Raw genomic sequence first — 141402 nt, forward strand, 5'->3', positions numbered from 1 at the left:
TGGGCCCTATGGCCCCCATCCCCGAGCCCCAAGGCTGAGGCCCGCGTGCTGGCCCCCCTGCCTTGCAAGGTCTGCTTCAGCAAGGGATGCCCTGCCCTTGGGAGGCCGTGTCCACTTTCTCCTGGTCCTTTCCCCTCCCTCCCGCAGACTCCCCTGTGTGTCCCTCACGTGGCCCGGGCCTCCCGCTGGCTCTGGGAGCAGGCGTGTGTTGTCGGCGAGCCGCACAGGGATGGTGGTGGTGGCTCTCGGCTGCTTGCCTCACCCCTGCCACCAGGGCTTGGTGCTGCGGGACCGGCCGCCGTCCGACCAGGGCCATCGCAAAGAACCGAAAAGAGCAGGAGGAAGAGAAAAGAAGCTGGTGGAGGGGCTCCAGGTGGTGGCTGTTTCCAGACACAGGCCAAGCTGAACCCCCGGTCCCAGGAGGCGTCACTGCCAGCCCGCTAGGCCTTCTGGAGAGGACAGTGCACAGCGGGAGGCAGATGGAGGCTGCCCTCCACCCGCCCGGGGCCCCAGCCCTTCAAGGTCTGGCCCAAGGGAAAACACTCATTCATCTCAACCCAGTTGCAGAGTCTGGGAAAGCGTGGGCCGTTGGGGCCCCCAAATCCCTGGGTTGGGAGCGGGTCTGTTGGTCATTGTTCCCAGGGCCACCACAGCCTTCCTCCTCGCCCCATGCACGTGCCTCCCCGCCAAGTTTCGCCCCCCCCCCACCCTGCCACCCCCCCAGGCTTCCCTCTCTCTAGCCTGAGGTCCAGACCTGACCCCTTGAGATCAGGGGAGACAACAGAGCAAGCCCCCGGCCCAAGCTCAGCCACTGGTGGAAACCACGTGGCACCAGGTCTCTCTCTCCTGGCCTCGAGGTGGGGGGCAGGGTGGTCCCAGCTAAAATAGCTGCTGAAAGAAGAGGTCAAGGGGAAAGGCCTCCGTCACGGTGTCTTGCCAGGGATTCCCCAAGACCCAGGATCCAGGAAGAGGGGGAGCCTCATCAGGGAGTTCCCATTCGGGGAAAAGGAACTCGGCGGAAGGACGATGAAGAAGCCGCTGGAGAAAGCAGGAAGCTGGCCATTAACAGGTGATGAGGAAGTTCGTTCAGGAGTAGTAGTGAGAGAGTCCGAGAGGAAGCCGATGAGCTGGGAGACTTCCCCCTTGCTCACAACCCCCTGGCTGAGGTAGAACTGGCCTGAAAAGCAGGCGTCCACAGTTACTATGCAGCCATGTGCCCCTGGGAGGAAGACTGGGCCCTTGGGTCTTGGGAGCTGGGGCCAGGCCACGGGGAGCGCACACGTGGGAGTCAGATGCTGGGCTTGCACCTGCTTTTACTGAGAACACCCATCCTTCTGTCTCGCTGGTCCCTCTGTAGGACTGCAGGAGGTCACTTGTTCATCCTCGCTTTTGTCCAGGCCTTTGTCAATTCACACTTGTCTCCTTTTGTCTGTCCGATCATTCATCATCTAACCATCTTTGATCTAGCCAACCACCTTCCTTCCATCTTTTCATGCTCCTCTCTTCCATTGATCTAGCATCTCTGTAACCAACCACCCTTCCTTCCTTCTTCCCATCTACCCACCTATCTATCCATCTCCCATCCATGGGCCCACCCACCTGCCCTCCCACCTACCCACCAACCCACCAACACGTCTATTCATCCAACCATCCACCCACCCACCCGCCCACTCATCCATCCATCCATCTGTCCATCCGTCCATCTGTCCATCCATCCACTTATCCATCTATCCACCCACCTGCCCACCCATCCACTTATCCATCCATCCATCCATCCACCCACTTATGCATCCATCCATCCACTTATTCATCCATCCATCCATCCATCCATCCATCCATCCATCCACCCACCCATCCACTTATCTATCCATCCACCTACCCATCCATGTATCCATCTATCCATCCATCCATCCATCCATCCACCCATCATCCATCCATCTACCCACCCACCCACCTACCCATACACCCATTCACTTCCCTGCCTGCCACCTTCTTGCTCATCCATAGGATTCCCAGTATATTATAGATAATAACATGTACGCTGTATTTTCTCATTTCCAGTGCTGTTTGGCATCCACTCCAACATTTTATCCTTATAGCCACCCCATGGCATAGTCAGATCGGGGCTCATCATCCCCTTTAGCAGGTGAGGAGCCTATGGCTTAGAAATAGAACAACTTGCTTCATTTCAAGCAGTAAAGATTAGAACCGGGTACCATTCTACCATGCCAGTCTGCGTCTGACCTGCCTTTGGGTGAAACCCTGGAGGTTTTGTGGTTGGGTTAGTTATGAGGTTTGACTATGAGCAACCAGTCCCCTTGGAGGTGGAAATGAAGGTGTTGAGAGAAAGAAGCCCAGCATTTACTCAGAGGTCCGTCCCTGAATGCCCGAGCGGCTTCCTTCCATGTTCTTTGCAGGTACGGGTTTTGGGAAAGTGAATCTGTGTGTTGTCCTCAACTCTCCCACCTGTCAACCAGCCTGGTGTGCCATGTGTATGAACTCACGCTCCTGGCGGAGGCACTCAGCTTCGCCATCATCCTCTTTGGCTGCTGGGCCTTTGGGGTGAGCCAGCAAGCCCAGGGCCCGCACATTTCTCCCCAGACCGCTGAGCTCAGCACTTTGGCTTTCTGGAAACAAGTGTCCGGAACTCTGGGTTGGTGGAGGTGCAATCTCGCTCTGTTCCTGGGGGCGGGGTGGCCATCAGTGATCTTTAATAACCGAGCGGATGGCAGTACAGCTTTGCCATTGGCTTTCTTAATAGCAGAGAGTGGTGTCTCTCTCTCTCTCTCTCTCTCTCTCTCTCTCTCCAACCCCCTCCACCCCGTCTCTCTTTCGAGTAGTAATTCCACGGACTCCATTACCAAAATGGCTCTTGCCTTCCCTGCCCTGTCCAAGTTACTATGTCGTCCTTTTATTGTTTCTCTGAAAAGCTCTTACTAATTAAGGTGAAAGCCAGACACAGACGGGGCTGGGGCTGAACTGTGAGGCACCTTAGCTGAGTTGGCCACGTGGGCTTCTTTAGGGGCCCCGCAGCTGCCACCTCCTCTTGGTCCAGGGCTTCTGGCCTCCCTTGAGAACCCGTCCGAGCCTGGGCCCTCACCCCAAGAACCGGGGGCGTCGGCCGGCCAGAGCGGGGCTGGCGGAAGAGACCCGACTGCTTGCGGCACCCTCCAGGCTGCCTGTGCTCAGCGGCCAGAGGGCAAGGGGGCAGTGACAGTGACAGCAGAGTCCCCTCCAGCTTCGGATCTCGGGGGCTATGTCCTGCTGTGTGTCTTGGGGTTCAGGGAAGTGTCAGAGGCAGCCCAGCCCTCAAGGGACTGAACACTGGACCGAGGAAAGGGGACACGTGTCTGGGAACAATAGTCCATGCTGGAGAGCATCCAGAACCCCAGAACCATGAGGTCAGTCAGCGTCCTGGGGCACACAACGGCTGACCACTCTGCTTGGGGACAGGACGGGAAAGGTCAGGGGGTTTTCAGGAGTCAGGAGACACTAGAATAAGGCCTTGAGGGCCAAGTAAGAGGCAGAGAGTGCACGAGAGCAGGAGAGGGCACGAGCAATGGATCCCCCAAGGGTTTCCAGGGGGCAAGAGAGGGGCCCGTGCGTATGGAGACTAATAGGGGGAGACCAGAAGGAATTGGAGGCTAGTGGGGCCCCCAAAATCCAGGCTAAGAAGGTGACATCTCCTGAAGTGGCAGAGGGGGGTGAGAAGGGGAAGGGCTGGGGACAGGAAGTCACACTTGGCCATGTGTCCACTGCTAAGGCACGGCCCACCCCCTGAGCCATTTTTCTCACCCTGGTAGAAACACTTAGCCTGACATGGCCGAGTCCCCTTGGAGGACAAGGTGCCCGAAGCAAGGGAGCTCATCTACTTCCGGGTTCCCCCAACCTCAGCACCCACTTCTCACTCCTCCTCCTGCCCGGCGTCCCTGGGAGCTGTCTGTCCAGATCACCATCGGTGGTTGTGAGGTGGCGAAGTGGAGAGGAAGGGGGTCCCCGGGGTTGGTGGTGAAGGGGGCTGGGCGGTCCGGCATCTGCTTCCCAGCCCGAAACCCTCGCCTCCCCAGCTACGGTCCTAGAGGTGGATTTAGCGCTCACGTAGCCTCTGAGCCTTTGTTCTCGCCTTTCCTCTCCCCAGATGTACCCTTCCCCTCTTCTCTCCCTGCCAGTCTCAAAAGAGAAGGGATTTCCCTTTGCCACGTCTGGCCTCCTGGCATCTCCACTCATTTCTGCTGTTCTTGGTTCTGACACACGTCACCACCCAGGGAGGACAGAGCACAACGCGGCCAGCTTCCCGAAACGCCCCCGATTGTGCTCCTTTCTCCGTGGGCTCTCAGCGGCAGAGCCTGGCCCCCTTCTCGGATGCGGACTACGACCCGCTGACCCGGCGATGCAGCCCCCATCCTGTGAGTGTCTCCCGGAGAAGCCCCCACGCATCAGTTCTCATGTGCGCATCTCTCTCTTCCAGATCCCTACAGATATTTACACTCCGTGAGGCCACGGCTGTGAAGACAGAACGAACCTGGCACAGGAAAGGGGAGTCACGTCAACGCAACAAGAGCACAAAGATGAACCCGGGTGACGGATAACAGAGGCGGCGCCGGGTCCCGACGCAGGTTCCCCGCATCTCGCTTTGCCCCCAGCCCGCCGCGCACTTTCCAGCAAATTGCGGATCCGAGGACATCATTCTTGCCAACGTCGCAAATCGCGCCAGCCTGCCATCGGCCCCGCCCACTGAGCAGCCGTGGGCAGGCATCCCACGTGATCCCATCCACACCAGCACCTTCCGGACCGGTCAGAGACAATCGGGCGCCACCCGGACCCTCGGCCCTGCCGTGACTCCCCAGCCGCGGGCGGGACGTCACAAGTGAGCATGAGAAGTTCTGAGCCCACGTGTCAACAATAATGGGAATGACTGACCTTGGAAGAGGGCCGTGTGGGTGTGAGACGCTGTGTCCGTCCGTCCATCCTTTCTTTCTCCTCTTCTCTTCCTGCTTTCAAAAAACAATGTCAATTTTGAGTCGATCCATCGTTTGCCAACCTTTCGCCACGATCAGCTTTTTGGGATTAATTTGTTTTTGTTTTTAATTCTTTGAAAGTGTAATCGAGAAACATCGAGGAAAGCGTCTGTACGTACCTGTACACACACCTACATAAAGTAAGTGCTACGCTTGATGCGTTTTCCACAAACAGAACACCCATCAAAACCTGCACCCAGACCCAGAAACAGAAAAGGGCCGTAGCCTGGAAGCCCCTCACGTCCCCCTCAGGGGCTACCCACCCCTCCCGGCAGAAGCCACGGCCCTGACTGCTAACGACACATTAGGGTTGCCTGCTTTAAAAAAAAAAAAAAAAAAAGAAAGAAAGAAAGAAAGAAAGAAAGAAAGAAAGAAAGAAATCAGTCACTATGGTTTGCTTTGTTTTATTTTGTGAGACAGAATGACATTTGTTTTCTTTTTAATTACATGGCTAGAAAGAACGTGTTTTAAAAGTGGACCTTCTGAGGGACAGACAATATGTTACTTGTCCCCAAAATACGTTGGCATTATGTTAACAGGCTTTTTATTATCTTTCTGCTTTGTGATTTTGTGTTTTGCGGCAGAGTTTTTGAGGAGTGAATTTGGAACATTAAAGGGGGTGGACGAGGGTGGGGGATGCTGGCTGAGGGTTGGACGGCAGTATGTATTCGTGATCATTCTTTTATTGCGGCCAAATTTGCGTGCAGTAAATCCACAGATAAGTGTACAATTTAATGAGTTTTGAGCAACGGACATACCCATGCAACCACCACTCCCAGCAAGACAGAGAACATTTCTATTGTCCCAGAAAGTGCCCTCGTGGACCTTCCGGTCCATACCCACGGCAACCATTGTTCTCCTTGCCTAGATGCGTTCTCCCCGCTCACGAACCGCGTCCACGTGTGATCAGAGAATGGGTGCTCGTTAGCTTTTGAGATTCACCCATATTGTTCCCTGTGTCAGTTTTTTCTTCTTTCCTACTCAGTGCTTCATTGTATAAATCCATACAATTGGTTCGTTCTGGTGTCAGTAGACGTTCTGGTCGTGCCCATTTTTATGGACATGTGTTCTCTTTTCTCTTGAGTGAACGAAATGGTTTCGTGGCAGGAAGGTTGGGTGTTTAGCTTTTTATGAAGCTTCGATGCAGTCTCCAAAGTGGGTGTGCCATCTTTCACTGCCGAGAGTTCTAGTTGCCCTATAACCTTGCCAGCAAAAGATAGGACTCATCTCTTGAATGTTGACCATTCTGATGGATGTGAGTGGTACCTCACTGTGCTTGTGTGTTTCCGTGGCGACTGATGACACTAAGCAGCTTTCCATGGGCTTGTCGTCCGTGTGTGCGTCTTCCTCGTGAAGGGTCGACTCAAGTCTTGCTCTGTGTTTGTTTCTTACTGAGTTTTCGGGATTCCTTCAATATTCTGGATACAGAAGTTCTTTATCAGATACATGTATGGCGAATATTTTCTTCTTATCTGTGACCTGCCTTTTTATGTACTCAATGTTGACTTTTGATGAGCAGAGGTATTTTTAATTTTGAAGAAGTCCGATTTGTCAATATTTCTTTTTTGTGGCTAGTGCTTTCTGGGACCTAAGAAATCTGCCTGCCTCAAGTTTATGAAGGCACTCCTATACGTATTCTGCTAGAAACTTCATAGTTCTAGCTTGTGTATTTAGGTCTCTGATCTACCTCAAATTAAATTTTGTGTGTGATGTGAAGTGGAGGTCAAGGCTCATTTTTTCCCATACGTTTTGCTACTTTTCCCAGTCCATTTGCTGCAAAAACATTTCTTTCTCACTGAAGGTGCCATTGCCTTGACACCGTTGTGAAAAGTCAATTGACTGAATGCATGTAAATCTATCTCTGGATTCTTCATTACGATCCATTGATCTAGTTCTCTGATTCTGTCAATACCACACCGTCTTGATTACAGTAGCTTTCGATGGGTTTCGAAAGCAGAAAGTGTGTGTTCTCCATCTTGGTTGTTTATTTTCATGACTGTTTTGGCTATTCTAGGTCCTTCGCGGCTCCCTTGAAATTGGAGAAACAATTTGTCAGTTCTACAAAATGTCTCACTGATATTCAGATTGGAATTGTGTTGAAAGGATAAACATCCATAGTTTGGTTTGGAAGAAATCGCACCTTAGCAACACTGAGGCTCCAGGCCACCCCCATGATTTATCCATTTAGACCCTTCATTTCTCTTGGCATCGTTTCCTACTTTTTATTTCTTTTTATTTTTTTAAACGTTCATTTTATTTTTGGGAGAGTGAAAGTGGAGGAGGGGCAGAGAGACGGGGGCAGAGGCTCTGAAGTAGCCTCTGCGCTGACAGGCTGATGGCGGTGAGCCTGACATGGGGCTCGAACTCACGGACCGCGAGATCATGACCTGAGCCGAAGTCAGACGTTCGACTGACTGAGCCCCCCAGGTGCCCCTGTTTCTTACTTTTTAATATGCAGGTCGTGCACACCTTTAAAATTATTCTTAAGTGTTTCATGTTTTTTGGTGCTATTATCAAGGGAATCGTTTCAAAATTTCATTTCCAACTAGAATAAAAAATAGAATTGATTTATATGTTTTATCCAATGACCTTACTAACAGTACTTATTGGTCGCAGTGGTTATTTTTCTATATTCTTTAAGATTTTCCTTGAGTTAGAGCATCTGTCTGCATGGTGAGGCTCGTGTTTTCTTCCTAATCTATACAACTTTTATTTTTATTGCTTTATTATAGTGGTGAGGGTGGACTTTCTTTTCTTTTTTTTTTTTTTTTTAATTTTTTTTTTTCAACGTTTATTTATTTTTGGGACAGAGAGAGACAGAGCACGAACGGGGGAGGGGCAGAGAGAGAGGGAGACACAGAATCGGAAACAGGCTCCAGGCTCCGAGCCATCAGCCCAGAGCCTGACGCGGGGCTCGAACTCACGGACCGCGAGATCGTGACCTGGCTGAAGTCGGACGCTTAACCGACTGCGCCACCCAGGTGCCCCTGGACTTTCTTTTCTTGTTCCCAATTTTAGGGGAAAAGCCTTCGGTGTTTCAGAAACAAATAAGATGTCAACTAGGATTTATTTTCTTTTTTCTTTTCTTTCCTTCTTTTCCTTTTCTTTCTCTCTTCTTCCTTTCTTTCTTTCTTTCTTTCTTTCTTTCTTTTTTTATTTTTAAAAAAAAATTTTTTTTTTCAACGTTTATTTATTTTTGGGACAGAGAGAGACAGAGCATGAACGGGGGAGGGGCAGAGAGAGAGAGGGAGACACAGAATCGGAAACAGGGTCCAGGCTCTGAGCCATCAGCCCAGAGCCCGACGCGGGGCTCGAACTCCCGGACCGCGAGATCGTCGTGACCTGGCTGAAGTCGGACGCTTAACCGACTGCGCCACCCAGGCGCCCCTCTTTCTTTCTTTCTAAGGCAAAAGTTTATTAGAGTACAAGGTCAGAAAGGAAGAATAGTATGAAAGCTCTCTTTACAGAGAGGAGGCATTCAAAAGTGAACGCCTGTGACATAGGTTAGGGTCTTTGTTTTATAAGGTTTGGGTCGCCCCCGCCCCCCACTTTCTTCTCCCTTGTTTCTTCTCAGGTTCTACCCTTATTGGCTAGGTAGCTCTATATGCCGAGTCATTCCTTTTTGATTGGCTCGTTCCTGCTGTGTTATGGGGTGGTCTGTGGCCATGCCGTGAACTCGGATTCTCATATACGCACATCCCTTATCAGATTGAAAAAGTTCTCTTTTGTCCAAGTTTGCTGACAGCTTTGGTCATGAATAAGCACTGAATTTTGTCAGATACCTTTTCTGTACCTTTGAAATGACCGTATGGTTTTGCCCGTTTATTTTATTAATATGGTGAGTTAGAATTGGTTGATTTTAAATGTTGCATGACCTTTACATTCCTTGAAAAAACTCTCCTTAATTACGATGCAGCATCATTTTTCCGACCATTGAATTCATTTTGCTAATGTTATGTTAGGGATTTTTGAGTCTGTTTCATGAAGAACATTGGTCTATAGTCTTCTAATAATGCCTCTGTCAGCTTCTGGTGTCAGGATTATGCTGACTTCGTAAGATGATTTGACAAATACTTCCTTCTCGATTTTCTAAGAGTTTGTGTAAAAGTTGCATTATTTTTTCTTTATGTATTGAATAGTACTCGCCAGTAAAACACTATGGGCCTCGAATTTCCTTGTGAAAAGAAACCAATAGTAAATCCAAATTCGTTAATAGACATCGCACAATTGAGAGTGTCTATTTCAGGTTGTATCAGTTTGGGTAAGTCATGTTTTTCAAGGGATTTATCCACTTCATATAAGTCGTTGAATGTATCGTCAGAGAGTCTCTCATAATATCCACCCTACACTTTGTTTTATGTCTTTTACGTTTGCTTTGGCTTTTTTGGGTACATTTTTAAATTGATTTTCATTTCAAAAAAGCTTTTGTTTACTTTTGAGAGAGAGGGAGAGTGTGCGTGTATGCAAGCGAGGGACGGGCAGAGAGAAAGGGGAACAGAGGATCTGAAGTGGGCCCTGCACTGTCAGCAGAGAGCCCGATGCAGGGCTCGAACTCACAAATTGTGAGATCATGTCCTGAGCCAAAGGCAGCCTGCCTGACTGACTGAGCCGTGCAGGCGCCCCTATGTTTCTTTTGTTTTAGGTTTCATTTCAGATACTGGTAGTTTGTGAGTTTCCCCCCTTATTTCTAGATCGGTTCTGCTAGGGATTTTAAGAGATTTATTGAACTAGAATCGACATACAATAAACTGCACATGCTTAAAGTTTACAATTTGACGAGTGCTGACACACACATACCTCTGTAAAACCATACAACCACTGATCTGCACTTTGTAGCTGTCAATTCGTTTGCATTTTCCAGAAGTATGTATAGACAAATTCACTCGGCATGACTTTGAGATTTATTCATACTATTGCACGCATCACAAGCTCGTTCTTCTTTATGGCTAAATAGTATAATGTTCTAAAGAAATGCCAAAATGGTGCCCGGGTGGCTCAGTCAGTTGAGCGTCTGACCTCGGCTCAGGTCATGATCTCACAGCTTGTGGGTTCGAGCCCCGCGTCGGGCTCTGGGCGGACGGCTCGGAGCCTGGAGCCTGCTTCCGATTCTGTGCCTCCCTCTCTCTCTCTGCCCCTCCCCCGCTCAAGCTCCGTCTCTGTCTCTCTCAAAAATAAATAAAAAATTAAAAAAGAAAAAAAGAAATGCCAAAATGTATGTCTTCGTTCACCTGGTGATAAACATTGAAGTGGTTTCTGAAGTTTTTGCCCATAATCAATGAAACTACTCTCCACATTTATGTATAAACCCTTGCACGGTTATATGATTTCATGTCTCTCCCTAGAATGAGATTGTATAGTAAGGTTTTCCTAAACTTTTTAAGAAATTATTAAAGTGTTTTCCAAAGTAATCATGTAATTTTATATTCTTATCAGCACTGCATGAGAATTGTAGTTGCTATCTTCTCCAACATTCCATGGCTAATTTTTAAAAACGTAGACGGACCCTTCTCCTGTAATGGTTTTTCTATTGTAGTTTAAATTTTATATTATAGTTTCAATTTGCCGTTACCGACTGACAGATGATATTGAACATCTTTTCGTGTGTTTATTTGCGATCTGTGTATCTTCTTTGGTGAAACGTGTGTTCAACTCTTAAGGCCATTAGAAAAATTTTTTTTGTCCTCTCTTTGAAGCATTGCAAGAAGTCCTTATATATTGTGGACAAAAGCCTTTTTGTCAATTACCTGTTTTGCAAATATTTCTCCCAGGTCATGGCTTGCCTTCGTCTTTTCTTAACGGTGCCTTTGGGAAAACATTGAAAAAATTTTTTTTTATTTTAAAAAATTAAAAAAAATTTTTTTTTACATTGTGATGAGGCCCACCCAACATAATTCTCTCACGATTCAAGTTGTGGTATATGTCAACAGTTCCTTTTCACGGCTGAGTAGTATTTCATGGTATGGATATACCATAGTTTATTGAACCATGCACCCAGTGACGCTCACCTGTATTGTTTTTTTGTCTATTATTTTTAAAATATTTTTTAATGTTTATTTTTTATTTTTGAGAGAGAGTGCAAGCAGAGGGCGTATGTAGAGAGAGGGGGTGGACAGACGATCCCAAGAAGGCTCTGCGCTGACAGCAATGAGCCTGACGTGGGGCTCGAACTCACAAACTGTGAGATCGTGACCTGAGCCCAAGTCGGATGCTCAACCGACTGAGCCACCCAGGTGCCCCATCCTTTCTGTCTATTATGAATAAAGACGCTGTGAACATTTTGTACAGGTTTCTGTATAAGCGTTAGGTTTCCATTTCTCTGGATGAATGCCCACGTGTGCAACTGTTAGGTCATGTTGCAATTGTGGTTCCTAAGAAGCTGCCACGTTGTTTTCCAGACTGGCTGTGCCATTTCACGCTCCCACCATCAGTGCACACGTGAACCGGTTTCTCTACATCCTTGCCGGCATTGGATATCATCACTATTTTTTTAAGCCATTCTGTCTAAATAATAGACAAAAAGGAACCAATGCAGATGAGCGTCGCTGGGTGGGTGCATGGTTCAATAAACTGTTTCTCAGGGTGCCTGGGTAGCTCAGTTGGTTGAGCGTCTGACTTTGGCTCAGGTCACGATCTCACGGTTCATGGGTTCGAGCCCCGCGTCAGCTCTGTGCTGACAGCTTGAAGCCTGGAGCCTGCTGCGGATTCTGTGTCTTCCTCTCTCCCCGCCCTTCCCTGCTCATACTCTGTCTCTCTCAAAAATAAATACAACATTAAATTACAACAAAATAAATAAAAATAAACTGTTTCTCTACATCCTTGCCAGCATTTGATATTATCACTGTTTTTTAAGCCATTCTGATAGACACACCGTGATGGCTCATTAGGGTTTTCATTTGCATTTCCCTAACTAAGGATGATGAACAACTCTGCGTGTGTTTATTTGCTCTCTACAACACCCCCTTCAGTCAGATGTCTATTCATGTCTTTTGCCCGTATTATGACTTTTCAGAGTTCCAAGGATTCCTTATGCCTTCTAGACCATAAGTCATTTGTTGGATATGTGGCTTGCAGATATTTTTTTTTACAGTTCGTAGCCCTTTTGTCTTCTTTTTTTTTAAATTTTTTTTTTAACGTTTATTTATTTTTGAGACAGAGAGAGACAGAGCATGAACAGGGGAGGGGCAGAGAGAGAGGGAGACACAGAATCGGAAACAGGTTCCAAGCTCTGAGCCATCAGCCCAGAGCCCGAAGTGGGGCTTGAACTCACGGACCGCGAGATCGTGACCTGGCTGAAGTCGGACGCTTAACCGACTGCGCCACCCAGGCGCCCCTCTATTGAATCTTCTAATCCATAAATAAGGGCACGTTTCTCCATTTGGTTAGCTCTCCAGTTCTTCAGTATTTTATAATTTTCAGCATTTAGATTCTGCACAGGTTCCTTGTTTGTTTGTTTGTCTTTTAAGTTGCCACTAAGTACGTTGTTTTCCTTGGAGCAATTGTAAATACTGCTGCTTTGGGGGAGCAGTTTTGGGGGCACAGCCAAACGGAGCAGAAGGCGTAGAGAGTTCCCACGTGCCCCCTGGCCACGGGCACAGCCTCCTTCATTATCAGTATCTCCCCCCAAGAGGGGGTCACTTGATACAATTGATGCTACACGGAGCCAGCCTTATCACCCAGAATCTATAGTTTACAGAAGGGTTCACTCTTGGTGCGGTGTTCAGGCAAATGTACAATGATATGTATCCACCATTATAGTATCATCGAGGGTGGTTTCACTGCCCTAAAAATCCTCTGTGCTCCCCCTGTTCACCCCTCCCTACCCCTCTAGCCCCACAACCACTGTTTTTTCTACGGTCTCCATAGGTTTGCCTTCTCCAGAACGTCGTATAATTGGATGTAGCCTTTTCAGATTGGCTCCTTTCATTTAGTAATATGCGTTTAAATTTCTTCTTCGTAGCTTGAGAGCTCATATCCTTTTGGCCCTGAATAACGTTCTGTTGTTCGGATGCACTACGGGTCGTTTATCCATTCACCTGCTGAAGGACATCTTGGTTGTCTCCAAGTTTTGGTGACGATCAACAAAGCTGCTACAAATATCCATGTGCAAGTTTTGTGTGAACATGGATTCTCAACGCCTTCGGGGAAAAACCAAGGAGCACGACTGCTGGGTCGGCCTAGTAGGACCACATTTAGTTTCCGAAGGAACTGCCAACATGTCTCCCCAAGTAGCCGCGCCATTTTGCGTTCCCACCGGCAATGAATGAGGGTTCCTGCTCCTCCACACCCGCGCCCGTACTCGGCGTTTTTGGTACTCTGGATTTTGGTCTAAGAGGTGAGTAGTGGTACTTCCCTGTTTCAGTTTGCATTTCCTGGATGACGTGATGCGGGGCAGGTCTTCATATGCTGAGTTGCCATATCTATATCATGCACGAGGGGTCTTTGCTTACGGTCTTTGGCCCATTTTGAAATCAAGCTGTTTGTTTTCCTGCTGTTGAGCTTTAAGAGTCTCTTACAGGGACGCCTGGGTGGCTCAGTAGGTTAAGCGTCCGACTTCGGCTCAGGTCACGATCTCGCGGCCTGTGAGTTCGAGCCCCACGGCGGGCTCTGCGCTGACAGCTCGGAGCCTGGAGCCTGCTTCCGATTCTGTGTCTCTCTCTCCCTCTTTCTCTCTCTCTGCCCCTCCCCCGCTCACTCTCTGTCTCCCAAAAATGAATAAACATTTAAAAAATTTAAAAACAAGAGTCTCATATATTTGGGAGCACAGTTCCTTTATCAGGCATGCCTTTTGCATATACTTTCTCCCAGCCTTTGGCTTATCTTTTCTTTTTCTTTTTTTTTTTTTTTTTTTGACGGTGTCTTTCACAGTGCAGACATTTTTAATTTTGATGAAATATAGCCTGTCACTTTTCTTTTCACGGATCATCCTTCCGTGAACTTCAGACACGCTTCTCATTTCCCCCCAACTCCTTAGGTGGGGCAGGATGGCTATTATGGGCTGGCGTTTGGCGTTTCCCTCCTCCCGGTCAGTAAGGTGCAGACGAAACCCTAGCAAGTTAGTCTCTGGTTAACCAGTTTCTCGGAGGTCACACCTTATCGAGAACACAGTGCTCGGTCTTATTTCAAAATGGTTCCTGCCCCTGCCAGGAGGATGAGGGAATCTTTCTCGGATACTCACTGGGAGGGTCTGGCCGACCTTGTAGAGGTAAAATACACAAACGTATGGGGCCTCCCAGTGACTGGGTCCCCTTGGAGTCTCTCCCACTTGTCCACGCCAAGCCTCCCACCGTTTGTCAATTTAAGAGTTTGGTTTTCCCTACCTGGTCGCTGGCTCCCCAGAGGTCCGTGGGGGGTGGGTTTCCGCCCCGGCGACTGGTGATGCACTGTTTTTCCCTGTTGGTCTCTTCAAGTTGCTGTTTGCCCTGTGACCTCACTCTGACAGACCCGAGACAGCCTGTCCATTTTTTTCAGTCTGTTCATGCTTGTGCTTGCTTTCAGGACAGAGCGGCAACTTCTAGCTTCCTCTGTGCCGGACTGGAAACCAGAAGCCCAGCATTCTGTTTTAAATGTTGGTTTCCACGCGTTCTTTGTCAGCAGATACAAATGCAATTGATGTTTGCGCGTAGATCTTCTGTTTTGCAACCTTGCTGAACATTTATTACTGGCAGGAGGTTTGGGCGGCGGGGGTGGGGTGGGGTTTGGAGTTGATGTGAATGTCATACGTAGACCATCAAGTCACGTGCAGATAGAGACAGCTTTATCCGTACTTGGCAGTCTCTGTGTGCCTTTTATTTCCTTGCCTTGCCTTATTACGGTAGCTTCAACTCCCAGCACTGCGTTAATCTTAAGAAAGTATCCCATCCTTTATTGTAAATTATGACGTTAGCTAAAGATTTCTGTAGTTGCTCATCATTGGGTTAATATCCCTTCTATTCCTAGCTCGCTGAGAGTTTTTACTGTGGATGGATATTGAATTTTGTACCTGTTGAGATGATCATCTGGTTTTCGTCTCTGGTCTGTAGATAGGAATTACGTTGATTTATCTTCTAATATTAAGCCGGTCTGAGTTCCCGGGATAAATCTCACCTCGTTATGAGATATTACACGCATATACGAATGGATTCAATTTGCAAGGATCTTCTGGGGGTGGTTTGCATCTATGTGCGTGAGGGGTACTGTTCTGTCGCTTTCTACTATTATAATGTGTTTGTCTGGTTCTGATCTCAGAGCAGTGCTGGCTTTTGTAAATGAGTTTCGAAGGGTACTCTTCACTTCTATTTTCTGGATGAGTTTGCATGGAATTGGTATTATTTCTTCCTTAAATGTTCAGGAGAATTCACTAGCAAAGCTATTTGGGCTTGGAGTTGTCTTGGCGAAAAGGTTTTAAAGTTCAAATTCAATTTCTTTTAACAGTTATAGGACTGTTCAGGTTATACGTTTCATCTTGAGTGAGTTTGCTAGCCTGTGTCTTTTAAGGAATTTGTCCATTTGATCTCAGTTACTGAATTTACCGACAAGACCTTGTTCATAATATTCACTTAATACCCTTTACATCGCTATTGGATCTTCAGTGATGGTCTCTAATTCTGTTATTGGCAGTTTATATCTATCTTCTTTTTTCTCCTTGATCAATCTGAACAGAAATTTACCAATTTTACTGATATTCTCAAAAAATAAGCTTTTGATTTTACTGAGTTTTCTGCATTGTTTTTCACCTTTCGCCTGTATTTGGGGTTCACTTTCCTTTCGTTGTTGTTTTTTAAGGTGGAAGTTTAGGTCACTCAAGTTTTTTCCTACTTTCTAACATATGTGTTTTACTGTCTGAAGTTTCCTTCTGAACCCACAAATTGGAAGTCGTGTTTCAATTTTTCGTCAGTTCAAATATTTCATCCTTTCTATTGTGATTTCTTCTTTAACTGATGGATTATTTAGAAGTATACACTTTGGTTTTACATATTTGCAACTTTCCAGATATTTTGATATGGATTTCTAATTTAAGTCCGCTGCATTCAGAGAATATTATTTGCATAATTTCAATCTTTCTGAATTTACTGCACGTTGTTTCACGGTCCACAGTATGATCTATTGTGACGAATGTTTTCGGTGCCCTTGAAGAGAACGTGTCTCCTACTGTGGTCATTCACAGTACAGTGTTCTATATCTTCCCTGACTTTCTGTCTGTTTTACCAATTATCAAGAGAAGGCTGCTGAAAACCACAATTAACTCTGGACTTGTCTATTTCTCCTTTGAAATCTGTCAGCTTTTGAAGCCCTATTACTTGGCGTGTGCATATTCAGGACGATTAGGTTCTCTTGATAAACAGTCCCCTTCGGCACTATGAAATGGTCCTCTTTAGCCCTGTAATATTCTTCACCCGTAAACCCGCTTTGTCGCATTCAGCCGAGAGGCTCCAGCCTTCTTTCGGGAAGCATTCGAATTGCATGTTGCCCTACCTTTTCACTCCTCCTCATAAATCTTGTAGTGAGTGCCTGGTGGACAGCACAGAGTCGGGTATTATTTTCTACATCCAGGGCCGCAATGTCTTCCTTTTAACTGGTGCGTCTAGACTATTTGCAGCTAATGTGAGAAGGGACACGGTTGAGTTTAAGTGGTCTTGTCGCATACTTTCCTATCTCCCATCTGTTTTCCGTTTCCTCTTTTTTTCTTTTTTCCTTGTGGCTGGAGAGTCTCAAGGCCACAGCGCAGGGACTGGGAATGCAAACAGGGTCCTGGCCTCCATGAACTGAGCAGAGTTTGGGGTTCAGGGAAGCCACGTGGTGAGGACCCGTGAGTCAGAGAAAGGAGAGAAAGCCGGACGCAGAGAGGACACTAGACAACTGGCAGAGCGTTCCCCTTGAGGCTAGCCGAGTGGTGATCACCGCATGTGGCCAAGGAATCTACCGAGGTAGCGGAAAAACACCTCGAGAAGCCAACAGGGAGACCGTTGCCTGGAGCTCACGCTGGGCCGGCAACCGTGTGGACTCTCGAGACCCGCGGTGCGAAGATGTCGCGACGCGTGAGGCATCGAGTATGGCACCCAGGCACCCCCGTCTTAGCTGTGGCTTGTTTTTACCTTACGGGTTTCTGCTTTTATCGTTATTATTTTCTTCACTCGTGCTCGGGCCTAATTTGCTCTTCTCCTTCTTCTGGCTTCCTGAAAGGCAAATTGTATCACTGAGTTTGAAACCGTTCTCTCTTTTCCACTACAAACGAAAACAACAGGTAGACCTCCACCACTGCTTCAACGGCATCTGACGAGCTTTGGCACGTTGAACTTTCGCGATGGTTCGGTTTAGTGTTTAAGATTTCCTTTGTGATTTCCTCTTTGATCCATGTGTTATTTAAACATGTGTTGCGTAATTTCCAAGTATTTGGGAGCTTTTCTGTATATCTCTTTTATCGATTTCTAATTTAATTCCGCTGTGTTCATAGAAAAATAAAACACCTCTGCAAGTTTTCAATCGTTTGAAATGTACTGAGACATTCTGGGGCCCAGCATACGGTCTATCCTGATGCACAGACCTTGCCACGTAGGTCTTTCCACGTGTACACGAGAGAAGGGATATGCTACAGTTACTGGGTCTGGTCTTCCACAAAGGTCCCTAAGGAGAGGTGCTTGACAACGTCACTAGAATCTTCTACAGGCTGATTTTTTGGGTCTAGCGTTACTATTGGTTTCAGAGAGGAAGTGTTAAAAATCCATTTATGATTGTGAATTTCTCTATCCCTTTGGCTCGACCGAAGTTTCACTTCGTGTATTTTGAAATTTTGGTACTAAGTACGTATACATTTGTGATTGTGATGCTTTCCTGATGGACCGCAAAATGTTTTCATTACCATCATGAAACGTTGCGTTTTCTCTCTGGTAATACTTCTTACAGTCGACTTTTTGTGTGATATTAGTGTAACCAGACCAACTTAATTGTGCTCGCTGTTTGCATAGTCTATTTTTCTCTATCCTTTTACTTTTAACCCACTATGTCTTTATGTTTTCATTATTTCTTACCGATCACACATAGTTGGAGCTTGCATTTTTAAATCTAGTTGGACAAGATTTGCCTTTTAATTGGAGTTGTTCAGCCCATCTGTATTTTAATAGAATGACTGATAAGGTCGGTTTAAGCCTGCCTACCCTTGGCTCTGTGTTTTTAGTGTGGCTTTTTTTTTTTTCCTTCTCTGCTTTTTGCCTTCTCTTGGGTTGACAGTTTTTTTTTTAATTCCTCATAGCCCATTTTAGTTCCTTGCTATTGTTTAAAATATGCACTTTTACACTTTGTTGTTGTTGTTGTTTTTAACATTTATTTATGTATTTATTTATTTTTTGAGAGAGAGAAGGAGACACAGGATCTAAAGCAGGCTCCAGGCTCAAGGCTCCAGGCTCTGAGCTGTCAGCACACAGCCTGACGCGGGGCTCAAACTCACAAACTGTGAGATCATGACCTGAGCCGAAGTCGGACGCTCAGCCGACTGAGCCACCCAGGCGCCCCTACGCTTTGTTTTTAATGTTCATACCAGGGATCATACAATGCACTTTTTTCCCCCATTAAAAAAAAAATTTGTGGTAAAATACACAAATAAAAAATTTACCTAGTAATCGTTTTTAAGTGTGTAGTTTCAGTGGTATTAAGTACATTCCTAACGTACTAACATAGCCATCCACCTTCAGGACCCCTTTCATCCGCTAAGACAGAAACTCTGCCTTTCACCATTAAGTGCAATATTAGCTGCCGTTTTGTTTTGTATATGCCCTTCACCAGGTTAAGGAAGGACCCTTTTGTTCCTCGTTTAGAGAATCTTTATCGTAAGCGGATGTTCAATTTTGTCAAGTACCGTGTCGTACCAAGTAAACCCCATTTGGTAATGATGCACGTTGCCATTTTGTATGTTGCTGGATTTGACTCGCCAGTATTTTTTTGGTTCACCAATATTTTGTTGATGCTTTTTGTGTACACGTTCATGAGGTGTGTCGATCTTTGGTTTCCTTCTAATATCTTTGGTTGTAATATCAAGGTAACGCCGGCCTCATAAAATGAGCTGGAAAGTGTTCTCCCCTCTTCTAGTTTCTGGAAGAGCTTCAGCAGAACTGATATTATTACTTCATGAAACGTTGAGGAGGACTTGCCTTGGAAATAAGCTGGGCCCGGAGTTTTTGCTGTTGGAAGATTTTACACTAAAAATTCAATTTCTTTAATAGATATAGGCATATCCAGGTTATCTCTTTCTTCTTGAATGAGTTTTGGTGTTTTGTGTCTTTCAATTAACTTGTCCACATCTTCTAAATTGAATTTATGGCATAGAGAGATCACCTTATTATCTTTTTAATATCTGTAGCACCTGCAGGGATAGGCCATCTTTCATTTTTTTTTTTTTTTGATATTTACAATTTGTATCTTTATTTTGGTCCGATTGTCTAGAAAGTCATCAAGTGTACTGATCTTTTCAAGTAACTTTTGGGTTCACTTGCTTTCTCTATTTTTCTATTTTTAATTATATGAGTTTCTGCTCCTATATATTATTTCTTTCCTTCTTTCCTTGGGTTTAATTTGCTCTTTTTCCAGTTTCTACAGTGGGATCCTAGATCATTTACTTGATACTTCGTATGTGATCCATGGGTTATTTAGATGTATGTTGTTTAATTTCCCAACGTTTGTGGATTTTCCGGATATCTTTGATTGATTTCCAGTTTACGTCCGTTATGGTCAGAGAATATTTTAATTCCTTTTCATTCGGATTCCTAAAACTAATTTAAAGTTAGTTTTTTCATGACCCAGAATATGATTTATTTTAATAAATGCCCCATTTGCACTTGGACGGAGTAAGTATTCTGTTACCATTGGCTGCAGCGGTCTAGAACTATCAAGTGGACCAATCCGATATGTTACCCAGGTCTTTCATATTTTTGCTGATGTTCTGTCTTATGCCATTGATTACTGAGAATGAAGCGATTAAGTCCACAAGTATAATCGTGGAGTTGTCTATTTCTTCTTTCAGTTCAGTCCAATTTTGTCCCACGTGGTTTGGGGCTCTGCCATTGGGGACGTCCATATTTGGGATTGTTGGGTCTTTGGAAATGGAGTCTTCTATCATCACCTAGTAGCCTTATTTTGACCTGGTAGTTTTCTTTGAAGTCCTCTCTTTCTGACATGAATGTAGCCACTTCTGCTTTATTTTGATTAGGATTAATTTGGTATATTGTTTTCCATTCCTTTATGTTTAATCCATCAATATGAGCCCGCAAACCTTTACCGTAAAGAGCCAGTAAATACATATTTTTGGTTTTGTGGTCACCTATGGTTTCTTTTTTAAAAAAATTTTTTTTTAACGTTTATTTATTTTTGAGACAGAGAGAGACAGAGCATGAACGGGGGAGGGGCAGAGAGAGAGGGAGACACAGAATCGGAAGCAGGCTCCAGGCTCCCAGCCATCAGCCCAGAGCCCGACGCGGGGCTCGAACTCACGGACCGCAAGATTGTGACCTGAGCTGAAGTCGGACGCCCAACCGACTGAGCCACCCAGGTGCCCCCCCTTTTTTTTAAAAATTTTTTTAACGTTTATTTTTGAGACAGAGAGAGACAGAGCATGAACGGGGGAGGGGCAGAGAGCGAGGGAGCTATGGTTTCTGTTTCTTCCTCCTCCTCCTCTCCTTTGTAGCCCTTACAACTTGTGAAAACCATTCTTTAAAACAGGGCATAGGTTGCATGTGGCCTACGGGCCAGTTTGCCGGTCCCTATACAATTATATTTAAGGTGTATTTCTTATAGACCGCATCTAACTGGGTCTTTTTATTTTTTTTGGATCCAATCTGGTCATGTCTGTTTTTAATCCCTGTGTTTAGATCATTCACATTTAATACAAGTATTGCTGTAGTTGAAGTCAGATCTTAACATTTTATGACTTTCCTACCTTTCTCATTTTGCCCCATGTTGCCTTTCCTGCCTTTTGAAATATTTGAAAACTTGTTTTCAACAAAATAAATGAAACTTTGTTTCATTTATTTTTTTGTCTACGGCTTTTGGCTAGCTCTCTTTCTGTTACTTTTTAGTTGTTGCTTTGGGTATACGTCCCTCACTTTTCACAGTCTGTTTAGAGTTAATGTTTTACCACTGCATGTAAAATGTACTCACACATTAACCTCTACCTTCTCCAGGCTACCTCCCCTCGCCTTCTCTGTCATAGCTGTCCTGTATGTTGTATCTACAGACATTGACTCTCCCAACATCACGGTGGCTTTTTAATGTCATATGTAGTTTAAAGTACTTCGGAGGAAAAAGAAAAAATAGTCAATTTGCCCAAATATTCACCTTTGCTAAATGCTGCCCTTCCTTCATTGCTGATGCTGTGAGTCTTATACTGTATCATTTTCTTCTTGTCTGGGGAACGTTCTCCCGCATTTCTGTTAGAGCCGGTCTCCCTGCGAATGGATTCCGAAGTTGTTTTTCTTCTGGGTGTGTCTTTATTTTGCCTCCATTCTCGAAAAATGCCTTCGCTGGATTTCAATTCTCAGTTGCCAGGTCTTTAGTCACCTATTTTTAAAGATATTGTTTTGTTTCCCCACTGTTTCTGATGAGAAATCTTCACTCATTATTTCCCTCCATGTAACGTATGCCTCTTCTCTGGCCACCTTCAATATTTTTCTGTATCTTTGGTTTTCAGTGACTTCATTCTGATGTGTGTGTGGGGGGGGTGGTAGGGGGGTTCTTTGAGTGTATCCTGTTTGGAATTCTGTAGGCCTGGAAATTTAGGTTTTTTGATCTATTTGGGAAAGTTTGGCCATTATTCTTTCAAAAAAATTTTTTTTGGATTTCAGTAGAAACTACAAATTTGGGGGCCATTCAAAATAAAGACATTGTGGAGATGCCCAATAATATATAGGGCCTACGATGAAAAATACCATAGAGGCTCTGGGGTGGCTCAGTCGGTTAAGGGTCTGACTCCTGATTTCAGCTCAGGTCATGATCTCACGGTTCGTGGGATCGAGCCCTGAGTCGGGCTCTGCGCTGACAGCACGGAGCCTGCTTAGGATTCTCTCTCTCCCTTTCTCTCTGCTCCTCCCTCTCTCTCTCAAAGTAAATCAACTTAAAAAAAAAAGTTTAGAAAATACCATATTGTATACTTTTAAAAACTTGCTAAAAGGGTGGATCTTCCATCAGGTGCTCTGACCACAAGAGAGGACAGAGAAAGCGGGGGAAACTTACAGGTGGCAGGGGGAGGACGTCATTGATAGTGACAATGGCGTCACAGGTGTATTCTCCGCTCCAAACACACCAATTATCTATAGTTTATAACTTAAAATATAATCTTTCGTAATTTGTAGATTATACATCTATAATTCAATGCATTAAATATCTATAGCTTTTTCTGTGTCAATCATACCTCAACAAAGTAGTTCAATTTTTTTTCTGCACCAATCTCTTCCCTTTCAGGGATTTCAACAGTGAGAGTGTCGATTAGTCCCCAAGACGCTCAGGTTTTGTTTTTGTCTCTCAGTTCTTCGGATGAGACAAGGTCTGTGAATCTTGTTTCCAAACTTCCTATCATTCTCATTCTATTAGGCCATCCCCTGTGAAATTTTTTATATCAGATACTTTGTTTCCCTGCTCTAAAATTTTGATTGGATTCTTTTTTTTTTTTTTAATGTTTATTTTTGAGACCAAAAGAGCACGAGCAGTGGGGAGGGGCAGAGAGAAAGGGAGACACAGAATCCGAAGCGGACTCCAGGCTCCGAGCTGTCAGCACCGAACCCGACGCGGGGCTCGAACCCACGAACCCTGAATTTCGAACCCGTGATTTCGAACCCTGAAATCACGACCTGGGCCGAAGTCAGACGCTCAACTGGCTGAGCCACCCAGGCGCCCCTGGATCCGTTTTAAATTAACTTTTCTTTCAAAAATATTTACATCTACAGAAAGGCTTCAAAAACACCGAGTGTGTCCAAATACCCCTCCCCCCAGTTTTCCCTAATGCTGGTGTCTGACGTTGCCAGGTACTGTGGCCTGTTTGCCAAAACTAAGCCGCCAACTTCGGTACATTCCTGCTAACTACACCCCAGACTTTACTCCGCCAGTTTGTACACGAACGTCCTTTTCTTCGTCCCAAGGTTCGGCCCAGGAGGCCACATCACATGTGGCAATTCTTTGTTAGAGCTTGTCTTTCTGTGCCAGAAGGTCCGGTTTTCCCCTTCATTTCAAGACTGTTCCGCTTTACCTCGTGAAGGCTAATTAGAACAGCTGCTGCTGAGTCTTTGTCCAATAATTCCAACATCTGGGTCACCTTAGGGATGTCATCTCTTGATTGCCTTTTCCCTGGAGACTTGCTCAGATCTTCCTGGTTCTTGCTATGCTGAGTAATGCTGATTGTCATCCTGGACATTTTGTTTGTTTTTGTTACGCGGGGAGACTGGATCCCGCCAAAGATGCCCTGGAGGATGTTGCGTTTCTCCCTCGCCTCCCCTCCCGCGCCCGCCCTTCTGTGTTAGCAGGCGGTGTACCCAGCTAGGTCCACGGTGCCACCTCCTTCTTGCCTCTGTCCATTCGGCCTCCCGGGCCCCAGTGAGCTGTCCGCAAGTGCCCAGTGCACATCCCGTCGGCTCGGAGGCCAGGGTGGGACTGCAGGGGGGAGGCCCCTCTTGTGGGAGCCCTCATGGCACCCTCTGCCCTGGCTGTGGGTAGGGCAGGACTCAGTGGAGCGTCGGGAGCCCCTGCAGAGCTCCCGATGGCTTTCTCTCTGGGTGGCGACCTGCCTTCCAGCATCCAGTGCTCTGGCACCCGGTCCTTCCGGCATGTCTGACTCTCTCCCTCCAACCCAGGAGGACCACTGGGCTCGGAGTGGGCTCCTGCTCCCTGGACCACCCGCAAGTCCCTGCAGGCCGTCTGCTGGGGCAGCTGGAGGGCTCCCCGCATTCTCGTCCGTTCTCCCGGAGAGAACGCTCTTGTGCTCCCCGCTTCCTGGCGTCTGAAAACCCCGCTTTCTGCGTATGTCTACTTTTCCTGTTTAGGGCGGGAGGGCAAATCCGGGGCCTCTATGCTATCGTGGCTGGAAACGATCACGCCAAGCTTTAAGGGGATGTTAAGCACAGACCTTGCTTCTTTCCCTGCAGGACACCCCCTGGCCCCCATCACCAGGATGTTCCTCTGCCCGGCAGCCCGGAGCTCCCCCCCTCCCCCTCCGGCCCTCTCCCTGCAGGACTTCCAGCTGCCCTGTGCGGAGGGGTGGGCATCCTCGGGGAGGGAGTCGCCGAAGCATGCGTCTCTCCCACGTGCACCCCTTCTTTCAAGGCCTGACCCCTTACATGAGCTGGCCGCTCATCGGTGCCTCCCCAACAGTTGTGTGTTAGTCTCGTCAAGAGTTTACACTCGCTCTCCATGGGCTTTTCCGTGACCGCCAACACTGTTTTTCCTCTACAGCCCCCTGCGGGGTGGATGTGGGTACCGCGCTCTCCTTTCCCCGATGACAATGCGGCTGACGCCCAGGGCGATTCGGTCACCTGACCAGAGCAGGTGCAGGGAGCAGCAGAGGGCCACGGCTTCCCCTGCACTGTGGGAGGTGGGGAGGTGGAGGCACCCACCGCAGAGGTGGATTTGGCTTTGGGGTCAGAGACCTAGGAACTGCAGCCCCTCCCGCGTTTGCTCTCACGGGCCCTCCTTAGAGGCTCGGGCCTTGCTTCACTGCAGCTTGAATTTACCCCGGCTACAACGGAGTGTGGAGGAAGGTCCCCCGTTGGGTGTGTGTTGGGGGGCAGGCCCCTGCTGAGCTCCAGACAGAGGGTCTCTGAAAGGTATGGATTCAACCTGTCCCTTGTCAGCTCCAAACTCCTCAATGGCTCCCACGGCTCTTGGAATAAAAACCACTCCCGCCAGTGTCCTGCAAGATGGTGTGCGCCCCAGCTCTGCTCATCACCCCCACCTCACCACCCACCCCGGCCCCTCCCTGCACCCGTTTCTCCTTTCCAGCCACCTGGCTTCGGTTCTGTGCCTCTAGCTTGCCACGGCCGCTCCCACCCCAGGGCCTTTGCACGCACGCAGCTCCCTCTGCCTCATATTATCCTTCCATGTTCCGCATCATTTAAAACTCATTCATCCTTACAATCTCAGTTCAGATCTCCTTTCCCTGAGAAAGGTTTTCCCAGCTGGCCCTCTCCCCAGGCCCTCTCCCTTGCTGGATAGTCCCCTCTATTCAACTGCCGCCTGTGGGCTGTTTATTTATAGTGAGTTTTCTTACCAGAGCTGGGGAGGAAATGGGACTGCGCTGTCTTGCATCCACAGGAGGAAATGGCCCTTCCTCGGGGGCCCAGGAGGCTGCCAGGACTGTGTTCACCAGGCCCTTCTGACCTGAGGCCCATTACACGTGAACCGAGTTTAACTGGTCCCTGAAAAGCTCCAAAACAAAAAAAAAACCCAAAACCGAAACAAAACGAAAAACCCCCAAACAAAAGCTCTCTGTGGCCTGCCTGCCCTCAGAACCTCCGCAGCACACTTTCCAGGGCAACTGGTGACAAGCGTGGGGTGGTGGCAAGCCGGGCTCCCACCGCCCCGTGTGGGCACCGTGCGTCCTCGGGCGCCCGCCCCCTCCCCGTGCTGGGCTCGGCCCACCGGCCTTCCTTCCGGCGGCTGGGAGCCTGCCCCCAGCTGCCCTCTCGCCTGCCGCTAAGGATCCACAGGTGTGGCCGCAGGCAGCGATCAGGTGCAGGGCAGGGGCCGCCTGGGTGGAGGGTCCCCAGCCCCTCCCAGCAGGTACTAGCTTCCACACCCCACACCCTGGGTGGACGTAGGTAACCCGCTGTGTGCTGGGCACACTGCTTACGAAACTCTTCCAGGGGTTGCTGGGAACGCCCCCCCGGTTGGTACAAGAAAGTGAGCATTTGAGGTGGGCCTGCGGGATCCTTCCAGCACCCTGCCTCGCTCAGCCCCAACCCCCTGGGTGCTGGGGGCGTGGTCTGCGTCCAGCCTCCCTCAGGGCTGGCTCCCCCTTTGAGGCCGCTGGGAACCACCGTGGCCCGGAGCAGGGTTCCCACAAGAGGGGTGAGCTTTTCAGGGGTTGTATACAGGTGGCATTGCACAGATACCCCTGGACGAGGAAGCTGTCCGTCACCACCCTGGACCAAGCACGCTGGGGGACGCCGCGGAAATCCACTGGAAGAAAATCCGCGGAAATCCACTGAAACCCCGCTGGAAGAAAGGGAGGGCGTCGCATTAAGAAGAGGCCTGTAGTTGTGACTGAGCGGAGGCCTCCTACACCCCCAGCCCGGTGGGGGCAGGGCGAGGCGGCGGAGGCTCCCCCACAGTGAGTGTTCTCACTGTGCTCATGGTGAATGTAAATCAGGCCTCAGAGCTTTCCAACCTGGGGGTTTTGCTTTTCATTGTTTTCCTGACTGAAGAACGCTCCCTCCCTGGACTCATCCCCAAAGCTCTCAGGACCCCAGTGGGAACTCAAGCAAAAACAGCCCCCCAGTGGGAAGTCCGTAAGGACCTGTTCCACGTCTTGAGGGAGCACTGGCTTCCCGGATGCCCCTGCCCTCACGTCCCTGTCCCCCTGCCCCCCAGACGGGAAGAGAGAACCAGGGGCCGTCAGGAGGGAGAGCAGGCCCGGGCCCCGGGGGCGTCCCCTCCGGAGCCCTATCCACGGGGTGGGTGCAGGGACCCCCGCCTGGCCAGCGTTCTCCAGAGCTGAGCTCTGGGGGGTGCGGGGCGCAGGGCTGAGCGAACTGCTCGCATGATGACAATGTGTCACATGTGCGTGGGGCCTGGTACTTTTCCAAGGGCTTTTAAATGCATTATCTTGTTGGAGGCTCATTTGAGGCAAGGACTCGAAGCAGACTGGAAAACAACTAATTTACTGAATTCTGAATGGAGAGGAAGCCGAATACAGCGTGTGTTTTTGCTGAATTTCAAACCCAAACAACCTTTTGTTAAAGAACAAACAAATAAACAAAAATGCGGAACATCGGTTCACCAGGGAACACAGCCTGAACAGGGGCTCTGGGCAGAGAATCACGTAGCAAATTCAAACTCCATAAACATGTACCGGGGGAGGGGGCTGCTGGGGCCACAGATGTGCTCCTCAGGGGCTGCCCGAGAGTTTTAGGGGGCATGCCAGTGTGCCCCAGGGGACAAGGTTGACCCTTCCAGGCCGACTGCAAACACAGGGCTCTCGGGAGGTGCCACAGGAAGGGGGTCTGGGGAGGGAGTCCCCGCACAGAGCGAGAAGACGGGTTGCACTGGGGCAGCCGGCCATGCTGTGCCCGAGCGGAGGCTGCACTGCCTGTGGGGGGAACACGAAAGGTCTCCTGGGAGCACTGTCAGCCCCGGCCAGAGGGTGGGTAATTAAAGTGGGGCAGTGAGGTGGGGTGGGATTTTCTGGAATGACTGAACGATCAGCATTCCCTGAATGGCAATGATATCATTCTGTTTCAACTGCTTCTCTGAATTAGGTCCGCTCCCCCTAGTTTTGGTGGCACAGGAATGGGAAGTGACAGATGCAAACGCGTGTGGGTGTCTGGGGGTCAGGCAGGTTCTCGTGACCCAGGCCGGACAGGAGGGGCGGTTGCTGCACCAGCCGCCTCCAACCTGGGCCAAGGGGGTGGGGGGCCCTCCCGGCCCCGGGCCCACGGTCTGTGCGTGCCCAAGGACGCGCTGTCAGCCTGCGGTTCCTCCCGGCTGCAGCCCCGCTTCCGGGAGCCCAGTGCAGAGGCAGCGGGGCTGAGAAATCCTCTCTCGCAGAGGCTTCCTGGGGGGGCCCCATCAGCCTCCCCCAGGCCTGAGAGCCTGCCCGAGCCCTGGGTTTTTCAGCACTCTCAGGCCCCTGCTCGCCCTGCTCCCCAGAACCGCCCTGGGAGGTGGGGGGCAAGAGCCCTGTGTGCCCTGTGCTTTATCGTTACACAAGGCACTCACGACCGAATCTGGGGCCAGGTCCTCTGATACAGAGCAGAGTGGGGTCTTGCTGTCCCCCCACCTGTTTGCCAAGCCCTGGAGAAGCTGGCTGGTTCCCAGCAGGAAGCTGGGAATTCTCTCCACCAAAAGAGACATTTCCTGCCTCTCCTCCTTCATTCCTGCCTGCTAGGTGACCTGTGCTCTGCTCCAGGCCAGGCAGCCCCTCCCAGACCCACCCGCAGGATGCCTCCCGGCCTACGAGGGCCAGCGCTTGCTCCTCTGTCCCACCCCACGGAGCAGGGCTGCGGCCTCCTCTCTTGGGACGGGGGTGCTGACACCTGCAGGCCTCCCCCCCCCCCCCATTTGGCAGGCTCTCAGGGTGGGCGGTGACAGAGCACCTCTCGGGCACGCAGGTGCTTCGAGCCGCTTGGTGTGGCCGGGGCGCCCAGACTCTGCACCCCCATCTTCCAGTCCGTGCGCTGGGTCAGCTGGACGCTGGGACAGCAGGCCTTTGCCAGGCTCCGTCGTCTTGAGCTGTTTGCCGGAGACCACGATCGGGTGGCTCTGTCAGGGCCCGCCTGCCCCCCGCCACTGGCCACCCCCCGACCCTGCTGCTGAGGCTCTGGTGCGGCCAGGGGAAGCGGCCGTCGTGTCCTAAGCCCCTTTGGCTCTTGGGAAAGCGAAGCCGTCGGCTCACCCCCACGGTCCCCCTGACGCCGGGCATGCAGCTGGTCCCCAGCTGGGTCCCTGGCCCTGAGGCTGCCTTTGTGCTTGCACAAGGGAGACTCAGTTCGTCCCCTGCTCCTTGACCCTGCATCCTGCAGCCCCCTGGTGGGGGGAGTGGACAGTGCCAGCTGCCCGGAGAAGGAGCGAGGCCACCTCGGTGACCCCTGCCTCCTCCAGGGCATCTCAGGGAAGCTGGAGAGAGCTGCCCTATTGCGAGGCCATTAAGCAGGCTAATGAACCGTGAAGGCTCCCGGCCCCTCTGGCCACCCACCACGCCTCCCCTCCCCTCACGGAGCCCACCTACCACCTTGTGACTGCTATTTGTGAGTTCACGTGTCGGGTGAGGGCTTTCCCAGACGGGGCTGGGGCCTCAGAGCTGCTCCCGGCCTTTTCCGGGCCCGGCTGGGACTGTGCACACAGCAGGCAGTTAATAAACATTAGCTTGGGATTACGCCCAGGGAGAGTCACCTTGATATCCAGAGCTGGGGAAGGGACTTGGGAGCCTAGGGACCCTTGGGCAGGGATGAGGTGGTCAGGGGGCCGGGGCACAGCCTGGTGACTTGTGTCCCGCAGCCACATTCTCCCCCTCGGTCCCCACCCGAGGAAATGTGGCCCCTTCCTCCATGCCAGGTAGTGCCAGAGTCCCCGATGCCTTTCTCTGGGCTCAGGCAGCCCACCGGGGTAGAGCATAAGAGGGGACAAAGGTCCTGCCTCACCTGCCACACAGGGTGCTGGTGGGGGGAGGGAGTCTCCCGACAGCCTGTCCTTCAGCACCTATGATCGACTCAGTATGGTACTCGCCTCCTGATGTACGTAGGGTGAGCACAGCCCTCCCTGCAGACCACAGGACCACGGGAGAGTCCCAGAAAGCCCCAGGGGCCTCCCGTTGGGAGTCCACACCGTGAAACCTCAGAAAACCAACCAGCCTGGGCTGTGCGGGCACCGACCCAGGACTCTGGCCCCACCCCCGTCCTCTTCCCACACCCCGGGGCTCTCGTCGGCCAGAGCGAGGTTGCCACACTGCATCTCGATGCTGGATACCGGTTTTTGAGAAGGTGGGAGGGCCGGGAGCCTCAGAGCCACGGGCAGGCCTCAGGGTGGGTTTCCCAACCAGGGTGAGAGAAAGACGAGGCAGAGACACACGTGTAATGTGATGCGGCCATATTTACTTCACCCTCCAGGGACTCCTAAGGGCCCAGAGACTCCTCTTGCTTCCGTAAAATTGGGTCCCTGAAACAAGTTACTTCCGTCCTTTCAAAGGGGTGGGCTGCCTGGAGGCAGCAGCTGCCCTGGCTGGAGCACGGCCTGGGCTCTCCATGATGTGGATGCCATGCGAGGGGGCTGGGGGCCAAGGATGAGGCCACGGGCACCCCCTGCGGGCACTGAGCAGGGACAGGAGGTCCAAAGGCCACCTGGCCAAGGCGGCAGGGTCATCTGTGCATCCCGGAGCCTCAAGGTCGTGCGTGCGGAGGCCCCTGCAGGGAGGAGAGTGTGCAGAAGCCGGCAGGAGGCCTGGCGGGTAACTCAAACAGCCGCAAGCCCCAGCGCCCCCCCGGGCCATCCCCCAGACCCTGAGCTGTCTTAACGAAGGAGCTGTTTCTATCACTGTGACAACTAAAGATAAAAACAAACCAAAGCCTATCTTAAGGTATAATCTTCCAATTGCTTAAAATTAATCAGTGCAAAGTGAGGTAAAGAGCCTTGTGTCACAAGGGGGCCGGGGAGCGGCCGGCCTCACACGAGCCTGCGCCTCTTGGAGTCCCTCTCCGCGTCGGCCTCCGGGGCATCCGCTTCACAGCCAAGTGGGGACACCAGGTTCAGCAGAGGGTCCTCAGAGGCCCGGCCGAAGAGTGCCAGCAGGAGGGCCACGCCGAAGCCCGTGGCACGCTCCCCCTGTGGGCAAAGGGCAGGCTGGAAGCCCTCCGCCAGGCTGAGCCAGACCCCCTCGGCAAGCCCACCCGTGCAGGAAGGGGTTCCCTGGCCAGGGCAAGGGCGTCCACACCCCGCTCGGCCCGTGGCCCCCCTCCTGCCATCCTGCCACACTCAGAGCCGAGTCAGGCGGTGGGATGGCTCTTTGCCCTCTGGCCCCGACCCCCGGGGTCTTCTTGGGTGGGATAAAGGGTGAGCCGAAGGCCCGGGGTCTCCAGCCGAGGAGAAGGGCCGTGCACAGCAGCCACTCTATTTCCGGGGATGAGGAGACCGGAGACCAGGGGCACGGCTGGCCGAGGTCGGGCCACAGGCAGTGTGACCCTCCACACAGAAATGCTGCTGATGAGCTCAGCCCGGAGGCAGAGAGGGGTTCTGGGTGCACGAGAGGGTGGGAGTGGCCAGGCCGGCGTGCAGTACGTGCAGGGGTGGGGGTGTGGGGGGCAGGCGGGGAGAGGACACCCCGGGGGAGCCTGGACTCACGGCGTGCACGGGTGCAGCGATGTCCAGGTGGACCCAAACCCCAGGCCAGTCAAAGCCAATGTGTGAGGCGATGAAAAGGCCAGCACAGGAGCTGGGGCTGTTGTCCCGGTCCTAGGGGGACAGAAGCATAAATGGTGACCTTTCTGCTGCCAGCAGCGGGGGTGTGGGGGAGGGGCTCCACCAAAGCGAGTTCAGGGTTCACTCGGACCTGCTGAGGATGCCCCCCCCGCCATGCCCCCTGGACCACATCTCCCTCAGCCACTGCCTCCCCTGGTGTCTGCACGAGGGGGCTTGGGGTGCAGGGGTGCCCAGCGTGGGGGATTGCAGAGAGGGACCCCAAGGGCTTTGCACGTGTGTGGATTAAGGGTTCTGCCTTTACCCCAGGGAGCTGCGGAGCCAGCAAAAGAGCTGATGGAGGAGGCAGACCCCAGAGTGGGGAGGAAACTTCTGGCATGGACCCGAGGCAGGGGGACCAGGGAGAGGTGCATCCGCGTTCCAGATGCTTCCACCCTGAGCACGGATCTGGGGCCCACCTGGGGGGCCCTTGTCCACACTGCTGCTAGGTCTTGGGGTCACCTGGGACTCCGTCTGGCCCACCCCACCTGGCCGGGCGGGGGGGGGGGGGGAGGACCGCAAACCTACCGCCACGGAGTTCTTCATGTCAGCTACGGCCGAGGTGAACTCGCTGAAGTGCAGCTCGGGGCAGTAGACCAGCGGGTGCACCAGGTCTCCGCACCTCGTCCCAGCCTTCACGCAGGCCGCCTCCCACTCCGCGCTGTTGGTGAGCACCGCAGCGTGGTACTTGCCCGTGGCAATGCCCTGGGAGGGTGGCCGGGGCAGAGGGAGGGGCGGAGCGCAGGGGAGCGGCCGCGCGGGAGAGCAGGGGCCCGGGGCGCACACAGAAGCCAAGAGGGGCAGCGAGGAGCAAAGAAAGAAAGAACCGGGAGCCACGTGAGCCGCCAGGGAGGACGGTTCCTAAGCTGTCCTGACGCCGGGACCCAGCCCATGGGCCCTGCCACCTGCCTCCCACTGGGTGCCAGGGACGAGCTCCCAACCTCCCCCTGGGCTGTGAGGACGGGGCGGGGGCGGGGGGACAGCACCAGGAGTCGAGGTGGCCCACCTGCGCTCCGGTCAGCGTGGCTATGTCCAGGATGATGTCTGCACCCAGGTCCTTGCAGGCGTAGGACACCCCATCCGCCAGGACCAGCCTGCCCTCAGCATCAGTGTTGTTGATTTCCACAGTCCTGGGATGCCGGAGAGACCCCTGCTCAGGGACGGTGCTCCCTGGGGCACTGGGACAGAGTCCCTTTGGAACTGGGGGGACCCCAATAGAGCCCGCTTCCCTCCCCGGAAGGCAGGGCTGCTCCCACCCCTACAGCGATGTAACGCCAGGGTCAGTCCCACCCCACTGCTCTCCAGCTGTGAGCCAGGGAACCCCACGCAGCCCCCTGTGCCTTGGTTTCTTCGTCTGTGAGATGGGAGAACAGGGTTGTGCGGGTAGCCTGACGTGCACTGGGCCAGCCCTGGGCCCACACAGCCTGGCACTAGGTAAACACAAAAGGGGGAGCCCCTCCGGGGGTCACCCTGCAGACAGGCGCCCGTGTACGGGGCGGTGAGCGGACTCTCCTATTGCGCATCTAGACCACCTGCTCCTTCAGCTGCTGCCCACTGACTTCTCAGTGTGTCCTTTGCAGCTGGGAAGCAGTTCAAGGGCCGATCCCAAGGGGGAAGTGCAGGGAGAGCCCTCAAGTAGGAGGTCTGGAGGTGGAGTGGGGGGTGCGGTGGGGACAGGGCTTCAGGCACACAAGGAACTTTAAGCCTAAAGGTTGGGAAGGGCGCATCCCCCTAAGGCAGGGTGGATCCTGGGTGCCTGGAGCCAGGCACCCTGAGGGAGCCCAACACCTCATCTAGTGATGTGACCCACCACCTGCCCCCGGAGCCCTGGGAGCAAGCAGCCTGCTGGCCAGGGGCTCCTGTGACAGGGCGTCCTCCCCACAGGATGTGCCTCTGGCTGGAGAAGCAGGGTGAGATCTGCCTCCAGGACGGCCGTGGGTCAGGGCTGACCAGCCTGGCCCTGGCAAGGAGAGCCCCCCCCCCCGCCACCACGAGGTCCAGCAAGAGAGCCCCTCCCCGCCCCCCACGAGGTCCAGCAGGGCCCACATGCCCAGAGGGCAGCCAGGGGGTGAAGGAACCAGCCTTACTTTCCTGAGTACAGCAGGTGGATGTCGTCTGGCCTCGTCGCGTTGGGACCCACTGAGTTCTCGGCCAAGCAGAACACAGCGTGGAGGTTGTCTTTGAAACCCTGCGGGGAACATGGGCAGAGGCTCCAGTCACCGGCTAGCAGTGCGTGGAACAGACAGAACTGGCCAGAGTTTTCTGACCCCTGTGGACAGCAGACAGACGGAGCCCCGGGGAGCAGAGAGCACTGTCCCGTCACTCCCAGGCAGTCCTGGCTGCACCCCATCTGGGAGAGTCTCGCCACCCCTGTCAGAGCCCACGCAATTCGAGAATGAGCCCGGGAGCGGGGCTGCTGGCTTTCCTCCTGGCTCTCCCACTTACCCAGGGCACGAGCCGGGCAGGTGGCTCGGCCCCTGCCTCCCGTCCACAAAGCATGGTCAGCGATCAACGTCTCCCACTGCACAAACCCTCTGAGCTCTGCGTCGGTGTACAAGAGCAAGCTACACACAGATGTGTGCATGGGGGGTTGGGGAGAGCTCGCCTCACCCAAGTTTCGGTGTGAAGTTAGTTTTCTGATGCCAAAACGTGACGTGTGCTCATGGAGAAACGTGCACAGAACAGGCTGAGTCAGTTTCTGCCCCACACGGGCCCTGAGCCTGCCCCAGAAGACCCCTCGCCTGGGGGGCAGCTGGGGCTCCCCGGAGCAGGTGTCACGCTACAGGTGCCGAAGCCCCATCGAAGGTAAACGCGGGCCTGTGGCAGGCAGAGGCCATGGCACCGGGCCGGGACAGCTTGGAGCCTGAACCCAAAACACGGTGCCTGGGGAGAGCACCCCACTCACGTCCTGGGGCCGAAACCGTTGGGCAGCCCGTCGGCTCGAAGACCGCGAAGCAGCTGGGACCACACTCACGGCCGGGCTGTGTGAGGATGAGTGTTCGCGGCTTCCAGAGTCTCGGTCCCCGCCCCCCGCCCCGCCCGCTCAGAGCTCCCTAAGACCCCTAACCACCGACGTCTGCCCAGCACGTGGGGCCTGCGGCCTGGCTGTGCCCCCGTCTCCAGCTGTCCTCGTCCCCGTGGGAGTGAGTGGCTGGGATCAAATCAAGTGTGACGACGTGCGGCCTCGAGACAACAGGGTGACCCCAGGGGCTCCGAAGCTAGAGAAATGGACCCCGCCGCGGAGGGAGGGGGGGCCCTGAAGTCTTCCCGGAGGGAGCCATGTCGGGTCTGGGCCCGGAGAGGAGTCTGCACAGCAGGACGGCAGGGCGGTGCGGAGAGACCACGGCCCCCAACTTGACCCTGTCGGATGCCCTCCCACCCAGTTTTGGATTCAGAAGGTCTGGTGTGCTGCTGCTTCTGGCGTGGGGTCCCCACGGGGAAGGCCAGCTTAGAGGTGCTGAGGGCCTTGGGCTTGTATTACCGGGCACTGGGGAGCGGGGTGAGACACATGGGTCTTGGGATCCCCGGAGGCGGGGGGGGGGGGGGGGGACTGAAAACCCGCAGGCGGCCGAGGTTTGAGGTTCTAAGGCCGCAGGCCACGGCCTAGAGGCTCCACCCTCAACCCCAGTTTTTGTGGGCCTCCATGTGAGCCACAAAATACTTAATGGTGATGCTGGCTTATAACCCACAGGGTGAACTAAGAATCTGCACATCCGTAAGTGGGAACAAAGTGTTGAATGAATGAGTAACCCGGGGAGGGGAGCACTGTTTCCCCCAGAGAACCCCCCCCCCCAACCCTCGCCCACTGCCAAGGGGATGTCTGCTCGTCTCGGGCAACGGGCTGGACTCCTGACCAGCCGGAATTGGAAACCGTCTGCCAGGACGTTTTTGTTTTTGTTTTCATTTGAAGGAGAAAGAAAGTCTGGTATGTGGTGAGGTGAAGGCCGGGCCCCATAGAAGGAGCCTGAAGGAGGTGAGCCGCCATGGCGGTCGGGGCACCCCATGCCTCTGTTGAACAAACACTTTTTATGCCGTGGGGACTTTAGGCTCCGAAGGACATCACCCGAGGCCTCCCTGGAGTCCCTCCTTCCTCTCATTTTAGAGCCTTTGGCCTCTGATGGGTGCAGACCAGCCGGGATGAGGTGATGCACCCGAAAGAGTGGCTGCCTGCATGCCTGGGGACGAGGCCTCGATGCCCGGGAACACCTGAGGGGCCTGTGCTCTCGGGGGTGGCCTCCTGAACGGCCTTCAACAGGTGGGCGCCTGCCACGTCCTCGGGGCAGACGCAGGAGGAACAGCCACAGCCGGCTGGTCCCTTGCTCAGGAATCTGGTTCCAATGATTGGGCTCCGTGAGGCTGCACGTGTCCCGGACGGGAAGATCTCCCACTTGGCGGGTGAGCTGGGCTCAGCGACCTAAGTTGTCCGGCGGGGGGGGGGGGGGGGGGGCGCTGGGGGCCCCTCTGCTCCCCCGGGTGTCTCTGCTCAAAGCGGTCACCAGGCTATTCCCGAGGCGGATCCCGTCCCATTCTACCCGGTCATGGCTCACCAATGCCAGCCGGGCACCCCCCCCCGACCCCTACCCTGACCCCAGGCCCCGAGAGCGGGCAGGCAGGCCGGGTGGGGTGGCTCCAGAGCGGCCCTCCCCATCCCAGAGGGCAGTCCTGCTCCTGGGCATGATGGACCCAGATGGCCCGTCTGCAGAGTGTGGAGAGAGTGGCCCCGGGTCCCCGGCGGCTCAGACAGCACTCTCATGATGTGACCCACAGATGGGTCGTGGCAGGAGGGGCACCCAGGAAGGCCTGTGCTCATGAGCTCGGCACAGGGCCCTGTCCGTGCCATGTGGTTTTAGGTCGGGCTTCTTCACCGGACACACGCTCATGGGGAGCCTGACACAAGCCAGACCCTGAGTGGTGGGCATGGACACACTCAGGAAGAGGCAATGTGCCCAGGCAGACATGCCCCTCAGGCAGAGGTGACACTCTATGGGGAGGTGGCACTCAGGACAGGTGACACTCAGGCAGAAGTGACACTCTCAGGACAAATGACACTCTCAGGAGAGGTGACACTCAGGCAGAGGTGATACTCTATGGAGAGGTGGCACTCAGGACAGGTGACACGCAGGCAGAGGTGACACTCTCAGGACAAATGACACTCTCAGGAGAGGTGACACTCAGAGGTACTCTCAGGACAGGTGGCACTCAGGACAGGTGACACTCAGGCAGAGGGGCCCCAGCAGCAGGCAGGAAGCCCCCGCAGAGCAGGGAGAGAGGTGCCGAGCTGTGGGGTCTCAGGGGTGGGGCGGGGGGGGGGGGAGGAAAGCAAGCCCACCCCCAGGGAGTCCCCCTCCTCGAGGACTTCAGACGGTGGGGCCACACTCACCTGCTTGATGGCAGCTCTGAAGGCCCCCAGCACAGCCGCAGCACCCCCACAGTCCCTCTTCATCCCTGGCATGGTGGTCTGGAGGGGGCACAAAGGGGCCAGGACGACAGTGAGCACGAGTGGGTGCTGGCCTGCCATCAGCAGTGCCCCACCCCTGCCTGGCACATAGGACCCCAGAGCGGCTCCCTCAGACCTGCAGGACCTGGTGCCGGGTCCCCTGAGCTCACACAGAACCCAAGAAATGCCCCCCCGCCCCCCCCCCCGGTCACGCGGCTGTTCTCCACAAGCGCTGGGACATAATGGCGAAAGGGGATGGGACCCTTTTGCCGGAGTGGAGCTTTGGGGGTCACCTGATGAACCAGAGGTGGGAGGGACGGGAGCCGGGGAGCTGCCCAGACCCGCCACGTTGGCCGTGGCCTGGCTCCTACGACCCGGCCACCCACCCCCAGGCTGCCAAGTTCCCCTGGGGTCTGTCTGCAACAGCTCTCTCTGTCCGTGTCTCTGCCCAATTTTTGAGGAAGAAGCTGAGGTCTGGGGCCTCCGAGGCTTGCTTGAGGTGTCTGGGCAGGGCTGTGGGGCAGGCTTCCCCGCACCTGTCACCACCTGGTCCCAGCTCCCTCTGCTCCCTGACATCAATGTCTCCAACAATGCGCTCAGGTTAACGCGAACTCTTCCCCAAGGTCACTGTCACCAGTCCCCAACCCCACTGCCCGCTCTGTCGACATCTAATGGGGGGGGGGGAGGGCGTGCCAGGCACAGGTGCCCTCATGCTGCAGAAGTAACTGTGAGAAACTGATTTTTCTACAAACCGGCTGAGAGCGGTTACACGTTTTTCCATTTGATGGGCTCCCAGCTCTAATTGACAAGTTCATACTTTAAATTCGCAACAGGCCATCAGATGCAGGATCTGGGTCGGAAACGTACTGGGTGATTTTTTTGAACCCTTATCGGATTACACAAGCCTCGGGTTTTAATGGAAAGCATTTTTAGACATAAACTGAGCTGCTTTTACAATTAAGTTGAGTGAAGATGACCCGGCTAGCACTATTGAAAATAAGCTGTCTCTTTGACCTAATCGGCGAGAAAACACAGGATTGTTTAAACGGAAAAACCGGGGCCTCAGATCTGGAATCAAACCACTCGCAAAACGGCCCGCACAGAATAGCTCCAGATGGTCTCTGAAATTGTGTCTCCCTGTCACCAGGGCGGTGACCTCCCGACCACAGACAAGGAGCACCAGGCGGCAAATGCACCTCAATTGACTGTGTGAGCTTTGCAGACCGTCCCCCGCCGCGTTCTTCCCGGTTTTACAAAAGAGATGCTTCCCAGAGTAGCAGGAAGATGTCATCCGCCCGGGACACTCATGGGGCTGTCACACGATGCGGCAAAGCAACATTGGGCCGCGGCCACGACACGGACGGCCGCGGGACTCGCCTCCGTCCTGCAGAGAAACATGGCGGGGCCAAGTCCCTTGTCACCTCGCCGATGCAGATACATGATTAACTTTTCCAAGTCTCCACCGCCGAGGGCAGCTGTTTTCCATGTTCCATGTGATGGAATGGAAGGTGCGTGCGGAGCGGTCCTGTTCTCGTCAGACGCTCGCCGGGCGGTCAGGGCGGGGGCTGGGGACGGTCGCCGAGGTCTCTGCTCGGCTAGAGAACTGCGCTCCTGAACACCGAGCTTGACTCAAGGAACCACTGACGTGTGCCGGTTATTCAGACTTAGGTGTCTGGAAGATGTTTTCTTTTTTTTTTTTTTTTTAACTTTTATTTATTATTGAGAGAGACAGAGCGCGAGCAGGGGTGGGGCAGAGAGAGGGGGAGACACAGAATCCGAAGCAGGCTCCAGGCTCCGAGCTGTCAGCACAGAGCCCGACACGGGGCTTGAACCCACAAACCGCGAGATCACGACCTGAGATGAAGTCGGACGCTTAACCGACTGAGCCCCCCAGGCGCCCATGGCAGATGTTTTCTTAAAAAGGAACAAAGTGAAACTCTCACTTCCAGAAGAGCCGACGGTAGTCGCTACCGGTGGTAAAATCTGAGCTTTCAAGCAAAAATAATGATTTTGAAAAACTTGTATCTGTCTCTGTGACAGCTTCTTAATAGCGATTTTTAAAAATGAGATGGATGGTGGGACCAAGTGTGGCTTTTAAAAATATCGTATGTTGGGGCACCTGGGTGGTTCAGTTGGCTGAACGTCTGACTCTTGGTTTTGGCTCAGGTCATGGTCTCACCGTTTGTGGGTTTGAGCCCCGCATTGGGTTCTGTGCTGACGGTGTGGAGCCTGCTCGGGATTTTCTCACTCTGTCTCTCTGTACCCCTCCCCTGCTCACTCTCTATCTCTCTCTCTCAAATAAATGAATAAACGTTTCTTTAAAAATTTTTTAGAAATACAACGACATGGGTGGTGGAACCAAGTATGACTTTTTATTTATTTTTATTTTTTATTTATTTTTTTAATTTTTTTTTTCAACGTTTATTTATTTTTGGGACAGAGAGAGACAGAGCATGAACGGGGCAGAGGCAGAGAGAGAGGGAGACACAGAATCAGAGACAGGCTCCAGGCTCTGAGCCATCAGCCCAGAGCCCGACGCGGGGCTCGAACTCCCGGACCGCGAGATCGTGACCTGGCTGAAGTCGGACGCTTGACCGACTGCGCCACCCAGGCGCCCCAAGTATGACTTTTTAAAATAGTATATGTTGTGTCAAAATTCGGAGGTTCTGCCTAACTCTGGGCAGAGTTCGAGGCAGACCGTAATAACAGAGTGCACAGAGACACTGCCACGGTTTCTGATCCTGCACGAGCACTAAGCTTACAGACGCTCTCACTCGACGAGTTTTGGTGTAATAATAGCAAAGAGAAACGCCCTTGGGTGTTTGTAACGGGCACTAAAATATTTCTCCCTTTTCCAACTACAAAATGAGTGAGGCCAGACTTTCTTTTTATATTTCAACTAAAACAACAGATCACGATAGACTAAATGCAGAGGCAGCTACAAGATCACGGCTGCCTTCTAGTAAGGCAGACGCGAACGAGACTGGCAAAATGTCACATAATGCCACTCTTCTCAATGGCTTCTTTGCATTGGGGGAAATGCAGCTATTTTCATAAAATATTTACACGAACATGCAATGGGTTTACACTGTTACTTTAAAATAAACAACGATCTCTCCCCAATTTTAATTTCTAGGAGGGTAAGTATCGACCGACATCACTCTTCTAAAAGAATCTCCTTAGGATCAATACTTTTTGAGAGGGGAAGGGGTTCTGAGACTAACACATTTGAGACTTAAATTCACACTGATCCTCATTTACCTTTAAAGTCTTTGGAGACACTGCCCCCGGCAACATGCCTCATTCTTCAGCAGCCCCTGCTTCCCACTCTGGCCCTCCAACAAACCAGCATCCCAAATAAGCATCTGATCCCAGGAGAAAGGAGCTTGCAATTCTCCCCGCTGGCACTGAGCTGCCTCCAGGGCAAGAGCCAGTGTCACGGGGGTGAGGGAGAGCGGTAGCCAGCACCAGGTGCAGCCCAGGGCTACACGGTCTTTGGAGTCTGAAAATAATAATTAACAGACTAAAAGTCGGTTTGCCTGTTGTCATCAGTGGTAAAATATTTCTCCCGAAAAATCCGTGGCTTGAAGTGAGTTTTAATCGTATCAAATATAAGGTTTGGACCCACCCATGGTAATTACCTCATTCTACATGGATGCTAATAAGTGCCAGGTGCACAGCTGTCCTGACCAGCACAGACGTGCCTTCCACCAGGGAACGGAGGTGGGGTCGGCACCCACGGTGCCACGCGTCCTGCCCGCAACCGTGGGCTCCAAGCGAACCCAAGAGTGCAGGGAGCCTGGGACTTTCAGCCTCCCGCCGTCTATGGGAACCACTGGACTTGTTTAAAACGTTTTTACTCCGCAGACCTTTGAAGGCCGCTAGAATCCATCTCGGAGGGCTGAAAACATGGACAATATCACAATTTCTGGGGTTTCGTGGGAAATGGGGTATCTGTGTATTGACCGCTTCATGCAAGAGAAACTCTTCAAAATTAAAATTAATCGTGGTTTTGGACCGATTTGGACCAAGCACGAGTGAAGACGGTCTCACAAATCTGGTACCTCTGTCCAGGCAACGGACATAAAGATGTGGAAAAGATGACTTTGGATAAAATCCCAGACAAATCTGCAGAAGCGAAGGCCTGAAAACAGACACCGTCATGCTAACATCTGTTATCATGACAGACCACAAGGGAGACATACGCTATTTTCTGTCTAAAACAGCACGTTAATGTTATTTAAAAGTGTCGATGTATTATTGTCTTCTTTACGTGTACTGTAATATTTATCCCTTTATTTATCAAAAAAACTTTTTTAATGTTTATTTATTTCTGAGACACAGAGAGAGCATGAGTGGGGGAGGGGCAGAGAGAGGGGGAGACACAGAATCGGAAGCAGGCTCCAGGCTCTGAGCTGTCGGCACAGAGCCCGACGTGGGGCTCGAACTCACAAACCGTGAGATCATGACCTGAACTGAAGTCGGTCGCTCAACCGACTGAGCCACCCAGGCGCCCCTACACTTTATTTTCAAGTAATCTCTACACCCAGCATGGGGCTCGACCTCACAGCTCCGAGATCAATAGTCACACGCTTCACCCACTGAGCCAGTCAAATGCCCCTATAATACTTCAATTTTTTACTGGCATGATAATACATATGGAAGGTGTTTGTTTTTTTTAACCTTTATTATTGGATCATTTCCTGATTAGTCCTGAAAACAACGTTGTTTACAGGAGGAGGGACGTTACCAAAAAACAAAAAACAGGGGTGCCTGGGGGGCTCAGTCGGTTAAGTGTCCGACTCTGGCTCAGGTCACGATCTCACGGCTCCTGGGTTCGAGCCCCGTGTCGGGCAGGGCCTGGAGCCCGCTTCGGATTCTGTGTCTCCCTCTCTCTCTCTGCCCCTCTCCCGCTCGTGCTCTGTCTCCGTCTCTCAAAAACAAATGTTAAAAAAAAAAAAAAAGGCCATCCACTCTGGGTACCAAATGCACTAGACGGACTAGCGGTCGGTGCGAAAGGCAGCACACAGCCGCTAACCGAAATAGCGCCCAGCACTGGGGTTCAGGTCAGAAAGCGCCGGAGCAGCGGTGAACCCCACCGTGCGCGCCTCATCCACGGGGCGGCGCCTCCCGGCTCCAGCGAGTGCTGCCAGGGGGAGACAGAGGACCCGTCCCGCCAGATCCGCTGAGTTTACCAAAGGTCGAATAGCCAGCCTTCTGTGAGAATCTTCCTGTTTTGTAAATGTTGGTAACTCACTCAGATCATAGACCGGCGCTTGGGCCAACAGGACACATCTGCGAGCCCTGCCGGCTGCCAGCTCTCCGTGTCTGCTCTGCGTGAGCTTGGCCCGTCCCGTCTCTTCTAAAGCGTCCTCTCTGGGAAGGTTGGCTCTCCTTTTCCAGGTCTCCTGGGGCACCGATTTCACATGCCTGCTCCTTCCCAGGCCTTCCGGGTCTTGGCGCTGGAGGGCCCAGCCCAGGCCGGGTGCCCAGTAGTTGCTCAATGCGAGTGTGTGACGTGAGCAGATGAAGACGTGTCCCTCCTCCTCTTCCTGGTGCCACCTCGCCTCGCGGTGCACAGCAGGCCTGAACGCGCCGGGTGTGGAGGAGGGAGGGAGACGGAGCCACGGCGGGTGCCCAGGCCTCCGGACACGGCCACGCCTGAAGGCCGCCCACAGGACAGACTTCTGAGACCTGGCCTCACCAGAACACCTGCAGGCGGCTTGCCTGGGGATCCAAACCCCTCCGGCCTTCTCCAGGGGGCCTATTCTCCGCACAGGCTCCCGCAGACCCCCACTAAGCGTTCTGTGGAAACCCTGGATGGTCGTGGGGACAGTGGGCACCACCCCACGCCCTTCTTTTCAGATGGAACCACCGATTCCTTAAACCTTGCCTCCTTGGGTTAGTTTTCCAGCCTCTTCATTGTTTCTGCGGCTTTTCTCTGGATCCCGTCCAGATTTTTTTGTTTGAAGTGTGGACACGAAACCGTCTCCCCCCCCAGAAGAGGAATCAGCCCGGCCGATTCTTCCCGAACTTGGCTCCCCAGAGGCACGCCCCAAGGCCAAGGTCCCAGAAACCTCGCTTGCTGCCTTCCTCCGGCGCCCCTGAGAGGTGATGGGCCTGCCTACAACCCTCCTCCCCCCGGGCCCTGTCCAAGCGCTGGCCCCCGGCACCTCACCTTCCCTTTGATGCTGAGACCCCCGGTGTCGTAGACGATCCCTTTGCCCACCCACGCAATGGTCTGGGTGGCTCCTTCTGGGGTGTGGCTGAGGACGGCAAGTGCGGGGGGGTGCACGGCGGCTTTGCCAACACCGTAGATTCCTACAGAAAGCACGGGGGCAGGGTCAGTTGGGCTCGGGTCGAACCGAGCAGAGACCTCCCAGCAGAACCCCCTCCCCCTCCCCCAGAAACACCAGCTCTCTCCCAGGAAACAGCCGCTGGCGTGTGGATATTTCTCCCGGAGCATGTGCAGTCCTAGCCCGAGCGACCTGCCCCCTCTCCTGCCCCCTGGCCAGCGTGGGATTGGGAATGCAAATTAGTTCCAAAGCTCTGGGGCTGCAAATGAATTCTATGCGAAGTATCGTTAGGCGAAAAAAAAAAAAAAAAATCCACTGAGGGGAAAAAAACCTGTATCATTCCCAGAAAGAAAAGAACACGATTGCAGAATGAAATGATTTTTGGATAACGCTTCAAGGCCACTTCAGCCCACGCTCATTCTCCCACCCCGAGCCCTCCACCCTTTCCAAGCTCACTCCCACCACAGCCTCGCTGCAGCCATGCCATTTGCTATCTTCTCAAGAAAGCCTGTCGTGGGCAGAGACCATGCCTCGAAGTCCCCCAGGAACCGGATTGAACAATCATGAAAACCAAGACGACAGCTGATAATGGCTGCCGGACAAACTCCTACACATCCTGTAAGACCCGCTGCAAACGTCCTCTCCTCTGTGAAGATTCTTCCCCGAGAGGAGCAGCCTCTCCCTCCACCTGTGTGGATGGTTTACGTGTCTTGTGGTGGGCACCTCCAAGAGAGCCCCCTGGGCCCCTCACCTCTGGGCGTTCTTGAGTACGTGGGGCCCCTCCCGCTACGTGTGGACAGAACCTCAGGTCCCACTTGTTCTGGATACAGCAGAAGTGACGAGATACCACTTCCGAGACTGGGTTACAAAAAGAGACCTTGGCTCTTCCTCGCCTGTTCGCGCTTCCTCGCCCAGAAGCCGTGCTTTGAGGGAAACGGCTGCCGCCTGTGAGCTCTGCTCGAGGAGAGGCCCTCGTGACAAGGGACAGCCAGCAAAGACCCCAGGCCCGGTGACAGAGAGCACATCATCGGCCCCGGTCGAGCCTTCAGATGATGGCCGACCCAGTCAACATGTTGGGTCTCTGCCCAGGAGAGACCCTGCACCCAGCACCCGGCTCAACCGTGCCCGATTCCCTGCCCACAGGACCGCGTGGCCCTTCCTTCTGGAATCATTTGTTTGGCAGCCACATATCAAGAGTACAGTGCCCCTCCCCCAGCGAGACTGAGAGCACCTTGTCCTAGTGCCTGGGGAGCAGGGAGGATGGGCCTGGCCGCTAGGAAAGGCCCTCTGAGAAGGTGGCTTCCACTCAAGGTGTGCAGGGTATGATGGCCCTGCCATGACAGCATCTCGGGGAAGTACTCAGAGAAAGAGAGCTGTAAAGATGAGGCCCTAATGCTGGGAATGCAAGCTGCTGCAGCCACTCTGGAAACAGTATGGAGGTTCCTCAAAAAATTAAAAATAGAACTACCCTACGACCCAGCAATGGCACTACTAGGTATTTATCCAAGGGATACAGGTGTGCTGTTTCGAAGGGACACATGCACCCCCATGTTTATAGCAGCACGATCAACAGTAGCCAAAGTATGGAAAGAGCCCAAATGGCCATCGATGGATGAATGGAGAAAGAAGATGTGGTCTATATATACAATGGAGTATCACTCGGCAATCAAAAATAATGAAATCTTGCCATTGGCAACTTCGTGGATGGAACTGGAGGGTATTACGCTAAGTGAAATTAGTCAGAGAAAGACAAAAATCCTATGACTTCACTCGTATGAGGACTTGAAGAGACAAAACAGAGGAACACAAGGGAAGGGAAACAAAAATCATATAAAAACAGGGAGGGGGACGAAACAGAAGAGACTCACAAATATGGAGAACTGAGGGTTGCTGGAGGGGCTGTGGGGGGGGGGAGGGGCCAAATGGGGGAGGGGCACTAAGGCATCTACTCCTGAAACCATCGTCAGGCTAGATGCTAACTAACTTGGATGTAAATTTTAAAACAAAAAAAAATTAAAAAAAAAAAAAAAAAAAGACGAGGCCCTGATGCGAACGTGGGCCTGTGCACTCGAGGAGCAGAAAGGTCCTGCTGAGCTGGCCCGGGGAGCCAGGACGGTAGCCTTTGTGGACAGGGAGTGGGCCACGGAAGGACTCGGACACCGTGGCTTCCAGAATCCAAACCAGAACCTAAATCAGTGCCTCATTTCTCCGCCAGAGACGGTCCACCTCCCAGGGTCTGGCCTTGGGGTTGGACGCAGGCTGGCCTCTTTCAGGGGAAGCTTGAAGCGACCCAGGGTGCCACCCACCGCCACCCTCGCCCCCCAGCACCCAGGACCGGCCTGAGGCCACGGCCTTTGAGGCCCAGCTCTACCCACCTCCAAATCCTCTCGTCTTCAGCTCCTCATCCCGGATGATCGTTGGGGTGATCCCCAGGTCTTTTCCAACTTTCTTAATCTCCTGGACATGATCATGGAAAAAGCAACACAAAGACACGTGAAAATGGCTTCAATCAGGACGAGGCCGTGGCTCTGGGCCAGGGACGAGCCGACGCCCGTGTGGCGGAGGGGAGCCAGGGCCCCAGCTCTCTCGGCTTCGGGTGTGATCAAATCCAGGACAGAAGGCCCAGCCTCCAAACTACAGCTTCCTGCAGGTTCACGGCTGCAGTCCTGCAGAGGCCTCGCGGAGGAGGCTCTGTCCTCCCTCCGCCCTCCGCCGAGGCCTGCTGGCCCCTCGCAGCTGGAGGGACAGCAGGACCCCGTCCACAGCCGCCCCACGCTTCCTTGGGCAAGGTGCAGTGACCATGGACGCCGTCCCCTCCGGCCTCGGGTTTCCTCTGGCTTCCTCGGGGTCCCACCCTGGCCCCACCTTGGCACGACTGACTCCCCTGGGCCACGAACCTCGAGGAACGTGTCTGTGTTCATCTCATTACACGGAGTGTCCACAATACGGGCAGCCAGCCGCACGCCTTCCGTGGCATTTGTTAAGCACTGGGGAAGAAAACCAGAGGCTGTCACCGGGGACCTGGGACCAGGCAGCAAAGGCTGTCCCTCCCTCTCTGTTCCCCCAGGGACCAAAGGCACCGGCAGCACCGAGGGGAGGTTTCGGGGCTGCTGACAGGGCCTCGAGGGGCAGGTCACGCCACCCGTGGCCTGTGGCGGCCTGAGCTGTAATACACCCTCCCTTCTCCTCTGGTCAAGGCCCTGGCCATCCTTTGTGGCCCTCTTGAAGGCCATGTCCCCCGGAAGCTTCTCTGGACCTTCCCAAAAGAGTAAACGTATTCTTTGTCCTGCGCCCGCTGGCCCTCTTTCCGGCCCTCCGGCCATCAGGGTGGCATTTTTCTCACCTGAGCCCCAGGTGAATGTGTCACAGACTCCCTGCCCTGTCTTCCTGGCCATCCAATGCCACACCACTCTGGGCACGGGGTCCCCACCCTGCCTCGTGCAGCTCACACGTTGGCCCAGAGCCCAGGAGGGAGCAGGGACCCGACACCGTCCACCAAACTCAGCCCGGCATGGGGGACGCCCTCTAGACGGGTGTCTGCGCTCCGATGAGGACGCTGCCCGCCCCCGCCACCAGCCACCCCTCCAGGCCCTGCCTCTAACTTCTGCCAAGAGCGTCTGTCCTGCGCTCGCTTTAACACCGACCCTGGAAGTTCTTTGGCTTCTCGTTCGTCTCCACCTGGCTGCCGCCCACGGCGCCCCCTGCCCCACCCCGCGCCCCCCACCACCACCCCATGCTTCAGACACTGGGCTGGCTGGCTGCCTCCATCAGCGCGCAGGGAAGGGGCACGATCAGAAGAGCGACGGCACAGGTGCAGCGGGGGTACAGACAGCTGGAGCGTGTCATTGCCCTCCCCAGCCCCACAGCGTCGGGGAGGCCAGGCTCGGGGGCGACGGCACCTGCCCAGCCACCTCCTAGGCCCTGCCGAATGGCTCAGAGAGCTCCTGCCATCCCCAGGTAATTACACCCCAAAGCCTCAAAGGCAGAGACGCAGGACCGGACAGCTCAGATAGGAGATGTGACCGTGCGGTCCCCGCCGCCTGACAGCGGGCTCTCCTCTGGGAGGCCGAGGGTCCCTGTCCGCGGCTGTCGCGGAGAACATTGCTCATCTGTGACGCAGCCCGTGGCTGCTGTCTGGGAAGCGTGTCAGTGCCCCAAGACTCGTCTCGAAGGAGGCCAGGCACTCGGCCAGCAGGCCTCCATGTGCTCAGAGCTCCTGGTGCGGCGCGGCCGGGCGAGAGGGCCGACGGCACCTGCGGGGGAGGCCGGGGAGGCTCCGGGTGCCCTCCGGCACCCCAGAGCCTGGTGAAGAGCCTGCGCCTCCTCGTGCCTCAGCCTCCCCATCACAAAAGCAGGATCAAGCGTTCATTCATTCATTCATTTCATTCCACCCACGTTTCTGGGAGCTCCCGCTGTGCAGCAGGCTCCACACTAAACCCTGGGAATTTGAACGTGTCCACGGTATTCCGGTCCAGCAGAAAATCGCAACACCCCACTCGGTTAAACGCTACAGGGGAGGAGAGGCCACAGGAGCCCGGACGGGAAGAGGACCTGGAGGGGAGTCGAGGGGGGCCCCAGAGTATAGATAACACGGGTTATCAGAAGCTCCTGTGCTCATGATCCAAGACAGACGGGACAGAGGACTGACAGACGGTGGCCGCGGTTAAGACCTGGCTCTATCCCTTGCTGGTGGGGCCCCCTTAAGTCACCTGATGTTGCAGAGCCTCAGTCTACCCAGCTCTACAATGGGATTAAGGACAGGCCCCAAGACAGGCTGTCGAGAGGATTAAGCACGGGTGCGCGTGCGCTAAGAGCAGTTCCTGCTACCCGACAAGCCCTGGAAAACTCCACGCTCACGTGGCCAGAGGAAGGACGAGCGTCTGGAGGCAGCAAGACCAGCGAGGAGACTGCTGCAATGGTCCAGGAGAGCAGCAGGGTGCGGGGGCGGGGGTGGGGTTCCCCGTGGCAGTGGTAGTGGGCAGAGCAAGATGCCCTGGACGGGGGTCAAGGAGACCCACCAGCCCGGCGGCCCTCATCACGGGTCGGGCCATGCTGGGGCTACAGACCGGAAGCTTCTGGAAGCTTCCATCCCAACGTGGGGCACAGAGGCTGAGCAAAGATGTATCACACGAGGTGGGATGGTGCTCGCACTCAACAGGCAGAGGGCCTGACTGTGAGGGAGGCCATCTCAGCCAGATGGCCAGGCCCCCGCCCCGGGGGGAAGGGACGCGGGCAGAAGCTGGACTGAGACCAGGCAGGTCCAGAGCAGGAAGGACCTGGACAGGGAAGCTGAGGAGGAGGTAGGAGCCTGGCAGGGCATAGGCCAGCAGGAAGTCAGCCCACCGGGCGGCAGGGAGGGAGGGAGAAGTGCTTGGAGGAGTCGGGGAGTGGGGGAGGGGGGGGGTCCAGGGTGCTGCTCAGGCTCTCAGGTCTGGTGGAGAGAGGCCCAAACTCCAAAGGGATCCCCGCAGCTACAGGGGAAGGTGGTCATCGGTGCCCGTCTGAGGGATGAGCTCACAGGCCTACGGGAACCCAGAGATGGGAATGCCGGACGGTCGGGAAAGGGATAAAGATACGGCCGTAGGCCGCAGGGGACGTGGGAAGGAGGCACGACTCCTGGGTGGGGCAGACCCTTCCAGGAGGGATGACAAACGGGATGACAAAGGTCCCAGTCCGGCAGACAGGGCCCTTAAAAAAACAATGTCAGGAAGTGGGGTGGAAACTCCACTCGGTGGGCTGAGGGGGAAAAGGGAGTTCAGAAAGGCAAAACAATTAGCCGTGTGTTTTCAACGTCTGGAGATGAATGGAAGGAAAGGAAAGGAGCTGTTACGAGACAGTGCAGACGGAAGCATGGCCTCTCCTCCTCGAGCAAAGAATCCAGGTGGAGGGTGAGGGGTGCTGGCCTGGGACAGAAGTGAAGGGTGGGGGTGGGAAGCACAGCCCGGTCTGGCCGGGGACGAGGAGGGTGAGGCCGCGGGACAGTCGCCACGGGAAAGGAACCCAACCCCCATACAAGGACTTCTGACTTAGAATCTCTCCCAGCCTTGCCTCACCTCAAAAAAGGATTATCCTGCGGGCCTGGGTGCCTCAGTCAGTTAAGCATCCGACTTTTGATTTCCGCTCGGGTCATGATCTCAGGGTTTGTGGGATCGAGCCGGGAGTTCCGGCTCCACACTGGGCGTGGGGCCTGCTTGGGATTCTCTCTCTCCCTCTCTCTCTCTGCCCCTCCCCCATCTCAAGAATAAATAAACTTTATAAAGAAAAAAGGATTCTTCTGAAGATCCAATGCAATCACGTGTGTAAAAGTGTACCACGGAAAGTAACGCGATATACACGCGGACGGGATTCTTAGTATGAAATGTGAAAGTGCCTGGCACTGGTTAGGTGCTTGGTAAATACGGGTGGAACAGACTGAATCCTGAAAAGGAAGCCCACCCAGAGAGGGGGCAGCTGCCTGGCTCTGGAAAGGCCTCGGGGGCCTTCTGGGAAGTTGCTGCAGTAGCCCAGCACTACGTCACCCCCTCCGGAGGCGGGGGAGACAAAGAGAGAGCTCCCCAACTCCCCTTCCAGCTGCCCCCAGCTCGCGCAGGCCCAGGGGACACAGCCCGAGCCTGCAGACACCCACTTGCAAAGTGGACACCTCCACTGGCCCGTTGTCTTGTCCCACCAGGAAAAACTCCACCGTGACGGTCTTCTTCTCCGTGCGTCTCGAGGCCCCCGAGCGGTGGGTGAAGAGGGGGAAGGCCCGGGCCAGGGCGCACGCAGAGGCGAAGGCGTCCGACCGCTCGCACACCATCTGCGGCACAGAGAGGCAGAGCCGTGAGGAGGGGCAAACCCATGGGGACTGCACTCAGGCAGTGCTGGGGCCTCGAAGCTGGGCCAGAGGCCACTGTGGGTACAATCTGGACAGAGGGGCCCCAACACAGCCACCGCGCAGGGGCCTGCCCGGAGCCACTTCCTCACTGCGTGAGAAAGGGACACGTCGGCCACCGGATGTGGACCATCTCCGAGACAGGAGAGGAGGACGCCGAGGGGAATGGGTTCAGGAGTCTCAGATTTGCCACCGAAAATGATCTGGGGTAAATGGCCTAGTCTCTCTGACCTCAGCTTCCCTTCTGTGAGCAGGGGTTACAGTGTCCTGGGTTGCGGCCCCATGTCCACCTGGGAGGTACCTCGAGCCTGGGTGCCCAGCAGGCATGACACGCGCTCCCCGATGGTAGGCGGATGGCCTTCGGCACTCACCAGGATGCACCGATGGGTCCCGGGCGGCAGGCAGGTCCGCACAAGTCGGGTGACGAAGTGGGCAGCGGAAGGGCTGTTGTGCCGGCTCACCCTGGAGGGCAGGGCGGCCACGGTGGCATAGTTCAGGTAGAGGGGACAGCTGTCCGTGGGGTTGGGGTTGAGCGTGCTTAGCGCGGCCTGCCAGAGCTGGATCAGAAGGGGAGAGACAAGAGACAGACACCAGACTTCAAACAGCCCGCATGCCGGGAGCCCGGCCCTGCATGCGGGCGCTTGCGTCGCCAAAAGGGCCCTTTTGCAGCTTCCCCGGGGCACCCACGATCCGTAATTAAGATGTGTGGCATCTCGCTGGAGCTAAGCGTGCGTGCGTGCGTGTGTGTGTGTGTGTGTGTGTGTCTGCTGGCACGATTCCACCCTTGTGGGATTACACGCTGGGGATTTAAAAGGCCGGCGTGGGGGCCGCCTGGCTTCGAGCTGCCAGCCCGCACCGGGGTGGGCCCGGCCAGGTGCCGCCGCGAGGGCTTCCGGAAGCGGGCGGCCGGCTCCTCCCCCGCGGGGCCGCGCGCGCCCCTCGAAGGCGGCGGCGCCCTGGAGGCGGCTCCCGGGGCGGGGGGCGAGGGGGGTGGGCGCCCGGCGCCGCCGGGCTGGCCTCGCGCCCCTGCGGGCGCCGGGCGGGGCCTCCGGGCGGCCGCGCGGCCCGCTCACCTCCTCGGTGACCCGGGGCTGCAGCTTCCCGCGGACGTGGCTCCAGGGCACGCGGTGCAGGTGGTGCAGCTGGCCGAGCAGCAGCAGCGGCCGGCTCTGCGGGTCCGCGTCCCCGGCGCTCGCCTGGAACTGCAGCCCCACGTTCGCCATCTTTCGCCGGCCCGCGGGCCCCCACCCCGCCCCCCCCAGGCCCGGCCCGGCCGCCGCCCCGCTCCGCTCGGGCTCCGCTCCGGCCCCGGCCTCGGCGCCGCCCCGGCCCTGCCCGGCCCTGCCCGGCCCCGCCTCCCCCCGCCGCTCCGGGGCCGCTCGCGAGACGTGCAGGGCCCGCCCGGGGCGCGAGGGGGCGCCGGGCCGGCGGGGCGGAGCGGGCCGCCCTGACCCCGGGGCGGGCCCCGACCTGCAGGCCCGGCCTGGCAGGCGCCCGACCGGCAGCCCGGCCCCGGGCCCGGGGTAGGCCCCAGATGCCGGCAGGCTGCAGGCCCCTGGGCAGGCCCGGATCCCCGGGGCGGGCCCGAAAACCCAGCAGCCCCGATCCCGATCCCGGGGCGGGCCCCGAAGCCCGGCGGGCCACCCCCTCCCCGCCCCCACCGCCACCGTGCAGGCCCCGCCGCCGCCGAGGCAGGCCCTGAGCCCCCCAGGCCCCCCAGTGGGTCCTGCCTTCAAAGTGAGGGAAACAGCTCTCCGGATAGCTTTTCCAGGGAGAGGCCCTGGCCTCCAGCCCCAGCACACCCTGGTGGCCCTGACCTCCAGCATATCCAGAAACGACCCAGGCCCAACCTCAAGTCCACCCACGCAGCTCCCACTGGACCACAGTCTGGATGAGTCCGAAGCAGGCCCAGCTGCCAGCGGTGGTCCTGGGTGAACCTAGGCTGGCGGGTGTGTGCCCTTCCCACGCCACCCCCCCACCTTTCAGGTTTGCACTGGCCGGGTGATGCCTGGACCCCTGCCAGCCCCTGACTTAGACAAGGCCCCACTGCCTGGCGTGCTGGGCAGTATCGTTCCTTCCTCCTTGCTTGATGGGTTCGTTGATCGGCTCCCCACTATTTTCCAGGCAGCGTCCTGGATGTGAGTAGGGTGTCATTATGTGGGTTTCCGTCCAGGTTACTGCTTCTGGGACGGCCAGTTATAAACTCAGGCGTGGCCCTGTCCCGTGGAGGGCCCTTCTTCAGCCCACCCCCTCGGCAGGAAGGGTCATCTGACAGCCGTCTGAGCAAGCTGCCCCCTACGGCCTCCCACCCCGCCTGGGGAGGGAGAGAGGAGGCGACGAGACCAGAGGAGGGGTAGCGGGTGGTTTCCAGGACGGCACCAGAGCCACCCCTCATTGAGGAGGGAAGGCTAGGCAAGGGGGGGGGGGGGACACCTGGAGAGTGCCTGGGGGGCATGTGGTGGGGTGGTGGAGGGGCCCTGGGGTATGGGGTGGATGGTGGGTGTCTGGTTGGGAAGGGTCTTAGCTCCCGCCGCAGCTCAGATACAAGGCTCAGGGAGTGATGACCCGGATGAGGAAGCGCTGCCCGCGCTCATTTAAAAATTAGGCTCCTGCCCACATCCTGATTGCTCAAGGGCCTGTTGGCACCCCTCTCTGTTACCGCCTGCTAGTTCCATGTGCCACCGTTCCCATTTTGAGTTTCCTTCATTATCAACCTTAAAAATTACCAGAGCCATCTCCCCCAGCTCGGCATCCAAGGCTCTCGGCTGCTGGTTTCCTAGTGCGCCTCCCCAGCTCCCTGCCTGGCCAGCCCCCCCCCCCCCCCCCGCGAGTCACAGCTTCGTCGTCCCTGTCGGTTTTGAGTCACGGTCCCTGGTGCGGGGTCCCCGCTGGTCCCTCCAGACCGGAGCGTCAGCATTCTGGAGGCTTGAGTCTCTTTGCTCCAGGGCCCAGCACAGAGCAGGTGCCGAGAGAAAAACAGTTGTTGAATCAGCGAAAGGGATTCCTTCGAAAACCCTCAGCTTTCCCCCACATGAAAGTCGACGCGAATTGGATCTTATTTTCCTCAAAAGGTTTTACAGCAGCTGAATGTTTTCACACGTTGTAAAGGGCACGAGAAGAGCTCCGTATGAAGATCTATGGCTGTTTTTTTCTGTTTGCAAATACGTTGCAGAGAGGCACAGGGCACTCCAGCAGTGGGGGGGGGGGGGGGGGGGAAGGCCGAGGGGGATCTTCTCCGAGGGGGAGGGCCGGGGGCTTTGTCCTGGAGGGTGAAATGGCACACACAAACAGGGCAGGGAAGGCGTTGAGGGGGGAGAAACCCGGGAGGAGAGCCCAGACCCAGAGCGGCCACGTGTCCACCGGGCTCTGAATCCCCCGTGGGGGGGGGGGGGGGGAGGGGCGGGGGAAGATGAGAGGGTCCCAGGGAACAGGGAAGGAGAGGGCTGCGGTTGTAAGCCAGGGATTCACTCCAGAGACTTCTGCCCGCGGAAGGATCCAAGCCACGCTTTTAGCAAGCCGGCTATGGCAGGTTTGAGTGCAGGGAGTTGGAGGGGGAGAGAAACTGCGCGTAGAGAGATCATTCTAGAGACTCTTTGCTTTGAGAATTCTTTCATATGTAAGAGGAGAATAACCCCAACAGCCCCAAGACAGGATGAACAAGATTACCCAACCCAACAGGCGTTTAGAGAACACTTGTGATACACAGAGCCAGGGAAAACGCTAGATGCTTGTTTGGAGCAGATAGTCCGGATTTTGCCTTCCAAGCGTCCCCTCCCCCCACCCCGAGTCGAAGAAATCCAAACTAAACAGACCGCTAAGGAGTTATTTCACTGCAAATGCCTGCCAGTTTCCTCAAGATGTAGCTTGTGACAGATACAAATATATTCCAGGAAAGTACTTACCCTTTGCACCGCAGACTTGACGGACTCCAACATAAATAAGGCAGGCAGCACTTTGTTTAGATAAATTTTTACGAAGGTATTAATCCACAGCTTAGTATATATTTCACTGTCAATGAAAAATGCACCTCAACTTCATTTTCTTCAAAAAAAATGAAAAATTTAAAACAACTTACCAGATCTTTAACGCAACCCAAGAAGTAACGTATGTTTTTGATGGGGTGTGACTCATCCCGAATTCAACCGGGCGTTCAGGCTTTAGCAGCTGGGGAAACAAGCCCTAAAACTGGAAGAAATCCGAATGAAATTCCCAGGACTCCGGAGGAAGCTTTTGGTGCCATTCACATCCTAAAACACGTTTCTGAGCTCATGCCCTGTAAGATGGCTCTGGGGGTATGAAATGCGCACTTATCTGTTAATTTCACGCCTGTAGTAAACCCCCTCTGATGCCTGCTTAGACTGATTGCCACGAGATTCCCAGATTCCATTATTCTGATGTGAGAAACACTCACTCCCCTCGGAGCGCTTGTTGGTTCTTTCTAGTATCGTCGCTCGTCCAAACAGATACTTACCGAACATCAGTTCCCAAGAGCTCCAGGCCTGGTCAGGCTTTGGGGGTCCAATGGCACGTGGGTGTGTGTGGCAGGGGTGGGGTGTGGGGATGTGCATGCGTGCGTGTGTGCAGAGCTGCGGGAGCAAAGAGGGTGGTAAAACTCAGAAATCCAGTCCCTGGGGAAGACTGAGCTGGGATGAGACGGCCAAGGACAAACTGAGGTGTCCCAGGCAGTCTGATCCCCGGTAAGGGGTTTGTTCATGCGAGGGCTCACAGTCCGGAAGAGCACGGTCCATTCAGAACCGTCAAAAGCTCACGTGCACACATAAAGCGTGCGTGAGAAGTACGCTGAGCCACGTTGTTTGAACTTGATCTCGCGGCTCACAGAGCCAGTGGAAGTGCCTCGGTCAAGACTAACATGAAATCAAGGTAGGGTTCATTCCTGGCGGACAACGGTCTGCTTCACACGCCCGGACAGAAAGGAGGCAGGATTGGCTCCGGGAGCAGCCGGTGGGGCGGTGAGCCCCCAGTGAACGGACAGACGGTGACACCCGCGTGACCTCGCAGAACGTGGTCTGTGCTGTGCGTGTCTGCGTCTTCCTTCGCCACACCGTAAGTGCCCGGGTGTCAGGGAGCACCTCAGTTACCCTTTGTAAATCCTGTGTCAGGCACGGCACCCAGAAGATTTGTGCCAAATGTTCCTTGAAGGATTGAAAATGAACTAATAGCCATGAAAATCACATTTCTCTAGAAATTCTGAAAAATGCATTAACTTCTGGAAAAGTTGAAAAACAAGTAGTGAACATTTATTTACCCTTTACCTGGATCATATGATGTGTGTGTGTGTGTGTGTGTGTGTGTCCACGGACATATGTCTTTTCCTGTACTATTTAAAGTTGGTTGCATACACTAAACACGGTAAATACGTCAGCGTGTATCTCTTAGGAACAAGGACACGAGCCCACATAACCACGATAGTATCCTGATCGTACCCATGGAAAATGAACACTGAAGCAATACTATTACAGTCCACACTGAAATGTGTTTAATTGTCCCCAAAATGTCCTTCACTGCCTTTTTAAAATCCAGAACCCAAATAAAGACGAGGCCTTCCGCCTGGTTGTCAATTCTCTTCGGTCTCCTTGAATCCAGAACAATCCCTGCCTTTGTGTTTCCCGACATTAACATGTTTCATAGAGGGACCCACGGCCTGGATTCGTAGGAGTGTTTCCTTACGATTAGATTCGCATCAAACACGTCGTGTTTCCCACTGCGCCTCATCAGGAGCCACGTAACCCGGGTGTCTCCTGTTACTAGCCAAGGTGGGTTGTTGGGTATAAGCGGGGTTGACCAGATCTCTTCATGGTAAAGGTCCATTTCCCTCTTCGTAATTAATAGCATTCAACTCGGTTTCCTCTTCAAAGTGCATGGACGCTCTGAGACCGTGACCTCTTCTGTTTCCTGACCTCTCCCCCCAAAGCTTTCACAGCCAGTGACGATCTCTGCGTCAATCAAGTATGGGTTGCAACACGGTGATTTTTCTAGCTGAATCATCCCTCCCACGTTTGCCACCTGGAAGTCTTGAGTAGCGACCTCCCTGCCTCCCCTTGGCCCCAGGACCAGTTCACATAATCTGTAGGGTCCTGGTGCAGAAAGGAAAGCGCCAAGAGGCTCTTTGTCAAAAGAGGATTTCAAGATGGTGGCAGTGGAGGATCAACCCAAAAAACGGGCCTGTGCCCTAGTGGTGGCCATGGGCTCCGGGACCGGCCGTGCCCCACTTACGTCCCTATCTCTGGATTTTTCACGGTCACTGTCCCCACTCAGGCCAGCCAGGGCCCCATCACACCAGCCCCCCCATGTCTTTCTTTCTTTTTTTTTTTTTTTAGTGTTTATTTATTTTAGAAAGAGCGTGAGCGGGGGAGAGGCAGAGAAGGAGAGGGAGGCACAGGATCCGAACCAGGCTCCAGGCTCTGAGCTGTCGGCACGGAGCCAGACGCGGGGCTCGAACCCACGAGCTGTGAGATGATGACCTGAGCCGACGGAGCCACGCGGGTGCCCCTCCCCCGTGTCTTTTCCACGTGTCGCTATTCCGTCTTTGAGGACTTCTGTCCTCTTTGGAAGGAGCTGATGATGCCCAGGCTCCCTCTGCTCCTCCCCTGCCCCAAATCAAGAGTCTGCCAGGCCTCATGGGAGCCCTGTCTTCTTGAAACCGGGGGAATGGCCGTTTAGATTCCCATCTGGAAACCCAGTGCTGCGTGGGAAGTGTGCTCAGTGCTCCTCAGCTGTCGCTGTTCCCGATCCTTTTGGTAGACAGAAGGAGGATTTGGGTTTGTTTGTTTGTTTTTTTCACATTGTGGGTTCACACGGATTCCTCCGATTCGAAGCCCGTGTTACTGGGCTCGTCCTCACGTGCCCCACCCTATGTTTGTACTTCCTTCTCCCACACTGAGGACCCGAGGCCCCGGTCACCCTTCTGTGGCTACTGGAGTGTTCTTTCCGTAGCATTCGTGGCAACAAACCCACCGCCTCAAGTTGGGAGAGTTCTTTCTTTTTGTTCTTAGCATTACCCCACTGGGGTGGGCAGCACTTGACTTGGCTTTTGTGAGTGTGTTCACCTCATTCCTTCGTCACTGTGCCTCTGTTTTGAACTGAAGGGCTTGCTGTTTTCATTTTTTCATTTTCTTTTTTGAATACGAACACCGTGTATTTATTCCTTTATTTGTAATATTTATTTGAGACAGAGAGAGACAGAGCATGAGCGGGGGAGGGGCAGAGAGAGAGGGAGACACAGCATCCGCAGCCGGCTCCAGGCTCCGTGAGCTGTCGGCACAGAGCCCGACGAGGGTCTCGAACTCACGAACCGTGAGATCGTGACCTGAGCCGAAGGTGGTCGCTCAACCGGCTGAGCCACCCAGGCGCCCCACGAACAACATTTATGTGGTTCAAGTGTTGAAACGGCGTGAAGGAATGCTCAAAGATGTTCCCTGTCCCTTCTTCTCCTTTTCCCCTCCCCCCTCCCCCCAGAGGTGACCTTTTTATCAGGTTTTGGTTTATCCTTCCTGTTTCTTTTTGAAAAAAACAAAACGCGTTTATACGTATTCACGGATCTATACAAAAGACAGCATCCTGCACGTGTTCTTTCGCACTCTGTTCAAAAAGCACATTCTGCAATCTCCTCTAAAGCGCTTTTTACCTTCTGGTATCAGTGGGATGAGAGAACGTTAATAAAAATGTACCAGAGGAACCGCTTATTGACAACAAAAAGCATTCCTGCTAACGTCAGTTTTTAGGAATTTTCGAGAAAATGAGGGTCTGAGCTGGCTGCTCTGGGCCTAAATTATCCTCCCAGGGAGGCCGCGGGGTCGGACAGTAATAACCCTCCTGTCTCGGGGACCACATTCTTATTTACTCTGAACGCCGGCAAAATTATTTCCGTCGCCGCGGAAGTCTTCAAGGGCACACGGGAGACCTGGGACCTTGGGACGGGGTGACCCCGCAGGAAGGAATCGAGAAGTAATTAACAGGCCGGGCGTGGCTCCACATCCCTTGAAGCAACTTAGCATATGGCAAAGAAGGTGTACAGAAAAGCAAAGTGAGGGGGGTAAATGTTTATTTTGATCAAGAAATCTTTTCTTTAGGAGAACCTTCACTTACAGGATCCTTTTAAGTAGCATGTTTCTCGAGTGCATCAGAAATGATTCGATCTTGGGGTGCCAGGGTGGCTCAAGTCGGTTAAGCCTCCGACTTCGGCTCAGGTAGGTCATGATCTCGCAATTCGTGAGTTCGAGTCCCGCATCGGGCTCGGTGCCTGGAGCCTGCTTCCGACTCTGTGTCTCCCTCTCTCTCTGCCCCTCCCCCGCTCATGCTCTGTCTCTCTCTGTCTCATTTATGAACATAAAAAAATATATATATTTTTTTTAATAAAAAGAAATGATTCAATATTGAAAAACCTGAGTCCCATTTTTTCCTCAGCAACACTCTTGTGTGGAGCAACACGTCTATCGGCATTAGCTAACCGTGGATCTTTGGGAAAGTAAGACAGGATCACACATCTGTCGCTGAGGATTTTGGCAGCTGAGGAGTGTGAGGCAGGGGGTGTGGTGGGGGACAAAATACCAAGCGGGAATTGTTAGCCTTAAGGGCCCCGAGAGGGAACTTCAATACATTTTCTTTCTCACTAACTCTGGAAGGTTCCATCTTTCAGGGTGGCTCATAGTTACGGATGGAAAGTACTGAACGGATGCAACCTTACTCACATTACGATGCAGGTTAAAATGCTAGATTTGAAATAAGATCACTTATCCCTTCTCGGCAATTTACAAACCAAGAGTGACGTTACAGCCCCAACAGGGTAAAGAGTGTTCCAATCAGGTTCCTGGCTCGCCTCACACCTTCATAAATTCAAGTACTTGAACATCACCTATGAGCATCATCAAAAGACATTCTGAAGTCTTTTCCTTAACACATTGGGAACACAGGGTCAATACGCACCGTAAAGTACTATTTTTAAGACGTGATTTATTTGTCCCATTAGAAACTCGGCAGCGCGTGAAATCGAGTGGTTTCGTGGGTACACCAAGGGTACACGCGCCAAGAGACCCCTCTTTTTTCTCTTTGAACGAGGTTACTTTCCGCCTCCCAACAGCCCCGGGGCCGGAAGAAGGGGGAGATGGGAGGTGAGTGGGCACCAGGGCGTTCCAGGGTGTTCTGTGGGAATCCCAGGGGAAGAAGCCACGGGGATGGCGGCCGGGGCCTGCGGACTGACCCGGTCAGGGTTCACGGTCGGCTGGCGTGCGGGCACCCCGGTGGGGACGGGGTGGGGGTGGGGGGGTGACTTCTGCCTTACATTTTTGATCAACACACAGGATGTCTGCCTCCACGAGGCATGACGGAAAGCACTCAAGTTCTGTGTCAATTTAATTATTAGCATGAACTGACGGTACTGTCATTGTTTAACTCAGCCGACCTTTTAAATGGATAACCAACCTTGAGGCTTAATTGGATTTAAAAAAAAAAAATCAATTTCTAGCCATTTCATAGTGCGGAAATGAAGTGTTACATTCTCGGGCAATTGTAAGATCAGTTTTGCTCAAGCCTATTTCTTGTTATTTACAACTCTAAAATGACATTACCCATCTTGGTAAGCATTTTATGTACACAAATACCTTTCGTAAACACCCCCAAGTACACACGTGTGCACACCGAGTCATGTCACAGAAGAATCATTATTTTCTGTTCGGCAGCCGGCTTAGACATCAGCGGTAATCTCTTCACGCCAATTACACGAAAAACTGAACTAGGGATAATGAGATACCGCTGTTTGCAAATCTCTCTTAGCCTCAGTCTGGTCTGATCTTTGGAATAAGGAAAAAATCCTTGAGGAAGCCTTTACCACATCACATCTTGGCCATTAAGTCTTTCTCGTAGACGGTCATTTGATTTTATGGAAAGAAACGAACGATCCAGATGACACAAGCAGAAGTGGTACCCGGGTGTGCAAATGAGAACGCTGAACATTCTAGTTCCAGCCCTGGGTTGTACTAGTCATGTGACCTTGGGGAGCCCCCTTGCGTGGGAGGGGGGGGGGGTCTCGGTTTCCCCGCCTGGGAAAGGGGGCTGGTTGGGGGAAGAGAGGAAGATGGTCTCTCTGCCTAACTGGCAATGAAAATGGAGGTCCACCACGGGGTCCCGAGTCAGAAGGTCAAGTTAAAAAACCGTGTGACTCCCTCAGCGCTTCCTCCAAGAGGGACCACGTGACCCAAACCAGAGCCCCTTTGGCCTCCGTTACATCTATAAAATGAGAGAAATGGTGATCACTAATGGCAGACTTGGGATGATTAGCTACAAACAATTCTATAAGAGTAGTTGACAAGCAGAAAACACTCAACCCAACGGTCTACTTTCGCGACGTCTGATGCAAATGTACATCGTATCGAATGGCGTCTCATTCGAAGGGTCCCTTTGAGCCAGATCACGGAGCTGAAGTGAAGGCCCACACGACTATCCCGAGCATCCGGGACGGTCCAGAGAGCTCACCTGGACAACTGGACAAATGATCATTTTCTTTTGCCTCAACTGACCGGGTAATTGTGCACGAGTCTCTGCCACTCGACTCTGCGGAATGTCATTTGTGGCGTCAGAAGGCCGCGCCGGAGACTGGTAGGAAGAAGTTGAGGGTGGTGTGCAGTCAGGCCGAGACGCGTGAAGCACACAGCTCGTGCCCGCCGTCCGGCTCGGAGTGCCACATCTGGATCGTTTTCAGACGAGCTGGAAGTCTCTGAGCAGGGCCCACCCCGCATCCACATTAGGTCACCTGAACGAACGCCCATCACTGACCTCAATTCCAAAACCAAACTAAACGAAAACATCGGGCAACGAGGTCAGAGGTGGCATCTGGGTGGGCAGGGCCATCTGGGGAGAGGAATTGAGGAGTTTCTAAGGGCTAACACACACAGAGACAAACAACCTGAAGCCACATTTACGCGTACCCGCGCTGCTAGGTTTCGAAGGTAGCTAACGGCAAACGAGCCACGTTGGCCCGGCCCGAATCTCAGAATCTGACACGGGAACTCGTGCTGCACGAGTCAGTTGGAGTAGCAACACGGCAGCTCCGTCCTAACCTCCCTACACCCGCCTATCAGACGTTCCTTCTGGGAAGACGTGACCTGGGCCTCTCCATCTGGTTCCCGCAGGTTTTGACGAGACTAGGGGAGCCCGATGATCAAAGTTAAGCCAGCACGTTAGAGTAACACACTATCCTACCCATGATGCCGGGCTGGGTAAGTCATTTTGCTGCAGCTCCAGGAGAACGGGGAAGACTAGGTTGCTCACATTTTGGGTGATGATCAGAGCTCCTGAAGCCCGTTCTCCTAAGGCTCCCTGCGGAGCCTACAGAACGTTCCCAAGCGTTGCCACCTACATGGCTGTCCCCGTCAAAGTGGAGGGTTTCTTCAAGGTTGTTATCGCTGGTCAGAATGTTCTTGAAGCCTACGGCAAATGTCTACCCTTTGGGAGGTGGCTTTGATTCTTGAACAGAGCCAATGGCTTTTGAACAAGTTGGGGAGATAGAATTCCTAGCCAAGACACAAGGTGAGGGCACAAGAGAAGGTTGCTTCTTTTGGGCGGTTCCTCGACAGGCTCTGAAGGCAACTAATCGTCACAAGCGACAGCAACAGCCCAGGACTGAATGCCTCGTTGGCCAAGGGGACTGCTGGGCCAGACCGTTCCCGTGCAGATTCTGGCGTTTCACTTAAAAAAAAAAAAAAAAAAGACTCACCCCATCATGCCTCGATGACGTGTAAGACCACGCTTGGGTGACAAAGACCCAGCCCAGCCTTTGGGGAGGAGCCCGGGACACAACACATTCGATGGGAAACAAGGTCCTGGCTTTGAGCTCAGCTGGCAAAGCCTCGCTCTCAAGTTCTCAGTGGCACAGAATAGGAAACATTTCATAGTCACTTAGAAATGCAAGTCTCCCGGAGCCCAGCTGTAAGAATTACTTCTCGACGAGGCTCACACACCACAATTTCATTTGAAGGTCTCCTAATGTTTCCTGGTATGTATATAAAGCATACATTTTCATAAGGAAAATAATTATCTGCCTCTACGGCACCTTCCCTTTTGTCTACTGGATGGCAGACAGATCGGTCCCTTTGCGAGCGTCCATTAGGCAGATGGATGGACTTTCAGACGCTGAGGCAAGGCCTCCGACACAAAACAAACAGTCATTTGGCCCAAGCGATCACAGAACGGATGAGGCCCTCCTGTAACACAGATGCATTGGACGAAAACACGAGCCCCATCGTTAAAATTAATACGAGGACGGCAGGATGCTCTTTAATCCGCATGATTGCTTTATTGTACAAAAAGTTTCCAGTAACAGTGAATTAGTTTTAAAAAAGGACAAAAAAAAAAAAAAGTCATTTTGGATGGAAGCGCTTCACTAATTGCTTTATTTAAGCACACAAGGAAAAAAGTCTTATCTGACCAATTAGGTTGGAAGGGTTTTATTACCTTTAAGAAGCCATTAGCTAGGATAAAACACTGAAAGCACTTGTGTCAAAACAAATAAATAATGCTCTCTCAATTAGCAGAGAAAGCGGTAAATCCGTTAAATTAGAGACACACACCGCTTCACGCCCATGGCGAAGCCAGCACCCCCCACCCCCAAATTAATACAACAAGAGACAGTAGACTTGTTACAATCGCAGGAAAGATCAGGAGCTTTGGAGACCTGACGGTAAACGTTTCCTTATCTCCTCTCCGGCCCCGTCAACGGAGCCACCCCCCGACACGTTCAAGGGGGCAGGTGTCCAGGGGCCGAGCCCAGGGCTGCCCAGAGGGAGCCTCCCCCTCCCCCCCCCACCCCCTTTCTCCGGTGGTGTCCCAGGCGCTGGCGATCATTACCACCAGAGCCCAACAGAGCTGAATGGCCCGGCCCTCCCTGGGACAATGGCCGTCTGGAGCAAAAGGAGCCCGTCTCCTTCAGCGGCAGAGAATCACCCGTTACCCTGAGGTGCCAGGGCCCCAGGACCAATCTACTCTTACTTCCCCCAAGGCTGCTGATCTTTCCCTAAGTAAAGGCTCAAAAGAAAAATACAGTGTTTTGAGGAGCACACACCCTGGGGCCGCTTCCCCGCCTGGGGACAAGGTGGCCTGGGGACAAGGTGATGGCAGCAGACAGCGGGGGGGGGGGGGGGGGGGGGGGGGGGGGGGGCGGGCTTTCTGTGGCAGGGCACTGCTTTCTCAGTTCACTCGAGATCCTCAAGATCACTTCTGTCAGATCCGTTACTTTACCCTGGTGGGTGAGGGGGGCAAAAACCAGCCCCAATCACCCTGTTAAGTGAAAATAAATATAAATAAATGGTGATCCTTTCTTTTTTTTCTTTTCTTTTTTTTTTTTTTTTCTGGCGATCCTTTCTTAAAGGGTCACTTGCCTTGCACGTTAAGACCACCGAGCCTCCTGTCGCCACTGTCCACCGCTGGGGAGGGAAGCCCCGTGACCTTGAACGGCCCCCGCTCCTGGGAGCAGTCGGTCCGGAGGAACGTCTCGACTGGGCCACCGGATTAAAGCCCGCCGTGACTAGAAAATGCCTGCGGCTCTTCTCAAGATCTGCAGAAGCCGCACACGTCAGGGGTGATCAAGGAGGCGGAGTCTTACTTCCTGACCTTTTTGCCTAATACATAATGGTTGGTCAGGGAATGCCAGGCGATTTCCTGAAATGCCAGGGGCACCTTCGGATCGTCCTACAGCCACATCGGTCGTGAGAAAACCGGTGGTGGCCGGGAACTTGGGAAGCGACAGGCGGGGGCACGGGTGTGGGTGCTAAGACCATGATCTGTTTGGACAACCTGAACGTCTGGACTCGCGTTTCAGTTTCGGGAAACAACTTCAAAGTCAGTTCTAAAGACACATTTTGTGTGACCGATCCAAATAAAACACAGCACATTTAAGGAGGTCACGCTCTTCGCAAACTTCTCAGGAGAGGTAAAAAACAACGGAAAAGCCATCGAAAATTATACAAAGACCGTCAGAACTATACTGGCGTCTCAAGACCAAGTAACAACGTGAGCAAGTTGAGCTTTCGGAGCCATCGTCGCTTTCCACATTATTCTACAGCTCCAGGAATATATTCGAGCACCATCGTGATAATAGGTAAGAGAATGGCAAAGTCCCACTCTGGCGACCTGATTCGTGCTCGCACGAATGAGGGACTTCTACTCAAGATTTTCACAATCTGTCGAACGTGCTGACTTTCTGGGCATGTTAAGCAGCAACGCCAGAGCCGATAAATCATGCCCCTGGTGGAATATTCTACTTTGAAATGGAGTGATGTTTGGCTAATAATTTGAGATCCACTAATCCTAAATGGGGTGACCCATTTAGAATGGCCTCTGTGTAAATTCACAGTTCATTAAATGGTGGCTAGTTTGAACAGGTCATTATGTAGTTAGTGTGTAAGTAATGGATTGGGCAAGGATGGCTGGGGACGAGGACAGGGGCACACTGGCTGATTCTGGTGACTTCCACGACACGGCCAAGCTTCCCTTTTTCACGTCTGCAGGTGCGGTTGGTTCAGATCACCAACTTTTAAATTTAGGTGGTTTGGTTTGGTAACCCCTTTTGGTTTACAGTAGAAAATGCAGTGCACAAACTCTAAATGAGGAATAGTCCATTTACGATTAATTTAAACTTACGAAGCTGTTTTAACTGGCCCATCTAAATGTGTTAATTAACATCAATGATGGTTTCTTATTTTTCACACTTTGTTACTCTGATCGTTAACAGTGATGGAAAAGCTAAATTAAGTTAATGGGGAACGGATTATAAATTCTTAAAGGACTTCTCAGTTTGTTTTCAACTGGAAAATATACAGAGAAAGATGAAGAGGCATTTTTGCCTCTACTCATAAATTTTTGGTACCAAATTTCTTAAAAACCAGACGGTTTTTAAAAAACGTTTCCAAAAATTATTTTTACATGCTGCTCAGACATGACTGCTAAAAAAATAGCATATGCACATACAGTATCGAACAGCTTGCGGAGTGCCTGTAAACATTCAACTCATTTTCTCTTTCTAAAAAAAATATATATTATAACTGATGACAGAACTCAATCTCTATTCTGCAGCAGCATCAAAGGTCCTTAAATTCTTGACAATGAAGGAGGAACAGCAGCTCATCCCCCTGCTGGAGCACGACCGTGACGAGGGGTCCAGGCAGGCGCTCGCCGCCCCCACGCGGTCCGCGGCCCGCGCCTCCGCTGTGCCCGCAGGGCGGCCGAGCCCCTCGCGCCCGGGAGCGCACACGGGCGGCCCACGTGGCCGCACGGCCGCCTAGCGAGACTTCACGCTGATCAGGACAACAACGAGGACAATGATGACGACAAATAATATTAAAATCACAAGCATCTTCCGATTCTTCTTCTGATACTGCTCTGCCTACAGAAAGAGGAGGGGAGAGAGGCCGTCATTTCCCCGAAAAGCCAAATAGCAAGCCCGCCCGCTTCCAGTTCTGGGCTTGCGGGTCTGTCTGCCTAGCTGGCGTCTCCGCCACGGGCTACGTCATCAGAATCCCGCCCGCCAATTCCGGCACGATTCATCGACACGACACGAGCGGACGAGTGCCACGGTCCCGGAGCCACCCATCTCCCCCGGGGCTGCCCCAGAGCCCGGGCCTGGGATCCGCCGTTACGACAAAGGCTGGCAGGAGGAGTCCACGGCTCTGCCTCAGGGCCGGCCCGGCCCGCTTCCCCGCCTGCTCCCACCGTCTGCGACGAGCCACTCTTTCCGCCCGAGCCTCCCGTTCCTGGACACGGTTCCTTGGATGGACGTGTCCCTCCTTCACCATGACACCCAACAACTGGCTACGGTTCCCCCCCTGGGACTGACGGCCCCCCAGAGGGTGTTTTCCGCCTCCCCTGACTTTGGAAACAAGAGCACACCCCTCCTTTGAGATGGGAATGGGAAGGAGCGAGCCACGGGTAGCAAGTGCAGAGAGAGACCCCCCCCCCCCCCCCCCCCCCCGGCCCCGCGGTCCTCCCTCCCCGTGCCTCTGCCGGCACCACAGGCAGGCGCCTGCCGACCCCGCAGCCTCTTGCACACCGCACCCGCAGACCTCAGCCTGGAGGCCGGGAGAGGGGGCGGACGCGCCAGCCGTCACACCTCCCCTGCCGCGCACAAACCCAACGGCGGCCCGCCTCGGCTTCCCGGGGACTGGCCCAGAGAAAGGAAGAGCAGGCCCTGCGCTTCCCCGGGGGCGGGTGGGGGGGTGGCTACTTCACGGGCAAGGACAAGAAGGCGGCAGCTTCATGGCCACGTCTGCCGAGAAGATCCAGCCGCTTCTGTCTTACTTCCCTGTTCCCCGCCAACCTCCTGACTGGTAGTTCTGCTTCCTACGTGAACCCACCTACCCCCTGGGAGCCACTCATCCACCAGGAGGAAACCGCGGCCTAGACGGGTCAGCCCGTCTGGCCAGTCGGGCCCGCGTGCGGCCACTCCCGAGGCTCGATCAGCCCCGGAGGAGGTGACGGCCGGCTAACGGACAGCCACGCTGCTGACAGAACGTGACGTGAGAGGGAACACGGGGCTGGCTCACTTCTCTGACAAGGAAGCCGGGACGCCAGCGGAGCCGATGCCGCACGGGACTTAAAAACCTCTCAAAATGATTCATGAAGTAGACCCTGAAACAACACTCTTAGTTCCCCCTGGATTTGTACGCTCCTGGGGAGAAAGCTTTGCCCGTGGTCTGCGTTCTATCAGAGGACACGTTTCACTAGTTTTTATTGAAGAAACTCTAACAACAGCGTATCAGAAGCTGGGTATTACAGAGCGGGAAACTCGAGTTGGCGGTCACCCCCGTACACCAGGCCGGCGGCAAAACGAGTCCGCAAGCTTCGAGCCCTCGGCCCGTCTGAGGCGGGCCTCTTGTTCTCGCCAGGTGCCGGGAGTCTCACTCCCACCCTGCTGCGGCAGCGAGCGTCAAGGGCTTCTGGTCACACCTCGGCAGGCGTCACCTTCTGTGCACTCGACACCACCCGCAGCCGGGGCCGTCCTGGCCGGGGAGCGGCCAGCTTCCGCAGAGCGACAGAGCGATTCGTCAGTGGACTGGAAAAATGCTCATGCTATGGCTCCAAGTGTCACTGGGTCTCAAAGATACAAGGAAACGGACAGAAACTTGTCTCCTTTGTGAAGCGTCCTCGTCCCTCTCAAAGCACACAGGCCCCTAATCGCACACGAGATCCCCTCGGCTGCATGTGTGTGTTTCTCATCACTGACGACCAGGCTTCGAAGACGCTTCCCGTTTATTTTTAACAAGTATCATGAAAGATCTTCCCGAAAGAGCCACCTTCCCAGCAAAGGGTGAGGGAGCTAGCCTCACGTCAACAAGCGACTCTTAAGGTAGCACACAGAGACGCCGTGGCAACTAAGAGGGAAGACGAGATTTTTATCTGCTCCAGAATGACCCTCCAGCAGCAATCCAGCCGAAGGGCGTCACAACAAGAGAGCCCCGAGTCAGCACCAACGAGCCAACAGGACGTTCGACGCGCGTCTAACAAATGCCCGTTCCCCTGACTTCCCGAAACAAGATTCAAAGGGCGAGACGCTTTCTGACACAAAGAAGAGCCCAACTGCTTTATAATTTCCTGTCACGGGAGGGAGTTCTCAGCCACGTCAAACCCGCGTGTGAGGTGCACCTGGAACCGTTTCCTGCCGGGCAAGGGTAACGACCGCCACGGCCAGCTCCACACAAGCCGCTAGTGTGCGTTCTTGTGCTGCTACACGGAGGGTCCTCCTGGGACGCCTTGGTGTCTGCGAACAGCTCCTCGAGTTCTAGGTTACCGAAACATCCGACATTACCTTGTGAAGCTGCTTCAGGCCGTCTTTGGTTTTGATGCAGGACTGCTCGACGTTATAGTCAATTCTATCAAGGACTGTACCCTGAGTAAGAAATGACAGTTACAGACCATCAACAACCCCAACGGGAAAAACGGAACTTCAAAAATGAGAAAGGCACACTGCAGACATCGTCACGCACGGGATTATCTGTTTTACTTAACTGGGTGGTAAAGGTGCACACGGAAAGCTCTGGAACCCATCCCCAAGCGATATTAGGCACTCAATGGCAGAGTGCTGTGTTAGTTACAATAAAGTCTACCTCGTGAGACAGCAATACTGACAAACTGAGATTTCTTTTTTGGATTTAGCCACTCTAAGATATGCCACGTTCAGACTTACTGGGGCTTTAAACAACATACGGTTCAGTGGAAATAGGCTCTGAGAGGCGAAGGGCTGACTTCTGTGCCCATCCGCTGCGTAAATACTTGGATGCGGGTAAGCAGAGAACGCGGGTTAAACTAGACCCGGCCATGATTAGGCCTGGAAATTGCCCGTCATGTCTACACACGTCAACACAGGCTTCCGTGGGTCGGAGCAAAGACAGTGAGCTCCAATCCGCCACGTCAAATTACACCTTTGCCTCCAGGAGAATTCTGGTTTTAATTGTTTAATCTCTCGGTTCACACAGAAAGAAGGGAACACCAGGCTACATGCAAGAACAGGGCTCTTAATGGAACACGCTGTATCAGTAGAGATAGCAAGAGCAGTTCCTTGGGAACCACGGGAGTAATTATTGTAACTAGATCTTCCACAGCCTCAACACTCCATTCTGCAGCTGGTGGCAGGGGGATCGGGACCCAAATCCCTGCTGGCAAGATAATAAAACCCCGTAATCAGATTGTAACAGCGAACAAACAATTTAATTCTACTTGAAAGCTAGTGGTTCCCGTTGCCATTACGCAGTAACCTGCCAATATTAGAAGGGAAACTTTATCTACTGCCAGAATCATTGCTGAGTGGGAGGCACCAGACCCCCAAAGCGGGGTGGTCCCCTGAGCATCCTTGGAGTTCGGTCGGAGAAGAGGAGACCTTTGGATATTTGTTTTTTTACTTCAAAAAAAAAAAGAGAGAAACAAAGCTCTCGGTATTTTTACAGGGAGTGACGTTAGCACGTGTACGTAATCTGCACGTGTACCTACGTAAACGTGCACGCACACGCGTACATACGTGCACACGTGGGGGGAGAGGGGCAAATTCTGTTCCCCGACGGGAATGCAGAATCAGAAGTCTGAAGAAGGACCCGAGGTACGGCAGGAAAACTCAGTGACGAGGGAGCTAAACCACGTACCTGCTCCACGATCATCGCCCCCAGGTCCCTAAAGATTTCATTCAGGTCAGAAATGGATTGCACGATCTGGCGTATCTCCCGCTCCCTCTCCTCCACCATCAGCGTGTTCTGTTCCACCAGCACTAACTGGTCATCTGTAAAACCCTAGCGAAGCAAAACATACAGGGTTTGAACGTTGGAGGCCGCCCCCGCCCCCCGCCCCGCCTCCAGAAAGGGATGGTGTGTGATGTTAGACGTAAGTCAAAGAACGAATTCTGGAAACACTTCCACAAAGCAGGTAAACAACACGCAAGCACTGATTCTTCCCCGACAGGCAAGATCCAAACTCCTACAACACGCCGCAGGATCTAAAGCACGACTGGCCCGAGCAGGGGACGCGGGGGAACCCACGTCGGCCGCTCCGCCAGGGCCGAGGAGCAAAACCAGCGGGATGAACCCTGCGCTTCCCTGGGTTCTTCCCCAAGTGGGGGGTGGGCAGACTGCTTTCCTGAAGGTTCCGGAAGGCAAGACTGCAAGGTCTCCTCGTAGCCTCTGCAGAGGGAGAAGCAGTATGGCCCCCACGACCGCTCCTCCAACCGCTGCACAGACTCTACCTGAAGCAGCGCTGACCCATCTCATCGCACACAAGCCAACGGTCTATGAAGAGAAGGAACAGAGCGGAGCGCGAGTGTGGAGCAGTCAGTTCTGCAGCCCCTTCACGTACCCGATCATAGAGAGTATTATCGTCTCCATCATCCATTAGTGGTACTGCTGTATCAAAAAAATGCTGGGATCTTTCCTCTCGATTCTTCATGCCTATCATAGATAGGAATTCACTTTACTGGAATATGTAAACCGTCCTGGTTACTGCGCCGCCATTAAAAAGGGGAAATCTGGAGTAAAACTCAACAGTCAAAATGGAGATACTCTCAGCAGCTTTAAAAGAAGCCTATCGCCAACAGAGGTGGGGGGAGAGTAAAGATTATAAACATAAAACAACATGCAAGCATTTGGCGTTTTTCAAGACAAAAATCACACTGCAAATGGGTACAATTCACTCGATGCCAAGTGAGTGACAAAAGGACACTGAAACCATCTGAGCATCGCTAAGTGAGGCAGAAATATTTAATCGCACTGCTGTTACAAAACATTTTTTTTTAAAAAATCGGTATTTCTCTCCAGAAGCATCTCTAGTAACAATTCCAAATGGCCCTAATCAAGTTTTAGAAGTAATAAAATTAAAATACAAATATGCCAGTTGTCAGATGGAGGGGGAACTAGGTTTTTTTTTGGTTTTTTTTGTTTTTGTTTTTGGTTGTTTTTTTTTTTTTTTTTGAGTATGTGGGGACATTACTGATTGCAGTGGTAATAAGGAAAAACCTAGTTTATGAGGTAATTCGAACGCGGACGTGGCTGACACCAGACTTGCCACTGTTCAGGAAGAAAGGGCAGGGCAGGCTGAGAGGATCACTGGCCAGGACAGCCAGCAGCCAGCATTTCACCCACTCCCAGAAAAGATTTTCAGGCACTCGAATACTTTAGTTGTTTTGCAAATATGAAGTTTCCGCGTGATTGCAACTTTTTACCTCCGCGTTCGCACTGTCCTCCAACCCCACATCTGGGAAGCTACGGGCCTCGCCAACGTGCTAGAATGCTTTTCACATTGTTCGAGCTTGGCAAAGAGTAAGTTTTGCTTTTGCTGCATGTGAACTGTTCTGACACCCCGTCCTCGGCCGCGGTCCGGGCATCATTTCACACGGTGTGTGTGTGTTGAGGAGGGGGGGTCCCTTTCGTTGCATAAGCTGTGAAACGTGCTCATAGGGGTGGCGATGGAGGGCTCGGGACGAAATGGAGAACTAGCGGCCAAAAGGAAGGATGGAGACAAAAAGCGGTCCTAGTGCTGGAACTTTCATGCCTCGAAATCCCGTCCATCACTCCCGGGGACACTCACGTCTGAGGTAGCCCGACTGCGCGCGCCGGAAGCTGGCCGACAGCTCCTGCAGGGCCTGGGCCAGGGAGGCCACGACGTTGCGAAGGAGCCGCTCCTCCTGGTCGGAGCGGGCCCTGCGGGCCCGGCCGGGCAGAGCCTGCACGGCGCGCTGGCACCTGTGGAAGAGCTGGGAGAAGGAGGCCACGGCTCCCAGTGAGCCGTGGAGGAGGGGCCTGAGTGCCACTGCCGCTGCGCTCGAGGCTCTGTTCGCACAGGCCGGCGTCACCCAAGGCGCACAGGCCAAAGCAACCCGAGGCTCCGAGGCTCCCAGGCGTGGCCAAACGCTGTGGGCGGGGCGGGGCGCACACCCGCTCCGGCCCGTCGCCCGGCCACGCACTGCTCTGGGACTACGGTCCTCTCCCCAGGCCCCTGCCACCACCCAAAGGCGGCAGTTACCGTTACTGTTCCCACTTCGCCTACGAGAACACCGGGAGGCAGAGGGAGCAAAGGGAGCAAAGGGGAGCCGTGGCGCGGACCCCCTGCGAAGAGCCAGGACCCACACATCCCAGCGCCCAGAACCTCTGAGCGCCAGGAGATTTAAACAAGTAAACGACGTAAACACGAAGGTTTCCCCACTGGTCAGATTATTTAAAAAGTACTCAAATTCGGGGCGCCTGGGTGTCTCAGTCCGTTGGGCGTCTGGCTTTTGGCTCAGGTCATGATCTCATGATTTCGTGAGTTTGAGCCCCATGTCGGGCTCTGTGCTGACAGCTCGGAGCCTGGAGCCTGCTGCGGATTCTGTGTCTCCCTCTCTCTCTCTCTCTCTCTCTCCCTGTCCTTCTCCTGCTCAGTCAGTGTCTCTCTCTCTTTCTCTCTCTCAAATAAATACACACTTTTTTAAATTGCTCAAATTTAACATTTTACCAGGAATGTTTCTAGGGTGCTAAGTTTCTCGAAGATGCTAATACACCCCAGCCTCGGGCAGCGCAAGTTCCCAATCTTTTCCAATTACGAGGACCATTTTGTAACATGAGCAATTTGTAAGCACTAATATAAGAACTTATACATCTCTAGGTCAAGTGACTGAACTCAGCAATGCTCTGAGTTTATTTTTACATCAGCTCACGGTGGCAGGTACCAACAACTGGGGAAAGAGTCCCCACTCGTCTAAGACACAGGGACACAGGCTGATAACCTGGGGGAGCCCGGGGTCTCAAGTCTCTTGGTGGGCTGCGGGCGGGGAAGCGTAACTCTGGGGAAGGGAGGTGCGATCTGAGAGCTGTGCCACGCTCCGGCCTCTGAGGGGGCCGGGAACTGCCCACTCCGGCCTGGGGACCCAGTCCCACCCTCACCTGAGTGATCTCTTGGGCGGTGATTTCAATGGCGTGTTCCTGCTCGCTGCTGTCGTCCAGGGTGGGCCTGTTTAAATGCTGGTCGTGAAGGCTGGCTAATTCCTTCATTTTCTGTTTGATCCGGCCAACGTCGTACTGTATCTACGCAAATGAAACCACCAAAGCTGCAGAGCCGCCTGCCAGGCATCTGCCTGCCTCTGAGACGATCAGCTACACTCTAGAGCACAGGGTCCGGGCTTCAGCCAACTTGTAGTCTCACCGACGCGTGAGCGACTTTGCATTCAGATTATCGACGTTCAAATCCCACTGCTCATGACATGGTGCTTGAGTCTCTCTCTCTAATCCAGGCCACTCCCACTGAAGCCCAAACCACCGGCTCACACCCCCTTTTCCGGTGGGGTGTAAGGCGAGCGACCCTAAGGCGGGATTACTTCCAGGTGCCTGCGTTCACCGTGTCGTCACGCTTCTTACGGCAAAAGCACCTTTACGCGTGTCGGCGTCATACCGTTACTTAAAAAAATCGGATCGCGCGAAACTAACATCCCACTTACTTCGTCCACTCCGTCCACCCACTTAGGGGGCGACCGCTTTGTCACGCCGATTGCTGCTTCTGGATCTAAGCTAATGCCCGACACCAGAGCCATACGGTCGTCGGCAAGCTACAGGGAAATAAAGGGACATGGGAAAAAAGTTACTCAGGTTCCATTTTGATGAGCACGCTCTCACACCCTTCCAAATGTCACTCCCTGAGAAGACCAAGAAATGCAGGCGTAAGTGCACTTGCCTGTATCATAAGCTTGCTTTGGCACTGCTAGCATTTGGGATTGTGTTCTATCTTTTCATGCACCAGTTCTTAATTTTCTTGGACATACTTGTGAACATGAATTTGACTTGATCTGGCTATAGAAATGTAATAAAAAAAATCAACAGAAGAGCCTTAACAGAAAGACCTCTTATCACTAGCACTACGTACGGACAGGATGGCAAGAACCTCAACAATTAATGCGAGCAGATACAAGTGAAACAAAAAAATACGAGGCTACAAACGGAACTCACACAAAGTGTTCAGGAGGAGCAAGGTTTACTTACACACGTTTCGCTTATTTGGGAAATGGGACTGAGCCACTCATCTTGGTCACAAGGTCATTAACCATGTGTTAAAATGTCTCAAAGAACTGCCTGAAATGATCAGCAAATCACCCACCATGCAAAAGCAATCCTCAAAAATCTCAACGCAAGTCTGCCTGTCGCTTCCTTTCTTCAGTTCAGTGTCCACACGCGGTGTTTTCACTTATTTTGAAATGATACCCCAGAGCTCTGGTTCTTTTCCCGGGTCTCAGACACTGGCTTCGAAAACCTTGAAGACCCGGGGAGGGAAGGCCGGGCCTGGCTGAGTTAAGCTGCTGGCTTGCCTTGAGGCAGTGAACGGGTGGAGAGCCATCTGGAGGTGCCCTCCGGAGTTCAGAATTTATAAATGCCAGTTTCCAAAGATCCAAATGATGATTGAAAAATAATGGAAAACAGTAATATAAAAGTCTTTACAGGTAATACTTTGTAAATGCCCTAAACCATACTGTGGCATTGGGTGAAGAATTTATGTTGCTTTTCTTCCCCCCCCCCTTCCTTGCATGTACCTAAAGTTATGTTTTCATTCATTCAGCAGATACTTGTTTGCTTTTCTAATAAGGAAACAAGACAAAATTTAAAAATCAACAGATAAAGGGAAAAAATGTGACATAAGCAAAAACCTACATTCAAAGAATTCTTCTATGCTAAACAGTTTACAGAAAAATTCCTACAAGCAAATTGGCATCTTGCAGCTGCCCCCCCCCCCACCCCCCGCCCCTGCCAGGCCCCGCCCCCACGGGCTTAGGACATTCTGTGTGTTCCCGGATCACAGCGCGTGCAATGACCACACCGAAGACACCAGAACCCTCGTAACTGCTCCCCGAGCGTCTCTGAGTCGTGATTAAGTCACCAGCATTCCGCCAGCGCGTGGACCCTACAGGACCACAGAGTCATCTCGGGTCACAGACAAACTGTGTGTCATCCGACCTGCACAATCTGGGGCGCTGGGTGCACAAAGTGGCAATTCTCAACCACAGCCACCCTGTTTGTTTTCAAGAGTTCACCAGTAGGAATCTTCTATTCTTTTTATTGTTTTAATCCTCACGGAAACTAGGTGAGCTAGGAACTGTTATTCCAATCTGTAAATGAGGAAATTGAAACTCAGAAAAGTTAAGTAGCTTGCCCAAGGTCACAGAGCTATTATGTGACAGATTAAAACTGGGTCCAATGACTCCAGAGGCCCCATCTCCTCCACAGGCTGCCACTCATTTTGGAAGGCCCGTGAAATAGAATTGCAATTTGCTAAGAAAACAAATCAGGACGGCAAGCCCTCAGACTGAACCACCACCACGAAACACAGGCCTGGACCCGCCCCCCACCAAACCGTACCAGGGAGAGGGGACCAGCTCCCAGTGAGCACAAGAGTCTCAACATAAAGCGGCCTCTCTCACTGACCACCTGCGGGTACAGCAACGGGGCTCAGACCTCATCGTACACAGAGCAGGAACAGACCGGGAGAAGTCGAGCCGTTTATTCCTCAAACTCCTGCTCTGAAGTCACGGAAAGGTATGCAACTCTGCACAGGACATACTGACCAAGGCAGGAGGGACAGACCACACAGCCAACTCGTGCGGGACACAGAGAGCTGTGGGTCTGTCTCCTGGAGCAGAACCTGAACTCAAACCTCCAGCTGTTTATACAAAGCAAACCCCAAAACTGCTAAGGTACCTCTTCATGGGTCACAGAATTTCCTCGATGCCAGCTTATTATCTAATCTAGATTATTATTATATAATCTATATACTCATTTTATTAGTATATCATTTTCAATAGAGCAATACTTTATGTAGGCTTTTAAGCTCATGACCTTTTTTGTACTGTTTTTACTGTTTATAAAAATACATTAAAAAAGATACAGAGGTGGTATTCATCTAAATTTACCTGCGTAGTAATCAGTATCGACTTTTCTGAAACAAATCGACTTTCCTGAAACTTCAATCACACATGAAGTCAGCTGAAGTGGACCCACCTTTTTTAAGCGGTACCTGGTTTTACCCAAGAGTTGTGTCCGTCCCCCCCAGCCCCCCCCACCAAATGCGTATAAGTTAAAACTGGGGCCAACACGTTCTCTTTCAACGCTCTGAGGAAGCTTGCTAATTAAGAGATCCCCACCCCAAAGTGACAGATCCCAGCTCAAAAAGCTGGCCCTGGCTTCCCCACATCGGATCAGGATTTTGCCAGTAAGATAGTCTACGCAGTCTTTGGGGCTGCAAACTTTAAATATTGGAAAAATTGTCCCTTTCCCCATAGAGTCTATAGCCATAGCTCATCCTGATAAAGAAATTCAGCAGTACTCAGATGAACTGTGTCCTTTATTTTACCAGTATGAATTCAAAATGAAAAAAAAAAAAAAACCCACATCGTTTTGAGAAGGGAAAAACATAATTGAAGAGAAATGTCAACTACTTGAAATAGAAACAAATATGAACATTAACAAAATCTATGTTACGTGCAAAACAATCGCCCCCTTTCAACCTCACTTCACATTTGAAAACGTGTTTTCTTATTTTCTTAAGATCCAGGATGATCCCGTCAGTTTTCAAGTTGCCCTTTCAGTCAAGACAGGCTTTTTAAAACCTGCCAGATCTTTTATTCTCCTTGCTTATCCTTTGCTGAATTTCAACTTAGTCCCCTCTCTGAACATAGGACGATCCTGGTCTATAAAGCTTTTCTAAAATGAACTTGTGCTTCTGAAATAAAAACAAAAACAAAAACAAAAACTTTTCTGTATTTTTTCAATAAAAAAAAAATCAGTAAAAATTCTGAGGAGAATTTCAGAATTCTTGTCTCTGATTTGGGGCTCTGATTTGGGGGTGCGCTGGACCCGGGGTCATCGATGCAGGAAAATTCCAACAGATGTTCCAAACCGCACGCCCACAGGGCTCCTTGCTGGTCTCCCTACAGTTACCTTTGCCCTTGGTCCACTTTAGATGCCGACACTTGTCCCTTAACGAGCACCAGACGGCACGGACAAGTTCCTGATCTACGGAAGGAACGCGCGCACACGCATCCTCTTCTTATAAATCCGGCTGCCGCAAACCTAGAGCCTTTCTACTCTTTGGAAACCCTGCCTTTACAAGAAGGCTGATTTGGTGTCCTGTAAGATTAAGGACACAGCAAAGCCTCCGCAGAGATTAGCAAAGTCTGACATATGCCCCCCCCCCCCCCGACCCCATATCTGAACACAAATAAAATAAACTAAGTTCCATCATAATGGATTGGTAACGAGAAACAATACTGACAATTCTGGATGGTTTGTGGCGGCGGGCACTTAGCGAGTCCTGAAGGGACGCTGAAACGCACAGCCTGGCCGCTCTCGCCTCCATGTGAGACAACCCAGGGGTGTGTATGATGAAGTCAGACCACAAGCACGACTCGCTGGGCTCGAGATGGCTGGGGGACTTTGCTCACAGATGGTTAGGCTTCAGAAGTCTCAGGTTTTTGAGGGAGTAAAAAAGCACGTGGATAAAAAAGAATCAGGGGGTGTCAGCACTGCAGTGTGTTTGATTTTTAAATCTGTGATCATTTAAACAGTGACTAATCTTTCTGGTTGTGAGACACTAAATGTCCAAGAGAGACACTTTTTTTTAAGTGTGTGAAAAATAAATAACAGAAAGATACAAAAAGAAAAGAGAACAAAAACAAAAATCAGAGAATCCTACCACCCAGATATAAGTGCTGCTGGTTTCACGGGTTTTCCTTTTCTCTCAACTATTGTTCACACCCTTAAAAACTCGGGCAGCAATGATGGCCTGTGCTGCCGCTGCTGTCCTTCCACTGACGGGAGCCCTGTACCCCAACAACAAGCCCTCGGAGAGGACTGCCCCCTGTTGTACAAACATGGACACTAAGCCCGCCCCCCTGGATAGAGACTTTCCAAGCAGGTGACCAGCGGGCCCAGCCTGCGGCCCCCATGTCCCCACCATGTCACCGTGCCCTGCCCAGGATAAAGACCCAACAGCCTGGGAGACGACTCTGTTACAGGAAGAGAAGTAGATGAGAGCAGGGAACAAAGCAGAGGGCCAGACACTTCTCTGGGTAAGAAAGTAAACGGCGGGTGTGCTTCTTCCTTAGGGACACCCCATTGCTACTTGTGGAGAAAGACGTAGAGCGGGATCCCCGGGGCGCAGATTTTCAAGTTGATCCGGGCAGAATGACAGTCTGCCGTGGGCACCCTGTAAGGTGCCACCAGATGGCTTCACTCTGGGGGACCCGAGGGATGCGGTCAGGAAATTCTGCTCGGGCCTCAACTCCAGAGGGGTGGGCTTCTAACTCACGCCCAGAACCCGTGTGTCACTCTCACTATCCCCAGAAGACACCGACCCCAAGCCCTGCGGCGGCTGTGGTGAAGCAGGGCTCTAGACACCAAGCCCCAACACCCCCAGCTCCTAACCCAGCACCTGGAGCTGAATGGTAAGAAATGTGCCATTGTGATTAGCTGGGTCAACAATAAACACAAGCAGTGAACGAAGTAGACAAAACCCAGGTCACGTACAATTCCGGAAGCTAACTTCATAAAAGATACAACGGTCCCGGACAGAGGACAAGAAGGGCCAAGTGAAGTGCTCACGAGGACGAGGTGGCCATGTGGACCCAGAATGAAGGCTGACTGAGTCTAGAGAATCCCAGAAGCACGGGAGTCGCGTGGGGCCAAGTGGCCCTCCGGGCAGCGTCTCTGGTGACAGGATGTGGAGACCCCCTTTAAACACCCAGAAGCTAAGAAGACAAGCAGAAGGGCTGCTGGTTCCCACTGTGGGTAGCCAGTTTCTGAAGAGGGAGGCAAGACTGGAACTCGGCTCCCGGGGCAGACCCCTAAGTAACATGACCGTAGATGTGCTCCTCACGTGGAAAGTGGCCAGTGTTTCTTTGACTTCTGTTCTTCTGTGGTTTGTTATCTATCCCCCATCTCACACTTCCTTCTGGGAGCCGTAGCCCCCAACTGTTCAAGAAGGGGCTGCATCTAATCTAAAAGGCCTCCGCTCTCAGCCCCCAGGCCTTCATGCCTTTCGAGTCTGGTCGGCAAACCCAGGCACATCCTGTCCACTGTGCCCCAGAGACGCTTAACTCCACTGTCGGGGAGCTGCAGTCACTTCCTAGCTCTCCAGGGCCAGGGCTGGGGCCCCGGCCCGGGCCCAGTGCTGGCAGGGAGGCCAAGACACCGGGATCAATGAGCTACTCGCTTAAGGGTAGCTGTTTTTAAATACTAGGTTTTTTCTGTTTTGTTTTAATATATTTTTTTAAACATTTATTCATTTTTTAGAGACAGAGTGTGAGAAGGGGAGGGGCAGAGAGCGGGGTGGGGGGTGGAGGGGACACAGAATCCGAAGCAGGCTCCGGGCTCCGAGCTGTCAGCACAGAGCCTGACGCGGGGCTCGAACCCATGGACCGTGAGATCATGACCTGAGCTGAAGTCGGACGCTCAACCGACTGAGCCACCCGGGCGCCCCAAGTACTAGTTGTTTTTTAATGACAGAAGTAGCGCATGCACAGGTTTTAGAACCAGATATCCAACCTAAGAAAAGGGTATGCGATAGAGAGGAAGTTTCTCTTCCATCCCAGACTTTTCCTGGAAGGGATCCACTGTTAACTGTCTACTTCGTCTCTTCAGAAATTTCTAAGCACACCCAAGCGTAAATGGGAGTTGCTCTTCTCAACAACAAAGCCCAGAAGAGCGGGAAGGCACAGCTTCCACACCAGTTCGCATCAGGCTCCTTCCCACTCGGTGATGCGCCCCGGAGCTCAGTCGGCTGCGGCCCCACGGAGGGACCGCACCCTTCGAGGTACAGGGAATCAAGACGCTATCCAATTTCTTTAACCAGCTCTCGACGAAGGCTATGCAGCAGGTTGTTCCCCATCTGTTCCTACCACTGACCAGTTAAAACGGCTTGTAGAACGTACAGGTAGATCTTCATCTACTAGTCAGGAGCTCCACTGGTTCTGAAGACAGTCACCCGAATCCCACCTCGGTGGTCCCATCTGAATTGCAATAAACAAAACCCCCAAATACCTCCTCTCTGTTACTTTTTAAAAGGTCTACCCTCAGGAAAAAATATTTTTATCCTTCCACAGCGGAAATGGGTCAGAGAGACACAAGACTGACAGCCACAGTTCAATCCCTTTTTGCCTCAACCCTTTCATTAGCGCTTCTAGACTACAGTGCTAGGAACATGCACCCTGTCCGTCTTCTCGGTGAGTTGCTAGTTAAGTCTTGAGAAGGCCGAACGTGCGCTGCTGGGAAGGGAAGGGGGCAAAGAGGGGACCCTGCAGTGACGAGCACACACAGAGGGTCGCCGGCCTCACCCCGGCACGTGACCGTGACCGCGAAGCCTCGCCGGCAGGCCCCCAGGTTGTGAGCCCGCTTCCTTGGGGCTCTCGCCAGACAGACACCATGTCCTCCACACTCTACCTGAGCAGCCTTGCTGCGCAGAAAGCAAGCAGCACGCTTCGCAGAAAGCAGGAGGTTATACACACAATCCTAAAAACGATCTGGCTTTTTGTAAGTTCAAGAAAAGGCTCACTCAACCTTTACTATTTATTTCTCAAGTTGAGACACTTTCCCAAGCGTGGCAAATAATTGGTCCTTAAACTGTTCTCTAAGCCACCAATTTACCTGGGGTGAAAATATATTAAGACATCCTGAAGACCAAACTGATAAACACAACAATTATGAGTAGTCAAAAGAAACGCTAAAACGTGTATCAGCTCTGTTAGTATTCTGTATATGACCAAAGACTTCAAAAAAAAAAAAAAAAGACATAATTTTATTAACTAACATACAGAAATATTCAAAACACAATACCTCGTCCAGCTCCTGAAGAGACATGTTGTTCCCATCAGTCCCATCCAGTTAGGGATAGCAGGAAAGAAAGAAGGATGGGGACAGACAGACAAGGCATGGTCAGTTGAGAAACACTTTGATTTTAAACAGCTCTAAAGTTGACTAAAAATAAAGATCCACTAACCAAGGCATTTAAAAAATCTCCCCCTTTTGATTGCTCCTTTAAAAAAAAAAGAAAAAAAGCTACATCAATACACATGTATTTTTTTTTTTTTTTTTTATTTACCGTGATTGTAGTTTCGGTGAATGAGATAGGAAACAATAAGCAGTTGTAAAAATTAAAATACCATAAAGCAAATAAAATACACTTGCTTTAGTCTCACAACAATATAATGCTAATCCGTTCGATCAGTATCAAATACCACATACAATATTCTAAATTTCCCTTAGGAAGATACAATAGTTTGAGAGCAAAGCTACAATGCAGTTTTACCGGGTCCAAGAAGTGTCTATTTTAGCATGTAAATGAGCCCTGCAAATGCAGCAGAATTAGCAAATGGACAACCCACAGAAATGGTCTATGGCTGCGTTCAGATCATATTTGAGTGACCGCACGTGTAAGGTCTCTACAAATTCAATCCCGCAGACACGGCTTTATCCGCGGTAATAAGCCAGCCGAGAAACCCTTCTTCCCCGGAGAGAGACACAGGTGGTAAGAGAAAAGAAAAACTCGCCCCCATTTGCTTGCCATTTATTATTATCAGTCGAGAAAGCACACAGTTATTGGTAAAGCCATTATCAAAGCAAGTAAACAAAACAAAACAAAACGAGAACGAGAACGAGAGATTTTCCTAAGGGGGGAACAGGGAGGAAGAAGCACCGGCAGCCAGAGGATTAAGTTTCAATTCAAAACTAAAGGTTCTTTTTTAGATCGACATGGAACTCTAGCTTCTGAACAGACATTTACCAATGGTAGACAATCTAAAGAACTAGGGCTTTTTTTTTTTTTTTTTTTTACTTTTTTGTGTTATTGATCACTGAAATAATTTGTGGTAAATTTCAATCACCAACTGTGTTTTTTTTTTTATGTTCAGCAGTAAATTTAGAAAATTAAAAAACGTAAGTTCCTTATTTAAAAATTAATAGTGCAAATGAAACTGGTCTGTCAGGACCAAAATATTATTAAACAATGACAGTAATAAAAAGTGTAATCAAGCAGTATTCCTCCATGTAAAAATTCAATTAGCTGACATTATAAAGCTGAAAGTCGTCTTCATTCCTTCTACAACTTGCCACGAGAACAAAGAGAATGATATTTATATACACACCCTGCCATAACAGGAGTACTAGAAAATTTTAATAGAGAAGACAGTGTCAAATGGAAATCTGATTTAATTACCTTTTGCTTTAAGAAGAAAAAAAGACAGTGTTCTTATTTTTTAAGAGCTTAACATTTTCATGCAGAAAGCACTGCATTGTTTTTATTAATAGAACAGGACAGAGGGCAGAACCCCTAACTTCGGTATCTCAGCCTGTACCTCTGTCCCTTCTGCAGTGGCTACTTGGCATCGAATCTTCGAACAAAGTACCACTGCGAGCCTCGGGTAAGGTCTCTGCTACACGTGAGCCTGTCCTCTTGGATTATTAACCCAGCACACACCCTGATCTTTCGGTTTTTACAATTACTGGCTGATAAGAGGTGAAATCAGAATCACGGACTAGATAAAGCCTCTTTTTGTTGTAAGTAAGAAAACTATGCTGCGGAATGTATAAATCCATTTTCCCAGCGTCACAGAGTTTTATGGCTCAGAAGGGGACGACAGACCCAGGTGTTCAGGCCTCTTCCCCGCCACCCCCCCCCCCCCCAGCATCTCTAATTTTATCAACAGTTCAGGAAATTATTATTAGTGATAGTCAGCTACCACCGTAACACATCGGGAATTAAATTCAGAGGTCAGCTTCCCAAAGAGTCCCCACCTACCTCCCCCCCATTTTGCTACTTAAAAATAGAGGGTGTTCAAACCCCCCCCTGCCATCAAATTACCAGAAAATCTGGTCAAGAAACAAATGAAAACATTTAGAATTACCATGAGGAAAAACCAAAATACAGCCAAATGAAAACACGTTACTACACATCACCACCTTCTAAATCTTTACAATGTCTAAATCTAGGTTTTTGACCTGCCAATGGCATATAACCAAGCAAATACTGAAAACTCCAAGTAGCATGTGGAATTTATAGTCTAACGAACTTTCTACATAAAACTGAAAAATAAGTGGAAACCCATCTGTGTTTACTCAGGAAGTCTGGAAAAGTTGAGCAAAATGACTTGGAAGCACAGGTCTACGCTATCGTGATATTTACTTTATTTCCGTTACTGCCAAAATAAAAGTTTGCTTCTCTTTTATCCAACAAAGTACCCTTATTCTCAAGTAAGCCTCACTGCTCAAAGGGAATCTTTAGAGGCAGGAAAGCAAACAGCTCCAAAGAGAAATATACAATGATTTCATACTTGGATTCTAAAGACAGAGGACTAATTTTCCAACAGACTCAGTGGGGACTAGGACCTTCAATATGCTAGTAAAAACGCAGTTATGCATGGCTGGAGAGCAAGACACAGAAAGATGCTACCCTACTGTAAGGAAAAAACACCCCCAAGACTTAAACGATGGGTCCTTCCACATTCCGGGATGTGCAGCGACAAACAGTACTGCAGCCCAGTGGGTTAGCACAGGGCTCTGGGGCCCGGTTGGCCCGAGGCCCCAGCCCAGCTCCCGGACTCTCTAGGTGGGGGGCACTGGACAAGCTCCCTAACGCCCTCCAAACCTTAGTTCCCTTATCTGTATCGTGAGAAAAACAACAACACCCGTGTGACAAGAGCTCTGTGAGGCTGCATACAGAAGGTGCCCACACGCCCGGAGCCCAGAGCCAGGCACATAGTAAGCTCTCAATAAATCTCGGCTTACGTTACAGTCAAGACTGAAGGACTTCAGGTTTCTTATAACCTTAGTTAATCCTCAGTATCTTTTCTCCCCCTAAAGCACACCACGTTTTATTAAAAATAATGCGGTTTCAAACTAATCTAAGACCAATTAACTCCAGCTTCCATTGATAGATTACGCATTATTTTAAAGCACAGGATAGATCAGGCAAGTCAACACTAACCGCGTGGCTCCAAACCCTCTCTTAGACCCATTCCAGACCAAAGGCGTCATACGGCACCTCATCAAGGTCAGAACAGCAACTCAACAACTACTTTTCATTCATTCGTTTGAGACTTCACACATTTTCCTGAATGATTATTTTACTTTGTAAATTCACTTGAGCTCCTTAAAGCCAAGCTGCCTGTAACTGCTTGAATGAGGCGGTGCCTTCAACCCTGCACTTGGCTGATACAGCGTCAAAGTTAGGTCAGCGAGGTCCTGGAGCCACTTCCAAGGATTTTTGCACGACGCTGGCCCAGCGGGCACAGCGACGCTGTGGACTATTTCTCCTTTTCAAATTGAAACTAGGGCTCCGAGGGCTGTGTGCCTTGGTCAGGGGAAACCATGTACCGGACCAGAACTCAAGAAGGCATTGTTGAATCCGTACGGCCCTCGGAAACCACCTAACTCAAACCCCTCAACTTATAAATAAGGCAAAAGATGTCGGAAGAGACCAAGGAGCCTAAAGACACATTCTGAGTCAGAGTCAGCCACAGAGTGAGACTTAACCCTAAATCGCCAGACTCGGAGTCCAGTGCTCTTTTCCTTTATTGCACACTGCCGTGAGGCACAACAATGATGGGGGATCTAGGACTGAGGCCCAAACACAATGAACGAGAAACGCCAACAGTTGCATTTTGCTGCAAGTCTACAAAACAAAACAAAACAAAACAAACAAACAAAATCAACCCCTGTCTGTTTCTAACAATTAGTTTTACCAATATCAATACAAGCAAAACCACAATCAAGGAGAATTTTGTTCAGCTCTGGCTGCTAAACTTTAAAAGGCAGAGAGGAAAACTAGATTTCATTCACAGGCAAGAAACTTAACCAGGCTGTGTGAGCCGGGGCTGCTGAGCTAGATAGAGAAAGCTCTCGGCAAGGAGAAGGCTGCAGGGTTATCAGGCAGAAGAAGGAAGAGGCTTCCCGTGTCAGAGACCCTGAGGGCCAGAACCAGAGCTAGGACCACAGGATACAAGGTACAGACTTGGGGTGCATGCAGGCAAAGGCTGTTTGGGACTGACTGGCTGCTGGATTCCCCTGTAGCCATCACAGAATGTGGTCGAGGAAGGGAGGCATAAGGGTTATCACAGCTGGGATGTCGGGTCAAGGATCTTTAGGTCTCTGCTGGCCCTGGGGACTCGGCTTGCTTTGTCGCTGCACATCCTCCTTAAATTCCTGCTTAGCTGTGACAGATTTGCCTGAATGCTGCATCAACCTGTTTCAGCATGCATGTCTGCGGGCGCACAGAGCAAGCCCACCGTCGCCACCAGAGAACTTCTGGGTTTTTTCCCCTTAAACTAGGATGCAGTGAAATGCATGTTTAAGTTTCTTGAACGATATTGCTTTGGGTGTCCTGTGTTTTGAGGTGTGTGAGGCACACACGTGCACACAGCCTTCTAATCAAATCAAAAAATCACAGCCTTTTCCTTAAATAAGGATGTGAAAATTCAGCTTTAAAACTTGAAAACAAAAGCCCCCTGACCCCCCTCCCCCAAACTAGCAGTTCGATGTGATTTTTTTATTTATTTTGGGTTGTGTGTGAGGTAACAAACACACATGGAAATCAACTTCTGCAGCTTTTTCTTCTAGCTAGGAACTAGAAATTTCAGGTTATGATTTTTTTAAATTAAACTCTAGAATTTAGCTGCTTCCTTTTTCATGAATCTGAGTTTTATCAGGTATTTGCAAATTGCCTCCTTTTAATTATTTTGCTCACGTTTTTAATATGCCCTGTATATATCTTTTAAGTTTTTATTTCTAATTTTTCAAACATACTGAAAAATATGTAAAATGTATGTATAATGTCACCCCACATATCCATCAGTAGACTTAACAACCAGTAACATTTTGCCTTATTTGTTTCATTTGTGGGGGGTTAAATATACAAAGTAAGTTGCATTTTACTCATTTCACGACTCAACATTTCAGTTAGGTATTCTCTAATAAAATTAACAAATTTGATTAATTCTAATTAGCTTAATTAACTAATTATTTCTTAATGTCACCTAAGACCCAGTCCATATTCAAATTTAATAACTTTGATTTTGTTTGATTTGCTACATGGTTTTGAAATTTGCAATTCAGAAATGAGGTGTTAAATTTTCTATGAGCTAAACATGCAGTGAAAAATGCTGCAGAAGTTACTGGATAAAGTTTTAAAAAATTGTGTTAGACATGGCTCCCCCCACCCCCCCCCAAATGCTTAAAGCACTTTTCCAACTTCCAGAAAAGTTGAAAAAATCATACCCTCTACTTAGTCATGTTAACATCTTGTCATGTTTGATTTTGTGTGTGTGTGTGTGTGTGTGTGTGTGTGTGTGTGTGTGTGTAGAACAGTTTCTGGTGAGTTGATTGGAAGCAGACTGAAGATGTGGTACTTCACCCCTGAACACTTGACAAAAATTTGACATGTCATGTGTTTTCTTAATGCACACAATTAAAAATATTAATAGGTGGGGCTTTTTAACTCTAACTTAAGCAAACCATTTTTGTTTACTTGCAAATTCTATTTTTTAGATAGTCTGAATTGACTACAAGGATATTTTAAATGATCTGATTGCTTATAAGCTGAGAAAAAATTTCAGAGACTAATATCATTATGTAACATTTTAAATGGTGAAACATACAGAAAATATCGTTCTAATGTTCTGACTTAGATATGTATAGTTTGATTCAGAAACCTATTTTCCAGAAATTGCCTGAGTTAGCTAAATGTATCTATACCTTTTTTGACATATCTAATTTTCCAAATTATAGACTTTAGCTATCCATGTTTAATTATTTGAGTTAGCTTATACGTATATTTTCTAATGGCCTACCTTAGAAAACCAATTTAAAAATCGGTCTGACTCAGAGATGCACTTTTAAAAAGCTGCCCGGCTCAGACACCAGGTTTTTAAACTGTCTGACTTAATGATTAATAATAATGATAATAAAAGTCTCATGTTACCCAACAGTTCAGGGTGTTTTGAACTTTATACGATGAAAAATTTAAAAGCAAACAACGTTGTTTCAATAAATTAAAACCGATACCTTAGAAACATTAACCCGAGTTTTGGTTCTGTTGTTCACCGCCCCCCCCCCCCGCCCCCCATCAGGGAGCATAAAACCAAGCATTTGAGGAATATGCAATTTTTACATCTTGTTTGATAAAACTAAAGTTCCACTGAGGAATTTTATTAATTCAATTTCTACTCTCTAATTCTTGGCTTATTTCAGAGCACTCTTTTCAAAAAATCAGCACTGGAATTAGCCCGTTTTCATTTACACCTCTTTCGGTACAATACCATTTCTTCTTCAGTTTATAGATGCAAAAAACAACTTCAAATTCTTAAGTAAATACAAATCTAAACATACCCCGTCCCTGTTTTCTATGCCCTTTGACCTGAATTTGCACGATTTTATTCCTGAAACTGTGCACACGCGGCTTACAAGAGCTTTTCCATAGAAGCAATATGGCCAAAGACATTTTCCACTTGTGAGTTACAAAAGGGAAAAACTGTCTTTGTCACTCATCAAGACACATGGCATGATTTTTCTGAAGCATTCAGTAAGGCCATAAAGGAAAAAAATTAAAAGGTAATACAGTCCCTAATAGGTGAAATCACTGTGAGGTCCCCAGCGCTGTGTATTTCAAGTATAGTCCCTCAGAGTCTGGTTTGGGGGTGACTTTATTTCCTTCATCCTCCAAGGCTGCTTCTATTCAAACCTAGCCTGTTTATAGCAAGGAGCACCCCCCCCCCCCACTACAAACTAGTTTCCTAACTTCACTTTTCAATTTAAGATCTTCCAGAGCTAATCACGGTCTTGCACAGACCATGCAGCCCGGGCCCTGATTTACCAGAGCAAGAAAGAGCCAGAAACTGAAGCTCAGAAAAGGTAAGTAGACCTCGTCAAAAACAAACAAAAAAAGCCCCTCGGCAATCTTCCCAGGCCCTCCCTCTAAAAGATCCTACCGCTGCTCTAAAGAAAGGTTCAGATTAATTAAATCAAAAAGCATGTGCTATTCTGAAGGTTAATTTTCACATACATACATGTTTGGGTTTTTTTTTGTTTTTTTTTTTTTAAAGTTCGAATGGAGGGAGAAGCTTAATTTCCTGTCTGGGAAATGGAAAACGAAGAACCTAGCACCTTAGTCTCCCAAACAGGAGCCCCCAGGAAAAACAGTGAAGCAATTATTCATAGGGAACAGGGCCCCACAGAGGGCCGCGAGGCCATTAAAAGAAAACGGGTGAAACAACAACAAAACACACACACACACACACACACCCCAACTGCTTCCTCATTTGGGGGAGGGTGTCGTTCATTTGCAAAGATACGGGCTCCGCGATCTCGCAACCCAAAGTGAGGCTCCGTATGGGGGGAGGGGGAGGGCGGGGGCTTAAACACAAAACGAGACAAAAAGGCTTCCGGAAGGCCCCAATTTTTCCAAATCTCCGTGTTAAAACACATGTAAATCGGAGGCGGCCTGTCGGGCAGTGACGCCCGGGGCGGGAGGGAGGCGGGGGAGGAGGGTTGCGGAAGTGAAGAGAGAGAGAGGGCAAAGGCAGAGGTGGAGCAGGGGCCTAAAACTGTTTTTGTTTTTGCTTTTTCTTCCCCATCCAGGGTTGTACACGTCCCCGGCCCCTCGCCCAGAGACCTTCCACTTCGGATTATTCTTAGTCTCATTCTTCTTCTTCTCTTTTTTTTTTTTTAAACAGAGAGACAGACAAGAGACAGACAGACAGGCAGAGCCGCTGTGCACACGGTGCGTGTGTCGGAGAGGCCGCCGGGAGACTCACCGCAGCAATGCTACGTGAATGCAGAGGGCTGGAGGTGGTGTAACTACTCACTTGCTCGGCTAACAGCTGCCGGTTTTGGATGGAATTATTCCGCAACAACAAGAAAGCGTCGGTTAAACGCCTGGTGGCCATGTCTCACCCTTTGTGACCCCCCGCTCAGGGGCCCCCCGCCCACTTAGCACTCCTGGTTTGTTCACTTTTCTTGCTCTTGGCCTGGCCGGGTCGGGCCCACCCTTCACAGACACCTGCCTGGACAAGGCCTCGAGCCAGGCGGGCGCAGCTTTGCGCTTCGCCCAGGCGCCGAGACCCCTCCCCAAATAACCACCTCGGCTTTCCAATTGTCTGACTCCCCCTACTCAAGGCCTGCCTTCGATCTCTAAGCACTTGAATCCCCCCAATCCTCGCCTCGCTAGCCAACGTCCCAGAGACCCCACCCCAATCCAACCTTGGATCTACAAGCGTCTCACTCGCCAATCCGGCGGTGGGCTGGGAGGCCCTGAAGCCCCCTACCCCCCTTAGTCTCGGAGACCCCCCCCAGGGGCTGTGCCCCCTACCCCTCACTTGGCTCACACGCGTCCAGGCCGTGCCCTGAGGCCTGCCTGTGACTCAGTTTCCCCACCAGAGGCCTGGCCTAGGCCTCCTTTGGACAAGCCGAGGCAAGGCCTGGGCCCTGAACTCCAGGGCGCCTGGTACTCCCTTCTTGGGCCTCGTCTGGGCCTGCTGAGGCCCGGGCCCGACCTCCTGACCCCGTCCCTCTCTGGGCGGCCCGGTCCTCCACTGCCACAGCGGCCTGCCGGCCTCCAGGAGGGCAGCAGGGCCTGCCTCCCCGGCCTCCTCACTCCTCTTCTCCGGCTCCCTCCATCCCCGGATCTGACTGCAGCTCAGCCCCGGGCCGTTTCCGCGCTGTGGTCCCGGGTTCTGGCGTCCCCCCTGGCCCTCTTCCTGTCCGTCCCTCGCGAGTGCCCCCCTGCGACGTTCGCAAGGCTTGCTCGCAACGTTCCGGGCGCGGGAGCTCCCTGCCCCACCCCTGCCCCGGGGCACGGGAGCGCTCCGCCCTCTCCCGGGGTGCTCCCGGGGCGCCCGCTCTCGCCCTTCCCGCACCGGGCCCGGGGCCAGCGGGCGGGCCCGAGCCTCAGGAGCGCGGCCCCCGGGGCTGCAGAGCGCCGCCGGGGGCCTTGGCGCGCGCATTAGAGTGGAGTTGAGCGGCAGGCAAATTTGGGCCCCAACACTGGCGAAGTTTGAGGCGCGCTCGGAGTTGGGGCGGGAGAGCAAAAGTTGGAGACGACTGCCTCTGGAGGCCGAGCACGCTCCACTGCAGGCGGCGGCTCCGGCTCGCTTTTTTTTTTTTTTTTTTCTTTTTTTTCAATTCTGTGGAAAAAAAAAAAAAAAAAAAAAAAAAAAGATGTATCCGAAAAACAACCAGGAGGGAAAAAAAAAAAAAAAAAAAGCCAAGCCAGAGCTGCAGGCCGCCCGGGGCCGAGCCGCCGCCGGCAGTCGGGGGTCGTGGGGGGCGCCCGCCCTCCCTCCCCGGCCGCCGCTTTCTGTAGGGGGCACTGCAGGGTTGTGCAATCTCGAGTGGGAAAGTTCCCCGAAACTTTGACGGCCCCCCACCCTCCTTCCCCGAACGCCGTTTCCCTGCGCGGAGGGGCCCGGGCCCCGCGCCCCACGGCCGCCCCGACGGTCTCCCCGCGCGCCCCGCTGTCCGGCCGGCCCGGGGCAGGGCTGGGGCGGGGGGAGGGCGTCCGGGCAGGGGCCCCGCGGGGCACCGAGAGGCCCGAGCCCCGCCGGGCGTGTGACCCGGGGCCGAGGCCCGAGCCGGGCGCCGCGGCGGGGACGTGGGCTGGGGCGTGGGGGGGCAGCGGGCCCGGGTCGCGGAGCCGCGCGGCGGCGGGGAGGACACGCGGGCGGGGGTCGCGGCAGCGGGGTCTCCGCCGCGGGAAGCCGCCCCGACCCCGGCTGCGGGCCCTCACGCCCGCGCCCGCTCCCGCGTCGCCCCAACTTGGCACACGCGTGTGTGTGGCGAGCGTTTCCTCGTGCCGAGCGCGGCGGGGAGCGAGGCGGCCGCGCGGCCCACACCTGCCGGGGGCGCGTCCGCGGGGGTCCCGGGCCGGGGCGCCCCTCACGTCCTCGCCCTGCTGTAAAGGACCACGTTCCTACGTGTCGCTCGTGAAACTAAAAAGGAACGTCAAGAAGACCTTGGGGAACCAGAAAAATGCATCAACGCGAAGGAAGCGGGAGCGCCGAAGAGCCGGGCCGGGGAAGGGGCTGCGGCTTGCGGAGCCGGGCGACGGCGGGGGCGCCGACGAGGGGCGGACCCCGCGACCCCGCACGCCGCGCGGGCGGACACCCGGCGCCGCCGCCCGCCCTGCGCGAGGCGGCGGCGGGAGGGGGGTCGCCGACCCTGACTTAGCTCGTGCGGGGGCCATTCGGGGAGCCGGGGTGCACCCCGAAAATTATTTGCTCGTTTGGTCCCCCACCAGCCCCCCAGCGATGTGATCACCAACCCCGTCCCCTCTCCCGGCGCACGGTCAAGCCCCCCTCTCCGTCCGCCCTCGGAGAACACATATTGTGAATAAACAACCGAGCCGGTGTTTCGGTCGGAACATCAGATTAGAAATGTGGTCCGCACGCTGTTCCTTTCTCTTGAGCACACTCATCACCTTGCAAAGCAGGCCCTTGTTTACTTCAACAGGCTCTCTCTCCCCGGGGCTAGAGCGCGGGCTTCCTCCTGGCAGGGGCCGTGTTTTATTCCTCTTTGCACCCACCGCCATCGCACCTGGCTTGGAAGAGGCTCTGGATCGATGTTTATTAAATATGCGTATGAATGACCGAGAGCCCCGCGTTTTAGTCCCCAAACTGTCTGACCTCCGTCGAATGACTTTAAGCCTTTAGCGCCCTTATCTGTTAAGAAGGGGGGGGGGGGCGAGGAGGGGAATGTGGGGCTTTAATAATCCTTGTAATCCATGCCCTGTCTACCTCTCTGGGGCTATTGTGAACATCAAGTAAGATAGGTGAAAACCTCTGTAAACCATCAGATGCTGAGCAAATACCGTACAGGATGGTTATTCATTCATCCCCTTCGCTGGGAAAGCTTTTAACAAAGTAATTCCCGGGCTTGTTTTCCAGCAGACGGTGGTCGCCCTTCCTGGTCAGTCTTAAATATTTATTGCGGGCCAATCTCGTTCTTACACTCAGGAAATCAATCAGGCTTCCATTTGTTTGAGAGAAATGAACAGTGCTCGCACACATAAATAATGGAAGAAAAATCCTCGTATTCCCAAAACAGCCACCCCAAGCAGCCCAGGAGCCCAACAGCACGGGGATCATGAAGAATCCAAGAGATTGGCAAAGGCAATGCCGTGCAGCTATAAGCCAGCCGCGGCCAGGCATGGGATTGTGTGCATGAAACAGTGTTAAGTGAAAAGAAGGGGGCCCGGGAGGGGACAGGCACACTGGCCGAGACTGTATCCATGTATGCCCTGACCCATATTGGAAGGGGGGTGGGGGGGAGGATGTAAATCATTCTATTTGAATGTTCCTTGGCTGTTTAATTTTCCTGTCAAGTGGCTTAAGCCTGATTTTTTTTTTTTTTTTAAGCATTCCCTCATGGCCAAGTATGTGTTTCCTTGGAATTGAAATCTGGGTTGATGGTTTTATATTTTAAAAGCTTTCATTGTGACTCATTCTTGGCCCGGGATAGGATTCTGTAATACTCCCCGAGCTCAAAGAGCCTGGGTGTCCTGTTGCTTGGGCTCCGTTCATTCCCACTTTCTAGCATTTTGCCAGTGGATCCAAGAAGTCACTTTTGGAGACAAGTGTTTTATTGTGTTCCTGTCATCTTCGTCAGTGTGGAAGGGAACCAGAAACATGGAACTTCCCGGCCAAAGCCAGAGGACGGCAGGGGCCGGAGAAGGTTTTCAAGTGCTGACGAGTTCGTGGTCGGACGATGTGGGTCAGCAGTGCGAGACTCACGCTCTGGTGAAGAAGTTGTAGGGGCGACGAGGCCGGTGAAGCCCTAATGTGGCCCCGGCATCTCGTGAGTGCTCCACAAACGGGCAACGCGGTTTGTGACAGCAGCCGCCTTGCTGACACACAGAAGGCCCTGCTCACGCAGGCTCTGCTCTCCCCGGAAGGCAGCGTCCCCAAAGTGCAGGGCATCGTGGTGGGAACTGGGCACGCTCCGAGCACATTTGCAAGATTCCTGTTCTGTGGCTTGGGAATCCAGATGTGTCTATAATGTACTCTCATGTTTGAGACTGTTTAAACAGTCTCACATAGACACCTTTTGACTTTGACCTTTTTAGGGCCTATGGAAAGACAGATGGTCATTTTTTTTTTTTTTTTTTAAATCAAGATGAACAGCAAAAGCCTGATACATACCGTGTTTGCACAGATCTGACATAACAGGCAGGTTCTGGCCAGATTTAGGAAACACGAACTTGATGTTCCGTCTCCCCAAACAGCCCCCCGAAACCTTGAGTGTTTCCAACCTCAGAGAACTCCCCCTAGCTCTGTCCTTAGCCACGACGGCTCCTCCAAGCAGAAGAGCTCCAGGTAGAGGCAACAGTTCTGTTTTGTCCCGACTCCATTTTACCAGGTTTTGAGACCAGACGGCTCAGTTCAGTGGGCATTTCCACAAACCTGGCAGCGGCCGGGTCTCGCTCTTGCCAGACGCTGCTAGAAGGGGTGAAACGGAGCAAAACCCTTGCCTTCAAGGAATTTGCCGCGTGCCCCGACTCCACCCGCACGCCGGTTCTGACAGCCAGCCTCCACGCTGCGGCCGCGGTGACCTTTCCAAAGCACAGAGCTTATCATGTCACTGCCTGATTGAGGCCCCGGAACGGCTCCCTCCGGCCCACACCCGCGACGCTCAGCAGAAAACAGGTGCCCTCTAAGCCAGGCCCTCACTAATAGTAACTAATGATGGTCTTTTCGTGGTTGGCAGAAAAAAAAAAAAAAATGAAGTTAATTGATGGAATAGTGTCCATTTTAGGTGTTACTTTCCTCACTCTTCTTTTTTTTTAAATTTTTTTTATTATTTTTTTTTAACGTTTATTTATTTTTGAGACAGAGACAGAGCATGAACGGGGGAGGTCACAGAGAGAGGGAGACACAGAATCTGAAACAGGCTCCAGGCTCCGAGCGGTCAGCACAGAGCCCGATGCGGGACTCGAACCCACGGACCGTGAGATCATGACCTGAGCCGAAGTCGGACGCCCAACCGACCAAGCCACCCAGGCGCCCCTCCTCACTCTTCTTAAGCCTTTGGACCATATTACCCCCTGGCTCTACGTACTACCAGACTATAGCTGATTGGTCCAGAATTCCGGATTTCATTACTTTTTTTTTTTTTTCACATATCAACATTTCCTCGTGTTCTGCCTATGGCTGAAGTGCCTTCTCGACACGGTGGAGTGTCCCCTGGGATGGAGGCCTGGCATTCGAGGCCCTTCTCAACAGGCCCCCCGGAGGGCTAAGCTTTCCGGGGCCTGGATTTCAAGTCTCTCCCGTCGGCTTGGCTGACTCTTCCTTCAAGATTTAGTCCCCTCTGTTGCCTGGTGTAACAAATGTTTAGGGGAATCGGTGAATTCACGGATTGAGAGAAAGACGAGACTAAATATTTGAAGTACCCAAGAGTACCAGGCGGTCGGTACCCTAAATGGGCGGCATAGATAGAGAGTACGGTGACCCTGTCTCCCCCCGCCCCCCCCCACCCCCCGGCACTTGCTATGACTCCAGCCACACTGACCTTCTTACCTCAAACCTTAGCACGGGCTGGCCCCTGTCACCTGGGCTCTCCACGTGACTTGGCTCCTTCTCACGAGTCAGGTCCCAGCCCACCCCCTATAAAGTAGCCCCCCGACTACTTGCCCGTGTCCTTGGGAAAGGACTGGCCTCTCCCAGGGCCCTAGGCCCATCACACCCTGTACCCACACTCCGTCAACTTCAAGACTCAATCAACGTCTAACCTCATGGCTTTTGGTCTTTGAGGCCGAGGAAGAGACCTCTCTGATAGTAGATCACACCAGCAAAGGATATCTTCAGCACTCTCTCTCTCTCTCTCTCTCTCTCTCTCTCTGTGTGTCTCTCTCTTTTTTTTCCAGGACAATGTTGACACATATGTACTCAAATAAATCAACCTTCCCATCTTAACCATCTCCCTTGGCAGGAACAATAAGTTGATGTGCCAACGCAGGACTGACCTGCGTGACTCAACCCTTGAAAAATATAAAGGAAATCATTGTGTTTTCATGGTAACAGGTATTGAGACACAGAGGGCTCGTCCATTTCTAGTTTTTTCCCATGGCTGTAGCCACTGACCTGGTTGTTGTATGCTGTGTGATGGGCGAGCACAGAGCTGGGCTGTAGTCCTCTCCAGATGCCATCCCCGTAGCGTAGCTGTTTACGGGTCGGGACCCCTTTGGTTACATGTGACAGAACCCAAATCAGATTGGCTTAAGCTTAAAAGCAAATATCGTGGCCCAAATGACTTAACAACAACAACAACCGAACAACAGCAAAAACAACCTCAGCAAAGCTAGATCCAACCTCAGCAAAGCTAGTACATGGTATGAACAGTCTCTCTCTCTCTCTCTCTCTCTCTCTCTCTCTCTCTCTCCCTCTCTCTCAGCCCTTCCTTCCTCTGTGTTGGTTTCATGCTCAGGCTGGCTCTCCCCAGGAGGTAGCAAATTGATATCTTGAAGCTCTGCTCTGGTATCTCACAGCATAGCAACCCCAGAGGAAGGACACGACTTTTCCCTAATGAGTCCAGCAGAAGTTCTAGAATTAACTCTCACTGACCTGTCCTGAGTCACATCCTTCTCTCTAGACCCTAAACCCTCAACTGAGGCCAGAAAGCAGCGATCATCTGATCAGTCAGGCCTGAGTCATGTGACCGCGTCTGGACTCAGGAAGGTGAGGGTGTCAGGGTCAGAGCCGCTCAAACAAAACGCAGTACACATTTGCCTTTTTTGGGATCAGTGTGTTGGACCCAAGAAAAGGGATATTGGGTGCTCAAATGCAACAGATTTCTGCCTTAGGCCAGTTTTGCATCCTTGCTCTGCGCCCTTTACACATCACCATCTGCCTTTCCTTGAAACTCCCTCCCCTGACTTCCAGCACTTTGGGCGTGACTGGTTCTCCTCCACAACCCCTCTGTCACCCAGCCCCTGAATGCTGATTTGCCCCCAGTCTTTTGTCCTTGCTTTTCTTTCTTTCTTTCCTTTTTCAGTGACTTATTTTATTTATGTTATTTTTTCGGAAAGAGAGAGAGCCTGCGAGCAAGCAGGGGAGGGCCAAAGGGAGAGAGAAAGAATCCCAAGCAGGCTCTACACTCAGCGTGAAGCCCCACCCAGGGCTCAAACCCACCACCCCGGGATCATGACCTGAGCCGAAATCCAGAGCTGGACGCCCAATCGACTGAGCCACTCGGGAGCCCTGCCCTTGCTTTTCTTGTCCTATCAACCTGCTGTGGTTTCAGGTGCCGGCTACCTGTGGGCTGTCTCCACGGATGCCACCCTCTGCTCTCGTCGCTCATTCTGAACACATTCCGGCCGCACAAAGCTGCCTGGGTGTCCTACAGAGGCCACACCGGTCCCTGGTGCCTCTATCTCTTGCTTTCTCTCCAAAGTTCGGGAGCAGACCTAGAGAAGAGTTTTCTTTGGCTCTCTATTAGATGTGACTTCGCTCTTCTCCCCTGAGGGCACGACAGGGAACCCCGGCTTCCCATCTAGGGGTGCTCCTCCTCTGTTGCAGATCTCCATCAATGGCACTACTCGTCATTTGGTCCCCATAGATAGATTCAGTCCCCTTTGTCACCATCCGCCGCGGGCAACTCCTCTTTGCCCGAGCCAGTATACCACTCCCGACCAGATGCCGTCATGTCTGTGGCCCTTCCCCCTTTCCCTCCCCATGGCCACTCCATTGGTCTCGTCCCTTTTGCCTGGAAAATCACAACCACAGCCAGTCTACCCGGTCTCCATGCTCCCAATGCTGGTCCCTGCTGCGGGACAGTCTCTAAACCATCACCCTTCTGCAAAGACCAATCGGTTCATGTTCCTCTCCCAGTCAGACACTTGCTTTTTCACCCTGCTGCCTACAGGAAAAAAACGAATGCCTTAACTTTGCCTCTAAAAGCCTGAAGTGCCCATGGTCTCTCGAGGTACACCTACTGCAAATCCTATGTCCTGTGGAACATTCTCTGCCCACTCTGTGCTTACGGTTTCTGTTCCTTTTGACATGTGATATCCTCTGCCTGGAACAGGTGCCTCCATTTCCACCCTCTTCTCCTGGAAACTTCTCAAGATCAAGCTCAGACGTCACTGGTGAGGCTTCCCACCCTCCCCCGGCCCCCCCGGCCCCCAGGGAACATCAGTCACTTTCACTTCTTGGAGCACAAAGCACCACGTTCATTCATGGCCTGCAGGAGATGCCATCTTGTCTTGGGTCCTCACATCTGTCGCCTCCGCTAGCCAGGGATTCGGGGAGGGCAGGCGCTGGCCGACACACCTCTGAGTCTCCAGTGCCTGCCAGCGGAAGCACTCACACATCGCGCATGACCTAATGAATGACGTGTGAACATCCTGAATGGGGGCGTGGGGGGGCGAGGTGGGCCCGCCGGGGTCAGAGGGGGCTGGGAGGCATCAAAAGCATCACAGTAGGAAGATGCATCCTTCTTTACAACACAGCCCAGGGGTCAGGATGTGAGGTTTGTGAGGCTGGGCCAAGCGGAGTCCAGGCAGATGTCTTTGGGGTCTGCTACCTGTAATCGGGAGCCACCCGTAAGCCCAAAGGCCTCAAGGGGTATTTGGGCTAACGAGAAGGTTGTGATGAAAGGGACAGAGGGGGAAAATCCAGCTAAATTTTGTGTCTCCAACTGGCACTCCTCCTCCCTTCGAAAGGCCAGCTCATCGTCAGCTGGCCGTCTAAATCAATTTGAGTCTCAAGGTTGGATTGTCGGTGATAAACACATGTCCCTGGTACCCTCTTTCTCTTTTTTTCTTTCCAAAGTTCAGTAGCAAACCTAGTTAAATGTTTCCTTTGGCTCTATTAGATGTGACTTCACTATTCTCCCCTGATGGCATCGACAGCCTGATCCGTGTCTTCTTGATGGAAATAAAGGCTGATTGAGTCGGACTCGTGTCAAATTATCTCTGGAAATATGACTGGACGTGGGGTCTGGGTGAGGCTCATTCGATTCTCTCTGGACGCTCCATTTCTCAGGAGGAGCCAGGGAAGTGGGTGGGATGTGTGTCACCCACACCTTCCAAAGGAGAGACGTTCTCAGGTCCGTGGAGACGGCAGAGTGGTGCACCTCGAGGTACCCGCGGGCCACTCGCGCGCAAGGCCCAATCCAAGGAGGGTGGGGAAGGCTAGGGTAGGTCTGGAGAGAAGCCGAGCGCCCCCGGACTCCTCTGCGTGGGTGCTATCTCCTACGACAAAGGTTATCAGGATCAGGATGTTTAGCACCTCCTTGTTGCCCCGAGGACCATTTCCAGCAATCGGTTATTAAGATCTGAGTCAATCAATGAAGGGACCGATGGCTTTACCAATATGGAAGAATTGAACCCCTACCACGAGCCCAGCACTGCGGGAGATGTTAGAGGTCTGTGTGACATACTCTGCTCTCAAAGAACTCACAGCCTAGCTGGGGACACAAAGCCAACAGACGGGAAACAATTAGTGAGCAATGGAGCTTGAAAAAATATGCCAAAGTGACTATAAAGGCAGCGGCGGTTCAGAAAAGGGAGAGATTGATAATTTCAGCAGAGGCCTCCTTCATGAAGGAGGTAGAGGAAAACCTGTGCCTTGAAGGACGGGAAAAGGCTTCAGCAATGGGAGGGCATGGCACAAAGGGGAGCCTGCCTGAGCTGGGTGAACCCCGAGGTGGGGAGAGGGGAGGAGGACGCACACCTAAATTATGGCAGAGCGAGATCTGGAGGGCCCTGGAAGTCAGGGCTTGAATTTTGATGTTTACTCAGTTCACAAACGCTTACTGTGTGCCTGCTGGGTGCTGGCCACTGAGAACGGTGCTGGAGATTCAGGAATGCACAAGACCCAAGGAGAGTCAGACACAGGAATATCCCATAGTAAGTGCTACCGTGGACGGACGCCCCAGGTGCACGGAGACCAAAGGGGAGCAGCCAGCCCAGCTCGGGGAAGATCTTTTTTTAAAAAAAAATTTAATGTTTATTTTAGAAAGAGAGAGAGAGAGAGAGAGAGGGAGAGAGAGACAGAGTGTGAGTGGGGAAGGGGAAGAGAGAGAGGGAGACACAGAATCGGAAGCAGGCTCCAGGCTCCAAGCTGTCAGCACAGAGCCTGGTGCGGGGCTCGAACTCACGAACTGTGAGATCACGACCCGAGCTGAGGTCAGAGGCTTAACCGAGTCAGCCGCCCAGGAGCCCCCAACTCAGTAAAGATTTAAGCAAGCTTCTTGGAGGGTTTCTCATGGAGCGCTAGAAATTGGCAGGATGTCGAAGGGGCAGAGGCATGGTCTGGGCACGTCCAAAGATGTTCACCGCAATGTTGTTTATCAGAGCAAAAACACGGAATCAATCTGAATTTCCAACAAAAAGTGGCCAGTTAAATAAATTATGGTCCATCCAGAGGAATCCCATGGAGCAGTAAAAAAAAAAAAAAAAGCAGCTCAGTATATATTGATTTGGAAAGGTCTCCAAGATACAGTGTTAAGAAAAAAAAAATGACAGGGCACCTGGGTGGCTCAGTTCGTTGAGCATCTGACTCCTGATTTTGGCTCAGGTCATGATCTCACGGTTCATGGGATTGAGCCCCGCATTGAGCTCTTCACTGAGTATGAGGCCTGCTTGGGATTCTCTCTCTCCGTCTCTCTCTGCCCCTCCCCACCTTATTATGAATAAATAAATATATATATATATATAAATATTTATATATTTATTTATAAATAAAGGAACTTAAAAAAAAGAAAAAAAAATTGCAAGATCCAGAAAAATATTGTTTGCCATCTTTCATGTGAGGAACACATAAATTTCATTGGTAAATGACCAGGCTGTCTCTGGAAAGAGACACAAGAAACATGGAATGCCTGATGGTTCCCAGGGAGGGGAAGGGAGAAGAAGACAGAGGAAGGCTGTCACTCAGGCTTGGCGAGAAGTGACTCCACAAGGAGACAGGGCTCGAAGCTTGAATTTTAAAAGGTGCTGAAGGCCACCCAGGTGGATGGTAGAGAAATAGTCTTCTGGGTGGGGTGGACAGCCTAGGGTGTTGATAGACTGCAGGGGAGGGTTGGGAGGAAGGTTCTCTTGGGACAGGCGGCTGTGGGGTCAGCAAAGCCTGGACCACACAGAGAATGAGGTGCTGAGCTGAGTTCACACTTGGTTCCAACACCACTCACTCACTCACCCCATCAGCCAGCATCATGTGGACCTAGGATGATGGCTTTTGAATGTGTGAACTTGTGGTCTCAGTCTGGCCGTGCTGTTGTAACAGAATACCCCAGACTGGGGGGGGGGGGTGCTCGTAAACAACAGAAATCTATTCCTCACAGTTCTGGAGGCTGGAGGTCCCAGATCAAGGTGCCTGCACAGTCATGTTCCGGTGGCTAAAGCCAAGGAGCTCTGTGGGGTCTCTTTTATAAGGAAGGGCGCTGATCCCATTCGTGAGGACTCCACCCTCATAACCTAATCTCCTCCCAAAGGCCCCACCTCCTAACACCATCACTTTGGGGGGGTTCAGATTTCAACAACCGATTCTGTGGGGGCGTTCGGACCCCAGGGGCGTGGCCACGCTGAATTGTATTTCCTAGGATTTCCTTCCTTGCTTGTTGACAGTGAGTCTGGGCTACAAGGAGATGCCTGCAAGATTTGGAAGGTGCTGTTCCCAACTTGGGGTGGTGGTGCCTTCCCACGGTCCCTTTTCTAGGAGGAGGAAGCAGAGAATAAGCAAAAAATAAAAAACGTGAACTCAGAGACTGAGAGGTGCCAGGAGGAAACCAAAGGGCAAGGGGCGGGTGTAGACCAGGATATTTCAGGAGGGCCTCTGGGAACGTGTGGCGTTGACCTGCGCCCTGGTGGGCAGCAGGACCTACCATGTAGACAGCACTCACACTGAGGGAATGTTGAGGTCACAGGCTTGGAGGCAGGATGAGCCCCGAGTCTCGTAGGAACAGGAAGGAGTGGGGTGGGCTGGCACGTAGCATGCTGGGTGAGATCAGAGCCGCGGGTCTCCCTGTTGACCTTGGCGGTCAAAGTCCGGAGACTGGATTTTGCTCTAAGAGCATCCTGGGGGTCAAGGCCTCTTTCAACGTTGGCCAAGTAAAAGCCCACATGTGACTTTTAGAAAAGTGGGGAAGAAACACGGTCTTGGTGCATGTGGGTGGATGTGTCGGGGGGCGGGGGGAGGAGAGAATTTCACATCCTTGGTCTTTGTCTCAGGCCAACCTGCAGTCCTTTCCTCCCTGCATCAGTGCTACGAGGGCCCGACTGCCTTCTCGTTTCACCAGAATTCCATCTTTCCGAAGAAATCAGACTTCCTCCCTCTAAGGAGTTCTTTCCAGGGCCCCTGATAAAAGAATTATGTGAAGCCAAATAACTCGTGTGGTTTTATGCCTCACTTCCCTAGGATGCCGTTAGCCACATCACCTCTTTATTTGACAGAATTTCCTACCCTGTTCCACCTGGAACAGAGGGAAAACAGGAAGGAGGACATGGTGTCGGGAGGTTGGCTTGGGAGAGGTGGCCTTGGGGAAGTCCAGCAGAGGGAGCGTCTCTTCAAACAAGACAGAGGGCAGCCATCTTCCCAAGGGGTCACTGGTCAGCCCCACATACTCTGGCTCCTGTTCCAAGCCTCCTGGCCATAGCATTTCTAATTGATTTGGAAATAACGAATGTTATGGGATGGACGCCCAGAGACCGTGCAGGCCAGAGAAGTGAAGCCATTTGTCCAAGGCCACACAGCTGCCCAGTGCCAGCATTGGCCTTGAACCCAGTTCAACTCCCAGAGCAGCCCTTTAGTGCACTATCCTGTCCCTCAGAGACAACTTAGTGCCTTCCCAAAGTCCTCTACGAAGCCCGGTATCTCTTGCGTGTGGCTCTCAGGAAGGATGGGCGCCATTTCTCACTTTGGAGATGCAATCGCTTATCCAGTTCAGAAGCAAGGGTTCGGGTGAGGTGTGCAGGTCAGAGGGAACGGAAGCAGGGAACCATTTACATGCTGGTAAAAGGGTTCAGGCCCTCTTGCCAAGCCACACACACTTAGAACACATCCAGCTTTTCTTGGAACCATCTGGTACACAGTGCATCCCCGACTGACGTTGGGTGGATGGGTCAGTAGGTGACTGACCACCTGGTGGGGGTGCTGGCCATCCTCACTTGTCTCCCGTCATTTAAAGACCTAAAACTCTACCTTCAAGAAGTCTTCTCGGATTGATGGGAGAATGAATGGATTCTTTGGCCTTGACTAGTGTTTCTGGACTCATTGGTCATTCCGGGAAAGGTTCCAGAACGGAGTCTCATTGGCCTGACTTCAGCCACACAACCCAATTAGTTGCTCTCACCAGGAGAATGAGGCTCCATTCAGCCCAGCCTGGTTCGCCTACTCATGAGAGAGCCAGAGGTGGGCCCTCTTCCCCAGCACACCGACTGGGGCAGAGGTGGGGGGATGCTTTCCCGAAGAAAATCACCGTTTCCTACCCGAAGAAGGAGAAGTAGACGCCGGGCAGGCAAGGAGCGGAGAGCCCCACAGACTGAAAAGCAAGGATTTCCTCATCTCCCTCCCAGAGCCACAAAGGGCTGTGGGACCTCGTATACCCAATTCACTCCTATATTATGCTCAAGCAGAGTGAGGGCTTTGTAAATATTTGAGCGAATGAAAGAATAAATGATTGGCAAATGAATGAATGAACCTCCTGAGAGCAAAGGCCGTCCTCACGATGGGAAAAAAGCGGGGCCCCGACCAGAGCTGCGGGGAGTGGCCGGGCCCCACGCTCAGCGGGCCTGGCCTGGGAGCCAGTCCGGAAGCCCAGGCCGTGTGGAGAGTGTGTGCAGGGCCACGGAGGCCGGGTCGCATCCCTGCCAAGGGCCCTTGGGCCTGAAGTTCGGCGCGAGGCCACGCACGCTGGCAAGCTGGTGGCAGGTCTACGGGCTTAGGGTGCGGTGTGGTGTGAAATGAGGCCATCTCTCCTCAAATGCACCCGCCTTGGCCAGTGGCCCTGGTCGTGGAGGAACTTTCCAGGTAACAGATGGATCCGGAGTGATAGGAGAGAGCCCCCGGGCGTGATAATTTCCTCGCTCCTTGAAAGCTGAGCCCAGAAGGGAGAACCATTGACAGGCATTCTTTCCCGAGCTGGGGGATGGGCTGCGGGAGGCCTGAAACAGGAGATGACCAGATGACGGGGCAGCGTGGCCTCCCCGGAGGCTGGCCTGGCCCGAGTGGGGCTCTCCGGGCTCCTGACGGCAGTGCTGGGCAGATGTCACTGTGACCGAACCTGTAATTCTTTAGTTTCCGGTTAAGGAAGTTCTAATGGACAATCTTGAGCATTTACCTTGTAGGAAGGGGAGGAGAGGGGCCGAGAGCGTCTGAAGGCAAAACAAGGATGCCTTGGGATGCTTTTCACGCAAATCTACGCCTGAGTTCCCCGCGTGGAGGGAGAGGCTTTTTCATGGCTCCTTGATCTTTTAAAATGAGAGGCGCCTGGAGGGCCGCCCAATTTGGAGGCCCCCCCCAAAGGGCATACTGGTAAAGGAACACCCCAGGCTCTCAGCTCATGGAGAAACAGCATCCCAGTTTTCAACAAACTCTGCCTAACCAGGTTCCTTCTGGTGTGTGTGTGTGTGTGTGTGTGTCTGCTGTGGCCACAACTAAGTTCAGCACCCGAAACGAATCGCCTCCCACAACCGGGAAGCCAGGGCCGCTAAGCCTCCCCATTCCGCAGACAAAGAAGCAGTTGTATGTGACTGACCTGAGGTCACAGAGACATAGAGCCAGGCTGAAACCCAGGTCTGACTGGTTCCAGAGCCCACACCCAGCCCCTCGATCACACTGTTAACTGGGGGAAGGGGATCTACTAACGTCACCCATGACATTCGTCAACCCACTCAGCTGAGAGCACCTTGTAAGAAAGTCCTCCGAGGTCAAACCTCCGCAAAGTCCCCAGGAACAGGAGCGTGCGACCCAGTCGTCAACAGACATTGACAGAGTACCCGCGACATGCCCGGCACAGAGCTGGTGGCTGGGGATGCTTCGGCCAGCGTGACCCAGGGGCCCTGCCTCTGGGCAGACGGGAGATTCCCATGAAGGGTGATCTGGGAAGGCCTCCAGGAGGGGGTAACGTTGGAGCAGAGAGACCATCCTGGAAGAGTGTCGCCTAGGGAGGGAACAGCAGGAGGGCGGGAGCCTGGCTGATGCACTCACAAAAAAGCGGGGGAGGGGGAGGGCATGGGGAAGAAACACAGCAGGGACCAGAAGGTGATGCAGAGCCTGAGAGGCTGTGGTTAGGACCGTGGGTCTGGCTGAATCTGATGAGCCTCTTGGCGACCCCTGGGGTCTGTACGCGTGGGTCCTCTCGAGGTGGGGAAGGTTCAGCGCCCCTGACGGCTGAGATTAGCAGCACTCCCTCTGGACGGAAGCGTTCACTCAGGCCTTCCAAACTACATCCCCACGGAGAAGGTTCTGAGCGGGGGCGGGCGGGGTGGGGAGGGATGTCAGGGTGGTCTCACTACCCCCTCCCTGTGGTCGCCTGCCCTTGCTACCCCCTGGAAGACGAGGATTCCGAGGCCCTTCTCCCGAAATTCCTGAGACAGGAAGAGTCACCACCGCGAACATTTCCTTCTTTCTGACTCTTCGGGCCTCTCAACCACCATGGTTCTCCACTTGGCCTAACTCCCTTTCCTCTGGTGGAAAAGGCTGCAGGAACGCTTTTGGCACTCTCTCTCCGCTCGCTTTTATTTTTAAAGGTGTCACGGGCCACCCACCCTTGAGGAGAGTAGGAAAGAGAACGAAGACGCAGTGGGGGGGGGGGGGTGGCGGGGTACAGGTGAATCTTCCTGCTTGTCACGCCTCGGGCTCTAGATGGTGGCCCCGTGGCTGGTCACCGTCTCCATGTGACGGTGACTCAGGGGCTGGATCACGCACGTGGACACTGTGAGGAACCTGGGAGACATGCTGTGGACCTGCCCGGACCTGACTGTGTCATCGACCGGGTCGCCTGTCTCTTGCTTTTCAGAAGGGATATCACCTCCCGTGGATGCTCGCAAAGGCAACTGGGCTGCAGAGAAGCCTGCTGGAGGCTCCCCCGTGTCCTACAGTAGCGTGATGAGTGTTCATGAGCGCCAGCCGCAGGGAGAGGGACAGGCTGCGGGAACGTGGGGGGCGGGGATCACCCACAGTCAGGAGCTAGTGGCCCTGGTTGGGGCCCAGCGGCTCCTCGACGAAGCTCCCCTATGTGCCTCCCCAAACTGGCTGGGTATGGCCTGACCTTTACTTTTCGTACACTCTCATTTAAAATTTTTTTTTCCTGGTTCTTGGCTCTGGAAAAAGTGGGAAACCGTAGACAGGGACCATACTGTTGACGTCTTGGTCAGAGAGGAGGAAAGATTTCACAGTTACTGCGAGAAAACACCGGTTGACGTGTGGGCTCATAAATCACGCCCACGTTTATGAATTTGTGGGTATGGGTCTATATGGTATTTTTCCTTTTCTCAAGAAGCGAGTTTAAGCTCCAGACTCTCCGACAAGGCCCCATTAAATAGGGCCTTTCTCCTGCCTGCTGAGGGCTGCTTTTATAAGAGTGTTTATCAAACGGAACCTGAATCCCTTTTTCCCTCCACTGGGAGGGCAGGAGCCATGCACTCCGGGGCCTTCGAGGGAGGCGAGCACGGCTTCTTTGCACCAAGTTCATGAAATCAGAGACAGCAAAGGTGCCTTCCTGAGCAGGGAAGCTTCCCAGGCAAAGGAGGAATGGCTCCCGGTGCCCAGATTGGCCAGACGGTTGACCTTTGTGTCGGGCACATTGCCCGAATCCTCTCTGGCAGCCAGATGCTTCTAACTCCGCCCTCTCGTGTCCCCCGCCCCCTTCAGCCAGCCTGCAGTCACCGGGCTCTAAAACGGCTGCTGAATAAACTATCGATCAAATAACAAATATTTTTAGCATCCATCATGTGCGTGCCACTGGGTTAAGACCTAGAAAATGTATGGGGCTTTGGGGAGGGGGAATGAGGTTCTCAGCTATGAATGATGGCAAAAATATGGCACGCCAGTGCCCACTCGTGCCTCCTGTGCTCCAAGCAGACATTGCTAATCGATCACTGTGTGCGTAGCTCCCCAATTCTCTGTTTGACACTGGGCCCCTGGTGGGGGGGCGGGGGGGTTCCTCCTTGGGAAGGTCTATTAGGACATAGAATCTGGGAGATGAGGGGTCACCCGCTTGACCGGCCAGAGGCATCCCATCAATCCCGGGGATCAGTGGAATAACAGACATCACGCCGTCCTCTTCTTCTGCGTGTCTTGGGAGGATTAGAAACCCACCCCTTGTATACAAAGCACCGTGAGAGGCAACGACACAGGTGATGACAGCCAGGTCAGGAAGCCAGGCCTAGGCTTTCTGCCGTGTTGCCACTCACCTGCACCAAGGCCACCCTGAACGACTTCCTGGAGGTGCAAAGAATGAAGAAGAAACAAAGCCCAGACGGGACTGGGGACAATGGGGTCTTTGCAAAGCCTCTCCACGGAACAGCTAATTATGTTACGTATTTCACGGAGCCCCGGTCGCTACGCTGAAGCTGCCGTCGCTCTCGCATGGCAGAACTCTCACAGCGACCCGCGTCCCCCTGCGGTGCGTCACTGGTCCTCTGCGTGTGTCCGGCCACCTGAATGCAGTGGGGCCTCAGCTCCCTCCAGGTGAGTGCCGGAATCAGGCACGTCGAACGTGGGGTTAACGCCACCAGCAGCCCCTGCACGAAACCCGCGTAGACCGTCTACCTGAGGAGGTAGGCGTTACTCTTATCTCCATTTGATAGGCGGGGAAACTGAGGCTCGGAGCGCTTAGCCATCATTTCACAAAGGGGGAAAGGGAGCTCGGAGAAGGGAAGTCCCTTGTTCAAGGCCACACAGCTAGGGGGCAAGAGAGCCAGAACTCAAACCCAGACTGCATGACCCTCTTAGGGCCTGGTACATTTCAGCCAGTCCCTCTGGCAGAGGGTCTCCGAGGGGGAGGCAGGTGAGAGCTGAGCTCACACGTGGGCTCAGAGCTGAGGGGTTCTCGCTTGGTCAGGAAGGTCGGCCGCTGCTCCTCGGGGAGACTTCTGGCCACCACCATTCCAGGACCTCTGGTCCCAAGTAGGAAGCAATGGGGGACACACTAGGAGCCCAGCCCACATTGGGACCACGTTCTGGGGGCCCTCGGCTGCTGTTTGGAATGTTCTCTGGGCCATCCATTTTCCCCAGTGTCGCTGGCTATTGGAGCTCCACACAGCCTGGAACAGTCCCCTCCACAGACGGGTCCACCCCCCCCCCCCACCTTTGCAGCTTCCTAACTGGGACCTGGCGCCAGGCTCCAGGGTCTCAGCTCTCTGCCACCTTCTCCCAAAGAGGTTCAACTTCAGATTCCTCTGGGTTATATTAGTTTCGTGTGGCTGCTATCACGGAGTGCCATAAACTGGGCGGCTGACAACAATAGGGATTTACTCTCTCACAGGGCTGGAGGACAGATGTCTGAAATCAAGGTGTGGGGCGCCTGGGGGACTCAGTCGGTTAAGCATCTGATTTCGGATCAGGTCATGATCTCATGGTTCGTGGGTTTGAGCCCCACATCAAGCTCTGTGCTGACAGCTCGGAGCCTGGAGCTTGCTTTGCATTCTGCATCTCCTCTCTCTCTGCCCCTCCCCCCTCCCTCTCTCTGTTTCTCTCTCTCTCAAAAATAAATAAACATTAAAAAAATTTTTTTTAATGAAATCAATTTGCAGACAGGGCCACATTCCCTCTGCAGGCTCCCAGGGGAGGGTCCTTCCTGGTCTCTTCCAGACTCTGGTGGCTCCTGGTGTTCCTTAGCTTGTGGCCCCATCCCACCAGTCTCTGCCCCCATCTTCACACCGGCTTCTTCCTTCTGTGCCTTGGTGTCCTCTCCTCTTCTAATAAGGACACCAGTCATTGACTTTAGGGCCCACCTAAATTGTCCGGGATAATTTCATCCCAACATCCTTAACTAAATACACCTGCAACGGCCCTATTCCCAAATAAGGTCGCTGAGGTCCCAGGTGGATGTGAAATTTGCGGGGGCACCACTCGGTCCACTACAGGGGTCCTTAGGGCAGTGGCCGGCTGTGGGCGGGGATCCCTGAGCATCCAGGGCGGCCGTCAGATCCAGATGCCCCGGAAGAGAGGGTAACATCAGCAGCCAGGGCTCCCCGTGCTCACTATCCCCGTGGGCATCACTCCCCTAAGAGTGGGGCTCTCTCACAGTGGGGTCTGCACATACCCCGTTCTCCAGGGAGGCTTCAGAAAGGGCCTGCGTCACCTTCTTTTCTTTAGGGGCCAGAGGGAGATAAGGTCACCTTGCTTTCACCATCATCATCATCATCATCACCACCAATTTTTGCTTTGTTTTTGGGGTGTGTGTGTGTGTGTGTGTTTAACTTGTTTCATTTCTTAAAAGGCGCACTGGGGCCAGGAAAGAGTCTTTAGGTCCTTGTAATGTTTGCCACAGGCTGACAGAGGATCCATTGTCCTTAGGGCCGGGGGCCCTCTGGGGAGATGTCAGTCTCTCTCCTTCTGGGGCCTGGGGCTGGTCTCAGCTGTCCCTGAATCCGGATTTGCTGGGAAGTGGGCTGCAGAATGGACCCCGGGAGAGTCATAAACCCCAGGCAGGAATGAAGCATGGTTTAAAATGTGAGGATTTGAATGGAATAATATACAGCCTGGGAGATAAGCCTCTTACTCCAGGCCTGGATTGCTGTAACAAAGCCCACAGATGGGATTACTGCAAAGAACTGAACCAGGAAAGAAACATAATGACCTGTGTGCTCAGCAGGCAGAGAAGCCAAAGCCTCTGCCCTTATGGAGCCCCCCCCCCCTCGCACTGAGCTCCCGGGGTACACCCAGCACCCCCAAAGCTTCTCCACACAGGATCCAGAGGAAGCGTTTAAAAATCTGATAAGTGGAGCTCTATCAGATGGTCCAGTAATAACTATATTATTGCAAATGACAGGGGTTTTAGATTTTTAAAAATATATTTATATATTTCATATATACTATATACTGTACAAATATGTATTTATTATATATGTGTATGACCCTTGGAGTCTATCTGGATCTCCTTCCCGTCTTGGCCGAGGGCGGTTGTTGAGAATGAAGGTCTTCTCCACCTCGCAGTGAGCAGTAACCCCCCCACCCTGTCCCGCCACCACACAGGGCCTCTCTGAGCTACCCCAGACCCGCGGAACCCCACTGGCTCACCACCTCCCTGCTGGCGGTTCCTGACTTCTTTTGGGGGAGAAGTTGATGCACATTTCTGCCTACAAACCCTCTATTCTTTGAAAGCCACACACAGCTCTTGAGACCAAAAAACAACCCACTTTGCCCAGATTTGAAGGGTCCTTGACAGGGCCGAGGGCCTTGGAGGAAAGAAAACGTTCTCGCCAGGGAATAAATGCATCCCTCAGTAGGGAAGATGCCTGGAGTGTCCACCTGGATTCCAGAACTCTCCAAGCAAATCCATGGGCACCACTGTCAGGTGGCTTCTGAAGCACCTGGCATAATGCCGGGCACAGGAAAGGTGCTTGATAACTACGCGAGAAGGCCAAATAGCAAAAACATTAATCATCATGCTAATTATCAGTGGTCCTTATTGGACACTCATGAGGAACCAATCTCTGTGTGGAGCACTTTATTTATTTATTTTTAAGCTTATTTATTTATTTTAAGAGAGCAAGCGAGCAGGGGAGGGGCAGAGAGAGAGAGAGAGAGAGGGAGAATCCAAGCAGGCTCCATGCTGTCAGCACACGGCCCGGTGCGGGGCTCAAACTCATGAACCATGAGATTGTGACCTGCGTGGAAACCAAGAGTCGGACGCTTAACTGACTGAGCCACCCAGGCGCCCCGGAACACTTTATCCTCAACAAGAAGACGCACTTCTAACCCAGATGGTGGCAAGACCGGGCACATTTGGGCTAGGGGCAGGGGAGAGAGATGGGTGGACATTCGCCCAGCCCTCTGGAAGTTCGTGTCTAGTTAGAAAGACAAGTATCGAAAACCTCACTGCTGATAAGGGTTAAACAGCCGTTCAATACAACAATAGAAGAGATATTCAAGACATTACATGATTAATTGCCCGGAGAATCGTAGGGATGATTAATGTTTTAGGAACTCAGGGGAGGGAGCCATTTTTTCTTTTTTTCAAGCTGGCCAGAACAGACACCATGGGGGTGACTGTGCCCTTTCAAAGGGGGCTGGTGGAGCTGTGGTCTGCAAGGGCTGTTGTCTGGGGGACCCATGAGGGTAGGAGTTCTGGGGAGAGTGTTATTTTTAAGGAGTGACTGACATTCAGTTGCCCACTTACTATGGTCAACCCACGTGGGTGTCTTTAGAAAACCAGCAAGTTCAAGGAAATGGGGAACCAGTGGAAGGTTGGTATTTATTGCTTCTCCAGGTGCTTAAGCTTCTCCAGGACAAGCCACTCATCTGAAATCTCCCCTCTGGAGGAGGTATTGGAATCTGGTGTTTGCATTATGGGAAACCAGGGCGAAGACGCTGGCTTCGAGCCCCGAAAGCAGCTGGGGCATTTTCCCCCCCTGGCAAATGGGTCCCACATAATATTCCAAAAACACATCATTTTCACGGTTGTGATAGGATTGACAAGTGTTTGGATTTTGCCCGAGATTTCAAGAGGCAAGAGCTGAGAAGTTTCTTTGAAGCTTCTAGAGCTCTGGATTGTGTTCGGTTTGGGTATCTATTAAGAAAACAGCCATTTCATCATGGCTAGCACCATAAATTGGTTCGTGGATGCCCAAGGCTTTATCTCATTAAATCGTGTCGCTATCTATAAATGGCATTCAGGCTGTTTCTCTGGGAGCAAGGTTATCTGACTGTTTAGAAACTCCAACCCGGACTGGTGAGATGCCTCTATCTGCAGACTTGGGTGAGACAGCCAGCATTTCCAAACATGCGAACAATCCAGAAAGGTCTGCCGCCCTTCCAGGGCTGTGCTGGGTCAGGGTGCAGCTACCCTTTAGCCCGGGTGGGCCCCCGCTCTGGGCTCTGGCTGTCCCCGGCAGTGAGAAAGCAGATGGCCGATCATGAATCACAGACTGTCATCTGCAGGGGCTGGCCGGCGACGTCACAGCTGGGGAGGGGGCTTCTGGAGCCGGGAGAGGCCCAGAGAGAAGAAATGTACCGAGCACTGAATTAGCCACAATGCCCCGCCCTCCCCTCTTTTTCTCTCCCCCCTTCAACCTAACTGACTTGAATCCCTCATGAAAAAGCTACTATCTGCAAAGACGCATCTTGTCACTGGTGCAAAGCCACTGGTGTGGCCCCTCCCCCAGCTGTGTCTTAAAGGCAGCTGTAACAGAACCGTGATGAGAGGTCCCAGGGAGGCTGCAGGAGGCAGGCCGTGGGGCCAGAACTGGGGTCGAGGCCCCACTGCGCCACTCCCCTGGGGGCCAGCCTCTCGGCTTCCTTGCCTGTAAAACGAGCCGGGGCGTCTGGGTGGCTCAGTCAGTTAAGCGTCCGACTTCAGCTCAGGTCATGGTCTCAGGGTTTGTGAGTTCGAGCCCCACATCAGGCTCTCTGCTGTCAGCACCGAGCCCGCTTCAGATCCTCTGTCCCTCTCTCCCTCTGCCCACCCCCACTGCTTGCACTCTCTTTCTCTCTCAAAAATAAATAGACATTAAAAAAAAAAACACAACTGAAAAAGAAAACGGCCTTGCGGTGGGGAGGACATCACATGAAGCATCCCAGTGGAGAACCAGCCAAGGTGGGGGCGATGATGGCAGCACAAGGCCTGACCAGGGTGGTCCTGTCACCGAGAGAGCAAGTTCCCTTGGGCGTTCCCTCCATAGGGGGAGATGGGAAGGGTCAGCGTATCTGTGGCGCTTTCGTAGCCCGGCCAGGACCTTGGCATAGCCCCTGAGGCATGGGAACGTTTGGCCAAGCCAACCGGGGGCGGGTGGGGTGGGGGGGAGGAGATTTTCCAGGCTGGACGCAGCAACAAAGCCCCAGAGGTAGCAACAGCCCCGTGTTTATGGGGCAGCCGGGAACGATGGCAGGAGGCAGGGGGAGGGAGAGGAAGGGGGAGTCTGTTGTTCTATTACATTAAAAATAAGTTCCATATGCTGATGGTCCCCAAGGAAGGCAGCCTCAGCACTGAAGGCCCTGGCAGTCATTTGAAGACAGGCTTTCCGAGGGCCAGGCCTTGTGAAGAACCTGTCACCAAATATTTCATCGGCTGCTTGAGCTATTGAAGGAAAACAATATTCCGTGAGCCCCCCTGGCACGTGGTGCTGTCGGGACATGAGGCTGGAAGGAAGGAAGCGGAGGAGAGCCTTCCAGAGACCCTAGACCGGATGCTCCCAGCGACAAGGCTGGCGCGAGAGAAGTTCCCAGAAACAGGAACAATAGCTACCACTCGGCAGCCTCGAGGTCCTTCACCCCACTGGCCCGCTGCGATGAGACTGAGCCGTGCCCGGTACAGAAACTTCCAGGGCCTGCCGTCTGTCTGCCCCCCATCCTGCCAGGGAAAGTGCAAACCCAGAGCCTGGTTCTGGAGCCCCTCACCTGGGAGGTGGAAAACATGGCGGACTGAATGGCTCCAGGGCCCAGAGGCCCAGCACCACACCAGCTCCGCTGTGATGCTTGGGGGCACCGCCCCTCTGCCCACCCGTTCCTCTGCACGTCCCCTCAGGGCCACCTTGGCTCCCCACCCGGATCTGGGCTTCTCTCCTGGGCTCTGCCACGGGCTGTGCCACCCTCTGCCATGCACCCATGCCACCTGGGACCATGTCTGGCTTCCTCCCGGGAAAGTGAGACGCCCACCAACCCATATGTGGTTGGTCGAATCTGGGAATCACACGAGCCTCGTGACCCAGGGTGGGTACCACCGTGTGGTCGTCCATGTATATGCCACAGGCCTTTCCAGAAAACCAGCTTCAACAGACGCAACACCGGATTCTCAGTCTGAGGCAGGACCCGCAAGGCCAGGAACCCGCAGCGTCCACTCTTGTCAGGCCTGTGGAGTTGGAGTCAGTGCAGAAGAGGAAGGGAGAGAGGAGTGGAGTTGGAGGAGGGAGGAGCCTAAGAGGAGAAGGAAGGTGGGGGTGGAAAGCAGAGACGCCAGGACGAGGCAGTGAGAACAAGACGGTGGAAGGGAGACACGGGAGGCAATCGAGAGAGACGGAACGACCTTCAGTTGTGTCAGCCCCACCATCTTGCGGGTTCACCCCCCCCCCCCCCAGGAGACCCGCCTCTGATCCCAAACGTGGGCAATCCCCGAGCTGGGCCCTCGGCAGGCCCGGGCCCAGCCACAGGAGAGACAACTGCCGAGGTGCTCAGTCAAGTGCATCCTCGGGCCGAGGGCACAAGGTGCCTTGATGTGGCTTTGGCTCACGGCCCCTCGAGGACAGGCGCGGGCATTTATTCCCAGCACAGCTTTCTGATCAGAGATACCCAGTACCCCAACCTTTTAGAGCTCTGGCCACCTAATAGCGTGATTTCTTTCTCTGTCATCAGCGGTAACAGACTGACCTATAAAAGGCTTTAAAAGTGCTACAGATCGTTCCTCCAGCCCCCCGAAGTCAAGCTCATTGGGAAAACGGGTGATGTATCGCTCCCTGCCAGTCTGGGCGTTTGGACCCGGGTGACAGACCGCGCTCACCTCTGCGGCCTCCCGGAGTGAGGTGAATGGAGAGTAGGGTGGCAGGCGAATCTTAGGGGGGGGGCGGTCGGAGCGGCCTCCATCCCCCACTCTGCCCCTGCCCCCCGCCCCCTCCCCATCCGGGGCCACCAGGGGAGGCAGGCCAGGCCTGACGTTAAAGCTCCACGTTTAACGTCCACCTGACGTTAAAGCAGGTGCAGTGGGCGGCCCTGACCGGAGGGGCGGGGCGTGTGTCCCGGGACACAAATAAACGTGGACCTATTTCCTGTGGCCCCAACAGCTATGGAGGGGCATGGGCAGCGCCTCTCACCATCTGCCTGCGTCTCGTTGTGTGTCTGTCCGTCTGCCATCCGTCCCTCCCACTGGGCCCGGGCTGCCGTGTTCCCGGCCCTGCCCCCGCTGCCCACTCGGGGGACGACGCGCCCGGGGGACCCCTGGGGCGGGGGCGGCCTGGGTGGCGCGTCTGCTCGCCCTGCCCATCTCGTGTCTGGCCAGGGAGCGCGTCCGCGGCCTCCGAGCCTGTCAATCTCTCCTCCCACCTCAAGAAGTGGCCCTTTCAACACAAGGGCAGCACAGGCGTGGGTGTGGGCGATCGGCGGGGGCTTCGGCGGGAACGGAGGCCAGCGGGGGATTCGGTGGCGGCGCGGCCCCCACGTCTGCATTCAGACGAGGGGTGACTCACCCGGCGAGTGGGGTGAGTCAGCTCGGCCGCACGCTGATGAGACCGGCATTAAAAATGCACACTGGTAACGGGCGAGCCGGCAGGCAGCCCTGGACGATGCCACACACACACACACACACACACACACCCCCTCGAGGGTACACACGCGTATTCGCACACGCATCTCTCTGTGCACACTCATAACCCCCCCCACCCTCATACACACACTGACACTCACATTCACGCGCACACCCACGCAGCCACCTTCTCTCCCTTTTCTCTCTCCCCGCACCCCCCCATTCTCCCTCCCCGTCTCTTCCTTCCTGTTAAGAACGTGGGCTTTGAAACTGGGCCGTCACACCCCCAGCCCACCACATCCCAGCCGTCTGTGACCGCGTACAAATGTCCCCCCCTCCCCGGCCTGGTCCCTCATGCCCTGGTCTGCAGGGCACGGAGGCCATTCACGCCACCCCCTTGATGAAGCTCCATGCAAAGTGCTTGCAATGAGGCCTGACTCATCGTCGCAGGCACCCTGGGTGGGTCTGGGCCCCCGAAGCTAGGGTCATTTGTGGAGTCCTGCATCCAGCCAGCATCCACTGGGTGCCCAGTCTGTGCCCACAATCCTCCCCAGGCACAAGGTCTGGGAGCAGAGCCGGCAGGTAAACAACCGAATCACAAGCAAGGCAGGAAGGCAGCTACGGAACCAGGAACCGAGTGGGGTGGGGGTGGGACACAGCAGGCTTAGATTCTGAGGATGGAAAACCGTAGCAGCGATCTGGAGGCAGGACTGAGGCCGGGGGTGGGGGTGGGGGTGGGGGGATGACTCCCGGATCAGCGCTGGTGGGTTTGGTTACCCCTACAGACAGTAGTGGGGGGAGAGGGGTCGGTAGGGACTCAAGAGCCAGGGAAGTGGCCTTTGGCCAGAGGAACCCCAAAATGACTGGGGCTGGCTGCAAAGAACACACTTTCCCTGTGCCCCTTATTTTTGTTCATCTCTGCAGGGAGGTCCGGGATGCCTTCTTCTGTCGACAATACTCTTTCAGTTGACAAGAGCCAAAACCCAGTTTAATGTGGCTCAAGGCACATTGTGCGACGACACTGATTCAAGAAAGCGCGTATCTAGATTGATAGGGCGGATTTCAGGCATGGCAAGATCCAGGGACGTTAAACCTGCTATCAGCATCTTGCTCCGTCCTGAGCTCTGGTTTCCTCCACATTGGTCGCATGCCTAGGCAGCCTCTCCCTGCCCGTGGCTCATGGTGGGTCCTGTTTCACAGCCTCCCAGATCGGCCAACCCAAGGAGAGGACTGGCTTCATTAGAGCCACACTCAGAGCCGCACAATCGCATCTCCTTGACCCCCTGGCTTAGGTACCCAACTCTAAATGAGCCAGAGTGGCCACAAGGTAGATACTCTAACTGACCAGCCTGGGGTCACGGGCTCTGTGCAGACCTCTCAGGTTGAAAATCGGAGAGGGATAGCCCCCCAAAAGAGATCCAAGGCACCAGAGCCGGAAGAAGGGGGGAAGACGCTGGGCCAGACATTGTCCTCCTTCTGCAGCAGTGGGACAACAAAGCCTGCTCTCCAAGGGGCCACAGAAAGCAGACAGAGGGCAGCTGAGAGCAAGGGTGGGGGGGGGGGGCCCAGGGAGACGGAGGCAGGCCGCATCCCCAGTGAGAGACTGGACCTCAAGGCGGATGAGGGGTGGGGGTCTGTGGTGAGTTGACGGCGTTCCTCGGGGCGGGGCATTGGATCCCATAAGGAGGATGGGATTTTGAGGGCCTGCCAAATGACCACAACCCAAAGGCTTTAAACAACGGAAATGTATTCTCCCACAGTTCTGGAGGTCAGAAGTCCAAAGTCAAGGTGTCGTTGGCAGGGCTCTGTTCCTCTGAGGTCTGTGGGGAACGGTCTGTTCCAGGCTCTCTCCCAGCTCCTGGTGGCCGTCAGCAACCCTTGGCGATCGTTTTCGTGAGACGCCTCGCCCCGCTCCCTGCCGTCGTCGTCACAGAGCTGCCTCCTCTGTGTCTGTGTGTCTCCTCTCTGTCTGACAGGAGGACTCATGTCAGTAGACCCAGGGTCCTCCCTAATCCAGGAAGATCTCACCTCCAGACCCTCACCTTAGTCACATCTGCGAAGATCCTCATGCCCCACAAGGTCGCAAATAAGGATCTGGGTGCATGTATCTGCCGGGGCGGGGGGGACAATGAAACGCACCACAGGGGGCTTGATTTTTGCGAGGGAATTGACAAAATTGCATGTTCGTAAGAGACTCGAGTTCTGTGCTGAAGTCAGATGAACGCCTTCGCCTCTTTGCTGATCTATCCAGACATCACTAGCCATCAACCGAGTGCAGCAGGTGGGCTGGGGGTCTCTGACGGGGACCCCATAATGAGACGGTGATGGGGGCTTCTGGAGGAGGTGGAATGGGAGCCAGGGGTGGGGTCGGGAGGCCGGGGTCCAGGACTGTGGTTTCCATGGCAGCTGTGAGGGCTGCACTCACGGTTTTAGCCCATGGCGGGAGCCCCCAGAGTTTTGGAAAGTGTTTACCATGGCGCACCCGGGCCAACAGAATGAAACCTTACACCGAGGTCAGACCCTCGTGGGGACCCAGTCTCCGTTTTCTTGGGCTCCAACCCGGTGGGTCTAGTCAGCAGTCCAAGACCACCTTGTGAAACCAGAAGGCGTGACAAAGGCTTCCTGCAGGGTTCTGGGAAGCCCTGGGTCTCTGCCCCAAGCTCTACCCATCTGGCCTCCCCAGGACCGGGGAGGGAGGGAGGAAGAGGACCCCAACAAGGAGGAGAGGCCCTCGGCGGGGAGGCCTCAGGGCCCCAAATCCACCCCGCGAGATGGCTTGTCAAAACGGGCTCACTGTCTGTTGGGATTATTCTTGCTCCCGGATACTACGGGGTTTGGGGGGTCATCTCCGGGACCACCCAGGAGTGGGCGGTTTAGGTGCCAGGTTTACTAAAGAGAAGCGCGCACACACACGCACACACACACACACACACACACACACACATAACACTCTCACACTGACCTGCAAGCACCCACACTCACACACACATAGGCTTTCACACTCACACGTAAGCACACACAGAAAACACACACACTCCCGAAGCAGCCCCTACTCACGAAAGAGAGACAGTGAGAGGGGAGAGGAGGAGGGGCGGGAAAAGGGAAGGAAGAGGAAAGGAGGGGGAAGGAAGAGAAGTCACCAAACCCGCGAGATCACCAAGAACCCAGTCCCGTGGGTTCCACCCCCGACTGGGCGAAGGCTGCCCTCAAGTCCTGGAGAGAGAAGCGCGTGTGTCCATCCACGCCCAATCAAATGGAGCACCCACGTGACCCAGGGACACTTCTGCCTTTCTTGCTGACGCTCAGGGGACACAGACCCCAGCCGCCACCCCCACCTCCGTAGCAAGACCAAGCAGACTTGTCAGCAGGGCCTGCCGTGGCAGGGACTGGGTTCCAGCCGTGCCAGTCGTAACCACGCACTGAGTTGCTCCTCGGGTCGGACGTGGGACACAGAGGTGCCGGCACCCAGTCGGTGGCCCAGAAATAGGACGTGAGTCAATGGACCACCTTGTGAGGTAGAAACTGTTTCTATACGAGGACGCCAACGCTGGCCAGATGCTCGCCCGGGATCACACCGGTATTAAGGGCTGCAGCCAAAACCCAGGCCCGGTTCTGTTAATTCTAAAGCCAGACGTACGCTTTCACCGTTGCTGCCGTAACCAACTACCACCCGCTTAGTGGCTTAGAACAACACGGATCTAATATCCCATAGTCCTAGAGGTCAGAAGCCCAACACCGGTCTCGCTGGGCAAAGTCAGGCGTTCCCAGGGTCGGTTCCTCCCGGCCGCCACGGGCACAGTCCATTTCCTTGTCTCTTCCACATTCCAACGGCCTCCCACGTTCCTTGGCTCGTGGCCCCCTTCCTGTGGCCCCCTTCCCTACCTTCAGAGCTACAAACGTGCATCTGACCCTGCTTCTGTTGTAACTCTTCTGACTCCAGCCTGGAAATGTTCCTTGATTTTAAGGATCTGTGTGATTAGATTGGACAGTCTCCCCACCTCGAGGTCCATAATGTAATCACAGCTGCAAAGTTCCTTCTCTCAGGTTCCAGGAGTTAGGATATGGGCATCTTTGGGGGGGGCCAGGAGTCTGCTCAGGATTCTATATCGGTGCTCTGAGCTGCTCCCCGATCAGCCGGGGCCTCCAGGAAGCTCCTGACAGAACCCCCAGCTCTATCTGTAGGCCACGCTGCCTACAGGGTTATGGACTGTCATGAGCAGGTCACACTATGCCACTGAAGCCTTCCCAGCAGGCGCCTGGGGCGTGAGGCAAGGGGTAGGCAGTAAGGCTGGTGGAGCATGCTCTCAGTGGGAGGCAGAGGGCATTTGGGGAGCGCAGGGAGGCCAGTGGGGTTGGAGGGAAGGACACAGTGCTGGCAGGTTGAGAAGAAGAGGGAAGGTGGGGCTGGTGAGGGCAGCAGAGGCTGGACCACAAGAGGCCTGTGTTGTTTTCCAGAAACCTAGCTAAGGCTATGCTTGGAAAGGGCAAGACCGGGAACTAGGGTCCCCCCGGGCAGCTCTGGGGCCAGTTGACAGGAGATGGCAGTGACAGCTACAGGTAGGTGGCAGGGTGGAGGTGGAGCCGGATGAATGCATCCAAGAGCTGTCGGGAGGGAGAATGGACAAAGCTTGGTGACCGCGTGAGAGGGTGGTCTGGGAGAGGGAGGCCAAGGACTCGGGCTGGGACTGCCCAAACAGAAATTGATTTGGAGATAGAGTGAATGCTTCTCCCTTGTATGAGTCAATGAGGTACAACTCTGCTTGCCTTCGTCCTCCAGACAAGACAAACCAGCCCTTCAACCCCAAGAACTGGGGCTGGGGAACCCACTCTCCCTTCTTTGGGTCTCCTCTTCATGTAGCTGTCTAGGTTGCCCCCCATGGGAGGGGAGGAGTGTTATGGAGATACACCCCATAGCGATAGCCTTAAAACTCATTTGAGTTAGTGTTTGGCTAGCCAAAAAGGTCCTCTGTTCATGGCCCTGAATGTCATGGTGACCCAGTCATGTCCAGAGTGAAAACACATTCCATTCCCAGGAAGGAGTGAGAGAAGATGGGGAAAGGAGAAAATTGGTATTTTTTTCCCCCAAAGTGAACCTAATTCAGTCTGAATCCTGAACTAACCTTGATTGAGCTTGATCCCAATCCCACTGGAAACCTAACTCCAACGCCAACCATAATTCATCCCAACTCAACTTCCAACCCCTGATCTAACTTCAGCCCTAAACCCAATCCAACCCGACTCAACCCCAACCCCAACCCCAGCCCTAAACCCAACCCGACTCAACCTCAACCCCAACTCTAGCCCCAGTCCAATCCAACCTAATCCAACCCAACTTTATTCCTATATCTAAACCTATTCTTTTTTTTTTTTTTTAACATTTATTCATTTTTGAGAGACAGAGTGTGAGCAGGGGAGGGGCAGAGAGAGAGGGGGACACAGAATCCACAGCAGGCTCCAGGTTCCGAGCTGTCAGCACAGAGCCTGACGTGGGGCTTGAACTCACGAACTGCAAGATCCTGACCTGGGCTGAAGTCAGACGCTTAACGAACGAAGCTACCCAGGTCCTCCTCTAAACCTACTCTTAAACCCAACCCAACGTTAACCCCATCTCAACCCAACCCAAGCCAATTCTAATCCAAACTCTACTCCTGACCCTAAACCTAGCCGCCTCCAGCCCTGACCACAACTCAAAGCTGACACAACTCCAACTCTAACGAGTGTTCCATTGGTGACTTCTCAGAAAGCAGATCCCTATGCATTGAGGTGACCCAGATAAGCACCGTTTGCCCCATTGTCCCAACAGGTGAAATCAAAGAACAGGTACCAAGCCCCAGGAGCCCCAGGAGCCCCAGGACTGAAGTTCTGGCTGCCGGGACCGATGCTGGAGCCACAGTTAGGACCTCCTGGACAGGGCCCGGTGTGGGAGTCGGCCCTCAGCAGCACCTCGGACTGCCGCCAGTGTTTCGCCTGGACTGCTATCAGACTCAGTGCTGTGTTTATTGACTTGCACAGCCTTCCTGGCCAAGGCGGTTTAAACAGCACATTGCCAGCCTGGCCGAGGGAAGTGGGATGACCTTGGGCTTGCCTTCACGTTTCAGACAAGCTTAAGGAAGCCGGGAAGGGAGGCGCAGAGAGGTGCAGAGGAAGAGCTCTGGGAAAGAGGGAGCTAGCAGGGAGAGGAGACGTGAGAGCCCTTCGAAAAGGAAAGAAAATTGGGCTGTCACCAAGACGCTATTATCCTGCTTCCTCCAATCTGCTTAATCCCCTGAGTGGGGAGCTGGGGGGCGGGGAGAGGAAAGCATCCAAAAAGCAGACACCCAAATCCGCATACCTCCCCGCTGGGAGAAGCAGGAGGGGGTTCCAGATGCAGGCGGCAGCTGTCCCATCCCCACCGCCTCCAGCAGCGATGATCTAATCTTGGCTGCCAGGCGCACGCTGGTACCTGGCGGCCCAACCACCCTCCCCGACCCCTACCCCCACCCCCTGCCCCGCTGGGCCGTGAGCACCCGCTCCGGGGCAAGGCTCCTCTTCGGGGCAGGGGGCTTCTCTCTGGGGCTTCCGGCCTGGGCTCCAGGATGTGAGGCTTTCGTATGAGCTGGAGGGCAGCGGCCCTGACATATTTCGCTGTCTTCAACCAAACGGAGAGGTGCAGGAGGCTGCGTATTTTCCACCGCCATCCAAGGCGGTTTGGGGGCACAGCTGTCCTGGGGTCCCTGCAAATGTCTCAGCTTCCATACGGAGCCTGAGGGATGCTGGGGGTGGCCCGCTCTGCCTGCCCGCTGCCGGCTCGAACAGGGCCTGTGCTGGCCGGCCTGGCACTGGGCCGTCCGGGAGGAGAGGCACCAGGCCCGCCTCCAGCGCCCAGTCGGGAGTGCACGGGGCCTCACCACGACCGGCCCGGAGCCGGGCTTCTCCTGCCCCAACCTCATCCCGGGCCGTGAACAGGATTGGAGCTGAGGCTCCTCTGGAAGGTCCCACGGCCGGCGTCACCAGGGGCGGAAGGCTTGGTCTCCGCCCTCGGGGAACAGGAGGCATCTCTGTGCTCCGTTGGCCCCTCTGAAAAGCGTGGGCTCGGGGCACGGCCTCTGCTCGAGAAAACCTAATCCTGTTCCCAGTGTCACCTCGGTTCTTCACAATCCCCCCACGAGACGACGATGGTGCCCACTGGACCACGGCTTCCACCCTCAAACAGGTCAATACGCACCAAGTCCGTGCAGGTGCAGCCTTCCCACACTGCCTACCAAGCACCCGCGAGACTGCTGATTATCACGACCACTGTTGTTTTTGTCGTTGCTGTTCCTGTCCCTTCGGGGCTCGGTCATGTGGGCGGTCGCCAGCCACGTTGCCTGAAATGCGCGGGCTTTGCTCTCACCACCTTCCTCTCTTCTCCTTCATGGCGCGTGCGTGGCACATTTGTAATGATACGTTGATGTGCCTGGTTCCCTTCTTTTGCGTGTTTCCTCCGCCGGACGGGGCGCCTGGAGGGGACGGGCTGGGTTTTGCCCCCCTCCACCCCCCACTGCATGTCAGGGGCCCAGCGCCACCTCAGCGAGCGTGTGCAGGAAGGAGTCAACAGATATTGAATGAAAATGGTCATGACGTGATGGAATGGCCGATCCAGTTTAGTAAGTGAGGGGGCGGGATGCCAAGCCAGTTCTGCCTCACGGCACAGTGACCCTCAAAGGGAGACCTGTTCTCAGGCGGCCCCCCGGCCGAGGGACTGGGGACCCGGAGCCACGGCTCCTCCTCAATCCTTGTCCTGAGATTTTATACCTTTGGGGGCACCTCTCCCCCATTTCCTTTGCCCCTGGTTCTCCCCACGGAGGCCCTGGAGCCCGGGCAGATGAGTTCCAGCCCTTTTGGGGGCCTGAACTTGGAGAAGCTCGTCTGAAGTCACGGTGGACGCCCCAAGTAGGGTGTCCTACGAAGAACGACCTCCTCAGTCAACACCCCAGCAACCAAGGGCAGGGGAAATCATGCCTCAGCTTGGGAACACAGTGGGGCATCTCAAGTTACACGGCCAACAAGCTGAAGCTAAGGTAGATCTTGAAACATAATCAGTGAGCTGAACCCCGTGCCTTGCTCCTCTCCAGGCCTCTGGAGCCAGCCGCGTGGTTAAAGACCCCACTGAGAGCCTCCGTTTTCTCAGAGCCCAACAGGCAGCCCCATTCTCTTTGCGGACTCGCTCCAGGCGCCGTTCCCTGACGCCCAGTAGTCGCAGCTTCAGTGAAACAGGAAAAGGAAGGAGCCCGTCACATCCCAGCACAAAACAAGCAAGACTCGCTTTTCACTGAAAAGTCCTGACGGAACAGGGTAGGCGGAATATCCAGAAAACAAATAAATCACGAGTGAACGCCCGAAAGACAGGGAGCAGATGGCTGGAGGTGTTTGTGCGGTTTTTACAGTAAGACTTTATTGTGGAGCTCGGGCACTTGACAGGGATCCAGAGGGTGACCTCGGGTGGAGGATGCGCCTGGCCCAAATCCCCGAGTCTCCCCAGGAAGGGGATCGTCCCCCAAAGCCCTACGCTCCGGCCCTAAACCGGACTGGAGGATCGAGACCCCGAACGAAGCAACCACCACGCGCAAGACTGTTCGTGGTGAGGAATCCGGAAGCCCCATCAAACGCAAATCTAACACCCACAGAGGAGCTTTTTCCGAATGGAACTGCTCTCTCAACGTCCAGGAAGCTTGTATCACCGAGATGGAGAGCATTAAGGTCTTAAAAGGCCACTCAGCTTGGTGCTGCTTGCACGGACCTGGCCGGGCCCGAGAGGGGACTTTCCACGCCCGCACAGGAGCAATTAGAAGCCCACTGCACGGGCCATTGTGTTTAATGGTTGCAAAGGTGCTTGTGGCTGCTTATGGGTGTCCACCCGGTCACAAATGTCAGCTGTTCTCATCTCCGTGATTTGCATGAAATCGCTCCCGACACAAGCTGGCCTGCAATTTAGGGACTGCTCACACAGCTGGAGGGATCTCATCAAATGTGAAAATAAGCTTGCCATCACCAGGTCCCATCTACGTAGAGGTGGGGGCACAGGGGGCGCGCAGCCCTCCCCCCGCCCCCGCCCCGTGCCTTCGGCTGCTATGCACAATGCCCAGCACACAACTGGTGATCGATAAATAACTGTCAAAGGAAGGAAGGAAATGCGGAGCCCCTTACCCCTCCCTCCCTTTGTACGATAGCTTCCTTATCCTCCAGGGCCTCTCCAAGGACACGATTCCCCGGAGCATCCCTGTCTCAGCACTAGCTGTGTCATCACAGAGCTGAACGCTGGCCCTCACCTTCACCCCGACCTCCCGAGGCAGAGCCAGACGCAGCACAGGCGCTCAGTCAGGACCTGTGTCCACGGACTCTGAACAAGGAAAGAGGAGATGTGGGCCTCTAGGCTCAGATGTTCCGTTCGACCCTGTGGAGTCCCACTCAGTAGGGGTTCTATGAAGCTGATGCAGGGGAAGGGGACTGAGGAAGGGGGGGCAGGGGGGAAGGCCGCGGAGCTCATTTGGTAGAGGAGGGAAGGCCGTAGGTTCGAAGTGGCGGGTGGGAGCACTTCACACGCTCTAGGATGGCTAGAATCAAAAAGACAGACAATAACCAGTGCTGGTGAAGATGCGGGGAGACTGGAACGCCTAGATGTTGCCGGCGGGAAGGAAAAACAGCTGCTTCGGAAAACAGTCCGGAGGTTCCGGAGAAAGTCGGACACGGCGCCGCCCTGTGATCCGGTGATTCCGCGCACGGGTGTGTGGCCACGAGAGCTGCAAACACACGTCCGCGCAAAAACCGCACACGAATGTTCACAACAGTGCCGCTAACAACAGCCCCAGCGTGGAAACCACCCCAAAATGTCCATCAACTCATGGTGTATCCGTACGTCGGGATATTATTCAGCCACAGAAAGGGGTGACGTTCTGAGACCTGCTAGGATGTGGATGTGCTTTGAAAACATGACACTAAGTTAAAAAAAAACCAACAAAGCATTAAATCAAGGCCACATACAGGGGCGCCTGGGTGGCTCAGTCAGGTAAGCGTCCGACCTCGGCTCAGGTCACAATCTCACGGTGCGTGAGTTCGAGCCCCGCGTCGGGCTCTGTGCTGACAGCTCGGAGCCCGGAGCTGCTTCGGATTCTGTGTCTCCCTCCCTCTCTGTCCCTCCCCCGCTCGCACTCTGTCTCTGTCTCTCAAAATAAATAAATGTCAAAAAGCATATAAATAAATAAAAATAAAAGACCACGTATCGTATGACCCCATTTACGGCTAATGTCCAGAATGCACGTGTCTGCAGAGACAGAAAGCAGGTCAGTGTTTGCTCAGGGGTGGAGGGGGCATGCGGGAGGAACGGGGGGGGGGTGGGTGGGTGACTGTGGGCCTTTGGGAAGTGATGAAATGTTTTAGAATTTAGGAACGTGGTGACGCTTGCACGACTCTGTAAATATGCTCAAAGCCACGTACACTTTCAATGGGTGAACAGTATGGTTTGTAAATTACATCTCAATAAAGCTGTCAGAAACAATGGATTTGGGTTCACGGCTGGCCCTGGCCACTTCCTGACTGCCTTGAGGTCTCAGGACCAGGACGCCCATCCTGTAGGTTTGCTGGGAAACGAAATGAGAAGTGACACATGTAGGCTGGGCATGGAGTGACCCCGGCTCAGCTTCCTTGGCACCCTTTTATGTAGCATTTCCTACCACCCCATGACCCAAGGGGGACAAGACAGGGGCTCCCGTCTCAAACCGACCCAGGGCCGCTGATGCCCTCGGCTGCGAAGCTGCCCCACGCCTCTCAGCTCCCCGGACCTTCCAAAGGACACCAGCAGCCAGAGAGGGCGCTATGCTCGGTCGCTTCCGGCCAAATGATGCCAGGGAAGAAAGGTCAGGCAGGATTTGGTTAGCAGACCCCCCAGTCCCCCACCCCATCTGAGAGTGGAGGCAACTGTGGCCCAGGCTTCAGACATTTTCCTGTCGAGGCTGTGGCTTCCTCACCGCGTGCCAGGCTCGGCCCCACACGGTCACCTGTGCCGTGTCTCTGGCCCCACCTGGCCCAGCACCTCTAAGACCCAACATTCCCGGGGCGCCCTGCACCGGTCCCCAAGCCCCAGCAGCGCCAGCCACGGGTGCACGTGCAGAGGTGGGGGGTTCCAACCGCGACCCATGGGTGTTTCGCTCTGCCCGCCGCACTTTCCCTAATCCCATTGGTCACGGGGATTGTTTCATGCCGGTCGGGTCAATCGGTCGCAGCTGGGCCCTGGGGCCACCGTGAGCCCTCTGCCCACCTTGCCTTGCTGTTCTTGTCGGAGGAAACGCGTTAAGGGAAGGAAGAGCGTGCGGACGGCTCCTGATTACCATTTCCTGCACTTCCAGCAACAGGGCCCTCGAACCCAGCCCCAGCCCTGGTGGTGTCTTTGGCCTGCGGGGCATAGGAACCGCCTGCTTCCTGCAGACAGGGGCGTCCCGGGGAGGGATTCGTGTCTGCAGCTTTCTCGGGAGTCCAGAGGACACGTAGGCAGTGTCCATGACGACCAGGAAAGCGCACCGCAGCCGGCACGGGGTGGGGGTGTCGGCGGTGGGAGGGGGTCCCGCTGGGACCGCGCTCCAGCTGTGTCACGCTCCAGAAGCCAGCGGACCCCTCTGGACCTCCGTTTGCTCGTCGGCTGTTGTGAGGTCCCGGGAAGGAAGGGCGTGCAAAGCCCAGTGCCCAGCATGCAGAGGACACGGGGGCGGCTGCCCCCGTGTGGGCTGGGTGTGTCTGTATCTCCCGTGTCCACACACACTAGCTCACGTGAGGGCCCGTCCTGGGCAAACTGCGTCTAGACACTGAACCGCACGGACCCAGGGCCAGAGGGGTCTCAAAGACGGACGGGGAACTTGCCCACTTCACACATATCAGTCTCCACCTCTCCACCGGGACCCCTCAAGGCGGGGGCTGCCGTTAGCTCCATTTTCACAGGTGAGCCCACTGAGGCTCAGGAAGTTTAAGTCACTCGCCCAGAGACGCACAGCCGGTAAGTGGCGGTGAGTCACGGAAACTGCAGTCCGGCAAAAAGCAAGCCCCCCTCTGCTGTTGGGGAGCCGGGTGCTCTCGAGGGCGTCCCTTGCCCTCCCGGGGGAGGCGAGCCTGCCCACTTCTGATTGAGCTTCCAGGTGGGGGTGCTGGGGGGCCCGCAGGGGCGCACACGACACGCTGCCCTAAAGCTTGGGCACGGCCTTGCTGCTCTCAGGGTCGCACAGGCGGGAGGTGAGCGGCCCACGACGACATCCCTCCCGGGGGAGGCCAGCAGCCCGGGAGCGCGGGCAGGCTGGCGAGTGCGTGAAGAGAATGTGACTGCCCGCCAGGCACCCGGGCACAGAGGGGCGGGTGGGCCAGCCTTTGAAGAAAGGGCAACCTCACGGGTGACCCCGGGGTCCCAGGGAGGCCTCCGGCCCCCTCTCCCTGTGGGCTCTCCGAGGCCCCGGTGTGTGTGCTGTCCTCTCTGGCCACCTGGATGGCTCAAGCAAGGACGTCTCACTGTGATACAGCAGTGGCCCCTCCTGCCACTCACCCTGCCTGTCCCTTACCCAGACGAGGCGGGGGGGCGGGGGGGTCCCTGTCCTCTGCCTCCCAAGGCCCACCGTACTCTCCTTTACAGCTCCGAGCTCCTGGGAGGGCCTTGGTGCCCCTAGACTGTGAGCTCCAGGACAGAGAGCTGTGTGTCGCCGTCTCTGCCAGACTCCCAACATCCAGCACTCGTGGAAGGACGGGAGGCAAGGGGTAAGGTTCCCTTTGGGCCACGGCAAGTGCCGAGGGCCCCCCGAGAGCACCAATCACAGAGTCCTCCCTGGAGGAGTGGCGGAGAGGCGTAGGTGGCCTGGGGTAGAGCCTCAGGGCCCATTCTCTGCCGCTCTTGCCCAACAGACCCAGACAAACCCAGTGGCCATGGCATTGCCAGCTCTGGCTACCGACACCCGGGAGACCTGGCCGGCCTTGGTGCCCTGCCACACCGGCCTCATCCTGGCGTCTGTGGAAGAACAAATTCCCCGTGTCTTGGGGCCGTGTGCCATGGCAGCCGTGCGTCTGGCCCGCCCAACCCCAAAGTGGGCCCCGGGCCATGGCATCTAATTTGGGGATCCTGATGTCGGTGGCGGGCCACATAATTGGCAGGAGATGGCGGCCGGGGCCCCTGAGCTACAGGACAGGTCCTGAGGCCCAGGCCTTATTCAATTTTGTCCTCTTTAATTAAAATCACCCCCTCGCCCTCCTGCGGGCCGACGGCTCAGACAAACAGAGCAGACTTCATTCCAAGGCTTTCTTTCTTTTCCCCCCCTTCTCTTTCCTGACGGCATATTTCACACTTTCCTCCTGAGCACATTAGGGTCTCTCCTCCAGGAAGCCCCCGCCTACCCTTCCCTTTGTCGCCCTCTTCCTTTTTCCTATTTATTTATTTATTTAGCTAGGAAATGACCAGTGACTGCATTACCCTCAGAGAGTCAGAAGGAGAAAGAAAGCCCTGAATGTAATTAATACAACTTCATATATCTGGAGCTCCGGGAAGCCAGCACCTTCCAGACGGTGTCTCATGTTAAAGCAACGGTGAGAAAAGTGGGCGGGGGGGGCGGGAGCCTTTCCCCCCCTCCGCCTCCCACCCAACCCCCTACTTAAAAGTGGGGGCGGGGAAGGTTTCTGTCCACCCAGTTTCCCACAGTGATATAATGCAAGTTTCTAAAACAACACCAACGTTTACCTTGGCAGATGGCCCCGCGGAAAGAATAGGCATTACCCACACAACGGAACGACTTAAAAAAGACGAGATGCCCTCCCCAAGGAAGTGGGGAGCGTGGAGTCTTTGCAAGACTATTCACGAGCTGCCAGAGCAAACACGCCTCGGGCCCTGGGGCCTCCTGTAGGGGTGCAGCTCGGAGGCAGCCCCCCTCCCCTGCGCTGGTCTGCAGGCGCCTTCTCTTGTCCATTGTCCTGGCCGCAGGTGCAGGAACCGCATGGGCCACACCACGTGGGCATCCTCTGCCGCCCAGGGAGCCGCGGGGCAGCTCCCCAAAGAGTGTTAGTTGGCTAAGTTGTCTAGTTACTGGGGGAGAGAGACAGAGAGAGAGAGAGAGAGAGGAGAGGGAAGGGAGGGGCAGAGGACCCCTGGAAGCATGAGTGGGGCACGGAGGGGTGAGCAGGGGACGGAGGGAGGGTCCTCTCCAGCCACCTGGACGGCTCAAGCAAGGATGTCTCACTTGCACGGTGAACAGTGCAAAATCCCTGGTGTCCCATGTGGGTCCGAATCCCTGCCCCGCCTTTCCGAACCCGGAAAGCTCGTGAGCGTCTCCTAACCTCGCTGGGCCTCCGTTTCCACATCTGTGAGAGGAATGCCAGCGGCAGGGCCTGGTTTATGGGGCTGTTAGAAAGCTGGAGGGAGCCGTGGCCCAAGGTCAGCATGGCGGCTGTGTTCACAGTGGGGAAGGAGCCCAGGGGGCGTCCAGTCAGCCCTCCGGGGTGGGATCTGAGGGAGGATCCCGGCTTCGGGAAGGTCGGTGGGGGCTCCAGATGCGGGCTGTCTTCCACGCTTTGGGAGAGCAGCCCCCCCCCCCCCCCAGGCTCAGGGGTGAGACAAGGCTGGGCCAGAGCATGGCCTTTAGAGATGGGGAAACTGAGGCCCGGAGATGTTCAATCACTGCCCAGGGCAAGCTCATCCTTCCCACGCTGGCCAGAGACAGCCATGAAGCACCAGTGTGACCCCACTTTCCTTCTCGGTACCCCTGCCCGAAGGCCTCTGAGCTGGGGGCACCCACAGGTGTCCTCTCTGGCCCATGCGTGTCCCCCCCCACGGCTCCCAGGCAGGGGAGGGTGCTGGCCGGCGGCCATCCTTCCAAGGGGCCCATCTGTCTGGGGCCCAGGAGGAAGGAAGTCTCCACAGAGGTGCTCTGAGCTCACAAAGCCCGGGGGCCCTCTTGGGCCTTGTCTGAGCGTCAGCTTCGATTAGTGCCACCTGTCCTGTTTGTCCGGATCTTTCGGCCTAATTGAATTCCGGGTCCCTTCGCAGCCCTGCTTGCTTACGGAGAGACAACAGGGAGATTTTCGGGAAATGCTCCTTTAGGAGAAACGGAAAAGCCGGGGCCTGGGTCCCATTCTTGCCACTCTGAGACCTCCCTTCCAGCCCAGCCTTTCCCTGGGTCCTGGGTGGGGGTTCTGGGAGCTTCCCTGAGCCCTGGCACACGCGAGGAGTCCCCACTCTCCGTGGCCACATCTGTAGAATGGGGGGTGACAACTGTGGTAAATAACCGGGGTTATAAAAGGCCTCGGCTGGCCTCTTGCCCACAATAAGCGGGTCCTGAGGACCTCCGGGCCCAGTCCTGGACCAGGAGCCGGGGGGACTAAAGCCTCTGCCTCTGTGGAGCTCATCATACCACGCAGAGAGCAGAATGTGAAATAGGCACGTAAATTAAAAAACGAAAAACCACACCGGAATTGTTACTCACGATTAAAGTAATAACAAAATAAAGTCAAGCAGGACTGGGGGGTGGGGGGCAGCACGGGGAGCCCACTTCAGATCCGGTGGTCTGGGAAGGGACAGCTGAGCTATGGCTTGGAGGCTGAGAAGAATGCAGACGTGGGAAGAGGGTTCCATGCAGTGGAATGACATGTGCAAAGGCCCTGAGGCAGGACAGGCAGGCAGCCAGTGTGCTGGAGCCCACTGAGGGAGGAGGGCTGGAGGAGAGGCAGGAGAGGAAGGCAGCCGGGCTGGACCGCATGGGTGCCAGGGAGACCCTCCTGTCCTAAGACAGCGGGTATTCACCCAGTTTTGAGGGTCGAGATGAAGAGAGTGAGGAGATTACCTTCTACCTGGGGCGGCGTGTGAACCGTACAAACCCCTCCCTCCCTGCCGTAGCCAGGCCCAAGGGTGCGGAGGGGAAGGGGGAACAGATGGGTGCCGTGGCCAGAAGGCTGGGGACGGTGACCCTGGCTCCTACATGTGAGAGCGGGTTCATGTACCAAGGACACCTTGCCCCGAGGCCAGCATTCAAACAGAGCTGTTTCCTGGGTACCTACGGTCATCAGGGGTGTGCGCTGGTGTGCAAAGGCCTCACCTTACTTCAAATCGGAGTGCGCTGCTGGGTTACTGCCCCTCCTCCCCGAGTGCCGAGGCCAGGCCCCCGTGGCTGAGGCGGAAACCAGACCAGACGCCTGGGAGAAACAAATCCTTCGAGGGCTGACCTTGAAACACCATCTCTTACGGCTTCCCCCCTGCTTAGAACCCTTGGCCCAAGTCTCTGTGCGTAAAATAACAATTTCAGTAATAGACATTAACAACCGCTCACGTTCCTTAAGCGCTTACAACGCGTCACCCACTGAACCGCCTACGCGACACCAATCACCTCATGTAATCGACACGCTAGCCACACGAGAGGAGCCAAAACTGAGGCCCAGGAAAGTCAAGCAACTTGCCTGAGGCCACACAGCTGGCCCGTGACAGAGGCCGGATCCCACCCCAAACAGTGCGGCTCCAGAACCCAAGCTCTTAAGGGCTCCTAGGACACCTGCTGCCAGTAACACGAATTGCAACGCGCTAACGTTTACTGAGCACATACTATACACCCCCCACATCGGCACTTTGTAAGCTTTTTCCATTACCATCCCCCGAAGGAGCATTTTGAGATGATTTTTCCCAACTGCCCCTCCCCTAAAGTTTTAGCACCACAGATAAACGGTGTATTTCTGTACGTATCTGTGCTTGATACACAGAGAAGCAGAATCTTTGCCACCCCCTCCCCCCACCTCCAGGAGCCAGATTCAGTCCCCGTGGCCCCCAGGGGGGCAGGTGCGCTCTACCTCAGTGAACTCAGGTTCCCACGACAGCTCTAGGGTGGGCATGACCGCTATGCTTTGGCGGGAGCCTGCCGCTCGAAGAGGTTCGAGTCCTGCTCCTGGGTCACGTGGGACAGCCAGGGTCGGAGCGAGTTGTCCCAGCCGGCGACCATGCTGGAGTCAGTCCTGCGACCCCCCCCCCCCCCCCGCCGTTATGTACATACGCAGGACACACGGGGATACGACAAACATACACCAGGGTTGTTTCATCAGGGCCCTGTGAACCCCCTGAAATTACATGCCAACGTGTGTTTCTTTTCCCGGAGCAGGTTAACCTCAGGAGTCCCTGACCCCGAGCAAGGCCCCAGGCCGGCCCCTGAGGGAGGAAAAGGCTCCCCGGGGTGGGGGCGGGGGGCCCGGCCTGGCGGCACGACCGGCCCTCCTCCCCTCTTCACAGAGGAAGCCGGGGACGCCGTGGGAAACAGAGCCAACAAGACGGACTTACCCCCCAGGCCGGGCCCACTGACCTTTCTCCTGAGAAAAATGCTCACAGCAAGCACATCCAGGCCTTCACCCGGCCCCAAAATAACGCACTTCCGGCCTGGGCCTCCGCGTCCTGAGCAAGCTCCTTGCGACGACCGGGAACAATGGGGCATTGTCGGCCAGGGCCTCCCAGACAGGAAGCCGGGTCCTGCAGAGCCATCCGACGGTGACCCCGCCGCCCTGGGCCGACACGTGTGACCCAGATGCCAGGTGTGGCCTGCCTTCCACCAGCTGGAGCAGGGCGAGGAGAGCGAGGGCAGGAAGTGCCAGATGGCCACCTCACCCCTGCAGTGCAGGGCCTGGGGCAGGAGCGTGGAGGAACCAACAGGCCGAGAGACAGGGAGGCAGGCCGAACCCTCGCTGCTCCCAGGCCGGGACGTCCCTCCAGAAAGCTCTCCTGTGACGGTGGGGATGCTGCCCGCTTCCAAAGGCCAACAGTTGGCCAATGTCTGCTCTGTGTCCAAAGACTGTCTTGCGTGGGTCACACGCTGCGTCACTTAGGTTCTCCTCCGTTTCGTTTCCCCCCATCCTGCTCCGGCCGCCCTAACCCCTGGCCGTTCCTTGAATGCACCGTGCACCCCAGGGCCTTTGCATTGTTGCTCCAGCCCCCGGAATGCTCTTCTTCCAGCTGTGTTTATGTTCTGCTCCAGTGTTATCCTGGCAGAGAGGCTTCCCTGACTGGCGGGTCTTTTCCCTCCATCCCCTCGCCTCACCTTCTGGGCGATGCCCCAATGTTGGTGTATCGTGGTGGTGTTTTTACCGGTTCATTTCTGCCTCTTGCACTCAAACGTCAGCCCCGGGACGGCAGGGGACCGGCTGACTTGCTCACCGTCACATCCCGGCGCCTGCACGCACAGGCGCTCGCTTGGTGTCTGTTGAATGGACGACTTGGCGTGCCGGTTCGGTTCGTGTGGTTGGATTCGGCGTGGCTCGAGTGTAGGGAGCGTGAGGCAAGGAGATGGGACCTTGGAAGCCCGCTAAGGGACAAGGAACCAGAAGGCCCAAGACCCGCCGGGAGGCCAGTGAGACACAGCAGGCAAGAGACGAAGGCAGCCTGGCAGGGGGAGCGGGAGGGCCACGGACAGGTGGCAATGGCCTGCGGCACAACCTCAGTGCTGATTCGTGGAGCTGCCGCTGTGTTACCTCCAGTGAGACACTTAACCTCTCTGAGCTCACGGGGATGATGGTAACAGTTGCGCTCTGTGATACCTGTCTCTGCGGTCAGAGCTCTGGAAAGGTTCGCTATCGTTGCTTGAACCGTAGGAAACTGCCCTGTTACATGGACCAAAAAAGTCAAACGCTGGCAGTTTCCCGGGGGTCCTCTCTTAGCAGGATTAACGGTTCGAGGTAGTAGCTAGAGTTTAAAGTCAGATGCGCTTTCGCACCAACTGCCTCCGGGGTACCAGGAGGACGCTGCAAAATCACGTACGAAATTGCTTAGTAAAGTTGCCGCGTGATACAAATGTTATTTACAAACATAAGTATTGGATTCACTTTAAAAGTAAAGCCTAGGGCTTGGTCCCTACAGTCAGAAGGGATAGGAGTTTGGCCAGCTAAAAAGAGCCCCCAGGGGCCCCCGGGGGGCTCAGTGGGTTAAGTATCTGACTCTCGGTTTCGGTCAAGATCCTGATCCCAGGGTTGTGGGACTGAGCCCTGTGCCAGGCTCTAGGCTGAGTGTGGAGCCTGCTTAAGATTCTCTCTGTCTCTGTCTCTCTCTCTCTCCCCCTCTGCCTCTCTCCCCCACTCACATTCTCTCTCTCTCTCTCTCTCTCTCTCTCTCAAAAAAAAAAAAAAAAAAGCCCCCGAAGGAGGGCCATACCTTTTCAGGCACAGATATTAAGCTCCCATAGGTACCCCCAATATTACAGGTCTTTTGGGATAGACTCACAGCAACCAAATTTACAGGAGACTGAAGTATAAGGCCTCCCCGTTTGCTTATCCATCTGAAGGGACAAATGTGATTCTTGGCCAGATCGGGATCCTTGACTTTGCTCCCCACAGCATGTGCTGGTGGTCGTGAAGGAATCTGGACGGTCAAACGTGACTTTGAAAGGCTGAAGTGGGCACAGGAGTTAGAGAAACGCCACCCAGCAGATGGAAATGCCTGAGGGACAGTCTATCGGGCTCCAGAGGAGTCAGATGAACCATTTGATTCACAACGGAACGTGCCAGAAAGCAGGACCCAAGACTTAGCAACTCTCCTTTGACGGTATTGGCTAAATGTACCTTCCTGTTGTCGCACCTGGCTGGCTTAGTCGGTTCAGCGTCTGACTTCGGCTCAGGTCACAATCCCATGGTTTGTGAGTTCGAGCCCCGCGTCGGGCTCTGCGCTGACAGCTCGGAGCCTGGAGCCTGCTTTGGGTTCTGTGTCTCCCTCTCTCTCTGTGCCTCCCCTGCTCATGTTCTGTCTCTCTCTCTCTCTGTCTCTCTCTCTCAAAAATAAATAAATTAACATTAAAAAAATTTAAATGTACGTTCCTATTATGGCACTGGAGCTCCCAGACACTGGTGGGAGAGATGATTGTAACTGATGTGGGCTCAAATGTTTTTATTGTGATACTTGGAATCTCGGAAGGCACCAGAATGAAGGGAGACGGAAGCAAAATTCTGGGTTTGGGTCTGCACTCGGGCCTGGCACTCACCATGTTCCACACCCGCCTCCTGCCCTCCAGCCCCACCCCGCCCCCCCCCTCCTCTGTACTTCACGGGAGATGAGCATGCCAAAGCCATGACCATCAGGCTGCGGACTTTCCTTCAAACCTTCTCCTGATCGTGGGAGCCCATGTTTGCGCCAGTATGGGATGGGGGCTGGAGGGGGAAGCGGAGGAGACGGGGGGCGGGGAATCTGAGAGCTCTTTCCCTGTGGCTTGTTCCCTTCTGCCTCCCAGGGACGTGCTGGTGTCCTCTGGGCCCCGGGACGGGAGTCCAGAGCAGGATGTGGCAAGGGGGCAGGTGGCGGGACCGGGAATCTCCTTCCCTCCCCGCCACCGAGCAGATTCCTGCCCCAGGGCTCCCCACGGGCCCAGCACACACGGGCAGCCTGTCCCGGCGAGCTGGCAACTCTTGTTGGGCAGGAACAAGCTGACTGCTGTGTGGCCTGAACATCCCGAGCCAGGGGCCAAGGGAAACCAGAGCCGGGCCCCGGCGTGTCCGCGGGGCAGAGGGCTCGGCTGCGGCCAGGGAAGGGAGAGGCAGGAGACGGGGAGCGTGTCTATTTTGGCACGAGCCAGGCTCAGAAAAGCCGCAGAGAACATTTCGCCACAAACGAGCAAGACCCGTGAGCAAATGGCCTCTTTCGCTTCCTCCCTCAGGCTTCAAATCTCTTGGTTGGCTCTGGAAGGGACCCAGAGAGCAGAGGTGACACGTAGGACTCAGCATGGGATTCTTGGGCCTCCATTCTTCCGCCCCCTTCCAGCCAGGGGCCCATGGTGGGCCATGTGTTGTGAGGGGTGCTGGAGACCGCGATGAGCAAAAGGAAACGTGGCCCCTGTCTTTTCAGAGCTTGCGGGCCAGGGAGAAGGGGATTATATAATTCCTCCAGGGTGGGCGTCGAGCCACAGCTCCGAGTTCAATGAAGGAGAGGTGTGGGGTGCCGCTGGCAATTAAAATAGAGGGGACAGGCATAGTCAGTGGGCTCAGGGAAGAGAGGGCATTGTAAGCAGAGGGAACAGCACGTGCAAAGGCCCTGAGGCAAGAGGACGCTTACGAGGCTGGTCACAGGGGGCCAGGAATTGTTTTTGCATCTTCCCTGGCACATCACGGAGAATGGACTGGGAAGGACCAGAGGGGCATGGGGAGCTCAGACGGAGGATGATGTCAACACCAAGCCCTCGCTCAGCCAGCCCTTTGCAGCCGACTAAGTTCTCTACCAGATTCCGTGTTCATTCCCCAACCCACAACAGCCCTGGGAAGTGGGTTTTAAAACCCTGCTCGTCACAGGAGTAGAGTGATCCTCAGAGAGGGTCTCAGCGCTGGGTTGTGTACAAGCCAGGACTCAAACGCAGAGCAGACTGATGTTGGCATCCCTACCTGCCCTTTCCATGGGTCTATGGAGTGGGCGAGGGCTTTCTGGGCCCCCACCCGCCACGTTCGCGGGTCATACCCGGCCACGTCACGTCCGGGGTGCCTATATTTCAAGCCTTTCGACGCACACAGGTGGCAGGGACCAGCTGGCCCACTCTCTTCACAAATCCCACACCCAGGGCTAACAGTGACCCGCCAGGCGGCCACATAGGCCTTCTTTCTCTTAAGAAGAAGCCCCCCGGGCTGGTGTCTCTCCGTCCCCCCACCAGCCACAGGCCAGAGCTGCCAGACCAGTCGATTTGGTTCACGGGACCCATCTCTGACTCTCACTGCCGCGTTCCTGGATTTATTTTGTACCTCGTGGTCCCCTGTGTCCTCACTGTGACGGAGGTTCATTGTCTCACTTACGTCTGGACTTGGGTGCAGCCCGACGGATCCTAACGGCCCCGGGGGCCTGAGCAGTGCGTGCCACGGTGAACGTGCCCACGCCAGCCAGTGTGGCCGTGAACGAGCACGCTGCTCCTCTCCGGGCCCCAGCCTCTGCGCCTGTTCAGTGGGATCGGCACAGAGCTGCCCCTCGGCCGCTACGTACAGGTGTTGAGGCCCTTGCGGCAAAGGCCTGCCTGGGCCGAGGCGTCTGCGAGCCAGCGAGGCAGGGGCAGGGGCGTGCCCCGTACGTATCAGCAAGGACCGTTACTCGCACCGGGTTCCCATCATCGACCGTCGTCATGCTTCGGCGCTGTGTTCGTCACTTGCCTTGTGTCATGTCCGTTCTTCCGACGGCCCATGACGTCTCCCCACCAAACGCCGGAGGCCAGAGAGGCTGACTCGCCCCGAGCCGCGCAGTGAGTCCAGGAGCCCGGATCTGAAGCCGGGACCACCTGATCTACATTCCAGGGCTTTAAGCCAGGACCCTGAGCTGCCCCTCATCGGTGCTGCCCCCCTCAAGTGTCCCTCCCCAGCCCTGTGGTGCGGGGGCAGAGGGCACGCTGTGTTAACAGACGAGGTGAGGGCAAGGCCTGCTCCTGAATTCATTCTCCTGAAGCACCGCATGTTTCATCCTCGTGTGAATGAATCACCCTGCGCAAGGAGATGTCCAGAGAATGGGGGCAAGGTGCAGATTCCGAGGCCCAGCCCCCAACCCTGAATCGCACCCCGGGTCTCTGAGTGGCCGATACCTTCCCTAGGTAGGTAGGGATTTAGGAAAGGAAATTCAGGACACTCAGTTAAACGTGAACTTCAGCTAAACAATGAATAGCGTTTTAGCATAAGTATGTCCCAAATACTTCATGCGCTATGGGCTATACTTACATTAAGAGATGATTTGTTGTTTATCTGAAATTCAGATTTAACTGGGCATCCTGCACTCAACCTGGCAACCCCTTCCCCAGGTGGTACAGGCGCCTGAGTAACAAAAACTCTCACAACGACTCGTGTTCGGGAACTCACGCTGGGCGGGTCCAAATGGAGTCCACAGCTGTGTACCAGCCCTGGCGTGAGCTCAGGGCTCCCGCTCGAGTGACACAGGTGAGGTCTCTGCTCTCTGAAAACACACATTCCAGCTGCACCCAGGTCTAGCCAGGGTCACCACCAGCTTGCACAGATCGGGGGACTGAGGCTGGTAAGATTGTGGAGGTCCCTCCAAGAGAGGCTAGTCAGGGAGGCCCAGAGGCCGGCTGGACCCCCGCACGGAGATGAGGCCCGAGGCAGGCCTTCCCGGTAGTCAGGGGCCATCTGGGCTCTGACTTCAACACCCGGCATCTCCCGAGCGGGAAACGGCCCCCCCTACCCATCCCCCCCCCAGGATGGTTTCCCGCCCGCAGCGGCCAGATGGCCCTGCAGAGCAGGGGGGCTGCTGGGGGGCCGGTGAGGGCCGGGGGATCTCGCGCTGGAGCCAGCCCAGATGCCTTCGCGGGGCAAGTGCTTTTATTCCAGCCTTGGAGATTGGCCCTGTTTCTGGGAAGGGAGAAGCCGACGCATGCACAATGCGCCCTATAGCCCTCTGGCTGTTTCATTTCAAAGAAACCCAAGGTTTAGAAAGAATCTAATTAAGCATCTCCTGCACAGTCTTATCATGCGTGGAATGGAATTGCTCATGAAACCTGGCTCATTGCCGACCGTGTGCTGGGTGTGTGTGTGTGTGGGGGGGAGGGGGGTCAGTGGCTCTGCTGGGACCTGGGTGGGTAGGGGGGCTCTTGCCAAGGGGCTTCTTTGGAGGATGCTAGAACTCGTGAGCCAGCCCTCTCCCCTTCAGTCCAGCATCCACCCCAACCCCTCCCAAAAACTCACAGGTGCTTCAGGACTTTTAGGAGTCGACTCTCTTCCCCAGGTCCTCGGAGCCAGACAGCAGTGGATCCGAATCCTCTCGACTTAAGTTGTGAGCTTGGGCAAGTCATTTTCTCTTTCTGAAACCCTCACAAAAATCTGTAAAATGGAGCCAACCATTGTTTTGTTCTGGGATTGTTGTAGGAATACATGAAACACAGGCCTATCACATCGTTGGTACCCTGTGAGTCACAGATGCTATTCTGATCATTTTTTCATTTCCTTTCCATTTTGGTTTCCCTCCGTAAGAAGCCCCACGAGGATGGGGCCTTGATTTTGTCCACTGCTGGATCACGAGCACATGGCCTCTGGAACAGCTTTGGGCTCATGGTAGCTTTTCAGTAGATAAATGTGTGAAGGAATGAATGCCTTAGGGTCTGGGAGAAGTTGCCATTTTATTTCAAGGAGCCAAATGGCACCGTTGAAGGAGAATGGGGCTAAAGCGGGATGAGTGTCTGCACAGGTCCACAAAATGCTTTCAAAAGTGTTTTCCATGTGGGTTGTCGTCCCCACTTTCAGATGAAGGAACTGCAGCTCACGAGGGAGAATCAAATTCCCCAGGCTGCTGAGAAAGTGGAAACACAAAGGTGGGCACCCGTCACCATGGTCCCCAAAGATTCTGCCTCTTGCTATCCATTCATGCCCTTACATCATCTCCTCCTATACCAAGTAGGGCGGACCTCTGTAGACCTCCATAGCATTGGGGGAAATGACCACATGTGACTTCTGAGGCTGTCACAGAAGACGTTCTGCCTTCCATCTTGCCTTGTCTTAGATTGTTCCTTGGGGGGGGACTCCAGTAGCTGTGTTGTGAGACACTCCAGCAACTCCTGTGGCACCTGAGTGCGCCACCTTGAAAGCAGATCTCCTGCCCCAGTCAAGCCTTCAGATGAGGTAACCCTGGCTGACATCTTAACCTGGTACCTCGTGAGGGATCCCAACCAGAACCACCCAGCCGAGTGGGTGAATTCTGACCCACATAAACTATGCGAGATAATAAATGTTTACCATTTTTATCACTACGTTTGGGGTTAATTTGTTATGTGGCAATAGACGACAAATACAACTAACCACAAATTGGGGGGAAATGTTTGCCAGGCCCATGTCTGGTAACACAGATCCAGAACGCATGAAGAACTCTCACATCACCATAGTCATAAAAACAAACAAGCCAAGAAAATGAGCAAAAGACTTGAACTGGCATCTCACAGAAGATCTACGAATGGAAAACAAACACAGGAAAAGATGCCTCACGTCATTAGTCATTTGAGAAATCCCAGATTAAAATCACGCTGAGATAAGGGCGCCTGGGTGGCACAGTCGGTTAAGCGTCCGACTTCAGCCAGGTCGCGATCTCGCGGTCCGTGAGTTCGAGCCCCGCGTCGGGCTCTGGGCGGATGGCTCGGAGCCCGGAGCCTGTTTCCGATTCTGTGTCTCCCTCTCTCTCTGCCCCTCCCCCGTTCATGCTCTGTCTCTCTCTGTCCCAAAAATAAATAAACGTTGAAAAAAAAATTAAAAAAACAAAATCACGCTGAGATACATCTACACACCTATTAGGATAGATAATATTTTAAAATCTGACAACACCACATGCTGACAACGATACAGATCAGCCAGAGCATTCATTTTTGCAGGTGGGAATGCGAAATGGCACAGCCACTTTGGGAAACAGTTTGGCAGTTTCTTATGAAGTTACACATCTATTAATCAGACGACCCAACAATCACAGGCACTTACCCAAGAAAAATGAAAACTCATGCACACACACACACACACACACACACACACAGTGGGTGTGAATGTTTATAGCAGCTTTATTGGTATTTGCCAAATCTGGAAATAATCCAAATGTCCCCTTAAAACTTGGGGGTATATCCCTACAGTGAAACACTACTCGTCAATAAAGAGACACAAACCACAGTGAAACACTACTCGTCAATAAAGAGAAACAAACCACTGAAGAACACAAGGCATGGATGAGTATCAGATACGTTCTACTCAGCGAAAGAAGCAAAACTCAAAAGGCTATAGTATGGTTCCATTTATACGATGTGCTGGAAGAGGCAAAAGTATGTGGACAGGAACTGGTGATTTCCTGGGCTGGGGGCTAGGGTGAGAGCTTCACTATACAAAGAGACAGGAGGGAACTTTGCGGGGCTGCAAAGCAGTTCTACACCCTGTTTGTAGCAGTGGTTACTCCCTCGTATGTGTTTGTCAAAACTCATGGAAGGGTGAACTTTAAGTAAATTATGCTTCAATAAACTTGACCTTAAAAGAGATCCCCCGAGAAGGAAGCAAAGAAAGATCTCTCCGATGATGACTCCAACATCCAGAAGTTGTAAAAGAAAAACTAAGTTCAACCACATAATCAAAATTGCCGTGCGATACAAGAAAACCTACTGGAGAATCGAACCCAAAAAGCCTGTGGGCAACATCGAAAGACAAAGTGGCACACTGGTAAAGACAGTCAAAGTTTACGTTGCAGACAAGGACCTAACATCCCTAAAATATAAAGCGCATTTCAACAAATAAGGGGGGAAAGCACCATAAAAATAGCAAAGGATATGAATGGATAATACGCCAAAAAGGAAGTATCAATTGGTTTTAAATATGTGGAAAAGATGTATAATCTCATTCCTAACGTAAGGAATACAGAATAAATTCTACATTGAATTGCCCATTTTTACCTGGCAGATGGATAAAAAACCAAAAGTCTGATAAGGCGCTATGTTGGTTAAACTTTGGGAAAACAGGCATGCATACATTGCTGGTGGGGCTATAACTCAGCACAACCCCTAATGGGATGGAATGGGGCAACATCTACAACAAAGTCGTAATATACTTTGGAATTAGCAATTTCAGCTTTAAAAATTTTTTTTTCAACGTTTATTTATTTTTGGGACAGAGAGAGACAGAGCATGAACAGGGGAGGGGCAGAGAGAGAGGGAGACACAGAATCGGAAGCAGGCTCCAAGCTCTGAGCCATCAGCCCAGAGCCCGACACGGGGCTCGAACTCGCGGACCGCGAGATCGTGACCTGGCTGAAGTCGGACGCTTAACCGACTGCGCCACCCAGGCGCCCCAGCAATTTCAACTTTAAAATGTGATTCTACAGAAGTACTTGCAGGTATGAAAATTGGCGTCTGTACATAGTTATTAGCCAAGTTATTTTTAATAACATAAAATTGGAAACAACCCAATAAAATCTTATGCAGCTATAAAAGAGAGAGAGAGAATAGGAACGTCCCCCTGTCCGCTCAGTGACTTTTTAGTAGCACTTTATCCCCCCCCCCCCCCAATGGAGACCTCAAAAGTTGCTCTTTGGCATTTTGGGGACCTCTCGAGAATCACATCCGAGTACTAACGACTAGAAGCAGAGGTTTTTAAACTTGACTTACGGATCAATCTTCAACAACAACAAAGACTGGTTTTGCTTACTACAATCTGTTACATATGTAAACTTGTAAAATAATGGCAGATAAAAAGCCACTGACTACTCCCCCCTCTGTTTTAAAGTCTAGAAGAATGAAAAAAAGACACTCCCTTCTATTTGACGAGACCGCCAAAATTATCCAATGGGAAAAGAACAGTCTTTTCCACAACCGGCACTGAGACAACTGGATAGCCACACGCAAAACAATGAGGTGGATCCCTACCTCACACTGTATATAAAAATTAATTCAAAATGGATCGAAGATCCAAATGCAAGAGCAAAACTACGAAACCCTTAGAAGAAGACAGAGGGACAAGTCTTCATGACCTTGGCTCAGCAAAGGGTCCTTAGGTACAACACTGAAACTATGATAACAAACGTGAAAGTTGTTAAATTGGACTTCTCAAAACTGAAAATTTTTTGTGCCTCAAAGGACACCATCACAAAAGCGATGAGACTACACACAGAATGGGAGAAAGTATTTGCAAATCATGTATCAGGTGAGGGGCTTGTATCCAGAATATATAAAGACGCTCAGAACTCAACAATAAAACGACAAATGACCCAATTTTTAAAATGAGCAAAGGATCAGAGAAGACATTTTTCCAGGGAAGATATACAAAATGGCCAACGAGCACATAAAAAGATGCTCAGCAGCCTTAGTCACGAGGGAAATGCACACCAAAGCTACAATGA

At 53.5% G+C, this 141402-nt stretch overlaps 2 protein-coding genes across 10 annotated transcripts; both read right to left on the reverse strand.

Annotated features, from left to right (window-relative positions):
• Nucleotides 1-29753: 29753 nt before the first annotated feature.
• On the reverse strand, nt 29754-50991 carry NPEPL1 (aminopeptidase like 1). The gene is made up of 12 exons (XM_047854280.1): nt 50808-50991; nt 50106-50291; nt 49489-49659; nt 45761-45850; nt 45239-45320; nt 42746-42888; nt 36511-36588; nt 33218-33318; nt 32137-32260; nt 31659-31835; nt 31017-31127; nt 29754-30500 (listed from the first exon to the last, which is right to left on the reverse strand). Exons 1-12 carry the CDS (start codon nt 50955-50957, stop codon nt 30342-30344), a joined length of 1572 nt encoding a protein of 523 aa, XP_047710236.1. The 5' UTR covers nt 50958-50991; the 3' UTR covers nt 29754-30341.
• An 11025-nt stretch (nt 50992-62016) lies between these two features.
• STX16 (syntaxin 16) lies at nt 62017-88973 on the reverse strand. Of its 9 annotated transcripts, none has more exons than XM_047851887.1 (10): nt 88025-88973; nt 80221-80256; nt 80058-80069; nt 72683-72790; nt 72132-72272; nt 70801-70966; nt 69574-69665; nt 68871-69014; nt 67544-67624; nt 62017-65125 (listed from the first exon to the last, which is right to left on the reverse strand). In XM_047851887.1, the coding sequence occupies exons 1-10, from the start codon at nt 88154-88156 to the stop codon at nt 65021-65023; spliced, it is 1017 nt and encodes a 338-aa protein (XP_047707843.1). In that variant the 5' UTR covers nt 88157-88973; the 3' UTR covers nt 62017-65020. The 9 variants fall into 9 exon arrangements, with proteins under 9 accessions (XP_047707843.1, XP_047707846.1, XP_047707849.1 ...); XM_047851890.1 differs by having other exon boundaries at nt 88076-88552; XM_047851893.1 differs by lacking the exon at nt 80221-80256 and adding an exon at nt 72916-73031 and having other exon boundaries at nt 88076-88549.
• Between the last annotated feature and the right edge of the window lie 52429 nt (nt 88974-141402).

Source organism: Prionailurus viverrinus, chromosome A3 (assembly GCF_022837055.1).
Source record: "Prionailurus viverrinus isolate Anna chromosome A3, UM_Priviv_1.0, whole genome shotgun sequence".
NCBI classification, from domain to species: domain Eukaryota; kingdom Metazoa; phylum Chordata; class Mammalia; order Carnivora; family Felidae; genus Prionailurus; species Prionailurus viverrinus.

Bases quoted from the DNA above. Each gene is read 5' to 3' on its own strand.
- NPEPL1 (XM_047854280.1), bottom strand. From the start codon at position 50,957: ATGGCGAACGTGGGGCTGCAGTTCCAGGCGAGCGCCGGGGACGCGGAC. The intron at 45,851-49,488 runs GTGGGTGTCTGC...TTTCTTCCCCAG, and splicing joins TGGAGGTGTCCACTTTGCAA to TGCTTAACAAATGCCACGGA. The intron at 32,261-33,217 runs GTAAGGCTGGTT...CCGGCATCCCAG, and splicing joins CACCTGCTGTACTCAGGAAA to GACTGTGGAAATCAACAACA.
- STX16 (XM_047851887.1), bottom strand. From the start codon at position 88,156: ATGGCCACCAGGCGTTTAACCGACGCTTTCTTGTTGTTGCGGAATAAT. The intron at 80,257-88,024 runs GTGAGTCTCCCG...TTTTTTTTAAAG, and splicing joins ATTCACGTAGCATTGCTGCG to GAGCAATCAAAAGGGGGAGA. The intron at 65,126-67,543 runs GTAATGTCGGAT...CTCTTTCTGTAG, and splicing joins GCCTGAAGCAGCTTCACAAG to GCAGAGCAGTATCAGAAGAA.